This window comes from Lepisma saccharinum, chromosome 22, assembly GCF_977018435.1.
Source record: "Lepisma saccharinum chromosome 22, izLepSacc3.1, whole genome shotgun sequence".
NCBI lineage: Eukaryota > Metazoa > Arthropoda > Insecta > Zygentoma > Lepismatidae > Lepisma > Lepisma saccharinum.
This window is the reverse complement of record NC_139250.1, coordinates 34,342,943-34,487,121: the sequence shown is the minus strand read 5'-3', so window position 1 is coordinate 34,487,121 and position 144,179 is coordinate 34,342,943. Positions and strand designations below refer to the sequence as shown.

General features: G+C 37.7%; 1 protein-coding gene across 3 annotated transcripts; it reads left to right on the top strand.

The window, feature by feature from the left end:
- Nucleotides 1-23,966: 23,966 nt before the first annotated feature.
- Nucleotides 23,967-142,792, top strand: LOC146004966 ((E3-independent) E2 ubiquitin-conjugating enzyme UBE2O). 3 transcript variants are annotated; one of them, XM_083144043.1, is made up of 18 exons: nt 23,967-24,270; nt 45,188-45,361; nt 55,304-55,462; nt 56,500-56,750; nt 59,986-60,179; nt 64,609-64,818; nt 68,740-68,897; nt 75,273-75,481; nt 90,446-90,608; nt 98,054-98,214; nt 100,430-100,594; nt 103,843-104,798; nt 106,648-106,811; nt 110,738-110,999; nt 113,589-113,790; nt 135,967-136,073; nt 137,816-137,848; nt 140,248-142,792. In XM_083144043.1, the coding sequence occupies exons 1-18, from the start codon at nt 24,061-24,063 to the stop codon at nt 140,385-140,387; spliced, it is 3,918 nt and encodes a 1,305-aa protein (XP_083000169.1). In that variant the 5' UTR covers nt 23,967-24,060; the 3' UTR covers nt 140,388-142,792. The 3 variants fall into 3 exon arrangements, with proteins under 3 accessions (XP_083000169.1, XP_083000168.1, XP_083000170.1); XM_083144042.1 differs by having other exon boundaries at nt 23,968-24,270; nt 56,485-56,750; XM_083144044.1 differs by lacking the exon at nt 137,816-137,848 and having other exon boundaries at nt 23,969-24,270; nt 56,485-56,750.
- Nucleotides 142,793-144,179: the final 1,387 nt, after the last annotated feature.

Genomic DNA, 144,179 nt, shown 5'->3' with positions numbered 1-144,179 from the left:
TTTGGAACCCAATCGCCACCACAGGCCTTAAACATACAATTGTGAGGTTCTATCTATACTACCCCTTAAAAATATGATGTTCAGCCCCGCCCCGAAAGGAATTCCTGGATACGTGCCTGTCTCGAGCCTTCTTAAACCCGAAGGTTCATGGCTGCAGCAACACAGGCCTTCCATCTGTCCCTATCCTGAGCAAGATCTATATACTCTTTTCCATCCCTACCGATTTCCTATAGGTCCATCTCAACGTTGTCCCTCCATCTTCGTCTTGGCCTTCCTACAGGTCTCTTACCATCAGGTTTCCCAACAAGAATCCTGTAAACTTTTCTTTCCCCTTCCATTCGTGCTACACGGCCTGCCCATGTAATGCTTCTTCATTTAATTATTCTAATAATATCTGGACATGAATACAAATTATGTACTTCTAAATTATGTAACCTTCCCCACTCACCTGTCTCCTCATCCCTTTTAGCTCCAAATATTTTCCTAAGGATCTTATTTTCAAATACTCTCAATTTATGTTCCTGTTTCAATGTAAGGGACCAAGTTTCACACCCATATAATACTACAGGCAAAATTACTGGTTTGTATAGTTTAACTTTTAGTTTCTAAGATATTAAACAAGAAGACAAAAGTTTATGAAGAGAGAAGTAACATGCATTTCCTGAATTAAGCCTACTTTTTATTTCCTCTTTAATATAATTTTCATTTGTTAATATTACTCCTAAGTATTTGAATTTGGAAACTGGTTCAAACGAGTTGTTATCAATAATTAGATTTTGACTATTACCTAACACTTGGTTTCGGCCTGTAAGCATATATTTAGTTTTCTCTTTGTTAACTTCCAAACCTATCTCTCTAGCAGTTTTGAAAAATATTTTAGCATTATTCTTCATTGTATTCACATCATCCCCCAGTAAGTCTACATCATCTGCATATGCTAACAACTGAGTCACACTATTTCATTTTAGTCCTTCTTTAGTTTCTTTTACCTTCCTAACAGCATATTCTAAGGCAAAATTAAGAGCAATGGAGATAATGTATCTCCTTCTTTTAACCCATCATGAATTGTAAATTTGTCAGACACATTAATACCCACACGAATTTTATTTTCTGTTTCACTTGTGCATACTTTTATCATACTAACAAGCTTCTTAGGTATTCCAAACTCGACTAATATGTTATATAATTTATCTCTTTTGACCGAATCATATGCTTTTTTGAAATCAATGAATAGCTCTCGGACATTTTGATTAGATTCCCCCTTTTTTTCGTGAGTCACTGAGTGATTTCTTTTTTTGGGGGGGGGGGGTACAAAATTGAATTTTGCGGTGGCGGTAGCTTACATGGATTCATATCGAAAGTTCTCAAACGACACTGTAAAGATTCGTGAGAAATCTCCAATACCGCTCTCAAAATCTACCATGCACATGTACAATAATTTACGTCTGGATTGCCTCGCTGTTCTTACCAACAAAATATTTCACAATAGTTAGGCTTATTGTCGTCCGATTTCTAAAATTCAAACGTGCTGTAGTAAACAATGTAACGAGTGCACTCACGGCCCCCAAAATGACGTGTCAATCATACCCCGGCACGGGGCCAAACGTCGTTATGTGTACGGAAGACCGGTCGTGACTCTCGGTCCAGGTATTCAAGTTCGGTACTGAGACGGTCGTTTATTGTCATACTATTGCGAGGCGGAGATTAATACATTGAAAAGTTACACTGTTTTGTTTACCTTTGATATGTAGATTCGAACAATCATAAAACACTAATAGCATAATATCTGGTACCTGAAAAACGTCAAATAACAACACTGACGAACGGTAAAAAGTGAATATATATATTGTAACAACAAAAATATTGCAATCAACAACTGTTTACAAAGCCTCCTCACTCTCACAACATTCACTCTTTCTCTCTTTCACACACATGAGGTATTTTTACATGTGAAGTATGGATACAAATCATGGATCTCGTTAACATATCATTCCTTTTAATTTTAAACCTTTATGTGAATTTAGGGCATTTGTCTGCCAGCTCCTGTGCTCTTTTAAATTAACTTAAGTGCCAGCCCTCGGAAAGCGGTTAACTAAGACAATTGGGTCGGCGTGGTTAAATCTTTCGTTCGAATGTACGTATGCATCCAGTCGTAAGCACGACATTTTACAAGTTTCTCGGACGGGGTTATTACACATAAGCCTCTCTCGTCCAATGAGAACAACTACACAATTACATAGGGATGCAAAAACTTAATTGGCTCCAGCTGCCGGAAATACACAAATCAATCGTCGGCGCGAGCAAAAATTACATCAAAAACCACTATGCAACAAATAATACTATTTCACGCACACGACCTTGCAATAAAAACAACTACGCTTTCCACAATTAAAAAGGACTCATCAGTCAACTATTGCCAAATTAAATGGCGCGACGGGGCGGTCGGTTACACAAGAAATGGAGCACACTTTGACAATTTACACTAAATATTAAAGAAATGAAATGGAGCTTCTAACGCTGAATGCAGACAATTAAATTAGAACATCTGAACATGAAATTACCCTTTTTTATAACAATACCAAAACAATTTTTAGACGCGGAAGTTAGGTTTGGGTTTTCCTGAGTAACTTTGCAAATAAGTGAGACTTCGGCGTTAACTGTACGGTGTTGATACTGGCGACGCACGTTTACATGTACATGAGACCCTCTGAAGTATACTGTACCAGACTCTGCTACATGGCGTGGTCATTCATCTCTCCTGGACGCGGGACTTGCACACGGTTCCTTTGTGGCGAAATTGTCCTCCGAGGTCGATCGCGACGAAGAATAATTGCGACGATATGGTGTACTTGCACCTCCTCAGAACCTCGGGCGTTCCTCTTGTCACTAGCGTCGGGTGTACGTGGTCACGCGCCGGTTCGGAATATCTCTAGTGTCGGGCATCAATTGGACGTCGATCTGCAATCATCTCTCTCTGGTGCCGGGCTTCGTTTGGGCGTCGTTCTGGTATCATCCTTCCCTCTCTTTCTCTGGTAACTAGCTTTGGTTGGGACGTCGATCTGAAAGCGTCCTTCAGGCTTTGGGCAGTGTTTGGTTTTGGCGTCGTCTGACTGGCTTCGGCGTCGTTGCAGGCGTCAGGGAAGCGACGGCCTCCCTTCTCTATCTTCTTTAGCCCTCCATCCTTATGTAGTCCACGCTTGGCAAAAACAAATCACCGCGTAATCTTCACCAAAATAAGGCGCACACTGGTAACTCTCTATCCGCAATTCGCTCACGGTACGTAAGGAAACAAAGTTCACGGACACAAAACAATAATCACGCGAGAGTGTAGCGCGGAGATGCTCTCTCTATGAAATCCGGGTAAAAACTGTGTCTGGAATCATAGTACTGCCTATATATAAGAGATTCGAATTCTTCCGTTGAACAGGACGCTCTAGTGGCTTGGCTTCGCTTTCTCAGGGGATGGAAATGACCTCTGTCCATTGTCTTGAAAGGCGCGGTCGGCGACGCGTCCTGGATCCTTGCAGAGTTATGCTCCAGGTGGTTCTCCTGGTCATCCGTGAACATGGGTTCGAACGCCTGCTGCGACTCGAGCCCGGTAGCGGCGAAAATAATCTTTCCTTATCTCCGCGTTGGTGCAAATATGTCATGTTCTAGGCGGCGGCTGTCACTCAAGAAAAACTCGTCCCCAACTCCCGACGTCTGGCTCGGATACAAGTTTATTCACAAAATAAATCAAACCTCACACTTTCTTGTTTGTGCATAAAATGAATCAATAAACAAAAAATAATTTATATCGAACTGCGTTTAGCATGTCACAAGATACCGTGACATCTCGCCCTCCTTCCGATCGAAAAATTCTGTAGGCGAATAAAATTTTTCACTACTCAGGGGCACGAAATTTTGACTACAAATTTTTTAACACCCTGTACAAGAAAAGTTAACCAGTTCGATAACACAAAACACATGATATAACTGATGCCTTCAATTTACATAATAGATAAACATATTATACACTCTAGGAATTTACACAAAAATAGGATAAATGTACCTCACATCCTGATCAGAATTTAAACCAAGGACTCGCTTGTGCTTTTATATCGCGCTAACCACTCTTGGCGCTTTTCGTCGGAGCAGTTCCACCTTTTGCATTTCTCTGCAAAAATACGGCCCGTCGTACATGTAAAACAGCTCCTTGATCTTTCCCTTCACTTGCATAGAGCGTGGAAAGTGCGTCAGGAAGGCTTCACTAAACGCCGAGTACGAATGAAAGTGTCTTTCATTCCGATCCAGCTTGTTCTGTGTTTGATCTTGCACCCAGCCTTTCAGTACAAGCAATCGCTCTCCATCCGCCAGTCCTAACTCCCGGGCTGTTGCTTCGAATTCCTCGACGAGGGCAGACGGCGATATCCTGACGTCCCCGGAGAACTTCTTGAAGTTTTTCTCATATTCGCGCGGGAACAAAGCTCTCCCCGCGGACGGTGGTTCAGGCCGTATGTCGTCCTGGCTTGAAGTTTGGGCTTCGAACGGTCGCGGCGATGGAAGATGTAGTCCCGATTCCACTTCGCTTCCTCGGCTGACACATTCAGTCTGTCTTACGTCACTCGTGCTCCTTGAAGGCGAAGGAACTTCAGCTGGCTGCGATGACGTTATAGCTGTCGGCTCTCGCGGTGATACCGGAACGTTGGCTACGTTCAATTGTTGCAGTTTTTCCTGGATTCCCTTTATCTTCTCGGAATACCTTTCCGCTGGGTTCGCTGCTCGCCGCACTTGTCGCTCGAGGTCATCGTTGCTCAGATTGCAAAAGAACTCCAGCCGTGCACTTTGCTGGCCGATGTGTTGCAAGGTTCCTTCTTGTCCACGTACGCTCTGCGCCAGTGTTGCCACCTTGGCTCCTTGATCCATGATGCGAACGTCGGTCTCGGCGGTCCTGGGTTTGATTTGAGCCTCGGATTCTTGGATCGTTGGGAGGAGTTGTTGCGTCATTTCTTCTCCGGAGGCGCGAACGGTTCCTTGGAGGCATTCTTCCATTCTTCGTACGTCGGTCTGCATCTCGGCCTGCAGCATCCCCTCGACGATGGTTTGTACTTCTCGAAGCGTCTGGAGGATTAGCTGGAAGTGGTTGGCACCACTGCCACTTCCTACGTCATCTTGTTCCTTGCTGTGGTCGCTGTCCGCACGTGACGATGTACCCCCCTGGGCACTTGGTATCTCCCTTTCCATTCCTGGCGGGCTCTTGCACTGGAGACAAACCGGTCCGGAATCTCCCTCGCTGTCGACTTTGGAGTCAGAAAATTCCTGTCCACAAGCCTCGCAAACCATCATGACGTCACTCTTGTTCAAACAGTCTATATGGCGATTTCTTAATCTCATGAAGGCCTTTCCTTAATTATCTCCTCAATCTTATGTCGCACTTGGAACGGTTAAGCAAACTTACGCGAGCTCACACAAAATGTGAATTACAAATCGATACATAAAAAGAAAAAAGGAGGTCCGTCGGGAATCCCTTATCCCGCAACTCAGCCTGATGCCATAAATTATGCCAACAACCAAAAAAAATACACAAAAAGTACATAAAAAATGCCCTATGCATCTGCCCTTGCTGCTTTCGCCGAAAAAAATATCTGCCCTATTGTTACCAATTACGCCCAATAACGTGTCCTTACACGTGAACCTAAGATAAATACATCAAAATAACCCTCGAAATACAAAACGAAAAACACACAAATAACCAGGAACCTAACACAAGAATTTTATGCGTGGCGTATACAACAATGAAATTTCTACCGCTCTCGTAACCTGGTTTTCTTGGAAAGGAATGACAAAAGTTGCCGTCCCATGTTCGGGGCGCCAAATGTAACGAGTGCACTCACGGCCCCCAAAATGACGTGTCAATCATACCCCGGCACGGGGCCAAACGTCGTTATGTGTACGGAAGACCGGTCGTGACTCTCGGTCCAGGTATTCAAGTTCGGTACTGAGACGGTCGTTTATTGTCATACTATTGCGAGGCGGAGATTAATACATTGAAAAGTTACACTGTTTTGTTTACTTTGATATGTAGATTCGAACAATCATAAAACACTAATAGCATAATATCTGGTACCTGAAAAACGTCAAATAACAACACTGACGAACGGTAAAAAGTGAATATATATATTGTAACAACAAAAATATTGCAATCAACAACTGTTTACAAAGCCTCCTCACTCTCACAACATTCACTCTTTCTCTCTTTCACACACATGAGGTATTTTTACATGTGAAGTATGGATACAAATCATGGATCTCGTTAACATATCATTCCTTTTAATTTTAAACCTTTATGTGAATTTAGGGCATTTGTCTGCCAGCTCCTGTGCTCTTTTAAATTAACTTAAGTGCCAGCCCTCGGAAAGCGGTTAACTAAGACAATTGGGTCGGCGTGGTTAAATCTTTCGTTCGAATGTACGTATGCATCCAGTCGTAAGCACGACATTTTACAAGTTTCTCGGACGGGGTTATTACACATAAGCCTCTCTCGTCCAATGAGAACAACTACACAATTACATAGGGATGCAAAAACTTAATTGGCTCCAGCTGCCGGAAATACACAAATCAATCGTCGGCGCGAGCAAAAATTACATCAAAAACCACTATGCAACAAATAATACTATTTCACGCACACGACCTTGCAATAAAAACAACTACGCTTTCCACAATTAAAAAGGACTCATCAGTCAACTATTGCCAAATTAAATGGCGCGACGGGGCGGTCGGTTACACAAGAAATGGAGCACACTTTGACAATTTACACTAAATATTAAAGAAATGAAATGGAGCTTCTAACGCTGAATGCAGACAATTAAATTAGAACATCTGAACATGAAATTACCCTTTTTTATAACAATACCAAAACAATTTTTAGACGCGGAAGTTAGGTTTGGGTTTTCCTGAGTAACTTTGCAAATAAGTGAGACTTCGGCGTTAACTGTACGGTGTTGATACTGGCGACGCACGTTTACATGTACATGAGACCCTCTGAAGTATACTGTACCAGACTCTGCTACATGGCGTGGTCATTCATCTCTCCTGGACGCGGGACTTGCACACGGTTCCTTTGTGGCGAAATTGTCCTCCGAGGTCGATCGCGACGAAGAATAATTGCGACGATATGGTGTACTTGCACCTCCTCAGAACCTCGGGCGTTCCTCTTGTCACTAGCGTCGGGTGTACGTGGTCACGCGCCGGTTCGGAATATCTCTAGTGTCGGGCATCAATTGGACGTCGATCTGCAATCATCTCTCTCTGGTGCCGGGCTTCGTTTGGGCGTCGTTCTGGTATCATCCTTCCCTCTCTTTCTCTGGTAACTAGCTTTGGTTGGGACGTCGATCTGAAAGCGTCCTTCAGGCTTTGGGCAGTGTTTGGTTTTGGCGTCGTCTGACTGGCTTCGGCGTCGTTGCAGGCGTCAGGGAAGCGACGGCCTCCCTTCTCTATCTTCTTTAGCCCTCCATCCTTATGTAGTCCACGCTTGGCAAAAACAAATCACCGCGTAATCTTCACCAAAATAAGGCGCACACTGGTAACTCTCTATCCGCAATTCGCTCACGGTACGTAAGGAAACAAAGTTCACGGACACAAAACAATAATCACGCGAGAGTGTAGCGCGGAGATGCTCTCTCTATGAAATCCGGGTAAAAACTGTGTCTGGAATCATAGTACTGCCTATATATAAGAGATTCGAATTCTTCCGTTGAACAGGACGCTCTAGTGGCTTGGCTTCGCTTTCTCAGGGGATGGAAATGACCTCTGTCCATTGTCTTGAAAGGCGCGGTCGGCGACGCGTCCTGGATCCTTGCAGAGTTATGCTCCAGGTGGTTCTCCTGGTCATCCGTGAACATGGGTTCGAACGCCTGCTGCGACTCGAGCCCGGTAGCGGCGAAAATAATCTTTCCTTATCTCCGCGTTGGTGCAAATATGTCATGTTCTAGGCGGCGGCTGTCACTCAAGAAAAACTCGTCCCCAACTCCCGACGTCTGGCTCGGATACAAGTTTATTCACAAAATAAATCAAACCTCACACTTTCTTGTTTGTGCATAAAATGAATCAATAAACAAAAAATAATTTATATCGAACTGCGTTTAGCATGTCACAAGATACCGTGACAACAATAGGGTGCCGGACTGGTTATTGCGTATTCTTGTCGGCCTAGCCTTTGTCTTTATTAGCCGATTACAATGGACCAAGAACTTTCTTTACTTTATGCTCATTATTCACAGGAAAGAAATACATGTTCGGTAAACATTGTTGCAGCAGAAGATACAAAACAAACTTTTTTCTCTTTTAATTCATAGTTGCCCTCATATTTTATTTTCAAAAATTCGTGATTACTTTCAAGGCATTCACTCTTAAATATACGGAATGCTGTGCTGTATGGGAATAATAATTCAAATGATTATTATTATTATTGTCGCAGATAATAATAAACTTGCCATTTTTACGACATAATTTTCCATTATCTTTTAAAAACTCAAGAGGGGGTTTAATGTCGGTACCCTCCCCTTGCGTACGCCACTGATGTTAATATTTCTATGCAGGGGTCCCGGGTTCGAATCCTGGCGTGGGCATGGATGTTTGTAAGTGTCCATTCATCAATTTCATCATATCATCACTCATCCTCATCTTCGCAAATTTAGCCAAAAGTGGCACAAGAAGCGAAGTAAAATAAAGCAATTCAATCAATCAATCAATCATTAATATTTCTATGCGCCACAGATCTTGTATCCCCTGTACGTGCTTCCACGTGAACAGTTCACACGATATCACAGGAAGGCAAGTTCTTGGAGCTTCGACGATGACGATGACGAATTTTCAGACCGCGAGGGTTAACAAAAGCCTTAGCGCCTTAGCCTTGCAAAAATGTGCTTTCTCAGGCAGAGAACAGGACGGAACTTGCCTGCGGGGAGAAGGGACGACTTCTTGCGAAGCATAGAGGAACCCCATGGGACCAGTCGTCCTTGAGCGAGGGAAAGTTGGGGGAGAGACGAATCCATTGACCATAGTGATGTCGTGCGTCAACGATTTCTTTAAAAACAACCCCCAAACTCCGTGCTGTCTTTTTCGGCTTGATGTAGGCTTTGTCTTGGTTGGGAGGGACGCATTCAATGGTGTGCCCAGGCAGTGGCGCAGGAACGTTTTTCATTTGGGGGGGGGGGGTACAAAATTCAGCCTCCCATATATATTGTATAAACACACATGCTTCAGCACCTAGAAATACATTTCGGGGGTCCAACCAAGTGTTGCAATAATAACAATAAATAATTATAATTATTATATTTAATTAAATAAAAATATTAATTAAATATGTAAGTTAATTAATATTGTATTGTTGTTATTACATGAATAGGTAAGAGATAGTAAAATAATATAGATATAAAAGCATATATTCATTATCTAAGTTACATGTAGTTAAGATCGCCAAGATTTGTATAAAAAACAACTGCCCTGGCAAGGAATTTAATGTCAAATAGAAAAATAATTGAATATTTATTGAATAACAAACAGGGAGTTAGATCCAATTAACGAAAAGTAAAGTTTCTGATTAATATTTTATGGATATTATCATTAGTTGTGTGCATAAATCTTTTGGAACCCTTCAAAGCCGTATGAGCCAAATTCCTTGCCTTCCCATAAGTTCAGCGGAAATAACCACCGATTATATAACAAATGCTAAACAATTATATTTTGATTATTTACTTTTACTTCTTGGTAAGTCTTTCGGGGGAGTGTCCGGACCCCTCCTAAATATGTCTTTGATACTTAGGTATAATGTGAAGGCATGGGAAATATTCTATTTTAGAACAGCAGACACGAATGTCCTGTTATTTAATGCAAAATTTGCATAACTATTTTTTCTTTGTTTTTCTTAGAATTTTTTTTAAACAGATTTTAAAACCAGATAACAATTCTGAAACATATAAAGCTCTGGACTTCGTTCTGGCCTTATTTGAATTTAACGGAACGGAAAATCAGAAGTTCGAAATGTGAATATTGCGAACAAAGATACATCTATTCATTTTAATGCAGGTTGAGATTAAACGGGGTGAGGAGGATCTTGAGCCACCCCAACCAGGAATAATCAGCTCCCACCCACTGAATATAGAAACCACATTATGAATATATCATACCTATAGAGTTCCACTTGAGTTCAGTCCATTCTAATTTTAAATTCCCATAGCTACGCATAAAAATATCTTTAAAGAATTTATGGCATATGTGTACCACATCCAATGTCTTTTAGAAGCCATGTATTTGGTATTTACTCAGACATCCGTAGGGCGTTGTATTAAAAAAAGAAATAAACTGAGTTGAGATGGTTCCCGACCAACTCGTAAGAAGTCTAACTTTAAAATATTGTGAAACATTTGACAAAGTATTTATTTGTTATATAATTAGCTGTACCTAATGACACTCTTCAAGCACTGAAAGTACTATCATTACATATGCAAAACCGAAATCCTTCAGATGTCAGAGGAAGCAAGGACAATCATACGCTCAAAATGTTTTTTTTTTTTTTTAGTTTAAATCTTTGGTGGACAATATGAAGAACCGCCCAAGGTCTCTTTTCGTATGTAGTGGTATTAAATGCAGATGCGTGTTTTAGGGTGACATGTCAATTTCTCGTTTATGTGAAAAGGTAAACTTTAATGTAAGCAAAAGCATGTGCGCGTCAAAGATTTTCGCATTTACAAGGAAAATCCAAAACATTCCCACCTCTCCAGCCTCCGTGGCGGAGGGGTTGGCATAGCGCGCTTTGACGCCAGAGGTAGGGCATGTGAGTGTTCATCAATTTCATGATATCATCGCCCATCCTCATCTTTGCGATTAGCGAAAAGTGGCAGAAATGCGAAGTAAAATAAACCAAATAAATCAATCAAACATTCTCATCTCACTCAAAGACCTTGCGAATCAAATCCAAAATCTACCAATAGAACCTGCAGTGCGTTTCATTTATCTCGTGCATTCATCTGACTAATGTAATTTTCGTACAGATTGACTTTAGGGTTTAACTTAAAATGGCGTTGTGTTTGTGTGGCATTTGATACCAAAATTAGATTTTAAGCAATTAATGTCCAATTATAAGTATATCTAATACATAGGTAAAAATAATTCCCCCCTCTGATAATATCGCAAATTGCACCTTGTTTGAATGTCTGAGAAAAATTTCATTTTACCTAGGAATGATATCGCGATGAAATGAGTAGAAAATTGTCACAGCCTCATCTCGTCTCCTGTGTGGCGAGGTCCTTCTTGTTCTTGTTTGTGTTAATTTTTGTTTCGGTTTCCACCCGGAAGTCATTAAAACTTATTCTAGATTCACTTCATGCTCAGATAGGCTAATCGGGACTCTATTTTCAAAATCTCTTAATATATAGGTTTAAGTATAGTTTCCGAACACCCTCTTTCAAAGTTATCAAAAATATGGGTGAGTTACAGCAGTACATTGTACCCCCCAAGTTGGTCTGTAGTGTCTCGTCACGTTCGTGTAAGTATTTCGTTTTGGAAAATTCCATTTTAAATATTCAAAAGAAAATGGATCAGTCATATACCCTTCTGATGAAGATTTGTATCTTATCTTCGAAGATTTCTTTAGAAAATGTGCATTCGTCTGCAGCGTGATTTTCTGAGAGCAAATCTGATTCCATCGTTCCATTCACATTTTAAACAATTTTCATCTCCTTAAAGAGGTTCCCAAGAACTTAGGTCAATGAACTAACTAGTAGCAACCACAATGTATAGTGGAACCATAAGCAAAACAACCTGCGCACACCCGCGACTCCTGTACACCGTACTCCTGCGAGGAGGGGCGGGGGAGATGGACCATGCTTACTTATGGCCCGAGCTGAACGGAAGAAGAGAAAGCGGGGACTTTTCGTCCAGGGTTTTTTCCTTGTGATCGCACCATAGTAGAATAAGTTTAGAATGGTTTGAATTTCTGTGTTAAGGAAGATAACGTTTATTTGTTATAAACAATATACACTTTTTTATTGGGCGAACTGAAAATAGGTTCTTTTAACATGGGGGGTACAAGGGGTACAACTCGATTTACGGATTTAGGGGGTACAGTACCCCCCTTCAAAAATTTAGGGGGTACAATGTACCCCTGTACCCCCCCCCCCGTTCCTGCGCCACTGTGCCCAGGGTTTTCGAAAGGTGTTTCATCTTATTTTTTTAGTAGTTCTGCACTATATTTTGACATCCACCAACACCAAGCCCCCTTCCCCATCGAGCATGCGTCTGGAGCTGGACGCATCTCCTTCGGTCGTGGCAGGTGGTCACCCACCCAGAATCGTGAGGAAATTGAACGAACGAGTAGTGTAACCTGGTCATTAAAACCTACGATAATGACTGGGGTTGGTCGTGCTGACCACACGTCACCCCTTCTACGTAGTACACCCAATTGCCAACCTCACTTTCACGTAATATACCCTGGACCGCATTTTGCTGACATACAGCCAGTATAAATCCTGTGTTGCCCTTTTTTGACTCAAGTAAGAATATTTTAGTCCTCTGACATTATAGTACTGTTATGTTAGTTATATTTTATATATGGTAAGGGGCTGGGCTTCGTATAATGTGATAGGTGCAAAATAACCTAAGTGCTGACGCACCCAAAATTACGATTTCAATTTCAATTCACACCTCACCCCGTAACTGGTTGGATGATATCCAACTTCTGGTGGGAGTGAGGCCAGCAGTCGGTTGGTAGGTACGGCACGGGTCAGGCTCGTACCCAAGATTTTTTGGAGGGAGGGGGCAGACCCATAGGTGGAATTTAAAAATTTTCTCTGGAGAAGGACATTATGTTCATTAATGTTGTAAATATATTAATCACTATGTAAGATAAAACGAAATGTATTTTCGGTTACCAAATATTGCAATAAGAATTCCCCCGAGTCCAGGTTTCGAACGCTTATAATAAATTTTCTGTGTTTCCAATGATCATCTCATTCCTAGCCTTGTTTTCCTGTCTTCTCCAGTTATCCAGGATTTTCAGGCCAGTGCGACCCCTGTAAATGAATTTTTCTGGCAGTGTGTGCGTTGGCATAATAACGTTTCATGGTGTATTTTCGCTTTTAGAATCTAATTCTACAGTAAAAATAAATGACAGTGGCAACCAAGAAGCTATTGAATGGGATTGCATGCATGGGGGATACAAAATGCCATTTTCAGAATTGTTTCACCTTCATATCCTCTACACGCTGTGAAAGTTGTCACTGTTGTACGGTCGCACCCCGTGTGTATTTATGATCAAGACAAGTACAAATAGAAATGAAGAAAAGTAGCAGTAAAATATATTCCGATTGACAGAATCTCTTTAATCATATTACACTTAATTTCTTGAGTGTTTTGGTGTGTAAGGGGTGACCTTCCACGTAGTACACCCAAATGTCAACCTCACTTCCACGTTAGTACACCCTGGACTGAAGACTAACGAGGCTCTGGCGACTGACCCCATGGCCAGTATAATGTTGTTTGTGTTGTCCTGTGTTTTGTCCTTATTTGTGCTGAGTGTTCCTTGCAGTCTCGGCTTTTAACGAAAGTCAGAACATTTTAATATTTTATGATTTTAATTAAGCAACGTTAGAGTTGTTATGTGAAACGGTAAGGGGCTGGACCCCGTATAGTGTGACGGGTGCAAAATAGCCTTAGTGCTGACGCACCCAAATTTTAAAATCAAAATAAAAAAAATCTTGATTGTTTTGGACAAATAACACTATCTGTTAAAAGTACTTCAGGCAATATTTTGGCAAAAGACCTAGCAACGATTCTGCTGTGAAGTGGATTCTCCTGTTTACAATTACAGGGTCCGGCAACCACTCGGCCACAGGGTCCGGCACTTGAAACTATGGGGTATAGCCTAAGACATTCATTAAGCCTGAGACATTGACTGGCTGGACCTACATCAGTTGCAGAAAAGCCCGATGTTGGAGAAAGAAATCAAAGTCTTTTTGTCCTTCTGCTCAGTGGTGGCGAAAAGGGACCAGATCTTGCGGTGCGGATGGAACGCTAAATGCCCCCCTTATATGGTTGGTTTCGTATTGCAGTCATTGAGGAATCTTGGTTTCATAATGTAAAGAATAGTGGCGTGCCTAGGATTTACTTAAGGGAGGGGTTACGTCAGGCCCGTATCCAGGATTTTTTAGGAGGTGGGCCAAGCCCGAAACTATGTATATTATAGGTATAGTCATGTAATACATCAATTATTAAATAATTAAATATTTATAAAGAAATTAACTTCGTACATTTATTCATGTAAATAAATAAACTTATTTCTTTAGAAACTGGTTTAAAATGTCAAGAAATCAAACGATAGGTTAAATGTTTTTAATAAGAATTAGATTTTATTTAACTATTGCTTTCTATTAATATATAACAGAAAACAGCGGGGATGGGACTCGATGAGCTGACCACGCATCAGCCAATGAACAGAAGAACGCTCTGGCAGCCATAGCCCAAGCAGGACTGTTGATTGAGTTTGAGTAACTCCACTTTATACACAGGTAGGCTAATCGGGACTGGACCTACAGTTTAAAGATATATCCGAACCACTATGTTACTCCACCGGGTACAGGGCTGTTGCGTCGCGAAGTTTAGTTTACTTTTAAAGTTACGTTTAAGCGACGTATGCAGAATACAACATAACTGAACTCTCTCAACTCGTAGGCAACATCAAGGAGAACAACTTTTCCTGTAATGTTTTCTTTGTGAGTTGTTTTGATACGACAGCGAGGTATTATTTAATAACTGACACTATAATAATCAATGATGAAAATACTTCTTGTCTCGTAATAAATACAGCTATAGCAGGAAACAACTTCATAAAAATGATTACCAATTATTTCACAGTTTTGCCTTTGCAGAAAATGCTCATTCATTTAATTATCACTTCTAGTGTTTTCTATAAGTCAGTGTGTCCATTCATCAATTTCATCATGTCATCACTCATCTCCATCTTCGCAAATTAGCCAAAAGTGGCACAAAAAGCGAAGAAAAATAAAGCAAATCAAAAATGAAATCAATCAGTAGGTAGGGGGTGGGGGAGACTGGGGTGAATTTCCAAATTGTGTCCTTTTCCTACCAGACGAGAATGGGCAACATTGCAGATTTCTGTGAATATGCGTCAAGACACTGGGTAAAAAATTGAGTAGTAATCGTTATTTTTTTTCTTTAGTTTGGAACAGGGTGTGAAATCACTGCAGATTGGTGGGGGGGGGGGGGAAGGAGCAGACAGACAAACAGACACACACACACAATATACTATATAATGTCATTAAATGTGTGTCAATTATTAAGTAATCAAATTATATTATAAAATATACTGTCTTTCATTCAAAATGTAATTGCAAATAGATGAACAATGATGTGCATAAGGGAGGAGGGATAAAAAATAAGATATATTAAGATGATAATAGTTTCATGTATAAAATTCACATATAAATGCTATTACGTGTTTTATTAATATATCTATGTACTTCTTGGTTGCTAACGAAAGACGATGAGAAATGGAGAAGAAGTAACAAGTCGGTCTAATTTCTGTGTTCTGGGGATTGCTGGGTTTAGTGTCCTTAGAGGTGAGGCTCTTTGTTGTCCGTTCTTTTTGTATGTTCTCGATATTATTCCAGTCATGTATATTCGAATCTCAAACTAATTGGGGGAAATTTCAGGACAAGATCGTTGGTGGGGGAAATTCCCCTCCCCCCCGTCCTCCCGGATTTCGAACCCTGGTTTGGAACATTTATGCTGTTCATTAGATCACATTTTTGCAATCTGTAATTTTAAGGCATTTCAAAGGTAAGTTGACAAGTATTGTCAACCGACCCTGAACATATAGTCAACTCACTCCACATACAGGTTGAATTGACAATTGACACTCTTCAAGAAAATAAAATAAATAACATAAAATAAAAAAGCAATAATTTTACACGTTTTTAGGAGTATGGTGAATTAAAAATTTATAGTGGTCGAGGAAACTACAAGTATTGCTCATAGGATTTCATCAATAGTAGGTATATCGTAATTTTTAAAAGCTGCAAAAATTTAAACATAAAAACATGGTCAACTACGTTTTGATGTTGCTCTTAAAGTAGGGTTACCGTAATATTTTGACCCAAGAACGAGACATTCCAAGGCGGTCACTTTACCCCCTCCTGAAAAATTGGTTAGGACTAATTATAAAATTATTGTCATTAATTGTCATTAACGTATCATTATAATTATAATTTATTATAGTAGCCGCGGTAGCTCAGTCGGTATTCGCGGAGTGGTTAGCATAGCACGCACGAAGCCATGGGTCCCAGGTTCGAATCCCGGCTAGGACTTGCATGTTTGAGAGAAACCGAGAATTAAGGGAAAAACTGATATGTATGAATGTTGAGAAAAAGTGTGTGAATGACGAGGGAGACTACCGAATAGGGGTATTCCTTTATTATATACGCGTATAAAAAAGTCCGTATGGCGTCTGACTACCATGCGAGAGGCCCGGGGTCGATCCCCGGTGGGGGATAACCGGGACTTTTTCCACCTGTTCATGAGGCTCCGGCGATCACCCAGCGTTGTATAGAGTGGAAACCTGGAGGAAACTCTGGGGGGTAAAGGCGGCCAGGGGTGTGGTGCTGATCACATCACTCCAAGCTTCGGCCGAGATCAAGAAAGTGTGGGGCCCTAATTCCACACCCCCTATACGCATTCATGGCATGGTGCAAAGCACAGGGGAGCACTTTACCTTTTTTATTATTTATTATAGTATGTATCACATAAATGATACATCATGAACAATCCCTATATGTAAAATATGAGCTCTCGTTGTCTAGAGCTATTAATTTTTATAATCCCGGTTTGACTACATAGTGTTTCTGGACTCTTCTGATCAACCTTTGATGTTAGTCCTACGCTGAAGTAGACGAGTGCCAGAAGTATTTGCAGAACTCCCTGAAAAAGTTGCATCACTTATCAATATCTAACACGAAACGCGGGATTTGTCTTTTGAATTTCTGTCAAGACACAGGAACTTGGTTTTCAAGCTAACTCCTTGACTTTTATAAAACGGGATAAATAGTGTTTTTTTTTTTTTATCGACGGGACAACTGGGACACGCCTATGAAACGGGACTGTCCCGGTCAAAACGAGACGAATGGTCACCCTATCTTAAAGAAATAATTTTATTTCGAGCAAAGTGAGACAAAAATTATGTGAATCACGTTTCATTTTCATTTCTTGTGCGGCGGAGGCGAGTAAAGATTGTTGCAGTCAATAAATGATTGTTCCGCCGGTGAAAGAGTTGGCCGCCACCAGTTTGTACTTCAGTTATGAGTTATCGTCATTTTTTCCTTTTGTTCAGTGCTGCTGAGGGCCTTCATCATTTGGAATTCCAGTGCAAATTACTTGGTTAGGAGAATGAAGTTTCCCGCAGACGGGGAAGGGGCATTTTGCCACATTTTACAACTATGCCAGAGTGCCAACAATTTTCGAGTCATTCTTGTTTGAGACAGTAGTGTGTGCGAATGCGTAGAATCGGAATTATATGAAGAAATTAAATATCTAGGGAACGAAGGACATTTCGTAAATTTGAATCGGGATTCCGAAAGGCTAGAAGAAAAGGAAAAAATATACATGTTTTAAAAAGTCAGAAGGGTGTCTTCAAAAAACTGTTACTACCTTTAATAACGTTTCAGACTTCGCCACGACTGATAAATTAAAATAATGGCGATGCACTTTAAACCATGGTTGATTTGATTCATTTGTTTTGTTTTTTAATTTTACTTCGCGTTTTGTGCCTCTTGGCTAATTTACGAAGATGGGGATGAGGGATAAAATTATGAAATTGATGAATGGACATTTACAAACAACCATGCCCGAGCGGGATTCGGACGCGGGACCCTTGGCGTCGCAGCGCGATGTGCTATTCATTTTCTTTTTTTTTAAAAAAAGGAATGCCCCTAATCGGCAGTATCCCCCGTCATTCACACATTTTTCACAATCTTTTACACATGTCAAGTTTCACTGTATTCACATTGGTTCTCATTATTCGGACAAACACAAACATCCAAACCTGAGCGGGATTCGAACTCGGGACCCCTAGCATTGCAGCGCGATGAGATAACCACTTTTTTTTTTTGAAGGAATATCCCTAAGCGGTAGTTTTCGCTGTTTTTCACTTTTATTCACTGTGTTTCATTTCTCATTTTAGCTCAATTTTCATTTCTTATTATCTGGACGGACACAAATACCCATGCCTTACCCGGGGCTCGAACCCGGAACCCCTGGTGTTGCAGCGCGCTCTGCTAACCACTCGGCCACAGGGTCCGACAACCACTCGGCCACAGGGTCTGGCAACCACTCGGCCACTGGGTCCGGCACTTGAAACCATGGGGTTTAGTGTTAGCGATATGGTCGAAGTCTTACTTTAAATTAATTGATTGATTTGGTGTTTTAAGTCCATTTTATGCACTGTAAGGCTAAGCGGGACAGGACCTACAGTTTAAAGTGGGACCCGAACCACTATGTGCCTCCACCGGGTATCGAACCCCGAACACCTTGATTACAAGGCGACGTTACCACTGCGCCATCGGGGAGGCCTCTTTCAAGTAAATCTGAAGAATTTATTGGTATGGTTGTTATTCTCATTTAATGATACACGATATACAAAAAAACACACACTGTACTCGTTATTTCAACAAGCGAAAATGATATATTTTTTGAGAACTGAATTTGAAAATTCAGGCGCCAGTTGAAAATGTCTACATTTTACATTCCCAATTTCGCCTTCAAATAAACACTCAAAGAATCTGTTAATTGCATAGGAAAGGCAACCTTACTTTCGAGTAAAAGATTCCGAAGAACTTTGCGGTGGCGGAAACGCAGGCATCACCCATCCCATCTCTTCACCCCACCCCTAACAGCGGTGCTTGGAAGGGAACCAGCGAAAAAGCCCTTGCCATTGGTAACAGCCTTGCTGGGATACAAGAGATCTGACCAATAAGGACGTTTGAAACCCACGTGACTGTCACCGAAAGAGCTCTCCCCCCAATTTGTGCTGGAAACAGCAAAAGAAGACGGCCGCGCCATCTACTGGACACCGATGGAAATGCAATTTCAAAGCGCAGCGAGGTTTAAATGTGGGGTAATCCTCTACTCCTTAACTCCTCTATGGTTGTACGTACATAGCAGTTCGTTGATTCGCCGCATCGTAACAATTACATCAAGATTCGACAGTGTTTCAGTTTCCAGTTTGTAACATGGAGCGGCAAGCAACACACAGCGAACGAAGAGAACCAACAATGGAAGGCGGCAAGCACAACGCTGAGAGGCACTTACCTTTCTTCCGTACATTGTTGTGATTGTTTTGATTTTTGCAGCCGGCGGCGACAAATCTTGAATGAAGTATTGTTAACTCAACCGTAGAATTTCGTATATATATTTCGTTGCCTTTTCATTTTAACCATTGGAGTTTTAAGAAGAGCTTGCCTCAGTATTTAAACAGTGTTTTAGCTGTAGAAAGCTGGAATGGCTCCGCCTACCTCCTCGTTATCTAAAAGTTGCGATCTTGGATAGCAGTCGATGATGCATTTACTACGGATGGTAAAGTTATTTTTTGTCGAATGTGCGATAAAAAAGTTGGGTGCACTATGAAGTCTCTATTAGATCACCATGTTCGCACTTCATTCATGCAAAAAAACAAACAACTACGGAGTGAAAAGAAGCAAGTTTTACTAACCCAGATGCAAGAGGATTCTTCATTCAGTGTGTTTTACAAGGAAATGTGCGAAGCAATGATTGCAGCAAACATCCCTTGGTATAAAATTCAAGTACCGAAGTTCCGGGATTTTCTGGAAAAATATTGTGGCCGTAAACTTCCTGACGAGTCAACCCTTCGAAAGCGATATCTTCCACATTCCTACAAAGAAACTTTAGAATCAATTAGGGCAGAAGTAGGCAGTTCCTATGTGTGGATTTCCATCGACGAAACAACTGATGCTTTGGGACTGTATGTAAGTAATTTCATTGTTGGAATGCTAATTGCTGATTCTCCATCTACACCACATCTCATTGCATGCAAAGTTCTAGAGCATACTTATCATTCCACCATAGCACGATTTGTGAATGACAGTCTTAAATTGTTGTATCCGGATGGCGTACAAGAAGAGAGAGTTCTTCTCATGTTCACAGACAGTGCGTCATACATGTTAAAAGCTGCTACGGCACTTAAAGTGTTTTATCCTAACTTGATCCACTTTACTTGCTTGGCACATGCTCTCCAACACATTGCTGAGGTGAGAGGCAATTTCCCGGAAGTCAACCAACTTATTTCTTCCACGAAAAAGGTGTTTCTGAAGGCACCACAACGTGTGCAAGTTTACAAGGAACAATTGCCAGGTGTACCACTTCCTCCGGAACCTATTCTTACTAGATGGGGCACTTGGATCCGGGCAAGTAAGTTTTTCAACGAACATTTTGAAGAAGTGAAATCTGTGCTTGACTCATTTTCGGCGGACTCAGCTGTATCGGTACGCACTGCTCAAAATCTCTTCAAGGACACCAAACTTGCTTGCGATATGGCATACATAAACAGCAATTTTGGTTGGATTGATACAAGCACAAAAAAAAAACTTGAAACTGTTGGGCTTCCTCTCCTGGAAGCCATGGATATATATGAGGATGCAAGAAAGAAGCTGTCTGCTGTTGGAGGAGATGTGGGAGAGAAAGCTCGAAGAAAATTTGATGCAGTGACTGAAAGAAACCCAGGTTACGTCATCTTATTTACAGTGAGCCGCATTCTCAATGGTGAAACAGTTAACCCTCCCAATGATATTTCTCCCGACCACATTCACCTCCTGAAGTATGCTCCGCAAATTACTTCTTGTGACGTGGAGAGAAGTTTCTCTGCGTACAAATACATATTATCTGATCGGCGACAAACATTTACTTCTGAACATTTGGAAATGTACCTGGTAACATATTGTAAGTTAAATAATTAAATACAGTGCCTACCCCAAGATCAAAGGTAACCTGAATTTTTGTAAGTGCTTTTTGAGTGAAAAATTTGGGCAACGAAAATTTACTACTGAACATTTTGAATGGTACCTGGTGACATTGTATATTAAATATTGAATATATTCAAATTGTGGTTAATATTTTTGCTCTATAAGAACATAAAAAATACTTAATGTAAGCATTGTAATATTGTAACTTCAATTTTTGTAAGTCTTTTTGAAATAAACATATCCCTTTGTGAGGAAAAAATGTAACAAAAATAGGAAGTAACGTTTGGAATAAATATTTATAGTACATATTTCATTATGAATTTACATATTTTTTACATATTTCAGACATTTTTATTACATATTTATGTACATATTTTAGGGGTTGATATTACATAAAAATCCGGGCTTTATTAATCAGATACCCAACTGTTGGCTGGACTAGATACTAGATGGATACAGTGGTGTTTGCAGAACATTCACAAAACAAACCTTGGTACTACTAATATAATTTTCCAAGATCAGTTATTACTTTTATAATACGTCTACGTACAGGTCATGTTCGCACTAATGATCATTTATCACGATTACATATTACAACAAAACAAGCCTGCACATGTGGAGAAAATAATCAAGATGCTACACATCTCTTTTTACAATGTCCTAATTTCGACAGAGAACGAGATAAATTATATAGTGGTTTGCGTCGACATAGAATTCCATTCCCTACATCTCTTACTGCCCTGCTCACCAGGGTTGGCAAAATTTATGTTTTTTTTTAAAAAAAAAAAAAAAACTGTTTTTTCTGTTTAAAACGTTTTTTTGTTTTAAACATAGTTTTAAACATGAGTTAAAAAAACATGTTTTAAATATGTTTTAAACAAAAGAAAGTCAACCTTTTACCAGTAAATTATAGTTAAAGTCGTTATAGAAAAAATACTCATTTTTATGAGTACAGTGACGACAAGGACAGTTTATTTACCTTTGGAGATAAGGTTTACCATACTGCAGGGTAGCGGTGTGCGGGACAGAATTTTTTTGTGTCGGAACGGGAAATTCTTTAAATGCCAACATTCGGAACGGGGAAAATTCTCAATTTCCCGAAAATTTTTTCGGGACGGGATATGTTCGAAATTTCCCAAAGCTCTTGAAATCTCGAATTCTACACGTAATTTCCATCTTAAGTGCTTGTTTTTGCACTTCTGGTACACAACTACCAATTTCCGATAAGTTCCAGACATTTGCAATGCAGAAAACGTCGAGAATTGACGACTTTTTAAAATGACCATTCGGTATTTCCCGACTTCTCGGGATCCCGAAAAGTCGGGAAGTCATTTTCCGAAGTCGGGATCGGGACGGGAATCCACCCCACCCTCCGATCCCGGTTCCGACTTTTTGGGATCCCGCACACGACACGCGCGTGTCAGCAGTAAGATTAAGAGTCAAATTTGCTCCTGCCACGTAATCCGTCTGCTAAGAGGATGTTACAAATCTTAAGAATAGATGAAGACGAGAAAAATGCAAGTTTATGACTAGTGGGAATGAATGTACAGGTAATTTAGAACCTTTTTTTTTTTTTAGAAAGCATTTAGCGATATTATTTTAATGCTAACAGAACCTAACCTAACAACAACAGCATTTAGGTTTATTATTAGAAGAATGCTAAGGGACCTAATCTGAAAACATTTTTGTGTAAGTAATCGCTAAAACTTCACAGTATGTGTTACAGACGTAATTACATACATAGCATGATGAAATCACGATAAAACAAAGACCGAGTCTGCTGCCACGCGCATGTCTCTTTTGAATTACAGCAGAAAAAGAACGTGGCAGCAGACACTACCAAATTAAAAAGCTTTCTCCCATGACGTCAGTACATAAGGTTGCTCAAGTGTTGTGCGATAAGTGAGACACGTAAAGCACGAATTAATTTGGTAGTGTCTGCTGCCACGTTCTTTTTCTGCTGGAACCTAAAAAAAAAAATGCGCGTGGCAGCAACTCGGGCTTTGTTTTATCGTGATTTCATCATGCTATATATGCAATTACGTCTGTAACACATACTGTGAAGTTGTAGCAATTACTTTCACATAAATGTTTTAAGATTAAGTCTCTTAGCATTCTTCTAATAATAAACCTAAATGCTCTCGTAATTAGGTTAGGTTCCGTTAGCATTAAAATAATATCGCTAAATGCTTTCTAAAGAAAAAGGTTCTAAATTACCTGTACATTCATTCCCACTAATTATAAACTTGCATTTTTCTCGTCTTCATCTGTTCTTAAGATTTGTAACATCCTTTTAGCAGACGAATTACGTGGCAGGAGCAAATTTGACGCTTATTCTTACTGCTGACACGTGCGTGGCAGCAGACTCGGCCAATTAATTTACACAGATTTAATGAAAAGACAGGGTTGCCAAACAAAAAGAATTATCACAAACTATAAAATATCAAGTACAAAAATGTGTTTTAAACACTTCTAAAAAAAACATGTTTAAAACACATTGTTTTAAACGTTTAAAACATTTGTAAAAAAACAAAGTGTTTTAAACACTTTTGTTTTAAACATTCCAACCCTGCTGCTCACGGATCCCATTCCTCCCACTATATGGCTTCTTTACGGATATGCAAGAAGATGTAATTTGACGATCTAACAAACAGTATAAATAAATATCTATAGATTTTTTTTTCATTCTTGTGAAATGTAAGTGAATAGCGAACTAAATACATATTTAAAAAAAACTCAGAAAGATGACTAAAATCGACTACCAGTTGATAGGGTCAGAAAAAGAAGAAGAATTGACTAGATACAGTTATCGCAATCTCCCTTGCATTTTGCAGTTCATTTGTTTTATTAATACTAAAGCCGAATTTGCGATGCTGTTATTTTTGTTTTAGTAATTAATAATATATGTTTCATCGACAAATTTGAATAAAACGTTTGTATTTTTCTTGGTTTCGAAGGAACGATTTTCTTTTCTGCTATATAATTGATCTTCTAGTATTTGTATTGATTCATTTCCCCCGGTTTGACTGCACTCAACATGGCTGCGGAGTATCAATACTTCTACGAGGATGAGGTCTACCGTTTTAATAAGAAAGGGAATATTGAGTTTGGTATGGTATTAGAAAATGCCGAGTTAGTAAGCAGTGATGAAAATTCCGACGTGGAAGAAGGGGGTCGAATGAAGAAAGGGCACATACGTGTTGCGTGGCATCCAAAAGGAGTCGAAGAAGTAATTGCAGAACGAAAGGTAAGTTACAATATTTTCACAAAATTCTAGCATTGTTCCTGCATTACAGTAAACTAAAGTTACTATTATTATTGTTCATTAATCGTTCGATAAAATTAGTACCAAATAGTGTAAGTATAGTGTTACTTAGCGGATTTTGGCCGTAACATATTTTCGTCTACGTTGTATCAGGTTCGAATCCTGACATTGTGTATTCGTGTGTCGAACTGTTGCATATGATAAAGACTTCGTAAATGTAAACATTGATTGTAATGAGTTTATTCTTTATCTATATTATCGTAGAGTAGTCATGTACACTTTCTATTGTTCCCTAATGTAGCTACTGAAATTAAGTAGGTTAATTCAAACTAAAGAGGTGAATGTCAATCTGGCGAAGGGTTTTGGACGTTGAAAAATGTATCATATGCCACATGCCAGAAATAACGTTGATTCCTCTCAGTATAGAGTAACAAATATATATTTTAGGCAATTTCTACTCAACTATAATTGTGTTCAATTTGTTCACAAATTTTATTTGAAAAGATGCATAGGCCTAGAAGGAATATAGATTATCATGGTTAGCTCGCATATTGCTGATACAAGTAAATGAGAAATTTATTTGTAAGTTTATTACACCAAGACCATTTATTCAGGCATGAAAGGTAGGAGATACCATCTTTTCCTTGCACAGAGGGAGGGGTGAAAGTCTTGGTTGCCAATAGTTGCAAGGAAAAGTCACTGTAGCAATGTGGTTTCTGTCATCAGATCTCTTTCCCTATCACAGTCAGGGCAGCACCCCAAGCACACATATTTCAACTTGTAAGGACAGCATAGCAGTTTTTCAACACTCTGACATACCACCAATGCCTCATTTTAGTCACCGATTATATGCAAAGTAAACAAAACTTCTACAATGATAGAGTGTATTTGCAGAGTATAACTTTATTCATGCTGTAAATTGTGCTTTTTGCGGGGTAGGCAGTGGTGCTTCTATTGATAAGATGTACGTTTCCTTCATTTCAATTCAAAATTCCACTATTCTTTTAGGCTGCAACTATTTTCACCAGCAAAAGTATATCATAACATTGTATTTTATCTTATTTTATTACATGCCAGTGTTGCTGAACTTACTGGTAAGATGTTATTTTAAATTTAAAATGGGCGTTACTACTACTGTCACCAGGTAGTGAGAAGTTCAGAAATTGCATGACCAGGTGTTGGGAAGTATTTACAGAAGTAATTTTCATGCTAATAGCCCTAAGCATGACCTGCCTAACCTAACAATAAAAGCATTTAGGAACATAATACCCCTTCATACTTAGTTCATGTGACATATTAGCAGCACTGGTCCTTATCAGGACACATTGTGGTATTTTTCCAACTCCATAACATGCAGAAAGAAAGTAGTAGTCTCCTGCATGAAAGTAAATGCACACCGATGAAAGCTTCATACACATACACTACAGAATAGTACACACATCTGTGTAGCAGGACAGGGCAGGTTGTAGATCATGCTCTTGCATAGCTTAAAATCTGGTGAAAATAGCTCAAAAAGCTAGCTTCACCACCCGGTGAAGGTAGTCACTCCGTTCTTTTATTTCTACCATAGTGATTATTCATAGTAATAAAAACAGGCTAGTTAAAATCAGTGATAAACAAATGAAAGTAGTTTAAGAATCCTTGTCTAAATGAATAATAATAATAAAAAAACACCTTTGGTTAAATTTTCGTATCCGCAAAACGTACTTTTCAATTTTACAGGAGAAAGTACTTACCGAAATGAGTTTCTGTATACTTTACGAAGGTCTTGGAAGTGTTTTTTCCCCCTCGCTTAATATATTTTGCCGGTAAATCATGTATTTTTCAACATTAATGTGCCTCCGATGCACGAAAGCTGTTGCTTCTATGTCCTTCCACTCCGTGAATCAAATGTTGCATGCGTTTGATGATGTAACCCCTGGTCAGTGTTTTCAACCACATCGTTGTTTTCTAAGAACATGACAATTTTGTAGATTTTAACTCTGTTTGCCTAACCTAACCTTGCCATGCATGGTTCGTGGGGCTATCCGTGAATTTTTCCACCATATTGCATGTAACGCAAGGGAAAATGAACAAACAAGAATTACTCGATATGTCGAAAGTTGAGATTATTTGCATGAAAAAAACGAAATGGCACCTTGAAAAATCCTTAGGAATGCAGAATACGTAAGTACCAATGTGAAAAAATAAAGGAATTTCAGACGTTTGGCGGTTACTGAAATTTTACCACCTTTTTCTTGACTGATTCATGTCAATTTGTACTTTATATCTGAGTGATGATTTTTCACAATGTTCAGTCTAAGGTAATAAAATGTTGAATAATTTGACTCGCCTAGTGTGTACATTTTTTTTTTCAAATGTTTGGAAGTTAGATTTTCTTTGGCATAAGGAACCCATTGTGATCTCATTATGAAAATTGGCACTTAAGTAGTCGGTACTACTTTACTATACCTGAGACACCTGGGAATAATTTCTTTCGCACTTTTTTACATTGCTAACGTACTATTCTGCATTCCGGAACACTTCTTTAGGTGAAATAATTTAATTTGTTAGGAAAGTAATGTATATTTCTTACATTTACGAGTACTTACTGTTCTTGTTTATTTCCACACACAACATGGCGATAGCTTACCGAAAAACCATTGACGTTAGCCCAAAAATTCACGATAGCTCCACAAACCATCACGGGGACGAGGTATGCCTACTAGGTTAGGTTAAGCCTGTTAGGTTTGATTCCATTAGCACTCCTTTCGTTCAATTAAGCATATACGGACAATACGAGAGCGTATTCTGCTCTCATGCAGGAAGCAAATGGCGGCAGCAGCAATAGCGCGTCGGAAATAGATCTTCGTACAAAACCACATGCAATCGCATTAAAATGAATCAAAATTACATTCCCAAACATCAACAACGCTACAGAAAATGATTTGCGTAAGTACTTTCTCCTGTAAATTTGAAGAAATCTGTCTCAGGTATAGTAAAGTGTTACCAAGTAGTCAATTCATGTATTTAAATCATACATTTCTTCAAAGAAAATTGAAAGAGGTGCTTTAAGATTTCAAAAAAGTTTTTGAAAAATTACAAAATTCGGTACTATTATAGTATGGGGGTGACACCTATAAATCATATATTTTGCACTTTTTTACATTGCTAACGTAATATTTTGGAATGCGGAACATTTCCTAAGGTGAAATAATGCATTTCTAACTAAAATAATGGGTAATTATGCGATATAGCCCAAACACCTGTCACTCGTTTATTTCGTTCATTTTAGCATTGATACTTACCTATTCTGCATTGCTGAAGATTCTTTGAGGTGAAGTTATGCCTTTTTCCATAAAATAGTCTCAACTTTTCATATTACGAGTCATTATTTGTCTTCCTTGTTCCGCTTGGGTAACAGACAATATGGTGTGCACTCGTCATGGATCATTGCACGTCGTGCTTGTGTTTTGTCGATTTGGAGTGGGTATGCAGAGTTTCAATCTTCTTAACCAAAAAATATCAATTTCGTGTTCATTATGTCATCACAAACTATTCACGGATAGCCCCCAAAAAACCATTCACGATAGCCCCAAAAACCATTCACGATAGCCCCACAGACCATTTCCGGCAAGGTTAGGTTAGGTAAGTGTAGTTAAAAAAAAAATTCTCACAAAATAAGGCACGTTTGGAAACACTGGCGAGACCGTGTGACTTTGGATGCTCACGCCGTCTGCAGGTACATAATGGGAACAACGGCAAAATGTTGTCGCTTTACAGAAAATGCAAGTTCCTTACATAAAATGTGATTATTTTTTGTTCTGCAGCATTCTATGGTGAAGCTTTCAGTTTCCGCGAAAGAATATACCTCGAAGAACTTCGACAATGCTACAGAAACTGATTTCAGTAAGTATTTTCTCTTGTAAATTTGAAGAAATCTATTCGGGCTATACTATCGCATATTTACCAAATAATGTATATTTCTTACATTTACGAGTACTTACTGTTACTCGTTATTTCAATTCTGTAACACATTATGGCGTGCGATAGCAAACTGATTCAGGGCACGTTGTGAGAGTGTTTTGTCGATTTATGCAGTTTTGCAACCTCGTAGACCGGAAAATACCTACTTTCGTGCCCGGATTTGAAATAGTGCTAATACCTCACACAAACCATTGAGGTTAGCCCCAAAAACCATTTTCCTTAAGGTTAGGTTAAGTTAGGTTAGGCAAGCATAGTTAAAAAAATAAGAAAGAAATAAAAATACTCGACACGTCATGTTCTAGTGAAAACACGCCGAGTTTGAAACACTGACCATGTGGTTACATCATCTAACACATTGAACATTGTGCTCTCGTGCAGAAAGCAAATGGCGGCAGCAGAAACAGCGCATCGGACAGAGATTTTCGCAGAAAACAACGTGTATTCTCATTAAAATGGATCAAAACTACATTCACGAACTTCCACAACGCTACAGAAAATTATTTTCGTAAGTAATTTCTCCTGTAAATTTGAAGAAATCCGTCACCCCTATACTATAATGTTACCCAAAATTCAAATGTTTGTTGAGTTTTTGAAAGTGAATGTCTAAGAAACTAAGAGCCCAAAGAATCTGAAATTTTGTATTTTTGTCGTCTTGATAGGTAGGCTACAATGAATGAACAAGAGGTCTGAATAGTAAAGTTTGTGAATTTTTTTTTTTTATTGGTTGATTTGACATGGGAGTGACCCAGCTTGAACTTTCTCCACAATTACCTTCCTAGGTTCTCTGTGTTTTCTTGCAGCATTTTCTTTCCACTTAATACTTTGGAGGCACCCAGTGGTTCGAATCCCGTTTTAAACTGTAGGCCCAGTCCTGATTGGCCTTGCTGTGCATAAAGTGGACTTAGAACACCAAATCAACCAACCAACAACCAATTATTTAATACTTACTCAATTTGCCCAATTTTGCATATTCCAATCAAAAGTGACAAATCGACCAATTAAAATCCTTGAGGCCAGATCATTTTCATACACATTTTTTCTAGAGAGTAACCCCACTGTGCCACTTGTCTTGGCTGCATATGCTTTGTTACTTCTTCTTCTTCTTCCTCTAGTCCCCTTCTGCCATCATAGTGTAGGGTTGGTTGCCTCGATCCTTCTCATCATTCTCTTCATCATATTTATTGTCTTATTCCTTTCTCTTCCAATCTTTTCCATTCTGTCTTCAAACATTATCCTTGGTCTTCCTTTACCTCTCCTACCTTGCACCTTTACTTCTAGAATTTGCTTTACCTTTTTGTCTTCATTCATTCTGAATACATGTCCCCACCACTTTAGCTGTCTCTTTTCAATTATTTTCTCTAGCGACTCCTGTTCCACTTCTCTTCTTATTCTTTCATTCCTCACTTTATCTCTCCTAGTCTTATTAACAGCTCTTCTCAGGTATTTCATTTCACTAGCCTGAATTTTACTCAGATGTTTATCTTGAAGTGGTAAACTTTCCATTCCATATGTTAATGTAGGGACCAATACTGATTTGTATAGCTGCATTTTTGTCTTTACTGCCACTTCTTTCTTTCCCATTGTTGTTTTACTGAACTGATAATATACTGTATTTGCTTTTCTTTTCCTATTTAGGATTTCTTCATCACACCTACCATCACTTGTTATGATGGTTCCTAAATATTCATATTCATATTCCTCCAAGTTCTCGTTTCTATATCTAATTGCTATTTCATGATCTCTTCCCCTTTTGCTTTGTTACAATGCCATTAATGTAGTGCTCCCAGCAAGAAAATGAAATTTGGAGTCATTTGACTTCAATCGTGTAATAATATTTGTGCGTCAGATCAAATTTTGGATCATCAGAATTCTTGTTTCATAATTATCAAACAAATTTAAATGGATAATGAGCTTTCATTTCATTCCTTTCAGAGCATTTTTTTCCGGAATTTTTTTTCTGTACCCTAAAAGGTAGATAAATATTTATATAGGTGTTTATTTAATTTTTTATCAAAGCTATTCTTATTATTACTATAGGTAATCACATTTCTTTCAAAAAAGTAAAGGAGGTGCTTTTGAGATTTAAAAACGATAGTTTTTGAAAAATTATAAGATTCAAATACCATAGTCATGTTAAATTTCAAATTAAAGCTCATTAAAAACAGAAGGGAATGAATAAAAAATAACACCTTTTTCTTGACTGTTTCATTTCAATTTGTAGTTGAAATTTGATTGACGATTTTTCACAATGTTCACCCTAATGAAATTTTGAGCTGCACGTAACTGTTCTTAACGTTACTTCTAATGCAGAAAAGTAATTCTGTTAGAGTTAGAATTAGTTACTGCCTAAGCCTGACCTCATGGGAGCTCTTCTTGTGAGGGTATGATTGACACCCTGGCACATGAACACTGGCCCTCTCTTCTCATAGATGATTCACCTTCATGGTAGGGGCTATTCACACTTCTGCAAATGAAACTTACAGACTTAAAGTCTGAAACAGAACGGGACCCTGTCATTACAAAGTGACAATGTTGCCACTACACCATCAAGGGGGTCGCTCTGTAAGGTAAGTGGTGTGTTCTGATTGAAAGCATGCGGGATCCCGAAAAGTCAGGACCGGGATCAGAAAAAAAATTCCCATCCCGATCCTGACTTTGGTGAATGACTTTCTGATTTTCAGGATTGGGAAATACCGAATGGTCATTTTAAAAGTTAAATCTCCGACTTTTTCTACATTGTGAGTTTCTGGATATTATCGGAAACCGTTAGTCTTTATTCTATTAATGCAAAAACAATCACTTAAGGTGAAAATGATGTGTAGAATTTGGATTTCCAGAGCTTCGGGAAATTTGGGACATTTCCTGTACCGATAATTTCCCGACTTTGTCAGGAAATTGCCAATTCTTCCCATCCTGAATGTCTGGATTTAAAAAATTTCCCGATCCCATCCCGACCAAAATAATTCTGTCCCGCACACCCCTAGTTCTGATACACAGGATATTGAGATCCCTATTATCCTGAGTTGCACTTCAAAATATTTAAGAATTTTGCTGCGTAATTACATTTTATTAAAAGTGTTAATATCTTGGTGTGTACATTGATGCTCCATGTCTTGAGAGACTGGCTTAAATGAATGTAAACTACATGCTGCTTCCTGGAAAAGAGGAGAATCATGATCTTTCCTTCCTTCACAAAGACACAAGTAGGGAAATATACAGGGCTAGACTAAAAATTTCAGCTTGCCGACTGTGATCTTTTTCTGTAATATTGCAGTTTTTTAAGTTTTAGTGTACAAAACTTTCAAGATTCTAAGTTCAAATTGCAGTACAGCATAAGTTAGCAATTTTTTTTTATCAACGTCGTTATGAACATTCTATAGAATCAGTAATAATTTCTTACTCTTTGTCCCCCCAACCCCCATTTCCTGCTTTCTCACATAATTTAGCGATGCTTTGAATACAGTGATGCTCAATTTATAGACTGACTGATTTGCTTTATTTTACTTCACTTTTAGTGCCACTTTTGGCTAATTTGCAAAGATGGTGATGAATGACGATATGATGAAATTGATGAATGAACACTCATAAACATCCAAGCCCAGTTCGGGATTCGAAACCGGGACCCCTGGCTTCGTAGCGCAATGTACTAACTACACCGCCACAGGGGCTGGCTCAGCTTGTTATAGTATCCACAATTACTAGTAGGTGGTTTCCTGGCGCCTAGCTCTGGAGAAGATTTTTTGAGCACTGGAAATATATTTGAAAGAACAACCTCATCTTTTATAAAAAGAAGCAATATTGAATTGGAAACACTTCAGCATCAATGCAGAAGCTGGTATTCAAGACTCATGAGAAAGCTGCACAGCTTTTAAGGCCATCAGTACCCAAAGGAAAGCAAGTGTTAGACATATGTCTTCGAAGAATTAACATAGGGTTTGGTTCTGTGGCTGTTTGCCATCCGAAAAACTATTCCTTGTCTATTTTGAGTTCTCAAGACAACTGTTTCTGAGCTGGCAATTTGTTAAAAAAAGTATATATTGGCATTATTATGCCTCCATTAACCTTTTGGTGCCCAAGGCCATTTTCACATGTAACCCCCTTGATGCCCAAGCCGATTTTGTGCCAAATGCAGAGTTTCGATTAAGTGAATTAAATTAATTGCCCTAGAGAGATGAGTGATATACCATTGTACGCGGAATGAACCAGAGATTTAGACTATATAAAATTTAAGCAAATTCGGCGTATATGTGGCAGGGGGGAGGGGGCTAACTCTCAAAATTCCAAAATTTCGGAAAAAAAAAATGGTCCCCCCACCCTCCCCTCAGGAAAAAAGTACATGACAGTGTCGACATGCACATGGAAATGATCGCTGACATGTAAGGAAAACAAAAATATTTGCATTATTATCATATGACCAATGTAACTTGAGTTGTACTCTCAAAAGGAATGGTCAGCACGCCACTGATTCCAGCTTCAAAATGCAGCGGTACCTTGAAATGACTTTAACTCAGAGACTATTTGCCTTGGAGATATGAACGATATACTGTTGTACGCAGAATGAATTACAGATTCAGACGATATATAATTTATGCACATTCGGCATATACCGTGCGTCCATTTCGATCTGCAGCCGAGAGATCGGGAGAAACGTGGCGGGCGGCGCTGACGGAGGTGCCGACATTTGCGGCCTGTAATGCCCGCATATTTTTATGGACATATGCAGACATTTATATAAATATTGCAAAACTAGCACTAATCTGTGTTATAAGAGTTGTTCAAAGTGATGTCCACCTACATTCACACATTCCTGGCATCGTTTGATGAAATTTTGATTCACACGCAAAAGTTCTTCCGTAATTCTTCCTAGTTCTGCCTTTATATTGTCTTTTAGTTCGTTAATGCTATGAGGGTTATTTCGGTAGACTCTATTTTTCAAGGTTCCCCACAAATAATAGTCACATACGGTAAGATCTGGCGAACGTGAAGGCCATAAACCTCTTGAAATTATTCTGTCATCAAACACCTCCCTTATAGCGTCCAAAGAATCAGCGGCGGTATGTGCTGTGGCCGAATCTTGTTGAAAATACCCATATTGTTGACACGCCCATCTCCTGTGAAACACGGCGTAGAGGTTTGTTTGGAGAACGTTCTAACGCTGCACCAATTTCATCGAGTTTTGCTTCGGTTAGAATCCGTCGTTTTTGCTTAGGTGTTTTAAAATTTAACGATCCAGTTTCTCGTAATTTAAGGACAAGACGTCTAACCGTATCTCTATGTGGAGGTGAAACGCCTGGGAATTCCTGTACAAATTGCCTACAGACGTCTCGACACGAGTCTGTTTTCACCTAAGTGTCATACATAAAAATTCTTTGTTCTAACGTGAACCTTGCGGCTGGCATTCCAATCGTCTGACTGACACAATACACATACACACTGCAATAACACAAACAAGTAACGGCAAGTAACCAAGAATAACACTCTTACGCACAGTACGAAATTAACACGCTCTTGGTTTACATCTGGCTGCCACTATATTCACAGCTCTGTAGTCGCGAAGGAACAAAAAACTTGAGCTAGGAGATTTCGGATTGCAAGGAAGCTCACGAACACCATTAGCTTTTAACGGTTCGTCTGCAGCGTAATCTTGATCCAGTGTTGCACATTCGAAACCTCCAAACGATCCCCATCGACACAAAACTCTTTCAAGGATATAAACTTAAGCAGGACGTTACTGGTCAAAACTATGATTAAAATGTTTTACAGAGTATTATCTGTGGCTCTTAATATAATTTCTAAAGCGTATTTATTTGTGTATATAAGGGTGGAACTTGGAAGAATAACAGAAGAACTTTTGCGTGTTATAACACAGGTTAGTGCTCGTTTTGCAAGATGTCCACAAAAATAAGCGGGCATTACAGGCCTCAAATGTTGGCATCTCCGTCAGCGCCGCCCGCCACGTTTCTCCCGATCTCTCGGCTGCAGATCGAAATGGACGCACTGTATATAAAGGGGGGGAAATCCCCTGAAAATACTTTTTTTTAAAAAAATGGGGTTTCGCCCCCCCCCCCCGGCCCGCCCAAAAAAAAAGGATATGAAAAGTTCAAAATGCACATAGAAATTATCGCTGGCATGTAAGAAACAGAAAAATATTTGCATCATTGCCGTATGACCAATGTATCGCGAGTTGTACCCCTGAAACGAAAGGCTTGTACGCCACTGTCTCAATCTTCGGAATAGAGTTACATTGAATTGACTACAGCTCAGAAACTAAATGCCCTAGAGGTATGAAAGATATACCATTGTACGTAGAATGAATCACAGAATCAGACGATATATAATTAATGCACATTCGGCGTACATATGGGGGGGGGGGAAATCCCCTCAAAAATACTTTTCTTAAAAAAAATGGTGTTTCCCCCTGGCCCCCCGAAAAAAATATCAGAATACACAAAATGCAAAATGTATACAAATTTGGCGTATATATGGAGGGGGAAGGGAGAAAAACCCCAAAAATTATTTTAAAAAATTGTCACTTCACCCAAAAATTGTCCTCGCACTTGGGCACAAAATGACACCTACGCACAACAGTCATGGACGAAAAGCTAGAACGCTGTGAAAAATGAGCGCCGATTCTTGCAGCTGCTTGAAATTCTATTTTTAGACAATGCAGGGTAACCCCTGTTGCAACTTGTGGACACTTGTGCTAAAAACAAAGGTTTCCTTCAGCGTGCTTCGAAATTCCATATTCACAACGCAGATTCAACAACCAGTCTTCCCCCCCCCCCCTTCCCTCCCTGCTTGCACCCTCACGGAAAACTTTCATTTTGACATCCGATACTGATAAACAAGATTCCTTCGAATGCAGTTAACAGGAGGGAGTGAAAAGCATTGCTTTAGAACAACAAAGCCAGTCTTACGTTGTCGGCAAAAATTTGACCTTGAAGAGAGACACAAAAAAGAAGTCCCTTTTCCCCTCCATTTTCATGAAGACAAAAAAAATGCAAAATAACATTTCTGTTAAATACATGTGTTAGGAACAATATATATAAAAAAAATCGAAATTCTAGCCAAAAATAGAAAAGTTATAACGTAAAAACTACGACCTTGACACAGCATCTCGATCGAGACGCTTGGTACCGGGAGGGTTACATTTTGGTATCTCGATCGAGACGCTTGGGTCCCAAAAGGTTAATGCTTATTGGTTGTTCATTTCTTCTTCTTTTTTTTTTTTTTTGTTATTGTGGTTATGATTACCTCGAAAAGAAATATAAAAAAGGAAACGAACAGATGGAACAAACACAAAAGACATGTATGCCTTAGACAACTACATTCAACCACAAAGATTATTGTGTCAACTGTAATTACCGTGTTTTATAATTATTGTATTTTATATGCACCCACATGAATTTTTCCTATAAACTACCCACAATGTCGGACAAGACTTTGAACACAAATCTTGCAGGAGACAAGTTCACATGCATAGCCTACACCACAGGCTGGGTGCCTCAGAGTACTGATAGCCTTGTCTGCAATGACCAGTGACCTTCATTCCCTGCACTCTGTTTTCAATACTGGAATAATTAAGTGTTTCCAACTCCATTTTGTAAGAGTAGGGGCCGTTCCTTTGTTATTGTGTGTACCTTAATTCTCTTTTGGTGCATTGTGAACAGTCAGCCTTATGGGAAGCTACTGACCTAGAAGATTATTAGGGCTTTAGTGTGTGACCTGAGAATCAAGATGGAAATAAACTTAAAAATCAGGAATATTGGAAAGTGTTAATCCAGGAAGATAAAATCTGGGTTCTACTTATATGCTTAGTTAGCAAGTCAATATATCAATATTTTGTATTTATATTGACTGGCTGAATAAATTAAAACTGACTAGGTACATTAAGAACTGATTGTATAAAGCAGTTTATCCTTGATTAGCCAGTAAAATTGATCTGCAGTCACGCTGAACTCTGATTTTATGTTGTGTAAAAGTTGAACCGAGATTAAGTCCCGGCGATCTGAGGTCAAAGTTAACCCATGAATTTTCCCCGATCAGCAGAGTTTGACTGTAGTTCAGCTGTTGTACCGTGGTTGTACTAACAAATATTTGCTTTAATAATGTGTTGGAAGTAAACGTGTGTGGCAAGATTCAAAGACTGGAGAATCAATTCATAAATTCTGTTTCCATATTAATAATAATAGAGCAGCACCAAGCATGCACAATGAGGTGAACAATGATAAATATTGCTTCCATTTTTCTTTCTTTCCATATATTGTGTGTCATTGTTATTTTCTGTTTGAAATATTGTGTATTTTTTCTTGAAATTTACCTTAAATGACTGCAAGACCATGTTTAATTTAACAATCAGTGAGAGATGAATTCAGAGCAATCAAGTGTAGATACAAACAGAAAATATTAACCTACCTGCTTAAGTTTTCTTTTGTTGATGATATTGTGAAACCTGCATCAGGTGAATAGGGAGTATAAAAATATTACCATTTCAATTTACTGCATCCAGCCTAGTGTCATTGCAAATCAGTTTTGTCCGCATAATGGAATAGAGCATATAACTTGGGATGTAGTGTATATATCTACTGCTTTATGAACTGAGCACGTTGCATTTTAGTTGGTAAAGCTTCCTCTCCTCCTGATATATAAACTACTCTAGTTTACGTCCTTTTCCTAAGGAATACGTGTCATATATCGTTGGAAAGCTTATTTTATAAGGAATTCAACAAAGTAAATCCCAAGGCGAGGAAAAATTTCCTGAAGGAGAAAATCGAGAAAAACCGATGTTGTCCGGATATGGGAGATTGAACGTACTGAGGACATTTTTTGATCAAGAAGCACATATTTAGGGGTGAAATGAGTGCTAATGGAACCTAACGTAACAGACCTAACCTAACCTCGTAGGCATACCTCGTTCCCGTGAATGGTTAGTGGGGCTATCGTGAACAGAAAGTGTAAAAAGAAAAACTTACTTACCGTTAGAGATGCCCGAATGCCGGCTGTGTGCTAGCACGGTTTTGAACAATGCACTGAATTATCACTTTGGATAAACGTATTTTACACCATCTAGAAGTTTTTGGAACCTGTTCTTCTTTGCCAAATTGGCACTCCTTTTCCATTGAAATTCCACTAAATGGTCTGCAAAAGACTCCAAAGGTATTTTTTTTTTTGGAAGAAAACTTTAACCACTCGCCAAATGGATTCAATCCGTTGTGTATGTGTTGAGTCTGGTGCAACAAAACGGTTGTCCGGATCGCTATGATTTACTGTCTTGTTAATATATCCCAGGGAAGACAATCCAAGTTGGGCCTTCCACATGTCTGTGTGTATTTCTGTACCAGGTGCCACATGATGTTGAATTAAATTCAAAAGTATGCCCGCACTGCGTACATTTTCGGAACACACCTCAAGTCGTAAGTCAGTAGAATCATTCTCTAACATTCCAATTACACAGTGTCCTTCAATATGCCGCCCTCGGTAATATTTTCTTTTTCTAAATTTTGATTCATCAATCTGTACAATTTTACCGGGCCCTCCTATCTGTCCTCTTGTCTTCTCATGTTCCACGTAATGAATTACTATTGTTTCCCTACAAAATGAAAACCAGTCACATATTGTTTGTATTGCCGGTCCGCAACCATTGAAATCGGAAGCTTCCCTAGCTGCATTGTCGTATGTTTCATCATATGCCAAGCTGTACATTAAACTGATAGTTGGCAAATCCAAATGAGTCTTTTCAAACCAAGTTCCATCACTTCTTTACTCAACATATCCCGTACCATGGCCCCTTTTTTGACATCGAAACCTTCCCACAACTCCATAATTTACTTCCAGAATCATTTGGCACCTATGTATCCTACAAATCTTTTCCTTCTTCAACAATCCGTTTTCCTCGCACCATGTCAAACACTTGTCTCTAGTCCCAAGCGCTTCCTGTTCCAGAAACCATCCAAGCAGACGTATGCCATTGTGATCTGTGATCATACAGATGTACCATACACAAGCACCATGAACGTGCACCACACGCACCACACCGCGAACGCAAAGAAGCAATCACCATGCAGAACGCATGAACATGCATTCACAATGCAGCCACAAATACGAGCATGCAGTGTTGTTAACTCCCATTGGTTACCACCAAAAGGCAAGAAGGATGTAAACTAGAGTCTAGCCCACACATCTTTTATTTCAAATAATTATTTGTTTTATGATGATGACAAAACATTTTAGGCCTAATTGACATCTGAGAGGACAAACACCATTGTTGTTTCAATATTTTATTCCATTCTGGAAACTGTAGACACATTTTACTTTTGAAAACTTAAATTATTCAATGAAGTGCAAGGAAAATTTCGTATGTTACAGGAATGAATGATCCACCTGTTACTCGTTATTGTATAATTACAAAATAAATGCAACAAACATCTCCTCACATGCACAATAGCATGCAAGGAAAATTTCGTAAGTTACAGGAATGAATGATCCACCTGTTACTCGTTATTGTATAATTACAAAATAAATGCAACAAATATCTCCTCACATGCACAATAGCTCCGAATCCGAGCATAAGGATGTTGTTATATATCTTTTTAGCATAAAAAAGAAATGCAGTTTTTATAAATCTATTTCTAGCATGTTTTCTTCCCTTTGGAACAGATAGTTGCTTTCTTCATTAATGACAAATCATTCACGTGTAACTCAAAGCAGCTATAAATGGCCATATAGTATCTTATTTACGTGATTTTACTAAATTTGTAGTATGTACGAATATTTACTATGTATAGCACCTCACATTTATTCTTTATTCAAATATTAAATACATGTATTTTCCGAAAACAACTTTAAAACATTTGCTGTTCTCCGTTGTATAATTTGTAACATCGCAAGCATAGTAGCGCTATCAGTGTTTTGCCACGTTGCCAAACCTACATTTTTGACCTAAGATCAGAATTTGATGTAAGATCGACAAATTGACAGTTAGCTTTCTGCAACATGATAGACGCTTGAACTTGGTTCATTCCTGGATTGTAGGTCAAATCCGATCTCCAGTTTATACAACCAGCCCTAAATTCACTAATACTTACAAAAAAGCTAACCTAAATAGTGACATCACTTTTTATGCCTCTCCTTCCAAGATAGGCCAGTAGGTAGATACTCACCATTTTCCCATTACCTGTTGTGGCGATTTCATAAGCATGAAAAAATCTGCAGATCATGTGTTTTTCCACTTGCCGTACCCCCTCATCCGGTAAATGGGCAACATTCAGAATAGTTGCAGAAACAATGGAAAGCTCCTCCTATCTAACATCTTGGCTTCTGCATGGTGATGGAAATCCAAGGTCGTGGCATAGACAACCTTGTGTACGACAGAGACAAAATATGGTTGTTGCGTTCTCTTCTTTTGACTGTCAAAGTCACACTGTGCGGGAATAAAAAAAACATTTAGACGACGTAGCACTATGTATCTTGGACATCATGCGTTTCGGGCAAAGAACAAAAAATGTAATTACGACATCCTTCTTTTTACTCTTGCTGGGAGTGGAAGCAGTATCAAGTTTGGTCTCGAACCAGCGAGACACACACTGGCGAACACTCCTTGCCTTCATTCTCTCCTACACCACAAGTTGAAACATACTGTGAATGTGTGTAACTTCCTGTTTTGCACACGATGCGCGGAGGTAGCTAGTGCTGCCACCTAGTGTTGCTTAGCCCAAGCATTTCCACAAACAATAGAAAGAGTATGCCACAACTGATACAGTGGCGGAAAGTGCTGAATTGTGACGATTTATTGACACAACAAAATTATATACTTTGCAGCAATAAAATCGCCACACTGTTTAGCCCCATTTGAAATATATTTCCTGGAAACAGTTTCCGGTGTATATTCAGTAGTTATGCACTGCTCAAAAGTTAGTTACAACACATTTCCCTACTACTAATCCATATTCTGACAGCTTTCTGGCTTTATTTAGCACCTGAGCAGTACTGTGAGTTCACAGCAAGAATGCTATGTTTTTAGGTAAGCTGCTCTGGTTCTTTAATCTCTCATTGGCTACTCACTCTGTGGAAGAAACAGCCTCCTCTATGGAATACCTACCAAGAAAGCAGAAATTACTTTCTGATGAAGAGAAATAATTTATTGTGTGAATTTGTGAAATAAATTTATAGTAATAACTATATTGGGGAACAAAATCTTGCATATTTACAATTATAGTTATTAGCGTATAATTTTTTTTAATTTATTTATTTAGCAAAGATCCTTAACAGAACATATTGTTCCAATTATAAAGAATCATATGAAAATCATTTATAATAACAAATAAATATACATTTTAAAAATTACAGAATTACACAAAGAAAAAGGTACAGAAAATAGAAATGACTGTAGGTATGTTATACAAAGTAACAGAACAAAATACAAACACAGTATAGTACAATCACAACAGAGTATCGCTAAATAATTTCAGATACAAACATATTATACATCGCACAATAGTCGATGAATATGAAGATTAATTACACAATTTGTACAAATATCAAATCCATATGAGAGTAAATAAGTCATGACTTTAAATACATAGTATTGATAAAAATAATATAATACAAACACAGCTTCAATCAAATTTAGTGTGAATTTAAATGTTAGGCAATGACAATATATTTCCTTTTATTATTGAACTATATGTTATAAAAGGAAGCGCGAAGTCTACTTTATAGTGTTGATTATTAGAATGTTTTTTTTTTCATTTTATCACCATTCAACCTTATCTTCACAATTAACCAGAAGTGGCAGAAAAGCAAAGTAAAATAAGTTAATCAACTGTAGCATGGATTAATTCAATTATTGTCCTTAACAATAACTTGGGTAGCTACAATACATGAGGTCAAAAATTGCCAAAATGTATTTTCCACACTTTTGATTGGAGTTATCTTAAAATGTTAATTTTTATGTTTTAAAAAAATTGAAATTTTAAATTTTCGGTAGACCTCCCTTCCATATACTCTATAAAAAGGTCTTGACGTGCAGATTTCGAATCTCCAATCACTTTCACTGTAGCTCAATTAGGGGCAGAGCGTCCCTTTGATTTTTCTTTTTTCCTCCCAAAAATTTAAAATCATATCTGTGTTCCTAATTAAGTTAGGAGGAAGGTTGATAGCTTGTTGGACTCGGAATGAAGTCCTCTTTCCGATTCTACAATACAAAATGGGGGTTTACATTTAAAATTTCACAGTTGCCCCCACCCCACCCCCAGGGAGCGGGGTGGGGAATCAAGTGTGATATCATTGAATAGCTTTGTTTCACTTATTAAACACGTATTTTTTTGTTTTCCGATTCAATGTGTCTTTCTCACGATATGTGACCGTTCCGGGACTTTTGGACCACCCGGTATATAGGGCGGTGCTCGGGAAATAGTACAAAATATGATATTCACAACTGACACATAGCTATACAAAATGTATTCATGTCTGGTCACTTTACACAAATTATGATTAATGTGACGATATGCATTCCTCTCTGTAGGGTTGCTAGTTGTTGTTATATTATTTCCCAGGGATCACCCTGTATTGGAGTAGCACTTAATTTCAAATTTCGTACCAAAAAGAACCTCATAGAGTGTGCCATTTTTTTGCTACCTGTTGTTGACTGTTGGAGCATGACAGTAAACCATTTCAATCAAAGCAGTTAGTTGTGGAACTGTAGGCGAGAATGATTCTTCTATATTTAGGCAGTTTGCATTGCACCATGAATAAGAATCAGCTTTTTTAATGATTCACTGGTTCATGCTCTTGTAATTTCATTGTCATGTTAGTTTAAAGACAGCCGAAGTGTTACTGCCACATGCTGCAGGTTTCCTAAGTGGAAGTTCACCTTAACACACTTTTTTTTATATCAGATTTTGCCTACTCAGAACCTTCTGGAGCCCTTTTGACTTGCAATATAGGTTACGGAAACTATGAGACTACAGGGATGCGAATGCTGATGAAAGAAAAAATAGTTCAAATTTTCAGCACCAGGTGGAAATGTGGTGCTGAAATCTGGTGCACAATGAACAACATCCTGGGAAATGCTTTGTATGACCATTCATCATGCTGTTTTATTCTTCCAAAGGGTCATTTACATTCACAGCATGCATATCAACACTACTGTACTGATATAAAATACTTCATAAATAATAATTGTGTTCAAAGAGTTGCAACACAGAAGGATCTGGGAGTCATATTTGATGAGAAACTTTCCTTTTCTGAACATATATCCGCAGTCACTAAGGGTTCCATGCATATGTTGGGTGTACTCTATCGTTTTACTGAAATAAACAACCTGTCTGCTCTAGCACTTTTCCAAATTGAATAATGTTCTCCCTTCAAACTTGATAGACTAAATTGTGTTCTAAATTTCTTCCTGGTCATTGTTCGTTACTGAATTTCATCCACTAAACACTTACAAAAGCCCATTCTTCTTAAAATTTTTAAATATCCAACTGCCTCATGAGAGACATAAACTGGCAGACCATGTATTCCTGCATAAAATAGTTGATGGTTCTTCTGTGATCGCCTTATTCAGGAAATTCCATTTCAAGTGCCATCTCGCACAACAAGAAGCACTCAGCTTTTTGCTTCTCTGAAGCCAAGTTTATCCCTCATACATTATGTTGTTCTTTTTCTACTGTTATACATTCCAATTTAAAATGGCTAACGCTGTATTTGAAATTCTTCGTTAAATAAAGTTTTACACGTCCGACTTCTGGTTGTTATTTCAGCACCACATTTCCACTTGATGGTGAAAATTTGAATAGTACCCTTGACTCTCTGTACCCCCTAGAGAGAGTGAAATATCTTGCATTGTTTATGAAGATTTTGTTGTTTATGAACGTTTTCAGTTGATTTTAGCTCTTGGAAATGTGTTATTGTGTAAAGTACGTTAGCATGTTACTTTACTGTGAAGCAATACAGCCCGAAGGCTTTGCGCAAGTGAACATAGCACCCAAAATGACTTTTACACAACAGCAGCTATAATTTTACGTAGTTAGGTTAGGATTGCTAGGTCTGGTACTGATAGTTATTTTTGGCATGTTATTTTGCCATTTTAGTTTTTACTAACAAAAAGTGGCGAAGGTACTCCAAAATTGCAGGTTTTAACTTACGTGGGCCATTCTTTGGGATCAAAGATCTTCATTATTTGTGCTTTCGTAATGCTGGAACCACTTTTACATTACGTAAAACATTGAAATCTGTCGATGAAAAAAAGTTGATGTAATTCTCGAGTGGGTACAGTGGGTAAACGGCCCCATTTGAACTATTTGTTTCATCAACGTTCACTTCTCCATGGTCTCCATAACTTCTTTTGCATCTTGTTATTTCACTTGGTGGTGAATATTTTCACTGCAATTCCATGGTTCAAACAGGCTCCAGAGTGCTCTTGAGTAGGGGTTCTTTCATTATGACCACCTGATATAAGTTGTAATATTAACTTTTTACATGTACCTTGTTGTTATTCTGAAATCCTTACTATATCATGTGACTTCATTATGAGGTTGAACAAGATTTTTTTAAACTAATATTACTGCTAGCTTGTAACAAGTTGCCAGTTATACATGAATTTGGACAACATGTCTTTTTTTTCACCTTTTATACAGGGTGTACACAATGAACCTCCGGTCTTTTGAAGTGATGGGAAATTAAAACGAACACACCTGCACATTTTTTGGTAATTTTCTTGCAAAGAGCAACTCAGAAAGTTTCTTACAAAAAATAACCACACTTCTATGTGAGCATCTTTAGTGACACGAAGAATGTCCAGTCAGTATTCCACTTCGTGCTGCAGCACGTTGTTAGGGATGGTATCAATGGCAGCAACAATTTGGTCATACAAAGCATTCACGTTTGGCATCTTTGTTGAGTAAACTGCATCCTTAACATACCGCCAGAGGAAGAAGTCCAAAGAATAACCACGAACTTGCTCAACTGTCTCGTTGGCTTCTCAACACACTCCCCGTTTCCAGAAAACTTCTGTACCTTGCCCTAATGCTCTTGTCTGTTGGCGGTGTTTTGTTAAAGACACGCCGAAACTTACGCTGCACCGTAACAATTGATTCTGACTCCGCAAACCATACCACAGTGTGTGCTTTCTCTTGAGAAGATGCTATTTTCACAAAAGCGATGACATCGCTGCCAAGCATGACGTGCATGAACTAAAATCAAAACACACAAACTTGAGCGTGTGTGGCACTAAATACAAAGACTGGATTGTCGTAATGTTATTTTCTGATTTTTAACATTGCGTTGAAACCCCGGAGGTTCATCATTGTATATGTTTAAACCAGATCTTATCTCTCAATATTTTATATATTTTAATAACATTTTCCAACCTTAGGTAGTTACATGTTATAAGAGCTATTTATATGCTGAAGTTACTAATTTTGTTCTAATTCTGGCTGGTGATGCAAAGTATGCATTTTCATTTTGTTTCTGCACTTTTCAGTTGAACGACTACATACAAAAGGCTTCCCCAATGGCATAGTGGTAATGTCGTCTTGTAATTCAAGGGTTCCCGGTATTGATACCCAGTGAAAGTACATAGTGGTTCAGATCCTACTGAACTGTAGGAAGGAAAGAAGGAAGAAAGCTTTCTCTGTCTCTATCCCCTTCCATTCCTTCTTTCTTTAGTTCTTTTCTCCTTCTATCTCTTGTCAGATAAGAGAGGAAGAAGGAAAGAGAAGAATGACTAGAGGGAGAGGGAGGGAGTCCCTTCTCTCTTTCATTCCTTTCTTCTTTCCCAATTATGCATAGAGTGTCAAATAATGACATACTTTCTTTGAACTTTAAATAATAAAATAGCTCTTTGTACTTTTCATAAATTTTTGTTTGTTTTGACAGTCAAGAGGAAATAGAGTACTTGCAATAGTTACATGTTCCTTTTCTCCTCATATTGTAGGTGGGGCTAGCAGATAGATCCCTGATGCCAGGTGATGTTGTTCGACGAATGATCAAAGGAAAAGATACTCAGCGTGGATACTGTCGTAATATCAATGTGGTGTCTGGCGTTCAAGTTGTGGGTACAAAACAAGTAATTCCAGTAGTCAGTAGCAATGACCTCATACCTCTGGAGGTAAGTGAATGTTTCTGATTTGTTCCTAAGTATGTTAAGCTTATTTGTTTTGGGGATGTCGGGTTTCTTGCCTGACTGAATATTGCAATTATACAGGGTGGTGCAAAAAGAATGCATGTTTTTGGAATAAGTGTAGCGTCGTTGATTTTCAAGATACAAACGTTTTATTTACACAAAAACCTTTGTTACGCAATGCAGTTTGGATTGGTATACACTGATGATTTAAGTATGGAAAAATGATGTCATTGTTGCTGCACACATACAGAGCCTCTCAAAGTTCCGCATTGCTCTTGCCAACATTTCATCTGGCACAGCTGTAATTCCTTCATGAATGGCAACTTTCAACTCATCAACTGAAAGAGGTTTTCGACTTGAGGTAACCCCACAGAAAGAAGTTGCGGACAGACAAATCTGGGGCCAAGAGACATCATCTTCCATACTTAAATCATCACTGTATACCTATCCAAACTGTATTTCTTACTGATGGTTTTGGTGCTATTGAAACGTTTGTTTCTTGAAAATCAACGACTCTACACTTATTCCAAAAACATACATTCTTATTGTGCCACCCTGTACCTGGATCTCATACAAACACCCATACGATTGTCACTCAAATGAAGAATACACAGTGTGTCTGCCAGTCTGGAAAACCTAGAAATCATGGAAACGTGAGGGAAATTTACTATGTTTCTGGAGAAATCAAGATTTTTATACTGGTACACTAAAAGTCAGTTTTTAAACAGAGAAAGGAAGAAAAGCAAGAACTTTCAATTTATTTGTGGGCAAACTATACTTCAGTTTGATATTCTGAGTATTGGCAGTAGTTATAGTAGAAATTGTATGTTAAATACTCTTATTAAAAGGGGTCATGTTTTGAACTATTTTCAAATAGAAATATCTACTACAGTAAATGGCTATTGTCATTACCATTTTTTATTCTTTTTTTTTTGGTTTTATGTGGTTAATATTATGATTGACACATATGTTACTAAATTTTATTATATTTGTGTAATATTTATGCAATAATTGCTATGATTTTTTATATAAAAAACAATTCTTTGTTTACCATTATTCAAAATGTGTCAAGTAATATGTAATAGCTCATCCCTATCCAACACAGGATGGTTACTCACCGGGAATTCTGCATGAATTCTGCTGGAATTTTTCTTCGTAGATGTGAAAAATTACAACTTTTATTAATCCAAATCCCATCGAATTTATACATATTTGTAAATGACCTGAGGCGAGTTTTTCACAGTTTAGATTTCAGTTTTATCGAGGAAGGAAGATAATGCTGTGTGTAAAATCGTATAAAGTCCCGATCGTTTAAATTAAGGGATCGTAGATAGGCTTTGTGAAGCCTGATATTCGAAGTTATTTGGCTGCGAGAGGTGTATCGTAAGAGGGGGTATAGCTCTGAAGAGCTACGTCTACACTTAACCAAGCAAGGGGGCTAGCCCGTGAAATAAGAACTACACTCACGATTAACTTTAAACACTACAATTGACTGGTCTGGCAGGGGTGTGCGAGAAAGAAAGACAAGGATAGAGGAATGTTCGTTACCTGTAGATCTCGAAGTGACGATCGACTCGCTGGTTCGTTGATGAAACTCTGATGAACTCTCCTGAAATAAAACTCCTTTCCGATATTGTACTACTCCTCGCTGTAACTCCTTTTGTAACGTTCGGTAACAACTATTCACGCCATAACTTTCTTAGTTCAACAACTTGTATAATTCCGAGGCACTAACTGTGCACGCGATAGATTTCAGATACCGACTGGGGCTGAGAAATATTCTCCCGAGCTATTTAAACGAAATTCGAACTTTGTCCGTTGAGAGACCGCGTCTCTCAATAACGGTGCTTTCAGCGTAAAGCTGTGTTTGCAGTATCTTTCCTGCGATTCCGGAAGAATTCATATCAGCGGTTTTTTACATCCGCTGAAGATCGCAGGTGGCATTTGCATTTGCATTTGCATACTCGGGCCCTTTTTATGAAATAATTAGACTATCGGACTATGGCGCCCGGGGTCCCGGATTCGAGTCATGCCTTCGGCATGATACGAAATAAAACTTAATTTTCTCAATCTTTTTACATTGTTTTTGTCCGTTGTAGAGCAATCTACCTGACAGATGGAAGATTATTGCAAGATAAGAGGGTGTACCCAAAAGAAACTGGATTTTTTTTAAAGAAGCAATGTATTTTTTCTTCTTCTTCTTTTTTTTTTTTTTTTTACAAAACAACCTTATCATCTTCAAAGTACTCTCCATGACACTTAATACATTTGTCCAATCTGTGATTGCATTCTTGGAAACATTTTTTAAACTCATCTGTTGTGATGGCTGACAGCTCCTTCCTCGTTTTTTTCTTCACCTCTTCTACGTTGTCAAATCGCTGTCCCTTATGTCCCTCTTCATTCGGGGAAACTAAAAAAAGTCACACGGAGCGAGGGCAAGTGAGTAAGGGGCGTGGGGCAAAAGAGTCATGCTGTTTTTTGCCAAAAACTTGCGCTTGGAGCTCTTCTTTCAAAGCACGGCATGTTACCACTCGACACTCATTTTGCTGGTCACTCAGATTCCGAGGTACAAATTTCGCACCGACCCTTCTCATTCCCAAATCTTCCGTTAAAATTCGTTGAACTGAGCTCTAAGATTGTCCAGATAACTTCCCCAGCTCGTCGTCGGTCTTTGAGCACAAGTTCACGAATTTTATCGACATTTTTGTTCATTCTGGAAGTTGACGGAACGTCCAGAATGGGCTTTGTCATCAATCGACATGTCACCTTTCTTGAAGTGAGAAAACCACTCGTACACTTGAGTTTTCCCCATAGCGCTGTCCTTGTAAGCTGTGTTCAACATCACAACCGTTTCTGCGGCATTTTTCCTGAGCGGGAAAAAAATTTCACAGCCGCACGCTGTTCTCTTAATCGGCCATCACAAAAAACGAGGTACGAGCGAAACTGCATTTATGAAAAAGATCACCATGACCAGAGACAACCTTACCCGGCGAAGCCACTGGGTGCACTGAACTCACAACAAGTTGCTCGATGCTTGCCTGGCGGGAAAAATTCGTACTAGGAAGCTCCGCCCAGCACAGCGTTATTCCATTTTTTTTGGGTACCCCCTCGTATATGTACATTTGAGTTTGAAATTCTTACACAATTAACAATTTTTCGCAGGTTACAATATATACCGTAACATTTGTGACTTGTGCTTGTACATGTATTTCGAGTCTGACAAGGGAGGTTATCTAAGTGTCCCCCTCCGATTTCCATGAAACTTGGCAGGTGTATAGAGGGGCCCAAAGGAAGAAATACATGTTTTTTTGTTTTGGCTAAAAAACCGTTTTAGGGGCAACCCCCCCCCCCAAATGTTAAGATGAGGAGAAATTGAAGTGGGGATCTGACCCCTGTGTCCCCTCCGATTTCCATGAAACTTGGCAGGTGTATGGAGGTGCCCAAAGGAAGAAATATATGTTTTTTGTGTTTCAGGTAACGGAGCGTCAAAGGAGTCGCACATGGGAATCATAACCCTATCAAGCATGACCTTGATATCATATAGGTGATATCCATAGCCAAGGACACAAGAGGATAGTTCCATAGATGAATACACAGCATGTATAAAACATTTATTACCTCCAGAAAGTAACATGAAACAACGTTATGGTAACCGATCTGCCAACACAAAGTAAAGACAAGCACCCATGCATCACATTTCAAACCGTCCCCATTGTTGCTTCCACGGTGTCAATGTTCATACTCATGTACATACTCGTCACAGTAATGGTACTCCTCAAAAAAATGATGTAAACATAATGTTCAGTTACACCATGCACATCTGATTACTGCCACTGCACCACAAACATCACATTTCACATTACTGTCACCACCAAAACAGAATGCCACCGGATTCTCAAATGGAGGTGGCCTTTCAGGAAGATCCCCACTTCAATGTCTCCTCATCTTGACATTTGAGGGGGGTTTTGCCCCCTAAAACAGTTTTTTAGCTGAAACAAAAAACACATATTTCTTCCTTTGGGCCCCTCTATACACCTGCCAACTTTCATGGAAATTGGAAGGTTACAATTAGATAACCTTCCTTGTGAGTATGTGAAATGGCAAATGTAAACTACAGACCTCAAATTAAATATTTTAAATATACCATTTAATTAAATTGCAGTAGAATTTTTGAATACATTGGAATCACACAGACTATTTATATTGTTACTGTATTTGCAAGGTTGAAATAGAGAAAACATCTACTTGTACACTCTTTGAATTTTTGGAAAATTCTCCTTGAAAACCGGGAATTATACTTGAATTTCTTCATGGTCCTAGAGTAACAGTCAATTTCTGTTCAGTTTCTCTTGTTATAACTTTTAACGTGTGCAGTGAATATTCTAAAAACTTGCTTATGTGGGATTCGAAGTGTGTTGTCTAGCTAAAATGTAGTGATCTTCTTAAACACATGTTTAAATAGATGAATTGTCATTATGACTTGGTGTGGAAAATTCTGTTTCTTGGTCAGGAAAATCTGGAAAATTCAGGAAATTTTGTTTTTACTTAATTGTAGACACCCTGAATATAAAATAAATATAAAACGTAAGCAAGTTACTAAAGATATATCCGCAAAATGTTCTATTAATTTCTGTGGCTTCTGCCACCATTCACTTGGGAACTCGATGCTTTACTGTTAGATTGACTTCCGGTTCCTGTTGTTGTTTCCTCGACTACCGCTAGAGGTGCTGGTGTAGCCATTTCGTCTGCTGCACGTGATGGGTTTGAGCTGTTGTAATAACGGGAGCCAAACATGATGAGCCTGATCGCTGTTCATATTCAGCTCGTGCGGAAAGTGCATAATGGCATGCGTCTCTTTGATTTTGGTGTCGAGTAGGGTGTGTAATGTATGCCTAACTGAAACTTTTTGGATCCAGTGTTTATTGAACTTTAGGTGCCTTGATAGTCTAGTAGTGGGTTGGGATTTTTTTGCTTCCGCTAAGTGCTGTTGTATACGCTCGTTGACAGATCTGATGGATCTGCCAATGTAATGTGAGTTGCACTCACACTGGGCATCATATACACCTGGGTTGTCTAGTGGGGAAAGGAATTATCTCTTGTGTTTGCTTAGGGCACTGGCTATTTTGTTCTTTGTTTTGCGTGCGAGTTTTATGTCATATTGTTTCAAGGTCTTGGCTAGGCGGTTGGATGTAGTCTGGTGGTAAGGGAAGGCAATCCATTTAGCTTTATCACTGCTGGCTGGGTGGAGTAGGTTAGGTTGGCGTACTTGAATTTCTGCACCATGTAAAAAGTTGATGTACACAATAAACACAGGATCCAAAAAAGTCTCAGTTAGGCACACATCACACACCCTAATCGACATCAAAATCACAAACACATGCAATTATGCACTTTCTGTACGGGCTGAATATCGACAGGGGTCAGGCTCATAATGCACAGTAGACGATATAGCTACACTAGCACCTCTAGCGGTAGTCGAGGAAACAACAACAGGAACCAGAAGTCAACCTAACAGTAAAGCATCGAGTTCCCAAGTGGATGGTGGCAGAGGCCACCAAAATTAATAGAACATTTACAAGTAAGTTTCACGGATATATCTTTAGTAACTCGCTTACGTCTTATATTATCAAAAACTCAATATGCTGACCAAGGCCGAAATTTATTTTATTATAAAACATAAACTAAACGTAACGTTTCAACCTTCTAGCAAGGTCTTCTTCAGACTCTGTACCAAGTACAAATGTGGTACAGAGTCTGAAGAAGACCTTGCTAGAAGGTTGAAACGTTACGTTTAGTTTATGTTTTATAATAAAATAAATTTCGGCCTTCGTCAGCATATTGAGTTTTTCATATGGAAACAAGGCTTAATGGTGTTATTATATTATTAACCACGTTGTTTATTCCCCTCAACATGAATAAAATAAATGTCATGTCAAGGGGTAGGTATACAGCAATGGTACATACTAACTCACATAATTTTGTAATTCGTTGTTTCTTTTGAATGCTGAAAGTCCAGCAAATTTGATAAGGAACTATGTATTTATTAATATAAATTATGTACATTATTATGTGATGCTGGGGAGATCTATTCATTACCAAGTGTCAATGTCATGGCTGGAGGTCATTTTAGTATGAGCCACCTAACCCTACATATAGAGAGAATTCCAGGTGACTGGGTATGGTGTTCCTCCCTTCCTTCTTTGGCTCATTATCTTTACATATACTAACTAACTAACTCTCTAGCCTACTTAAACCCGAAGGTTCATGGCTGCAGCAACACAGGCCTTCCATCTGTCCCTATCTTGAGCATTGTATATACTCTTTTCCATCCCTACCGATTTCCTTTAGGTCCATCTCAACGTTGTCCCTCCATCTTCGTCTTGGCCTTCCTACAGGTCTCTTACCATCTGGTTTCCCAACAAGAATCCTGTAAACTCCTCTTTCCTCTCCCATTCGTGCCACATGGCCTGCCCACCTAAGTCTTCTTGATTTAATTATTCTAATAATATCTGGACATGAGTACAAATTATGTAGTTCTAAATTATGTAACCTTCTCCACTCACCTGTCTCCTCATCCCTTTTAGGTCCAAAGATTTTCCTAAGGATCTTATTTTCAAATACTCTCAATTTATGTTCCTCTTTCAATGTAAGGGACCAAGTTTCACACCCCTATAATACTACAGGCAAAATTACCGTTTTGTATATTTTAACTTTTAGTTTCTTAGATATTAAACGAGAAGACAAAAGTTTATGAAGAGAGAAGTAACATGCATTTCCTGAATTAAGCCTACTTTTTATTTCCTCTTTAATATAATTTTCATTTGTTAATATTACTCCTAAGTATTTGAATTTGGAAACTGGTTCAAACGAGTTGTTATCAATAATTAGATTTTGATTATTACCTAACACTTGGTTTCGGCCTGTAAGCATATATTTAGTTTTCTCTTTGTTAACTTCCAAACCTATCTCTTTAGCAGTTTTGAAAAATATTTTAGCATTATTCTTAATTGTATTCACATCATCCCCCAGTAAGTCTACATCATCTGCATATGCTAACAACTGAGTCACACCATTTAATTTTAGTCCTTCCTTAGTTCCTTTTACGTTCCTTACAGCATATTCTAAGGCAAAATTAAAGAGCAATGGAGATAATGCATCTCCTTGTTTTAACCCATCATGAATTATAAATTTGTCAGACATATTATTACCCACACGAATTTTACTTTCTGTTTCAATGGTACATATTTTTATCATACTAACAAGCTTCTTAGGTATTCCAAACTCTACTAATATATTATATAATTTATCTCTTTTGACCGAATCATATGCTTTTTTGAAATCAATGAATAGCTGATGGACATTTTGATTATATTTCCACTTTTTTTCAAGTGTCTGTCTGATGTGAAAAATTTGATCTGTAGTTGATCTGTTACGTTTAAATCCACATTGATAATCACCTATAATTTCATTAGCATATGGGGTTAGTCTTGTTAAAAGAATGTTAGACAATATTTTATATGTTGTTGAGAGTAGAGAATTTCCACGGTAATTATTGCAGTTCATTTTATCACCTTTTTTAAACACAGGAACAATTATGGATTCTTTCCACTGTTGAGGGATTTCTTCTTTATTCCATATTAAACAAATTAATTTATATGAATTTGACATATTAATGAATTTCCACCATATTTAATTAACTCAGCTGGTATTAAATCAATGCCAGGTTCTTTGTTATTCTTTAGCCTTTTAATAGCATCTTTAACTTCAGTCAAGTTAGGTTCTGGAACTAAAGGTTCTGCTGTGTGGACTTCATTTAGTTCTGATTTATCTCCTACATGGACATTTAAAAGGTCATTAAAGTAGTTCTTCCATCTATTTAGAATATCGCTTGGGTCAGCTAGAAAATCACCATCTTTATCTTTTATCAAGTTTACTTTAGGTTGCCACCTCTTTCTAAATTCATTTACACCTTTATATAAATCCCTGATATTTTTATTTTTGCTGTTTGTTTCAATTTTGTTAATTTTGCTTTTCAAGTAATCTCTTTTTTTACTTCTAAATGTGCGGTTAACTTCTCGCTTTATTCTATTATAATTGCTTAGATTTGTATCATTCGAGTTATTTAACCACCTAAGTCTAGCCTGATTCTTATTTCTATTAGATTATGACATTCATTATCAAACCATGGCTTACTTTTTCTTGGTTTATGGTATCCTATACTTTCTTTAGCTGCTGATTCTATTGCATTACGTATGTGCTCCCAATTCTTATTTACGTCTGTTTCATTTATATTTTCATCATCATTTAAATCCTGCAAAACCTCAAATCTATTTGACAGTTTAATTTGGTAATCTTTCTTAATTCTTTCATCAGCAAACTTTCCTGTATCAAATTTTATAACTTTTAGATTTTGTTGCTTATGATTTATCACTGCGAGTCTTTCTCTTAATTTAGCAATTACTAAATAATGGTCATTGGCACAGTCAGCACCTCTATGTGTACGAACGTCAATTATACTAGTATGCCTTCTCTTATCAATGAGAATATGATCTATCTGATTATGAGTTTCACCATCTGGAGAAGACCAGGTATATTTCTGGATATCTTTATGTTTAAAGGTGGTACTTTTCACAATTAAATTCTTTGAGGTTGCAAAACTAATCAATCTTATACCATTATCATTACTTAATTCATGAAGACTTTCTTTACCAATCGTGGGTTTAAATGTCTCTTATTATCTTTACATTTGCTTATTTTTATTATCACTGCTGGTGTCTTATCCTCATGACTAGCTATTGTCTTCATGAAGGACTCAACAATGCTTGGTCTTGTCACAAATGGACATTTATTATGGTATCACTATCAGATTGAGCAGTGAATTCACTGTTTAACATTTTCTTGAATATTTGTAAAACCACTGTTCCACAATAGTAAAAGCAAAGGAAATGAGTTGCCAGCCAGAGTTGGAGTTTGAAGTAGTGGCAGGGCACTGCACTATCTTTTACCTTTTATCGTATTTTTATCATTTTAACATACCTTCCCATGTCTTAAATCTTTACTATACTTGTCCTGTCTCCTGAGGAAGCCACATAATGTGGTGAAAGCTACAGAACAAAGTAAGTACATGCCAAAACTGGTCTTTGTTACTTAGTGAAATGATGGCATGTGGTGTAAGTTATGCCTTACCCAAAAATGTACTTACTAGGGCTCTTGTTCTGAAATAGTACAACAGGATGTCTACCAGTTATGCAAGTCAATGAAAAGTAAATAAATCAATATACAGGTTCAAGAAGTCAATGAAATGTAAAGAAATTATACTTGTGGTCAATATTTTTTTCTATCACAATGACTGATCGATTAATTTAGTTTATTTTACTTCATTTTTCTGCCTCTTTGGCTAATTGCGAAGATGAGGATGAATGGTTAAAAAGGTAAGATGGATGAAGGGGGACATGGGGATGACAACATGTGCCCCGTATAAGGTTATACTGGCTGAGAGTCCGGATGCCAGACCCTTGCTAGTGTGCCAAAAGCAGCTTTAGTTTTAATATTAACTGGCCTGTGGGTAGAGGTTTTTCATTGAATAAATATTTATTTTTTAATTGTTAATCTCCAACTTTGCACAAGTAGGGGTTGAATAAATAATGGTTACGAAAGAGTAAAAAAGTCAAGAATTTTTCTAGACACACTGTACAATTCCACCCGTTCCCAGACTTTCCTTAGGAAATGGGTTAAAAGTTAAAATGTTTTAAAAAGGTTGAATTAGGATGTTTGTAATCTAGGCACAGACTGAGAAAGACCGTAGACATGGGGCTTGTAATTACATTTTTTGTCATTTTCTGAATTAATTAATGTGGGTTGTTTCTACAGTATTATAATTTTCTAAGAATTAAACAAGAAAGAAAATTAATATGTTTGTGTTTTCAGGAGTTTTCAGCAGATATTGCCGTTTGCCTTGACTCGTGGGTTGGTGGGATAAAATCTGTTCACTCAAAGGTCCACCTGCAGTGCTCCGACGGATCCCGGTGCATCCTCAATGATCTGGACGCGTGCGCTCTGGAAGATGCTGATGACAAGAAGGACAAGGTAATTACTTTAACTACACATGTAATCAAACGTGTAATATGCTCACTTCTAATTTTCTTGTATTAAAACTACAGATTTCTACCTTTTTTGGGTGGTTTGGATGGTGAAAATTTAAGTGCACTTTGGATTTTATGGTTTCTTGGATCTCACTATTTATGTATGAATATACCAAGGTATTAGTGTAATATAGAATGGAGTATTTGTCAAAATCAGTAATCACTCCCCCCCGCGTGCCCGATGGTTTCCTGAAATACTGGTGTTGATAAAAATCACCCATAATTAAATTTCCTTGATGGTAGTATTGTTATCAGTAAATGTAATAATAATTTAACAAAAACATAAATGTAATACTACATGAAATTATTCTAATAAAGTACTGGTATGTACATTTGGGCATCTTAAATTTATTTTTTCTCAAAAGCTACACTCGATGCCATCTTGCACTTGAAGAAATAGGGTATTTGAAATCTAATAGAATTAATTTAACTTTGCCAACTTCATATTAGAGCAGAGGTCACCAAACTTTTTTAAACATATATTTACTTCCCATATTTGGAAATACATGACAAGATATCCAAGGTTGATTTATTTTTTTATCATTATTTCTTAGGTCATAAAAACTTTTAATATGTGATGAAATTTTTCTTTTTTGATAGACAAATGGATGGAGAAAAAAAAAGAAATGTTACATTGAACATACATTTGCAAGATCTTTAAGTTGAGAAAATTACTTAGACAATGTGTATGAAAAGTCACAGGAAATGCCAGGGATCCTGGGTTTGAATCCCTGGTTTCTTTGTGACTACGCAAAAGTGGCAGAAAAGCGAAGAAAATAAACCAAATCAATCAATCAATCTAGAAAAGTATGAGCCAATACATAAATTTCAACAAATACATTCCGATACTGGCTTGGCCCTAGTTTAACCTCTATTAAATGCATTATATTTTCTATTTATTTATTTATTACACCATGACAAGCTCCATAGGCAATCTGCAAAGCTTTGATGCATTTTCTTTTATAGGATTCTGAATTTCAGCACAGCGACTTCTACCCAGGGCAGACGCTGTGGGGTCCGGTCCACTGCTTGGAGGATGCCGAATGGCTTCACTGCACCAAGGACATGAAGCAGATCCGCCAGAAACCAAACAAGAATGTCCGAGTGGTGGTGGATGACGTGAAGGTGGATTCTGTGGGTGTACACTGGCAGTGCCGGGCTTACTCCAAAGATGGGGCAGGCTCAGAAAAGGAACAGCCCAAGTTTGTAGTACAGGGGGAAGATTTGAAGCGGTAAGTTCACGTTTCTTTGAATTTTCACGTACAATTTTCAGATGTGTGATTTTTTGCATTATAATTTCAAGGATTTCAGTGCCAACAAGAAAAAAGAGTTCAGTGATATGTTTTTAACAATCTGAAGAATGTTTAACTTGTTCGGAAGAATGCTGCTCTTTGAGTTCAAGATTTGTTTGAAGATAACATGTGCCACCTGTTCCAGGCAGCTTTTCTTATCAGCTGTAGCCATGCGACCAGACTGTGGACTTAGAATTCTCTTTTTGTTGCATCAGAGGGCAGGAGGGAAGGGACAATGTACCCTTTGCATTGCGTTGGGCAACTCGTTTCTGGGTGAAGCAGATTGGAAACAGTTATCTTTCAAGCTGTCTGGCACCACATCTCCCAGTCCGTTGTAGACAATACAAGGCAGAAGGCTCTGTAGATTCCTATACTCTGGAGCAAGCGAACGAAAACAAGTCTGCACAAGTAGTGCCGCGAGATGGCTCCACCAATGAACACGTGAGAGGGAATGGGATTTACCAGCCCTCGCAGCAGCTTGTACTGTTTCCTATTGCCCCTTGACCCCCCTCCATCTATGCCACTTTGCGCCCCCTTGCTTCAGAGATAAATGGGGCAGCGTATACCTAGTGGGTTATGTAAGAAGTGCCTTGTTTCCTTCCTGTCCATCAGGGGTGTGTGAAGAACACAAATTGTGCCCTTCCCCCTTAAGCATGACACTGCTGCAAAAGCAAGAAAGAAAGTTGTGATGAGCAGATGATTGCTATGAAGAACAGATGCTAGCGATTCCTGCTTACTGCATATATTACCAACAGGTATAAATACAAATTACGTCCACAATATATGCATTTCAATGTACATCATAAACACCTTGATTAAAAATTGCTTCCACGAAGTAAAACATTTACTGTCAGGTGTTTCTACCTTCTTTTTTATTCTTTTACATGTATATTAGGTTAGGCAGCCAGGTTGGATTCTTTAGCATTACTAATTAAAAATAAACTAACACATATAAAAGTGAAATTACTGCTTCTCATGATGCTTCACCTTCTATCGGAGCATTTTGCCTGTCGAGCAAACTGGCGGCAGTGGTCAATTGCATATAGGAGCCATATCATCAGCATTTGTCCTGCCAGAAATAATGGAAAATAACTTTCAAAGCCAGTTTGGAAGGCTTGACATAGAGAAAAGAAATTGCTAGAATTGGTGAATCATATACAGGGGATGATATTCCATCTTGGTCTCTATTGTAACAGCTGACTCATTGCATTGGCATGCATTTGTGTGTGTGTGTGTGTATGAATTTCAGGTTAAATGTTTTCAGATGATCACTACAGTACATACAGGGTGTTTCCTAATGTTCTTCGGGTTTACAATAATTTATTACAAGAAGGGTATTGCACTTACTGCAACAAATCCAGCACCAGTTGAAAGGAGCTCAGGTAGTTTTTTCTCTGTTTTTGTACAGTTTGCGGACTTCATTGCATGGAATTCCAATGTGCAAAATGATTTCTCGAGAAGTGTAACAGCAAATTTTCACGAATGTACTAAAATAGCTAAGCATAGCCGTGGACTGTAAACTGTGACATGACGGGATAAACGGAAAAAGTTAGAGTTCCTGTTTTGACTGTTGTTGGTTTGTTGTGGTATGTGCAATACTCTTCTTGTAATAATTTATTCTAACCCCGAAGAACATTATGAAGTGCCTTGTAATATGGTATTTGTGCATTTATCTACTTTACATTCAGTTGACAGGCTCATCTCAAGCCCAACATCTATGTTGGTAAAATTAAGGCACTGCAGCATACTAAACTGTCTCGAAAACCATTGTCATTCTTGCTATCAATTTATCATGATCATGAACTTAACAATTTAACTACTTCAAAATAACTTCCTAAAATAAAAATATTAAGAGATTAATTGAGCAGAATTACTTTTTTACTGCAATAAACCTGAAAGCTTGCATAGAAGTTAAGAAAATCACTATAAGAAAAATAATTTATTATACTTACATATGTTTTACATATTTCAGTACTTTTTTCTCATATTTAAGTAACTTTTTGCATTTCATAGTTGTGTGCTGTAAACACAGCTTTAATATTGCACAAGTAATGTTTTGTGTTACCCATTCTAAATTATATAGTTTTTCAGATTAATTTTGAAGGACTATTGCCTTCATTAACAGAGGTTACGGCATCTTTGACGGAGATAGTAGTGCATCACTGCTTAGTTTTTACCCAGGTGGCGGTAGTTCCATTTTCTCCCATCTGCCAGCACTAGTGTTAAGAAACAAAAAAGTAGTGATGCACTACCATTTCTGTCCCAGATGCCATAACCTCTGTTAATGAAGGCAGTGGTTCAAGGAAATTAATAGGAAAATCTATTCAATTTACAATGCAGAAACACAAAACATTACTTGTGCAATATTTTGCATGTTTTGACTACTTGAAAAAGGAGTCTGACTAATGATTTGGCTGATTCTTCAAAAGTACCGTTTTTCACCTCGTGATCATTGCTACCTCATAATCGTACATCCTGTTTTTTGCAGTCCAAGAAATGTTTTTTAACCTTTCATAGCATCAGATAATGAAACCATTGATAGTGGTGCAGAATCTTCGGACACGGAAGATTAAATTTCATAAGTCCGTACTTTGCAACACAAGAAAATTTTCTCAAGTGTAATGCTTCGACTATAATGCACAGATCAATAACAACTAATAATAACTTCTTTTTTTCCCACTGAGAAAATGTCTCAAAGAAATGATGTGTACCAATTTGGACAGTTCAATTTTAATGTATATTCACGAGTATTCAGGGTACCCTAATCTTGCACCAAAGACAGTTTACGTAGTAATAAATTATTTTTAAAATAAATGATTTTTAAATACCGAGCAATTTTTTTTAAAAGGAAAAAAAAGCTTCACATGATGGCCACATCCCACTTTTTTGCAAAAAAAAAAAAAAAATGGCATAAGATCTACGATGATTATGCGTTGAAATACAGTATTTTATACATTAGAAATATACAGTTGAACACTGATTTTATATTCTCAATTTTTTGTATTTTCCTACATCAGACATTGACCTTCATGCTCCCAGCAAAGCAAGTATAAAATGTTTCCTCATGTTTTTTCCACCATGGACCCTCTGAAAAATATAAAATCAAAGTTACATTGTGCATATCCATTGAAGTAACAAAATAATAGATAATATGTACACTGTTTATATTTTGCAGAATGAAATTACTAAATGTGTTTGAGCCATGCACTCTGCAGGTTGGTGATCGAAATTTCTACACATTTAAAGATGGTGATACTTTAATGTTGAAGGAGCAATGGAGAAAAACCAAGCGAGATGAGATTGCCTCAGCCAGCATAGAAAACGGTCCTCTTCGCCCAAAGCCTAGCCCAAAGAGAGTGAACGATAAAGGTAGGCACAGTGCACTAATTACTAACATAAATAATTCTGGCACCAAGTCATTAATTTCTCCGAATTGCAACTCAGGACTGAAACATTGTAGTATGCTATGCAAACTAATACGTTTGTTAAGAAACACACAAGAGACAAACAGCATGATAAGATACACTTTAAAAATTTCTCTGAGCTTTCAACTCCATCTCGGAGTCTTCGTTAGGGCTGGTCGAGAGACTGCGAAGAGACAGCAAGTAGCATCATCAGAACCTTGACTGCGTCTTGTTTGCTGTCTCTTGAACAGCCCTGATAATGTCTCAGAGATGTCTTGTCTGTTATGTGTGTAGTGTGTTTTTTAACAAGAATGTTGCCAGCATGTGATGTAAGAAGTTTTTCTTTTAACTAAGACAAGGTAGGGTGGCCAATAAGTATGGAGACACCTGTCTAAAACATTTACGAACAGGAAACAGGAATAAAACAAATCCAAACATGATACATGGAAAGGGGGACACCAGATAAGGTTTGTGGGAGGGAACTTTGAATGCAGAAGGTTACCTCCAATTGTTAGATGAACGTTGTCTGAAGATGGAACATTTCTCCAGCTTGATGGTGCTCTGCTCTGCCCCATTATGCCAACATTGTCAGGGATTACCTGCATATGCAGTTTTCTCAGAGGTTGATTGGTTGTAGGGGACCTGTGGAATGGCCACAATGATCCCCCGACTTCACGACTGTAGATTTTTATTTGTGGGGACATTTAAAGGCAATTGCCTCTATCATTAGATACAGGATCTTCACCATCTGAAACAGCGCATTGTGAATGCTTGTGCAAGCATTCAGCCTGACATGTTGATCTAGGTTCAGCAGGAGTGGGGGTACTGCTTGGATCTAACACTTAGAGATGGTGTATGGACCACCCTGTACATTTGGTTTGATTTGTAGCAAGGAATACCCGTGTCTTAGGTTCATATCCTAGTGTGTGCCAAGTATGTTCAAGTAAAGAGGAGTCATAGGAAACAGGGCCATTTATATTGCAAGAAAGACATTCTGCATTCTCCATGTACTTGGTGCAGAGTCTGAAGAAGACCTTGCTAGAAGGTTGAAACGTTACCTTTAGTTTATGTTTTATAATAAAATAAATTTCTGCCTTGGTCAGCATAGTTTTTCTGCATACCTGCATATAGGATGTCATCGTATATTCTGTTTGTAGAAATATAATATAGCTTTCCATGTAATGATTGATATATACATATACTGGGTGGGAGACCTAAAAATACCACTGGAAATATTTCGTGAACAACAATAAATATTGAAAAACTGCTTTCGCAGATATAAAGGTATGAGAGGGACTCATGAAATTAGTAGACACAATACGTTCAACTATGTAAGGAAGTAAGATTTTCAACACAAACTTGGTTTTTTAAAAATGGATACCCCATTTTATTTTAAGCTCATTTGAATTTACGGAAAAATTAATTAAGAATGGCGTTTGTTACATTGTAATACATCAAGTAGTTCTCAAGTAATTTGTAACGTGAAGTTGAGCGTTAAGGTGCATGGCCACTATGCCTGTCGGCGGAGCTGAGCGCAAATGCCGTCGTGCATACAGCCTGCACGCTTGTGCTGCATTTTTCGTACACTCGCCATAGATAAGTATCATCCCGGCCTTTTCAGAGTTTGAAAATACTATTTTCTCAGCAACAGTTCTGACATACGTACACTATCACAAACGTATGGTTAATCCGTGTACTTTTTTACACCCTTGCTTCATTTGATAAAATTTATAAATGAATTAGAAAGAAAGAAAGAAAAATGTATAAGGTGCAAAGTTTAATAGTTGAAAACTTAAAAATTTGTGATGACCAAACGAGAAGAGTTGATTGTTCCAGTGTACTAAAAATCAACACGTAAATGAATGGATGCCAATTGAATATTAGAAAGATATCAATGTACTAATCTTTATGTATGTAACTGATGGTGGAATGTTTAAAATGTATACTTTTTAATGTACAAATATTTGTTAACTCTGAAAGATGTATCAAAATCTTTTAGATAATTTGTCAAAGCTTATGTATGTACAAACTACAGATTTTATTGTAACCTGCAGTTGTTGGAACTTTCCTAAGCACAACACATAATATGCAGAAGAATAACATATTTGTTGTAATACACGAATGGCGTCAAAAGGGGGATATACATGTTACGACACACAAATGAACTTGTAAAAATGTTTGTTTTGAAGCGTCAACTTCACGTTACAATTACTTGAGAACTATTTGATGTATTACAATGTAACGAACGCCATTCTTAATGAATTTTTCCGTACTTTCAAGTGAGCTAAAAATAAAATAGTGTTTCCATTTAAAAAACTAAGTTTGTATTGAAAATCGTACTTTCTTACGTAGTTAAACGTATTATGTCCACTAATTTCATGGGCCCTCTCATACCTTTATATCTGCAAAAGCAGTTTTTCAATATTTATTTATTGTTGTTCACGAAATATTTCCAGTGGTACTTTTAGGTGCCCCACCCGGTATATGGCAGAATTGAAGAAAAAAGTTCTTGCAATTTTTCACTAATTTTTCAAACAATTTTTATTTGACAAATTAGTGCTTATGTCTTATGATTTGCATCTTAACTTTCAAATTCAGTGGTTTGTGTTGTTGTTGTTACCTAAGGCTTGGTTCATATGGGTCATGCATTGCCATTATTAATAATAATAACCACTGCGCGACAGCCCTATGAGAGCCTTGGCTTACCTACCGACTGCTGGTCTCCCTCCCACACTGTTCCTCCGTCACCTGTTATAGCGTGGAGATCTTAGACCAGTATTGGGGTGACGGGTGGTCAGCCCGACGAACCCCCAGCCTTTGTAGGTCTTCTCGACCGGGTTACCGCTCACTCATTCGGAGCTCCCCAATTTCCTCACGATGGTGGGCTGCCACCGGCCCTATACGTAGGCCGAATAAATTCCGACCAGAGCCGGATTCGAACCTACGCCGTCCCGCAGCGAACGATCTTAAGACGAGTGAACGCCTTAACCCGCTCGGCTACGGAGAAGGACGCATTGCCATTATTATTATTATTATTATTATTATTTTTTTATTTACACAAGGTAAAGTTTCTCAGGCTCATTGCACAGTGGCGTAATATCACATAGAACAATATAGAGGTATGGAGGTAAAGCTGCACATATTCTCTTGTTCTGGAAATTTTTCTTGATGTGATGTGATTTATTCCACGCTCTGCTCCCTTTTCATCCCAGGATTGTCCCCAGATGCCCATATTATTAGTGGTTGGAAACTCTTTATGCGAGGGTGGAAAAAAGCTGACAAATCACCCAAGTCTGCTCGGTGTCAGTCAGATGCCCCACTAAATGGGTCACTGTTGATAATCCTGTATGTTTGTCCCAAATAAAAGTTAATAATAATAATAAAATCTCAGTGACTTTATAATTGTATTGAGTCCAGCTTGTTAATGTTCAAAATTATTGTGGTTTCTCTTCTTAATCACTTCGTGTTAATACTTGTAGTATGCTATTCAGCATAGCAATGATGAGGATATATAAAGCTTTATTGCTATGAGTATAGTGTTTATATTATAGTTCTAGAAACTATCCAGTGCGAATCCAATTGTGGATAGTAATGTATGCTCTGTATTATGACTTTCTTGTATGTATAGACGAGCCATGGTGGTCTAGTTAGGACGGTGTCTGCTATGCCGGAGATGAAATGTGATTCCCAGGGTTGGTGATTGAAGGTCGGAAATTTTCTGATCTTTTCTCCTTATAAAGTACCGCTGGTGTTCACCCATTCTCAAATAAATGGGAACCTGGGAAGGTAAATGTTTCTATAGCATGTTGCTGATCACATCATCTCTGCAAATGGCTGCGATCGAGAATGTGTGGAGCCCTACCTCCAACTATTCTCATGGTAATGTGCACAGGGAACCTGTGCATGTATAAAGTTAATGATTGAGAACTATTTGGACTGACTGATATAATTTTTTGCTGATTCTGATAAACGTATTCAAAATGTACCGAATAGATCCAATATAGAAATGTTCCATATAGAACCTGAGTGACTGACCTCAGTGCTTGAATTGTTGTTGTTTTAAGTCCACTTTATGCCCAGAAAGGCTAATCTGGACTGGACCTACAGTTTTAAGTGGGAACCAAACAACTGTGCAATTTGCCTCCACTAGGAATTGAACCCGGGACCCCTTGATTGCATAACACTATGGCATTGGTGATGCATATAACCAGGTGATTGTAGTAAGTTTTGCAATAGGAAAAGTGCATATTGACATTTACATTATAAGTCAAAGTTATGGGAATTTTATATTTATATTCATACAAAAAAAAAAAAAAATGGTAGAATTTGATATTGGTATGTAAAATTGTCAATCACTTTACTGTTACCTGCATAATGCTTCATGAACATTTCAGTGCCTGCAGTAGTGGAGAATTCGAATCAAGTTTCCCTACAGCCTCAGCTGCATAACCAGAACGCACAGTCCCCTTCCTCACTGACAGAAGTTTCTGCAGTCGATCACGAGAACAACAACAGTGACCAGTACGAGGACATGGACACCGATGATACCGGCAGCCAATCCGACACTGCTTCCATAAGTAGCAGCTGCAGCACTGGCTCTCTTGGTGAATCTTTTTTTATTTTTTTATTTCTTACATTGGATTTGGTGACTAGGAATAATTAGCACATGGAAATTGTGTATAAATGCCCTCCATGAATATGAAATCTGTTGCGAATAAAAGGGCCAAACCCTAGCACTTCCCACCTATGCTCCAAGGGAGCTTTTAAACGGAAGTGATAGGTGACGCACACACGATAGTCTTTTACTGTTATGTTAATTCAGGGTGTCTACTCAACGGGAATTCCTTGCATTCCAGGAGTTATACTTGAATTATTGGCTCCAGAAATTCTGCATGAATTTTTCTCTAGATGTGAAAAGCTGCGACTTTTATTAATCCAAATCCCATTGAATTTATACCTAATATAAATGCCTTGGGGAAATTTTTTCGCAGTTTATCTTTTATTTTTATTGAGGAAGGAAAATAAAGTTGCGTGGAAAATAATACAGAATTCTCTCAATCCGTTTACTTTGTGCAGAACAATCTATCTGACAGACAGAAGATTATTCCAAGATGAAATATGTTGAAGTTGATTAATTAAATTTGAGTTTGTAATTCTTATGCAGTCAACAATGTCTTGTAGGTACGTGGGTCATTCAATATATAAGTTTCTGTATGCTGTAATTTTTTTTATTTTTAAGATACATTAGAAAACTATACAGACATGTGTAGGAGGATCCTTCCTTACTTCTCCACATAATCCCCATAGAGATTCAGGCATTTGTCTCACCGTTGCACCAATTTGTCCATACCCTTTGCAAGAAAATCAGGGCTCTGGCTATTGAGCACGATTCTCACATTACGCTTCGCTTCTTCATCTGTTCCGAAACGGTAACCTTGCAATTCAGACTTTAACCCCGGAAAAAGATGGAAATCACTCGGTGCTAAATTGGGGCTGTATGGAGGTCGGGGCAGCCATTCCCACCCCAATTCTTCTATTTTGTGTTGTGTTTGCACTGCTGAGTGGGGGTGAGCATTATCGTCAAGAAGAATGACACCAGTTGACAGGAGACCTGGTTGCTTATGTCGAATTGCATTTTTCAGTTTATCCAATGTTTGACAATAACTGGCAGCATTAATTGTTCTTCCTCGCTCCAAAAAGTCCATCAGCAGAATGCCCTTAGCATCCATGCTTCTGAACTCCTTATGACGTGAGCCCACGTTTTCCGAACAAGCATTTACTTTTCGCCCTTGAGCGCATGCGCCTTCACGTCTGATAACAAATCGATTGTTGTTCCTGGTAGACGAAGGATGGCGCTTGTCAACCATGTTCTTCTTTTTAATGGCATTGCTTTATACAATATTTTATAGCACAGGGAAACTTATATATTGAATGTCCCTAGTAGTATATTCCGTAACAATTGTGACTTGTGTTTGTAGATGTGTATTTCGAATCTGAGTATGTGTAACAACAAATGCAAATTCAGCATCTTAAATATTTTACATTATATGTTTAAATATTTAAATTTTTTATACTTTTTAATTTGAATTGAATTAGGATTTTTGAATACATTGGAATCACAGAGACCCTTTATATTGCTAATATATTTGTGTGTGTATGTGTGTGGCTGGTGAGAGGTGGTAATACCTACGGTTGAAGTAGAACTGCTTGCACCCTTGAATTTTTGGAAAGTTCACCTTGAAAACCGTGAAATATACGTGAATTTTATCACAGTCCTAGTGTGACCACCCTGTAATTGTTAGTTTTTGACATCTTGGGGTGAGGGGGATCTATAATTATTTTTTTTATAATGATTATTATAATTCACCTTGAAAACCTGCAGTTATATCTGAGAATTTTTTTCTAGGTCATAGAGTAGCCATGTTGTAATTGTACAAATAGAATTAAGATTTTCATTCAGCAATTACATTGATCTGTAATTGATCTGAAGTCACAGTCAAGTTTTAGGTCCATTTTATCCACAAATGGGATATTTGGAACTGGATGCAAAGTTTTAAGTGTGATCAAAACCACTATGTGCTTCCACCAGGGCCGAACCTTTGTCCCCTTGATTAAAAGGCAAGGGTGTTGATCTGAAGTGATGATATAATTGAGAACTGAGCTTGAAGACTGCATTTTACAAGCATTCAACAATATTTCTACATCTCTTGAGAGGGATGTATGTGAAGTGAGCCATAACATGAGGGATTAATGAAACTTTGTCAGTGCAAGTCATTTAATGTGATATTATTATTAGTTCTAAACTCAGTCTTAATTTGCATCATGTGTAATCAAGGAGTCCAGGGTTTGATACCTAGTAGGGATACATGCATTTGAAACTGACATGTCAGAGCACTCAATGCTCGTATTCTAAACTGAGGCGTAATTAGCGACATCATACGGATATAAACAAAACTACAAGTTCAATATGTAACCATATGAAATTTTGGCCGATATCGATAAAGTACCGATATAAAATTTACCGATACCGATAACCGAAATTCTACCAATCGATTATATAATTAGAAATGGTCCTTGAAGAACCTGAAATGATCATTGATCTCCTTAACTCTTTCGCTGCGGAATTCTCTGGCACACAATATCCCTTGGCTGCGTAATTAAATTTGAAAAAATATTTTTTTATAAACAAATAATTTTCACAATTACATTGCGTTATATATGAGAGAGAACTTACAAAATTCATTCCTTGCACTGGAAAACCATTCTGTAGTCCCTGGTGGTATGATATTTTGAAAAATTTTGAAATTTTGAAAAAAAAAATTTAGAAATAATAATTTAAAAAAATTACATTGCAAAATATGTTATAGAGAAATTACAAAAGTCATTCCTTGCACTGGCAAACCATTCTGTAGTCCCTGATGGTATGGTATTTCTCAAAACACGGGATGACTCAGAGTGGTGGAGCGGCGTGGAAATTTGTAAGTAGTATCAAGATACTGGGTGGCGAAAACTTCAGTTTGTTCTGCTGTGTGTTCAAATACTGAGCGGGGGAAATATTTGATAAAACAAGAAAATGGTGTGCTAAATACTGTACTGTCACCAAGTAACTTAGCACTTGCTGTGTCGAACTTCCCGCACCTAGATCAATGCTGCTTTGCACTCTGCTCCATGATGTTACGGACGGCGGTACAAATTCTTCATCAGACACTACACAATCACTGTCACCACTTGAAGTCTCATAAAACTGTCGCTATTATTGTCACAACTTAATTCACCTTCTGATTCAAGAGTTGAGTAACATCATTATCAGAAAAATGTTGTCGACTTGACGAAGCCATGTTGTTTACATTCGAACATGCATTTGAAACTGACATGTCAGAGCACTCAACGCTCGTATTCTAAACGGAGGTGTAATTAGCGACATCATACGGATATAAAAAAAACTACAAGTTCAAATAGTCCCAAATAGTATCAACAGATGTCTGAAGGCTACTAAAAGCGACGTACTGCGGAAATGCAACACCCGCAGCGAGTGGAAGTATGAACTCGCAATAATGCGACTTCCGCAGAGCAAGGCACCTGGCGTGCTGTGCATAAATGCGACGAGCGCAGCGAAAGAGTTAATAAATGTGTGTGTTAAGGTGACTGCAGTGCAAAAGAAGTTGAATATTTAGACATTTACTTTTTTACAAAGAAGGGCATGGAGATTATCCATAAAAATTAAAACAAAATTGACAGAATTTTGCACTAAAATACTAGATATTTATCGATATATCGGATTGGTAAAATAATCGGTAATTTTACCGATACACTGATATGCCTATATCGGCCGATACCGATAGAGTACCGATTAATCGGTCCCATCCCTAAAACCTAGTCAAGGCACATATGGTTCGGCACCCATTTTAAACTGTAGGTTCAACCCTGATTGACCTATCTCTGCGTAAAACGGGCTTAAAACAAATTTCAAACAATCATTGTATGAGATATATTATAATCTATATTTTGTTTCTACCTGAAAATAGGAAAGAAAAAGAAGGGGCCAGCTCTGATGACAAGAGTTTTGAAGAAGAAGAAGTTGCGAAGAGCGAAGAAACAGCTTCCAATGATGGTGGTGAAGCCAGGCTCTAAAATAGTGGTGGAGACGCTCTGTACCTCATCTAAAGCTGATGTTGTGTGGCAGGTAATGGCATTTTTTTATACTGAAAGTATTGAAAACAAGTAAGTGTTTACCTAAACTAGACTTCAGCTACTTTGTGATACAAATCTGTTCCTAAATTGTACATTTGTAGAAAATATTACGTAAACCCAACTCACAAGCAGGAACATTCTTGGTAATACAGGATTTGTCCAATAAGTATTGGGATTGACTTTGTCCGGGCTATGGGAATGGGTGGAGGGCGGTCTCTGTGGGTGGGATGTGTGTTGCAGGATGTCACGTAAGCTTGGAGACCCAGCTCCATTGCCTCCGAGCCTTTGGAGTGTGTAGGTCACACCTGATGTGAAAGTGTGTGTAGTGCTCGCGTCGAGAGTCAAGATGCAGTGAACCATCGAACAGTGTTGTGCCATCAAATTTTGCGTTAAACTGAAGAAATCTGCTACGGAGGCAAGGACGAAGCCATGTCCAGAACGCGTGTTTTTGAGTGGCGTAAAAAATTCAAAGATGGCTGGGAAGATGTCGAAGACGAACAACGTGCTGGACGTCCGACATCGATCCAAATGCTCAAAATGTGGCCAAAGTGCGAGAACTTCTGAACAGTGATCACCGGTTAAGTGTTTGTTTGATAGCACAGGAGTTAAATTTACTGAAATCCACTGTGCATTCAATTGTGATTTGCATCCGAAGGGAGATTGCCGATTCCTGGCTCCTGCATCAAGACAATGCACCCAGTCACACGTCACTAATTGTTAGGGAGTCACTGGCCAAACACAATGTGACAATGCTGCCGCAAGCACCCTACAGTCCAGATATGGCTCGCCCCGTCATCTTTTGTTCCCTCGTATCAAAAGGAGCCTCAAAGGACATCGTTTCAGGACGATTGAGGCAGTCGAAGCTGCTACAACGGGCTGCCTGAACAGCCTTGAGGTTGCCGACTTCCAGGGGGCATATGAAGAGTGGAAAAAGTGCTGGCAGCAGTGTATTGATGCAGGAGGGTCATATTTTGAAGAATCTTAACACACTGTACATATATCTTCAATAAATTTCTTTTTATGACTTCAGTCCCGATACTTATTGGACAAACCCTGTATTCTGAAGAAGGCAAAATTACCAGGTGTCCTAACACACCCAAAAATAGTAATTAATTCATTCCATTTTTAGTTCCTATCCTCCCTTGTAAAAGCTTTCCTCGTTCTAATGATCTGTAAACATGATAGCAACACATCCTTCTTCAAGAGTCAATTTTTCGATTTAACCTCCTTACCCCGTAGCAGTATGCTTTCATGCATACATGTTCAGTCTAAAGAAAGCCTCAGTTACTCTGAAGATAGGAAATTGTGGGAGACCTAGAAAGTAGGTACAATTTGAACTTTGCATTAGAAAATTCATCATTGATCAATATGGTGGGAACATGTGATTTGCAATATGCCTTTATCAGCTGATAAAATATCAACGGTCCACTATTAGCATGGGTGCCCAATCCCATACGTTTCACAAAATCCCCATCTCACACCACTGAAATTTCCTAAGTTCAATACCTTTTCAAACTACAAACGATTTTCGTTGAACTGCCGTACAATGATGCAGGTAGCAACATTTGGAGCTTCACAGTCTTTTTTCTTTTTCGTGTGCAAAATTAAAATAAATCTCCTTAAACTTTTACTTGTAGAAAGAAAGAAATTATTCCAACTTAATTTATTCAAGAACTTTGTAGTCACCCTGTACCAAAGAATTTTACAAGGCAATCATTAAATGTTCCCTAATATCCCTCTAAATTTCTCCCGAGAATAACTTGAACCAGGAATGAAATTAAAATACCACGAAGTTTTCACCCCCTTTTTTTCTTCATATGTTAAACAAGACAAGCCATAAAGGTTTACACTCTGTAAATTATCAATAGGTAAATTTAAATTCACGACTTGAAGTTTGCAATTTGTGCAAATTTATTACGTTCTATTATATATTGCAATTATTTCCCACTGTAATAAGCATTTAGAGATTCCCCCTCCTGTAAGAGAATTTCATGATTAGTACTAAGTAAAAATGGCAGACTGAACACAATGATTGTTTACTTTGGTGAAATGTTACACGCTCGAACACTGAAACTATTATTCTAATCTGAAATTCGATCAAACTTTACATCAAACTCTGTGTACATTCCTAAAAGGTAATTTTCTCATAAAGATTTTACAACTCAAACTCGTGAACCTTTGTGTTACGTAAAGTAATTTTTACCACAAGTGTACATACTACCGATATACTAATACATTATAATACCCAGTGGTAATTCAAACTTTATGAACCATAGTGAAAGATTTGAATTAGTGTCAGATCAAACTAACTAACTAACTCCCTAGCCTTCTTAAACCCGAAGGGACATGGTTGCAGCAACACAGGCCTTCCATCTTTCCCTATCTTGAGCAAGTTCTATATACTCTTTTCCATCCCTACCGATTTCCCTTACGTCCATCACAACGTTGTCCCTCCATCTTCGTCTTGACCTTCCTACAGGTCTCTTACCATCAGGTTTCCTAACAAGGATCCTGTAAACTCCTCTTTCCTCTCCCATTCGTGCCACATGGCCTGCCCACTTAAGTCTTCTTGATTTAATTATTCTAATAATATCTGGACATGAATACAAATTATGTAGTCCTAAATTATGTAACCTTCTCCACTCACCTGTCTCCTCATCCCTTTTAGGCCCAAAGATTTTCCTAAGGATCTTATTTTCAAATACTCTCAATTTATGTTCCTCTTTCAATGTAAGGGACCAAGTTTCACATCCATATAATACTACAGGCCAAATTACTGTTTTGCATATTTTAACTTTTAGTTTCTTAGATATTAAACGAGAAGACAAAAGTTTATGAAGAGAGAAGTAACATGCATTTCCTGAATTAAGCCTACTTTTTATTTCCTCTTTAATAATATAATTTTCATTTGTTAATATTACTCCTAAGTATTTGAATTTGGAAACTGGTTCAAACGAGTTGTTATCAATAATTAGATTTTGATTATTACCTAACACTTGGTTTCGGCCTGTAAGCATATATTTAGTTTTCTAATTAAAGAGCAAAATTAAAGAGCAATGGAGATAATGCATCTCCTTGTTTTAACCCATTATGAATTGTAAATTTGTCAGACATATTAACTCTTTCGCTGCGGAATTCTCTGGCACACAATTTCCCTTGGCTGCGTAATTAAATTTGAAAAAAAAAAAAAAAAAAATTGTAAAATAATTTTCACAATTACATTGCGTTCGTGATATATGAGAGAGAACTTACAAAATTCATTCCTTGCACTGGAAAATAATTCTGTAGTCCCTGGTGGTATGATATTTTGAAAAAAAAAAATGATATTTTGAAAAATTTTGAAATTTTAAAAAAATTTGAAATTTTGAAAAAAAAAAATTAGAAAGAATAATTTAAAAAAATTACATTGCAAAATATGTTATAGAGAAATTACAAAAGTCATTCCTTGCACTGGCAAACCATTCTGTAGTCCCTGATGGTATGGTATTTCTCAAAACACGGAATGACGCAGAGTGGTGGAGCGGCGTGGAAATTTGTAAGTAGTATCAAGATACTGGGTGGCGAAAACTTCAGTTTGTTCTGCTGTGTGTTCAAATACTGAGCGGGGGAAATATTTGATAAAACAAGAAAATGGTGAGCTAAATACTGTACTGTCACCAAGTAACTTAGCACTTGCTGTGTCGAACTTCCCGCACCTAGATCAATGCTGCTTTGCACTCTGCTCCATGATGTTACGGACGGCGGTACAAATTCTTCATCAGACACTACACAATCACTGTCACCACTTGAAGTCTCATAAAACTGTCGCTATTATTGTCACAACTTAATTCACCTTCTGATTCAAGAGTTGAGTAACATCATTATCAGACAAGTGTTGACGACTTGACGAAGCCATGTTGTTTACATTCGAACATGCATTAGAAACTGACATGTCAGAGCACTCAACGCTCGTATTCTAAACGGAGGTGTAATTAGCGACATCATACGGATATAAAAAAAACTACAAGTTAAAATAGTTCCAAATAGTATCAACAGATGTCTGAAGGCTACTAAAAGCGACATACTGCGGAAATGCAACACCCGCAGCGAGTGGAAGTATGAACTCGCAATAATGCGACTTCCGCAGAGCAAGGCACCTGGCGTGCTGTGCATAGATGCGACGAGCGCAGCGAAAGAGTTAATACTCACACGAATTTTACTTTCTGTTTCACTGGTGCATATTTTTATCATACTAACAAGCTTCTTAGGTATTCCAAACTCTACTAATATATTATATAATTTATCCCTTTTGACCGAATCATATGCGTTTTTGAAATCAATGAATAGCTGATGGACATTTTGATTATATTCCCACTTTTTTCCAAGTGTCTGTCTGATGTGAAAAATTTGATCTGTAGTTTATCTGTTACGTTTAAATCCACATTGATAATCACCTATAATTTCATTAGCATATGGGGTTAGTCTTGTTAAAAGAATGTTAGATAATATTTTATATGTTGTTGAGAGTAGAGAAATTCCATGGTAATTATTGCAGTTCATTTTATCACCTTTTTTAAACACAGGAACAATTATGGATTCTTTCCACTGTTGAGGGATTTCTTCTTTATTCCATATTAAACAAATTAATTTATATGAATTTACATATTAATGAATTTCCACCATATTTAATTAACTCAGCTGGTATTAAATCAATGCCAGGTGCTTTGTTATTCTTTAGCCTTTTAATAGCATCCTTAACTTCAGTCAAGTTAGGTTCTGGAACTAAAGGTTCTGCTGTGTGTACTTCATTTAGTTCTGATTTATCTCCTACATGGACATTTAAAAGGTCATTAAAGTAGTTCTTCCATCTATTTAGAATATCGCTTGGGTCAGCTAGAAAATCGCCGTCTTTATCTTTTATCAAGTTTACTTTAGGTTGCCACTCCTTTCTAAACTCATTTACACCTTTATATAAATCTCTGATATTTTTATTTTTGCTGTTTGTTTCAATTTCGTTAATTTTGCTTTTCAAGTAATCTCTTTTTTTACTTCTAAACGTGTGGTTAACTTCTCGCTTTATTCTATTATAATTGTTTAGATTTGTATCATCAGAGTTATTTAACCACGTAAGTCTAGCCTGATTTCTTATTTCTATTAGATTATGACATTCATTATCAAACCATGGCTTACTTTTTCTCGGTTTATGGTATCCTATACTTTCTTTAGCTGCTGATTCTATTGCATTACGTATGTGCTCCCAATTCTTATTTACGTCTGTTTCATTTATATTTTCATCATCATTTAAATCCTGCAAAACATCAAATCTATTTGACAGTTTAATTTGGTAATCTTTCTTAATTCTTTCATCATTAAACTTTCCTGTATCAAATTTTATAACTTTTAGATTTTGTTGCTTATGATTTATCACTGAGAGTCTTTCTCTTAATTTAGCAATTACTAAATAATGGTCACTGGCACAGTCAGCACCTCTATGTGTACGAACGTCCACAAAATTACCCCTTGCTGGATTTGAACGTCAAAGGTGTTCAATAGGTATTAACTTTCACCATGATTTCTTGTCCAAAAACATGCAAACAAACTCAAAAACCTTTTTGCTTCGATTTTGATCAACATCCACCTCTTCCCTCCATTTTTCAGCTACGCGGATGTCCTTGGTCTGTGCCGTCCTCTCACGATCGAACTTCCGCCAGGACCAACACACGTAACCGAAGTTAATACCAAACTGTTAACAAATTGTTACAGGTGTGTGTGTTAAGAAGTGATTATCTACGCTTTATACACAACCTTTATTACATTCTAGTTAAATAAATCCAATAGAAGCATAGATTATCGGATGCTTTTTCCTTTATCTACTCTGCACATGGATTTTTGAATACATCCGTTCTCTTGGAATCCATTAAAATGTCCCTCATTATGTGTTAATTAGAACAAGATTATTTGTACAGTTTCCAAAATAAAAGTTTTATTACTTTCAAGTCCTCTATGAAGAACTGTGAATTTTATAATAAATTTAATGATTTCAATAATTAAAATAATAAAGATTTCCTTCTTTCTTTATGTTCATTTAAACAGTGAGTAAATATGGAATCATACCTTTAGGATCACGTTGTGCCTGTTAGCTATGGTCCCCGTGTGTGAATTCTCTGAACTGCGCGTACATTCACACAGTGGACTAGCAACCCCAAATCACTAAATCAGTTTGCCAACAGTTACAAATTAATTTGACTACTTAATACTTGAACATGAAAAGAATTTCTCCTCTCGGGAGTAATTATGACCCCAATTAATATGTCCCACCTGTAGTGTTTATATATGTGGAACTGCTGAAGTAGGTTCAGTTACAATGTCCCAATTTTTCATATTTCAGGATGGATCTGTAGAACAGGGCATTCCATCTACAGCTCTTTATCCTATCCATCATCTGGATGACCAGGAATTCTTTCCAGGGGACTTTGTGATTGAGAATAAAGATGATTCATCAATGAGGGTGTATGGAGTGGTGCAAAGTGTAGACCACGCAGGAAGAACGGCAAGAGTCAAATGGTTTCGTACCTATACGTCGAGCGATGAGCCAAGGTAAATACTGCTGCATGAAGTGGTACATATCATAACAATCTGTAGAATCTTTGAAATGAAACGTACAACGAACTCTAAAATCCCAGACATTTAGCCACCACCTTTCTAGACAGGAAATTGCTAGAACCATCTAAGGAATGTCTTGTCAGACATTGCCGGGCTTCCTTGATCGTCATCGTTGCAAACAGGTGTAAACATCGCAATCAAGGGAGAGATTACAGGTCAGACTGCATTTGTTTAGTAAAATCAATCTGAATAAATATCTTGGGAAAGAGAGAGATCAGTTCTAAGTCAGTCATTCAGAGGGTGCAGAAGTATGAGCTAAAAGTCTAGGAGAAAGGGCTTCCAGACTTGCACTACAAACGGACACCGCGTTCCAACCAGTCCGTGGTTTGACACCTTGAGGGAGCACTTCCACGCAGTGAATGACAGGTAATTCCATTCACCATGCTGATCCAGTCTGTAGGGGGTCTAAACTCAAGTGTGTGTTTTACCATAGTGTGTAGACGTTGCCTCTCGCAACTTACCATCAAGCTCACCATAACTAGCGAGTTGCTCAAGAATCAAGGATGAATGATCAGTGAGCTATATCACCCAGTTTGATCCCACATACTTAGGGTAAGTTACGATATACCTCAAGAGTTGGTACTGTACAAATGATAGGAGCTTAAAATTATCTGCATAAGTATTGCACTGGTATGTTATGGTATCACTGTACTACAGTCCCGCAGAATTAACTTGAGAGAAATTACCGCTCTGTGAGTGATGCAACTGTGCTCAAATTGGCTAGAGCGGGACTTCCCGCTGTAAGGGGCCAATGGAAACTCTAATGTTCGGGCACGCTGAGACGAACTAACTGTGGAGGGTTTATCCAATACTCTACAACGCGATAAGGAACCCCTACCTGTTTCCCCAAACTTGCCCCTTAACTTCCAACTAAATACCGAACCGACAAACCCGTCCCTATTCGCCTCGCCAGTAGCATAGGTAGCTATGACAAGTGAGCCACCGCTGAATATTTTCCAAAATTTAAAGTATTAATTGCGAAATTTACACAACCTGCCAATCCAACCGAACCTTAACTTTAATCTATCAATACTATCTGGGACACCCTATATATATATCTCGCACGTGTGCAATTCCTTAATTATTCTTTAATTAACTTGTCAATACCAACGATTTTTTGCAAATCACTCTAAAATTGATAGTCTATGAAGATTTCTGTATATTTCTAAAGAGGATAATTAATTATGATCAGTGTGAACCTGAATTCCCCCCCTCCTGGAAGAGAAGACAGTTATTAGCACACAAATTATTATATCTCTTTACACTGATAAATTATTTAGGTGAATGTGTAACACCACGGTTTCGAAATGCATATTTATTAACATAGCAAGTAATAAAAATAATGATCACTTTCAGATATGATTTCCTTTGCAATATGAAAATTAAACAAAATAAAAAAAAAATGGATAGATTTCAAGTTTAACTAATTTATGAAAACATGTCTTCAAACAGCTTGTTTAACACATAAAAGCTGATAACAGTGGTGGTAGATTCCACACTTCAACTATAGGTTACTCATGTTTTAGAAAAGGTCACATGACCTGGAGTGACAATCATAACAATTTACTTTTACAATTAACAAATATGAAATGTTAATTTTATTCTCATTATAGGTCCATATTCATATCCCTTGCAAATATTATCGTTCAGCAAATTCCCGTAATCAAATTGTTTTCAATATGACGAAGCCACATCCTTTGTTATTTTCCTAGGTTCGTGACTCAAGAAGTTCACATATAATGGCCATAACACAATGCATGCATGCTTCAATCACTGAAACGTTATGTTTCAAAGCTTCTTCAACAACCATCCAGTTGTCACTTAACAGACAACAAAAGAAAGAAACAAACTTTCGGTATCAAGCCACTTATTCGAAAACAACCATGCCGGTTCAGTACACATAGCATCAGCCGACTATAAGACTGGCAATTATTTAGCAAATGGCGTCGTTAGCCATAATCCTAAAACCATGAGGTCTCGTGCACATGCATAACGACAATAGCTTTCATCACGGAGTACAAAATGCTAGCATTTGAAGTACGTGTCACTACGGTAGATCTACCTTATACGCACTTAGATACAAGCTCAGATACCGGTATACGAAAAGTCACTTTAAATAATGTCGTTCTACTTACGAGCTCCTGAAGCGAGGAAGGAAAGACATGCTGTCGTTCCGTTCATTTTTCAAGCATATCATTATTACCTGACGTTGAGTTCCCGGTAATTTTACCAACAACTGCTCTTCGATGTCTTGTGATCCTTTATAGCATAGTACGGAAGCGTACATCTGTGCTAATTGCAAAGATTCTTCATTTTATTCCTCACGATAACATCGTTCGTGCACAATCCTTATGCATTTTTTCTCGAGTTCCATCATCCCACACATTCCTCCATCTCGATTGTTTCCCTTCCGGTCCTGCTCCCCTGTTCCTTTGTCCAACCATTCGGCACTTCCGCCGAATTGTCCACTCGCAAACACACAATAAGAAAAACTGAAACCTTTAACAATGAATGGTGTGTTAAGGAACTACTACTATGTATACTTCTCTTTTTCTTGCTTTGAACTGATGCCAAGCAACAATTAATAAATGAAACGTAAATAACCCACTGACGTCTTACCAGATTAAACGAATGTGTTTTATGAACACGTCCATGACCGAGATTTAGGCAGAAATATCCCAACTGCAAATACGTACTAACAAATTTGGATATTGTCGCTGTTCACTAATTACCATATGTAACAACTATTGTTTCGCAACGACAATGCTAAAAACAGATAACAATGTTTCTTTTCTGTTAAAAAGGTAAGTTTTACTACCAATACGGCTTTTCTAAATAAATGAGGTTCTTTGCTCACAAGATCATGTGAAGGACATCTCGTGAGAAATTGTCGAACTCGATAATGAATTACTAGCTACGTTCGTGAAATCTCTTCAATTCGAAATATTTTCCTTGCTGGACGAGATAAAAGTTAACTCAATTTAATATTCATGCAATACGTAAACTATTCACATCGAGTCATATGAAAATTACCTACACTTTTGACATGAATTTTTAAAATAATAAATACAGTCTGCATTTTAAATAGTGTTTATAACCATATTCGTTATAAATGGCGCCCAACAAGGGCAGAACCCATACAAAACACCTCACACAATATAAATGAACAGAGCACTCTAATATAGAACAACGGCATATACAAAACATAATGATTAAGTTACCTTATTTACACCAACATTACTCATTCTGCACAGTCTATTCATTTGAGATCTTCTCAGAGAGTGGGAATTCTCAGTTCACACTGGTCATTTCATCCATGCATACTCTGTGCATACTGACTCAGGAGTAGGACATCCATTTACAAGCTAGCCCGCTGTAAGGTTGCACCCACTTGACAAAAGTGCCCGCCGCTGGTTTACCTATACTTGGCCCAAGTAACGGATATAAGTTCCTTTACTCCTAACCCTTACAACTGAACTACATCTTTATTAGAATGATCAGTTTTGCACAAGTCTAAAAGATTAGGCTTAATATCTGTAATAATATCCAATCCCATAGCCATAACCTTCTGCAACCAATATTTTAATTTCTCCTGAGTGCAACTCCACACTTTACAATTTTCAATGGAATGATTTTCCAATATATCTCCAGTTATGCAATCTACCAAATTCAATGTTGAATCATTGGTATTTTTTATACATAAGTACGGTCCTAAGTAAAGTTCACAATACTTTTTTATAACCTTGTCACTCAAGTTGCCAAGTTGATGGTTTTTAACAAAGACTAAATTCCCCATTATAATAGCTGGTCTGTTGAATCTTCTCTTATTGAGTTGATTCAGCTTATTTCGTCTTTTAGAAGAACTCGACCAACTTGCCATCAGCAATTTTGAATCCCAAGTGCCATTCCCAACATCGTTAAGTATAGAATGAAAGTCTACAAGTTTTCTACTCACATTCAGTCTCAGTTCAGCAGGAGTGAAACCTGTTTGCGACGATACTGAATTATTCAAAAGGAAGAGAGCTTGCTCAATTCTCTCAGGCCATTTCGCATGATTATCGAAACATAAGACCCTCATAAGCCTATTTAGTTCACTATGGTAACGTTCCACCATATTTGAGGAAGGATGATATGTTGGAGTATATGCAACCTTTACTCCCCGCTTCTCCATCGCCTCCTGAAACAACTTTGACCTAAATTGTGGTCCGTTATCTGTAAACACCTGCATAGGTATGCTAAGATGAACAAAATAAATTTTTATCAATTTCGCGAGGACAGTTTGAGCATTACTATTTACAACTGGATAAGCAACTAAGTATCTGGATGCGGCATCCAAAACCGTGAACAAGAATCTTTCCTTTTTAGGCCCCGACGCGAACGGTCCTTGTAAGTCCAAAAACAAAGTTCCACCTGGTCTATCAATTATATGAGACCTTGAAACAAATTTTGACGGATGCTTATTGGGTTTTGTTCTTTCGCAAACATCACAGTCCCTGACAAAATCTTTGATGTCATTCTTCATGTTCTTCCAATGAAAACTTTTGAAAATCAGAGCGAGAGTTTTAGCTACGCCGAAATGTCCCGAGTTATCATGACAATGTATTAAGATCCTACCGATCAAATTTATTGGTACACAAATCCTCAATTTACTCGGATCATGAAAATCCTTGATATATAAAATTTCGTCCTCTACAACATAAGTTTGGCCCCCAAGACCTTGAGCGAGACACACTGGACTGTACCTCTCCCAATACGTGACAGATAATTTCTTTCAGGTAGGGATCTTCCCTTTGCGCCGAAACCAATTCCTCCTTGGTTAAGTTTAAGCTACCTAAGGACTGAGCACCTGAACAATTAACGTTAAACTCTGAGAGGGTCACACCAGGAAAACTACGACTAAGAGTATCAGCCACAACGTTTTCTGATCCCTTACAGTACTGCACCACAAAAGAATATTCTTGTATCTGTATAAACCATCGGGTGAGTCTGGCGTTCCAGGTATGAGCGGTCTCGAGCCAGGTAAGTGCCTTGTGGTCAGTGATTACTATAAACTGCCTTCCTTTGAGAAAGGAGGAGAATTTTGATATCGTAAAGAGTATGGCCAAAACTTCTATCTCAGTCGAAGTATAAGATTTTTCGTACGATTTCAACAACCTGCTTACAAACCCCAGGGGTCTGATATGTTCATCTACCATCTGATAGCAGAAACCGCCTATGCCCACCAAAGACGCATCGGTCTGAATGTAAAACTTTTTCTCAAAGTCCGGATAAAACAAAGTAACCTCCCTTTTGACTACCTCTTTTAAGTCTTTAAAAGCAACATCTGCTTCAACACTCCATTTCCACTTACTTTTCTGTTTGAGAAGTTCATAAAGGGGGTGTGCCAACATTGAATAGTTACGAATATACTTGCTCAACCAATTGAAGCAACCCAGAACCCTCTGTAATTGTTTTAGGTTCTCCGGCTTTGGTAATTGTTCTATGCTTACAACATAGGCTGGATCTTTATGATAGCCTTGAGTGGATATGACATGGCCAAGAAACTTTAACTCTTGTACCACAAATTTGCACTTTTCCACTTTCAATGTAAATCCTGCACGTTTCAATCTGGACAGCACTAACCTTACATGTTCAAGATGGGACTCGAAATCTTGGGATTTAATGATTATGTCATCGACATATACAACAGTGAAGTCGCTAAAGGATCCAAGAACACGGTTCATCACATCGACAAACACTGAAGTACCATTAACTGACCCAAATACCACTCTCTTGAACTGGTATAATATCCCATCAAACGAAAAGGCCGTAAATTTTCTACTGTCTGGATCGAGAGGAACTTGCCAATAGGCATTCCCCAAATCAAGGGATGTGAAGTATTTGCACCCCTGGAATGATGTAAGTAACTCATTAATCTTCAGCGGTGCAAGTTGTTTGAGTTTGACATGCTGATTGATCTTTTTTAGATCAACACATAACCTGATAGCACCATCGGGTTTTGGAACAACCAGCAAAGGTGAATGGTATTCTGAATCAGAAAGTTCTATTACGTTCCATTCAAGCATCTGATTCAGTTGTTCCTTTACCTTTGCACGATACGCATATGGAATGGGATAGTTTTTTCGTACAATGGGTTCGTTCGTGTCCAGCTCCATCCTATGCACATATTCCTTGCATAAACCCGGTACTTCGGTAAACATGTCTTGATACTCTTGTAACATTGCTATTAATTGCGAAGAATGAGATTCGTCTATAACTAAGGATCGTTTAATTTGGTCGCCGAATTCAGAAAAACATTTGCTCGAGGAGTCTTGTGAACAACAAACTTCTCTTATACTTAAATCTTGAGGACTTGGATCGACCTGTTCTAGTGGAGTAAACCTCAGGAAAACCTTACCATTGGGTGTATTATAAAAAAATGCATTTAAATCAAAATTTAGCTCACCGTGAATTTTGTAGATAACATCTAAACCCAACAACAAAGGTACACTTAAACTCCTTACCACCACTAATTGAACAAATACGTCATGCCCACCTAAACTAATCATTAACTTAGTGATTCCATCTACTGCTTTTGATTTAGTTCCAGTATAATCAAACAGCCTGATGTGTGAAGCAGGCTCCAATCTTGGCCTAGAAATAATGGAAGACAATTCTTTCCACGCATCATAGGACAGCAAGCTCAGTTCAGCCCCACTATCACAGAGCGCGTTAAATTCCCTATCAAGAATTTTTACTTTTATCAGGGCAGAACCTTTATTATGAAAATCTACATTAATCGGTATTTTAGAACTAATTTGATCACAAAAATCTGAATCAGAATCACTATTGTACATATTTACAAATCGAATGGCAGGAATGGTTACTGTACTCCCGCCCCCTGCGCATGGACGAAAGTTCCCCTGATGTTTTCCGAACCTCTACTAACAACTGACTCCCGGGATTGCACACCCTCATGCTGGACCCCTGACTCCACTACGCGTTGATCTTCACGATTAGGTTGACTCCTACCTAAATTCTGTAAGACCCCTACTTGTCTCAAATACTCCAGCGCTTGTAACATGCCATATCGGTTCCAGTGCACTTTATCTATTCTCCTATGAGAAGGATTACCTAAGAAACTTTCAAACAGCTCCTCACGAATATTAGCATTATCTATCAGAAACAACGGACTCAGGTCATGTACCTTGACAACATCACCCTCCTTAAGAGAGCGAATGAACTCGTTAATTTCGTGCCATTTCCGCCAGACAATACTATCTTTGGATTTCATAACTTTCGGAATGGGTGGAAGACAAAGAAGTGTAATATCCTTAACTCTTTCCTTTAAAAGATCAACAATCTCCTTTAAATTTCTTTTAATTTCATCACCAGGCCTAAATTTTAAAATATCATTTGTGCCTACCATGACCACAACAGAATCAGCCAATCTAGGAGCGGACCTTATACGTGCTTTTAATTGTTCGGAAGTTTGACCACTCACTGACAAACCGATTCGACGGTTACCGTCCTCATCAATACTGACTTGATGGTCACCAAACTTTTGTGCTAATCTGACAAACATGCTGTCACCAATGAACTGTTTGTCTTCCAACATGGGTCCAGACAAGTCAATCCCAGAACCCCTCGCACCCCTATTTACGGACGAGCTGGTATTTACAGGAGGATTACTTTTATGATCACCCACATCACCCCCTACGATGTGAGATCTGCTTCGTTTCCCTGCCACGAGTTCTCAGGAATGAAGGTAGTACTAGATCGAAACATTTTTGACTTTGGACTAGTCCGCCCATCTTTCCTGACCGCCAACGGTGACCTTTTCTGAATTTGAGATTCACACTTAAGAGAAGCATCAGCATCCTGAGAATTTATAGACACCTTATTTACCCCTACCTTGTTGCTCTTTGGCTTGGAGAAAGGATTCGGCTCCCTTTTCAAAATTACCTCTTTTAAGGATTCGAAATTCTCGATTGCATGGATCGCATCAGAGAATGAAGAAAGTTCAGCCATTACAAAGTGTTCTCTCAATTTGTACGGTAATAACGTACTGAGCTGAGCAATGATTTGTGTCTCTTCTGCATTAGGTTGAATTGATCTAAGTAATTTATAGTTCTTAGAGAAGAATTGCAAGACACTCTCCTCTGAAGAACGAACATAAGGGGAATTCAAGATCTTAGCTAGGCAAGAGCTACGCCATCTCGAACTTTCATAATGGCCAATAAACTCCTCCTTAAAGTGCTTGTATGAAAGAAGGTCAGCCTTTCTTCGATTGTACCATACTTTAGCACTATCTAGCAATAATTTTGGGACATAATTAAGATACTCATTTTCGTCTAAATTGTACAAACTCAAAAGTTCCTCGACCTTTTCTAAGAACTCGGTTGGAGTGACATCTGTGATAATACCATTGAATTTAGGAAACTTCAGTAAGTCCTGCGGTTTAACCTGAACTACATTCCTGGGTGACGAACGACGAACCTCTCGAACACCTGAATTATCCTGATCACCACCCTCTCCTAGGTCTACCTTATCCTTATGCTTCAAAGATTTTCTGTAGCGGGATTTCATGGATCTCCTTTTACTACTAGAAGAAGCCCCTTCCCCTATTTCCACGTTACTACTCGAAGAATCTCTACTTGTTGCCCCCCTCGCTTGGTGAGAGCCAAGTTTGAACATAACATGGTTAACCTCAGCATCCGAATCCTCCGTCGAAGTTGCCTTATCAACCCCACGTTTCCGGGAGATCAAACCCCCTTTCAAAAGATACTTTTCATTTACCACTGTATCATGATTCGTCCCCAAAGAACGTCTATCTTCTAAACAAGTGATCATGTGATTGAATTTTCCCATCGACATATCTAATGATTTGAGGGTAGAAAGTATTTCTGTTGACACCATGTCACTACCCAGATTACTTTTCACCCCACACTGGGTTGCAGCTTCCTGAACAAGCAATTGAGATGAAGAAGATTCAACCTTCTCAGACTTCACGCGATCTACTAGCCTTTCAACCTCTTCCCGCGTTCGCAGTGCCACCTGTACCATTTCCCCTTTACTATCCTGTACTCTATCTCTGATCTTCTCATCTATCTGACCCTTCAAGACCTCAAACTGTTCCATCTGCCCTACTTTCATTCGATCCAAAACTTCATGAACACCCTGTACCTCATCATCTAGTCTGCTAGATAATGCATCATATTTTTTCTCTACCGCCTCTGCCCTGGTCATACACTCCACACGATACTGGGATACGCAACGCCGAAGTTCTTCAGTTACAGATTTCAGCTTTGAAATATGATCCGCGGTATCTCTTTGCATTTGAGCCAGGTCAGATCTGAGTAGCTCTGTAGTCTTTTCATGACTCGCTTGTAACTCAGACCTGAGCGATTCGTTTGATTTTTCAAAGTTCTCTTGAGTCTCTTTCTTGCTCTGCATAACTAGAGCAAAGAGGGCTTCAAGAGTTACTGGTTCCTTCTCAGTACCCATTTTACTAGTCAAAGAAAATTATATATAAAAAAATCAAAATTCAATTTTTTTTTTTTTTTTTTTTTTTGTAAAGTTACAACTGTAGCCACTCAGCCACTGAGTCTCATAATCTTATTGAGACGAACTAACTGTGGAGGGTTTATCCAATACTCTACAACGCGATAAGGAACCCCTACCTGTTTCCCCAAACTTGCCCCTTAACTTCCAACTAAATACCGAACCGACAAACCCGTCCCTATTCGCCTCGCCAGTAGCATAGGTAGCTATGACAAGTGAGCCACCGCTGAATATTTTCCAAAATTTAAAGTATTAATTGCGAAATTTACACAACCTGCCAATCCAACCGAACCTTAACTTTAATCTATCAATACTATCTGGGACACCCTATATATATATCTCGCACGTGTGCAATTCCTTAATTATTCTTTAATTAACTTGTCAATACCAACGATTTTTTGCAAATCACTCTAAAATTGATAGTCTATGAAGATTTCTGTATATTTCTAAAGAGGATAATTAATTATGATCAGTGTGAACCTGAATTCCCCCCCTCCTGGAAGAGAAGACAGTTATTAGCACACAAATTATTATATCTCTTTACACTGATAAATTATTTAGGTGAATGTGTAACACCACGGTTTCGAAATGCATATTTATTAACATAGCAAGTAATAAAAATAATGATCACTTTCAGATATGATTTCCTTTGCAATATGAAAATTAAACAAAATAAAAAAAAAATGGATAGATTTCAAGTTTAACTAATTTATGAAAACATGTCTTCAAACAGCTTGTTTAACACATAAAAGCTGATAACAGTGGTGGTAGATTCCACACTTCAACTATAGGTTACTCATGTTTTAGAAAAGGTCACATGACCTGGAGTGACAATCATAACAATTTACTTTTACAATTAACAAATATGAAATGTTAATTTTATTCTCATTATAGGTCCATATTCATATCCCTTGCAAATATTATCGTTCAGCAAATTCCCGTAATCAAATTGTTTTCAATATGACGAAGCCACATCCTTTGTTATTTTCCTAGGTTCGTGACTCAAGAAGTTCACATATAATGGCCATAACACAATGCATGCATGCTTCAATCACTGAAACGTTATGTTTCAAAGCTTCTTCAACAACCATCCAGTTGTCACTTAACAGACAACAAAAGAAAGAAACAAACTTTCGGTATCAAGCCACTTATTCGAAAACAACCATGCCGGTTCAGTACACATAGCATCAGCCGACTATAAGACTGGCAATTATTTAGCAAATGGCGTCGTTAGCCATAATCCTAAAACCATGAGGTCTCGTGCACATGCATAACGACAATAGCTTTCATCACGGAGTACAAAATGCTAGCATTTGAAGTACGTGTCACTACGGTAGATCTACCTTATACGCACTTAGATACAAGCTCAGATACCGGTATACGAAAAGTCACTTTAAATAATGTCGTTCTACTTACGAGCTCCTGAAGCGAGGAAGGAAAGACATGCTGTCGTTCCGTTCATTTTTCAAGCATATCATTATTACCTGACGTTGAGTTCCCGGTAATTTTACCAACAACTGCTCTTCGATGTCTTGTGATCCTTTATAGCATAGTACGGAAGCGTACATCTGTGCTAATTGCAAAGATTCTTCATTTTATTCCTCACGATAACATCGTTCGTGCACAATCCTTATGCATTTTTTCTCGAGTTCCATCATCCCACACATTCCTCCATCTCGATTGTTTCCCTTCCGGTCCTGCTCCCCTGTTCCTTTGTCCAACCATTCGGCACTTCCGCCGAATTGTCCACTCGCAAACACACAATAAGAAAAACTGAAACCTTTAACAATGAATGGTGTGTTAAGGAACTACTACTATGTATACTTCTCTTTTTCTTGCTTTGAACTGATGCCAAGCAACAATTAATAAATGAAACGTAAATAACCCACTGACGTCTTACCAGATTAAACGAATGTGTTTTATGAACACGTCCATGACCGAGATTTAGGCAGAAATATCCCAACTGCAAATACGTACTAACAAATTTGGATATTGTCGCTGTTCACTAATTACCATATGTAACAACTATTGTTTCGCAACGACAATGCTAAAAACAGATAACAATGTTTCTTTTCTGTTAAAAAGGTAAGTTTTACTACCAATACGGCTTTTCTAAATAAATGAGGTTCTTTGCTCACAAGATCATGTGAAGGACATCTCGTGAGAAATTGTCGAACTCGATAATGAATTACTAGCTACGTTCGTGAAATCTCTTCAATTCGAAATATTTTCCTTGCTGGACGAGATAAAAGTTAACTCAATTTAATATTCATGCAATACGTAAACTATTCACATCGAGTCATATGAAAATTACCTACACTTTTGACATGAATTTTTAAAATAATAAATACAGTCTGCATTTTAAATAGTGTTTATAACCATATTCGTTATAACGCGAAATGTTACCAACTGTTGAAAGGTCACACGTGCAGTGACTGGTGAAGCAAGTGAAGCGGCAGTGCATAGAGCCTCGGTGTTTTCAAATTATGGATTAAAGGTAAAGAATAAACTGTTCATCCATTTATTGTGTAATACTTATAATTTTCTTAGCATGTCCTCTTAATACAGTGATATTTCCGTTACACAATGTAATTATTTTTCAAATCTCCCATCTCCCGTTGTCAGCTGATTGCCCGTGATTTGCATGAGAGTCAAGTGTTCGCTGTAGTTTGGTACTCTCTGCAGCAGCGCCGGCAGCCATTTGTCTCAAGTTAATTTTGCCAGATTGTTGTCATAGGTTCTTTATACATGATCATAGAAATATAAAAATAAGTATCAGATGTATTGAAGATAAGTCCCTGCACTGTGGTCCTGCGGTCTAAGGTGTTAGACTTTAGGCTAGGGGTACGGGATGCATGCAGTTTGGAGTCTCCTGGGGGAAGTTTAAGAACTTTCCTCCTGAGAATTTGACCTGTGTATGGGACCGGTAGCCACCCACCATTATGAGGAAATTGGGAAGCTACTAATGAGTAGCGTAACCCAATCATGGAAACCTTCAATAATGACTGGAGGTTCGTTGTGTTCACTATACATCACCCCGTAACTGTTTGGATGATCTGCCACCTCAATAGGTGGGAGTGAGGCCGGCAGTCGGTAAGTAGGCCCTGGCTCTCACGGGCTGTTGCACCATGGGTTATTATTGCTATTATACCATGTTTTGTGTATAAATAATAAGGGTGTGCGGGACAGAATTTTTTGGGTCGGTACGGGAAACTTTTTAAATCCAGACATTCGGGATGGGAAATGTTCAAAATTTCCCGAAGCTCTGGAAATCTCGAATTCTACACTTCATTTTCACTTTAAGTGATTGTTTTCATATTTCTGGTTCGAAAACTAACAATTTTCAATAAGTTTCAGACATTTACTATGCAGAAAACGTGGAGAATTAACATCTTTTAAAAATGACCATTCGATACTTCCAGACTGCTCGGGATCCCGAAAGTTGGGAATTCATTTCCTGAAGTCGGGATCAGGATGGGAAGTTTCTTTCCCGATCTGACTTTTCAAGATCCCACACACCCCTTATAAATAATAAAGCAAATCGGTAAAAAAAAAATAAGTAATCAAGAGTTGTAGCAATATGCATGTTTGCAGTATCAGTGTGTCAAGAAAATAAAAAAAATTCTACTACAGGTAAGCTATCTTCTGTGCATGCACCATGCCATTAACAAGCATAGGGGTTGTAGAAGTAAGGCTTCCATAATTTCTTGCAACCATGATATGAGCATTGAGGGTTGTTCCCAAGTACCCATCCGTCAGATGATGGGTGAGCCCATGACACTTTATGCAAAGACATTGTCAGAGAAATTTCCACCTGAAATAATCTGACCAATTTCATTAAACAGTTTTCAAATTTGATAGTCAGGTGATTTAGTGACAGAACACTAGCTTTTTTTAACTGTACAACAGAATGAACATTATGTTTATATAAATCCAATAATAAAAAAGTCACTATTTGAGCTAATGACACGTTGACCGATATTCATGAATTCCGTCAGGATATTATCATAAACTTCGTTTTACGTAATCACAGAATACAGTTGTTCCACACAATTTTGGTGCAAAATTAATGAAAACTTGTAATTTTACACCTTTGCCAGGATAATGAGACTCCACAAAAGTGCCATGTGGCATTTTTGCTAATCCCATAAAAGTGCAATATCAGCCAGTTTAATTAAATACCGTATTTACACGTGTATAATGCGCACCCTGATTTTTGATGGGTAAAAGTTACAAAAATTATATCTCATATATAATGCACAGTACAATCCGGTTTCAAGAAATGGCTTTGGTAGTTGTAGGTCGTAAAGCTGTTGCCATACCAATCAAGAGCTAGTGACATCATACTTATTCAATGAGTGACCTGTTGCTATGTGGACCCAGAGGACAATATCCTCTTACGTAAACAATAAGTCTCCAATCCGTGCCACCTCCCCCTTCTCCCTCCACTGTGTTTACCATCCCAATGCTTTTACTCTTAACCACCTTATTTATTCTGTAATAGTAGAAAGCGAGATGAAAATTTCATTATGGATTTTCAGTGCTGAGGAAGTTATTTTTGCATGCTCGAATTCTGCGAGTTGCACTGCTTTTCTTGGTGTCTCTGAACACTACATTACATTACAAAGTGAAGAATCGTGTGAAATGGCCTTCAAACTTTTATATGTGGTTTTGCTCATTCCTTCTTTACTTTTTCTAAAATAACTTCAAAATATATACTTTTTCCATGACTAATGTAACATTTATAAGAGGCACATTTAGAACCTTCAAACTAGCAGTTAGCAGCACAAGATTTCTTCCATTAAGGAATTTAAACACTCCATATATATATATTATTATTTGGCCAGTAATATATTTTAATTATTGTTTTCTTTTTCCTTATGTTTTCTTTCATCCAAAGCACCACAGAAATCAGAACGTTCCTTCATTTTGTGATGAACTTATTTCAACCGCATTTCACATTAGTGTTGTTATCTTGACTGGAATACTGTTACCATATTCAGAAACTGCAGGATTTAAGCTTTACAATGATATATAACATGATAGGGTTCCGTAAACATGAAAAATCAATGCAAGTGTCCCAAAATCATGGAATGACCCTGTATGGTTTCATATTGGCTGGCTGAATTATTCTGTGCATAATACACACCACAGTTTTTGGGAGCAAAAATTTTGGAAAAAAGTGCGCATTCATGAGTAAATACAGTATAATCTCAAACCTTTTGATATCAATACCAATATATCAGCATTAGCTCAGCCCTAGTTGCTATACATTATTATAGGTTACTGTTGTGTAAATTTTGTGAGAAAATTGTTAAGATATTTTTGTTACTATTGTTGATGTGTTTCCGACAGGCCAACGTTGCTGGAGCAGAATGAAGTGAGTGTGTACGACTTGAAGGATCATCCTGACTTCCAGTACAGGCCAGGAACTGTTGTAATAAGGGTTGCCAACTTTGAGGGAGAAGATGCCCACTGCACTGCTGGTCAGGTGTTGGACAACTATCCTGAAGGACGAGTAAGTTTAGTTAAACTCGCAGCCAATGAAAACCAATTTATGTACTAAGCAGCTCTGTTAATACAGTGACTATTCACAATTTCCACAACTTTGATCTAAGTGTAATGAACTTCTCGTTGCTATTGTACAGTCTTGGACATGTGAAGACTTATTGAGTGAATTGTATGGAGATCTAAATTGTGGAAACTGTAGGAAGCCAGAGGCTGGCATGGTAGCTGGATTATTGAGCATTGATAAAGAATATCAAAGATCGAGATTTGATTCCTAGTCGAGCCCACAATTTCCATATTACTTTTAAATGAGTTGTCCCCTCTTTGAGCCATAAGCCATTATATATAGCTAGTGTATTTCAATATGTATTATTTTTTGTTTTCGTCAAGCAATATGCAGCAGTGGAAAACACTATAAACATTAACATTTATTGAACATTTCTTTGATTATTTTTAATATATCTGAAATATATATATATTAGGGATGGACCAATATGAAATTTTGGCCAATACCGATAAAGTAACTATATAAAATGTACGGATAGCCATAACCGATCCGATATAAAATTAGAAATTGTCCTTGAAGAACCTGAAAGGTTCATTGACTTCCTTAATAAATGTGCAACTGCAGTCAAAAAGACATTGCATATTTAGACATTTACTTTTTTAGAAAGTAGGGCATGGAGATTATCCATAAAAATTAGAACAAAATGGCAGAATTTTGCACTAAATTATCAGATATTTATCGATATATCAGATCGGTAATTTTACCGATAAACCGATACACCGATAGGTCTATATCGGCCGATACCGATGAGTACCGATTAATCGGTCCAATTTCTGATATATATAGACCCAGAGGTAAAAAAAAATAGAAGTAATTCAGATGCCAGTCCCATTTTTTCTGGAGCCAGCTTTTTTATCTTTTTTTTCCTTTGGGCAAATAATGTGTAAGAAAGCCATGAATCCAACTAAAATGAAGCTACACATTTTGAAATATGATTTTAAAATATTTAATTTCTAAATTATCACAAGATTGGATTAACTGTTTCGCCAGAGTGACCTTCTTAAGGAAGGCTCAACTCGTAACAGCATGAATAATTATGCAATATATTCAACTATATTGCTGATTCTTCTATATCACTGCAAGTTTTAAAATTCGGCCAGCAGCAGTGAAAATATTTATAATGGTATTTTTATTATTCTGATTTAATGATCCACAAAACACACAAATAAGAAAATAAAACACATACTGTAATAGTTATTTTAAAGAAAGGTAATGAAAAGTTCCGTAAGCGAACTCAAAATATTTAAAATATATACTTTTTTAGCTCTGAATTTCAAAATTCAGGCATCGGGTGAAAATTTCCATGCCCAATGGTGTTAAATTGATCGATTGAGTTGGTGTTTTTAAGTCCACTTTATGCACAGTAAGGCTAATTGGGACTGGACCTACAGTTTAAAGTGGGATCCGAACCACTATATGCCTCCACCGGGTATCGAACATGGGACCCCTTGAGTACAAGGCGGCGACACTACCACTGCGCCATCGGGGAGACCCTGATGGTGTTAAAGGTGACCCTTCATAGACCTGTCTTTTATGAAGCATTTTGAAAACCACAGGCAAGATTTTTATGTTTTTATAGTGTATTTAAGTACTGCATACAGAGAAAAGAAGCATAGTTCCTTGTTTTGAAAGTGTTCTAACTAAATATATTTGACGATTGTAATAACTTCTTTATGGGATTAAACTGTTTGTCTGCTTCGATGTAATCTTGTTTCCCACAATTCTTTCTGTTACTGTGTCCCAAGAATAAATGGCAGCACCATTCTTTGCATATTTGCAGAAATACCTGGAACAATACATACATTGTTTAGTCTTATTTATGCTATGTTTTGGTTATAACAAGGGAAATAATATTAATTCTGGTTGTTGTAAGGTTGTTCTTTATTTGTATCTTTGGAGCAACAGGTATTTCATTAACCACGTTGTTTGAAGTTTAGGAAAAAGAGTAAAAAGGAATTGTACACAAACGGTGATTAAAATGTGCTCAAAAAGAGCCAAAGGTGGTCATATGAAGTACTGACAGTACTTGCAGTGTGTATAACAATGCAATATCAGGGTGGCGACAGACCTGGAAAACCTGGAAAACCGGGAAAAGTCAGGGAATTTGAAGTGTCAAAGAAAGTCAGGGAAATGTCAGGGAATTTCCTCTTCATTGACTTTTTTATTTTTATTTATTTTGACACCTCAAATTCGAACACTCTTTGGAGGAAAATTGTTATAACTCTGGTACTATGTGAGCAATCTACTTCGGATAAATTTTGTTTTGCAGCTAAACCATCAGCGCATGCAACCATGTACAATTCAGAACGCCGAACCTAGGAAAGGGGGTTTGGGGGCGCGACCCCCGAATTTCAATGGGAAAAAACAAAACTCTGGAGTTTGCCCCTTCTTCTCCCACTATTTTGGGGAGAAGCCGCGAACTTTAGTATTCTTTTCAAAGAATGGATATTTCTGAAGAGAATGAAACATGTTTCATGTTCTTGGGTGCCATACAAGTTGAATAATTAACCAAAATGTGATTTTTTTTAACGAGAAATAGGTAATTTGCATTTTTGGAGGAAAATTGTTATAACTCGGGCACTATAGGAGCAATCTATTTCTGATAAGTTTTGTTTTTCAGCTAGAACATCAAAGCATGCAACCGTGTATAATTCAGAACGCCGAACCGAGGAAGGGGGGTTTGGGGGGCGCGACCCCCGAATTTCAATGGGAAAAAACATGAACATCTGTAGTTTGCTCCCTCTTCTCCCACTATTTTGGTGAGAGGGCGCGAATTTTAGTATTATTTTCAAAGAATGGACATTTATCAAGAGAACGTAACATGTTTCATGTTCTTGGGTGCCATACAAGTTGAATAATAAGCCAGAATGTGATTTTTGTTTTTACGAAAAGTAGGTAATTTGCATTTTTAGAGGAAAATTGTTATAACTCGGGTACTATGGGAGCACTCTACTTCGGATAAGTTATCTTTTGCAGCTAAAACATCATAGCATGCAACCGTGTACAATTCAGAATGCCGAACCGAGGAAGGGGGGGGGGGGGGTTGGGGGCACGACCACCGAATTTCAATGAAAAAACAACAACAAAAATCTGTAGTTTGCCCCCTCTTATCCCACTATTTTGGGGAGAAAGCGCAATTCTTAGTATTCTCTTCAAAGAATGGACGTTTCAAAAGAGATCGAAACATGTTTCATATTCCTGGGTGCCATACAAGTTGAAAAATGCGCCAAAATGTGAAACTCTGTTCGGAAATGTGGCATGGATATGTTGCAGAGAGGGGGGGAGGGGGGGATGTTAGTCATCAATATGAATTTCCCAGGTTTGCTCCAGACATGTGTCAGAGTTTCCACCCAAACATAAAAGTATGAAGGTCCAAAAAGCACATTCATTTCGTAATCAGCACCATGATACCATATGGTATCATCGGGGAGTAAAGGTAAAGCCTCTAAATATTACGTGGAAAATGCACTGAGTTATCATTTTTTCTTGTCCGTATGGGAGTAGTAAGGGGACTTGTCAACAGATGGAGGGGATAAGAGCGGGTGGCGACGTCCGATAGTTGTCTGACGTCGTAGTAAGGCATATTGTTGGGCAAACTGAAGGAACATGGAGACAAATAAGTTCCATTGACACATACGATTTTTTTTGTCGAATATCGTTATCCGACAAAGTATCTCACTACAACATGGGACAGAAATTGCATGGACTGCAACATCCAACAAAAATCACATGCATAAACAAGAAGAGCTTTATACTGCAAATATGCTGCTGGAATTTCATTACTCTTCTGGCTCACTTCACCTTATTTAATGTAGCAGTGCTTACGAAGGTTTTGTTTCATCATTCTGACGCATTACTGGTTTCGCACAAGTTAACATACCTTTACAATGACATTGCACTATTCTTAGATATCAAGAAGAATCCAACCAAATGGGATATACAGTATATTGAATACTATCACGAAAAAGTGAAACATAAACTGCATTGGTGAACGTTATAAAAATTGGCAAGTGCATGCTCCCAATCTCAAATTTACTGCAACACTAGTATTGCAATGAAATTAACGCCACTCTCTGTCCTGTCTGTTTAATCTCGTGAGAGATGGTCTTAAATCTCTCACTGAGTGAAGTTAATGTCCAATATTATGAAATAAAATACTAATAATAAATACGTCAATATTTTAATATCATATGTACTCGAATCATTCAATCATAAAAGCAAATCGCTTTCTCAAGAATTGACTTTTCTCTGCCAGCTCTACTAAATTTTCACTTCCCATCTACTGATTTATACGAGGGGTGGCCAGAAAGTAATTTCAATTAGTAGGGACATTGATTTTTCGCAATCGCGAAAACCGTGAAAATTGCTAATTGCTGCGAAGTTATGTTTAGGAATATGCAGTGATGTCTGGGCACATTTTTCGCCCATTTTAAATATCGAAATAATGCGAATTGTTGGTGTTTCTAGCGATTTTTTTAAAAAAATGTCCTAAAACAACGAAATATTCCATGAAATCCAACATCTTGACTTTTCTAGGCCATGTTTGTGTACATAGAACATGCAAGTCTTCCAACATTTTACTCAAGAGTAAACTATAGAGTTATACGTACATCGTACATGATATAATTCCGACAGCCACATTAAATCATGTATTTCCCACGATTTTTTCAACTTCTATCAAAACCATTTGCATCACACAGCAAAGTGGCAGGGTTCTAACAGGAGATCGAGTGGCTATCTACCGTCACACGGGAGCCGCACCTTCGTATTTGTCGCACGAGATATGTTTTGAATTACCAAGCTAAGTGCGCACATTCGACATTTGTCAAGCGAGTAATAATGGAGCTCAGTCGTTAGGGCGTCTGACTACTATGCGAGAGACCCAGTGTCGATCCCCTGTGGGGAGAACCGGGATATTTTTCACCTACTCAAACTGATCCGGCGTCCACCCAGCATCATATGAACCTGGTACCTTGAGGAAACTTTGAGGTATAAAGGAGCCAGAAGCGTGGTGCTGATCACATCACCCCCTACCTTTAGCCGTGATCAAGAAACTGTGGGGTCCTAACTCCACACCCCTACTATAAACCTTCATGGAAAAGTGCAGGGGAACACTTTACTTCCTCAAAAATCTGTTCCAACATATCAAACTGTCACGAAAATACGTAGACCATGTGACCTACAATTTAAAATAATAGTTTAAAAGCAGAATGGAGTATTACGTTTTGGTATATTTGGCAGATAAATTTTCTAAAACAAAATCGCGAATTTTGGGAAACGTAACACTAACCAGTCAAAAAAGATAATGCCAATTTTTGGTTCCATAATATATAGGTATCTGTCACGTGAGATTGATTGACTTACATTTTTTGGGTGCGTCGCCACTTATGGTCATTATGCACCCTTCAGTATATACGGAGAAAATTCCATTATCTAAAATCCTTACCTTAAAATTAAAAAAGGGGTATGGAAAATAACTTTCCCAAAATTACCTTCAATATATCAAACTCTCACGAAGAGGCGTAAGCCATGTGACTTACAATTTGAAACAGTAGTTTGAAAACACCATGAAGGTATAATTGCAGATATTTGCCAGTAAATGCACTAAAATGAAAATGTGAATTCTGGGAAAAATAACACCGTATAGTAAAAAATAAAAAATAAGAAAATACACCAATTTAAAAAAAAATAACAAAATATCAAGGTCCCTACCGATTAGGCATAAATAAAACAAGAATAGCCAGTTGTTATTTATTGCATTAGTAACAGTGAGTCCTATCCTAATTTTCGGCATAATCACCACCGTTGTTCTGGCATTTGTCATAGCATGGCACTAAATTTTGTATGCCCATGGTATATGTGTCTGACAGCAAAGACTGGAACTATCTCTACCGCAGTGTAGCTGTCAAATCCTTGCCCTGCCAGAAACCTCTTCAGTTAAACAAAGAGATGAAAGTCTGTAGGCCTTCTTTCAAGGCCAGGGCTAACAGGGATTGGTCCAAGATCTCTCAGCTGAAGTGATGCAAAGGACCCGTGTGTACTCAGCTGTATGGGGTTGTGCACATTCGACTACCAGTCACTTCCGTGAATTGTCTGCACCATCGTCTGACCATACTATCACTCACGATGTCTGGTCTGCACACCTCACACGATTGCTGGTGGCTCTGTGCCAAATTCTGAGCGTGTAATGTAGGCTACATCACAGTCGGTGGGAGACTGTATGAGAGCTGCAATCTTTAACCTAGAACTGTCCTAAAACGGCTGCATTGCAACTGTACCAGATTACAGCTACATGCCACTTCTTCCTGCCTGCATGTGTGTGTGTCGCTCTTCGACCACTAGTGCTGCGCATAGGCGCCATTGGAGCTTTTTTCAGGATGCCCCTCGTATATGAACTTTCAGAAGCTGTTATTAACAATGTGTTCCTGTTTTAATGTGTGGTTAGCTAAATCAGGTACATATACAATGCAATTCTATAAATTCCTTGCGTTAAATTTCTAATACCTACATACCCTTTTCGTCAGCAATAATGGTATAACTGCATGTTGTCAGTTTCACAGTACTTCACTTGGATATACTGTACTGAAGCAGAAATCCCATTGATAATGTAAGGAAATATGACACTTTCTTTTTTACAATTCAATTGTTTCAGTTATATGCAAGAGTTAAGTTGTTTGCTTTACAGAGAAGCTTTATGCATTGAAAAATGAGTCCGCACTCATGGTTCTTGCAAGCAGAGGGTTCCAAACCTCAGTGGAAATATCAACATATAATACCGAGAATGTATAAGGAGACTGATAAATTACAAATTGTATTTCTTAATCAATCACTCTTCACCCTTATCTCATTTAGTCGTAACTTTAAAAATAATCAAGTATTTCATTTTAAACTTACTGCGTATGACAAAATTCCATAATCCTTCTTTAGCTTGTGAATTGTAATAATTTTCCAAATTCACTATTTTGCAGTTTGAATTCAAATCATAGAGAATAGAGAAATGAAGTCAATTTCATAGAAGATAATATTGGTACTTAGCAAAACCATACGTGGATCTGTATGAGTTTATTATTTCCATTTGCAAAAACATCGATTTAGTTTAGTTTGTAATTGTCAGGGAAAAATGTAAATTTTGTCCTGGAAAACCTGGAAGAGTCAGGGAATTTCATTTCTGCTTGTTTGTAGCCACCCTGAATATGTATCACAAAACATTAAATCTGTCAAATTTCTCTACATAAACTGAGTTAATCTGAGTTTTATTTTTTCAACTAATGAGTCCAATAATATGGCCAATACTGTATCACTTTAAGAGAAAACTAGAAATACTAGTATCTGCTCGGTCATTTACACTTTGTTTTCTTTCCTTCATAAAATGTCATTGTTTCTTCTAGGTGGAAGTATGGTGGGTGGATGGCCATGTTTCTATGTGCTGGCCCCAGGATCTGTACAAAGTGGGTGAATACGACAGCGACGAAGGAGAACTCTGGGATGATGGTAGCAGCGATGCATCGTGGGAAACTGAATCTGAAGATTGCTTTGTTGCAGATGTGAGGTAAAGAAGCACTTGTTTCTTGAATAACCATATCCTTATTTATAAAGGTCGTATTAAAATGGGCTTTTGCTAATGCTATAAAATTATTTTCTAAGGAACAGACACTTCCTATGCTAAGTACCATAACTTTTACTAGGGATTGGACAGATTGATCCGTACTCTCATCGGCTGATGTAGTCATATCCGTGTATCGGTAAAATTATCAGTAATTTTACCGATCTGATATATTTATAAATATCTTACAATTTTGTACAATATTGTGCCATTATGTTATTATTTTTATGGATAGGTAAGGTAAAGTTCCCCGTGCATACAGCACCGTGCCATGAAGGTATATTTAGGGAATGTGGTGCTAGGACCACACATTCTCCATCTCTGCCATTTTGGTGGTTTGTGATCAGCACATACATTGGAACTTTGATTTTAAGTTTTTTGGGGGACCAAGCTGGAAAATAGGTTCCGCTGTACACTGCGACTGCCTTTACCCCCCAGAGTTGCCATAACGTAACAATTGATTTGAGGCTGGGTGCACCCCTGAGCCTCTGTATGTGGGGACAAGGCTGCAAAAATTTCAGACCTTAGATCTCCCACCCCGGGAATCGAACCTGGGTCTCCTGCATGGTAGTCAGATGCCCTACTGACTAGAGCACTGCAATTTATGGATATAAACATGTAATCTCCATTGTGTACTTTTTTTTTTAAAAGTAAATGTCTCCTATATCAGCTTCTTGTCCATTGAAAAAGTTTGGTTCAATTGGTAGGATACATTTATTAAGGAAGTCAATGAACCAATTTGAATTTTTTATTGGATCAGTAAAATATTGGTTTTCAGAATCTGTAAATTTTATATCGGCATTTCATTAGTATCGGCCAAAATTTCGTATTTGTCCATCCCTAATCCTTACTATTTATATCCAATTTTAGATTATTTTTATTAGTTTGAGTGTTTTTGAGTATTGTGTGTGATGCACGTTTATCTGCAGTGTATTATAATTTCAAACAGTTTGTTCATTAAGAAACAGTTCTCGAATAAGTGAGTACTTCATTCTAGTGTATTAATAAAACTGTTGTTCCATTATAATTATGTTATATTAAGTTTGCAGTCAGTACTGAATTGATATTGTCCAATATAAGTGTAACGGTGATTTGGCAAACGTAAGATAGGTTCCTTTGCACATTGCACCATGCCATGATGGCATGTAAGGAGATGCAGGTAGGGCTCTACACATTCTTGATAAGCATTATTATGATCTAGCTGCCTTTATCCCCCAGGGTTCCTCCCAGGTACCCAATCAATAGAGGCTGGGTGAACCTCAGGGTTCCAGTTTATGCAGGGAAGAGGCTGGAAAATTTTTCCACCTTAGATCACCCATCCTGGGAATCGGACCTGGGTCTCCCACGTGGCAGTCACATCTACCAAATAGATTAATGTGGCTTCCGAATTGGTGAAAGTGTAGATAATTTTAACAGTTCAATGTTTCTATGTATAACCTGCAATAGTGGAAAAGACTGTCATTTCATTATATTTTTATCCCCTTCTTTTTGAAGTATACATCTTGGGACATATTATCTTCTAAAAAAAAATCATCTTTGTAGCCCCTGGTTACATGCATTAATTAAGAAGGTGAATGAACGTTCTCCATGGAACATTTGTCATTTTATTTTAGGGATGGAAGATTAATCAGTACTCTATCGGTATTGGCCAATTTAGTCATATTGGTTTATCTTTAAAATTACCAACTATTTTACTGATCAATCTGTAAATATTTTATAATTTAGTGCAAAATTTTTTATGGATAATCTCCATGCCCTACTTTTTAAAAAAAACATCTAAATGTGAAACTTCTTTTTCATTGTTTTCACCTGGAAACACATGTATTAAGGATGTAACCCTTCAGGTTCTCAAAAATCATTTAGAATTTTATATCGGTATCAGTGTTGGTAAATTTTATATGAGTACTTTATCGCTATCAGTCAAAAGTTCATATCGGTTCATCCCTATTTTATATGATATCTTTAGATCATGATTTATCAATATCTTCACTTTATTAACATTAGCAGAAAATTTCATACCGGTCTATTCCTATTAAAAAATATTGTTATCTTCGTGATATTTAGACACACTAAACATAGGCCTTTTAAATAAAAGCAAAAACTTATTTTCTTGAAACAGATTTAGATTCTCTTCTAAACTATGTGCTTGTTCCTTTCCCAGTTGTCCAGAGGAGGGGATGGAGGACATGCTGAAACCAAAGCTAGCAGCTAACATCGAGAAGGCAAGGATTGCTATGTCTAGGCTGGAAGAAATATTTACCCAGAATCCATCACTTCAGACAACCAGCGTCATGAGGCAGCTTTTGGAAGTGTACAAGGACTGCAGGTCAGTGGGAGTAAAATGTGTTGGTGGCAATTTGCAGGTCCTATCCAGAACGGAGTTGCAGGAGTTGTTCGTACTGGATATGAAAATTTCAGGTGGAAACTTTTTTTTTTTTTTTTTTTCAGTTGCTGTTCCTTAAAACTGTGCCCCCACAGACACACAGAGAGAGTTGTGTGTGCTTTTTTTCTTTATCCTTTCTCAATATATAACGGCAATTCATATTTGGGAAATGGGGAGACATGGAAGTAAATAAATATTGAGTACTCACTTTTTCCGCGACACTGTTTTTTCTTTGATCACTGAAATTAATAGACCTAACAAAAAGCAGTTTTGCGGAAAAAGTGAGTATTAGTTTCTCTGTATTTAGCAATTATTTTTCAACTTGTACCTGCAGTTTTTTGAAAGAAAATACAGAAAAAACTCATTAATTTTATATCATATAATATTTAATATGAAGTTACAGTAGAACTTGATGTTAGGTTTTTCGACGAAAAAAAAATTTAGAGATGAAAAAAACTTAAAATGTGTGAAATTGTAAAATTGTGGAAATTTGACATCATTGTGCTCTATAGAACATGTGAAGATTGAAGGTAAATATAAAATTGGGAAATGTAAAATCAGGGTTCCACCGTAATTAATTTCTCCAGTCAATTTTTAGTCTTTTTCAGTATCAGTGAAACATGTGAGAAACAAAACCTTACCTAAATATCTTCCTTTAAGAACACCTGGGTGCTATTGGCAGGCAGGAAAATGCAAGAAGTAATGTGGAATTCTGTTGCCTCGCAACTGTTGTTTGTCACTGATGCAAGCATAATTTGCAGTTCTGTTTTTCTTATTTGACATCACTTATTAGGCAAATCTGACGATAAGCTTTATGTTGACTAGATGAAACAAAGGATCAATGGATTACCTAGCCAGGGCTCAAATGAACCTTTGGTGGTTTGATCATTCAGTACACTCTGCTATCAAAGCTGTGATGCAAGCATAAGAAGAAAATTATAATTGTGTGTTTCACCCATACAAAATAGCCTGAATGTTTAAGTTAAAGAAGGAAGTCCTGGCTGAGTTGCATTTTAGTGCAACAAGTTTTCAGGGCATCAATTCGAAAAAAACTTAAAATGTGGAAAAATATAAAATTGAGGAAATTTTTTCAATATTTTTCCTATTTTGAGACCATCAAGATTGAATGTATAATGCGGGAAAATATAAAATCTTGGAATGTAAAATTGGAGTTCCACTGTATTGACAGGTAATAATGAAGAATATTATTATTACACATATTTTACACATCATGCACTTCTTTTTTAATGCATAAATTCCCTGCCCTGTGATAAATTAAGAAATAATATTTTTGTATTAAAGTTTTAATATCGCAGGTAGATTTTCCCTGTTTAACTGAAAGAAATGGTCTTAATACCATATAGTGTCTGACTGTTTTCCCACCAAAGTTATTGATGTAATCCCATTAGATCACCATATTTACCTAGTCTGGCCATAAATACTGTTACAAACTTTCGGCTTGGACTGTACATCGGGTAGTCAGACTCATGAACCATGCTTGTGCTGAAGTTCACCCCTGACCGTTGTGTGCTCAGCTGTGAAAGAGCAAGCGTGTATGTTCTTGTGCTTAGCATGGAGCAGCGTGAATATAAAAACAAAGTAGCCATAATTGCTCTGCATATGGTTGGGAAGTAACCACAGATTTTCCATGCTCTAAAAGACCCTGAAAATCAGCAAAAGGTTTGTGTATCAAACAATTCAGAGAATCACTGATACTGGTAGCATGAAAGATCACCCAAGAGTTGGTCGACTTCACACCGTATGAACAGCTGAGGCTGTTAAAGCAGTGATGGCTCGCATCCGCTGAAATCCCATCCGGAAGCAAGTGATAATGGCACAGGAGCTGAACATTTCACAACAATCAATGTTCAGGGTACTTAATGAAGTACTGGAAATTTCCTGATGCCACAAGTGAAGAAGCAGAGGGAACTGAAATCTAGATTGCTCCTGCAGCGGTACGTTGCCAATGGACATTGCAGGATTCTCTTCACTGATAGGAAATTGTTCACCACTGAATAAAGTTTTAACTGCCAAAATGAAAGGGTGTATGCTTCAAACTCTCGAGAAGTTTGCGACAGAGTTACCAAAAATCAGAGATGCCACCAGCCCTCCTCGGTCATGGTTTGGTGGGGTGACAGGCCTCATTTTTGAGTAAAGGGCTTTAAATGCCATGCGAAAGTGTATGTGGAAAGTGTCCTGGACCCTCTCGTGACACTGTTGAACCAAACAATGTTTCGCAATGAATCCTGGATGTTCAAGATATATTCTGCCCCATCTCATAAGGCAAGGATGACGCCACGGTGACGAGACCAGTGTACTCAATTTCATCTCCACTTTTGATTGGCCATCTGATAGCCATGATCTCAGTACCTTGGACTACAAACTGTGCCCAGAGCTAGACGGGACTGTCTGCAAGAAGAGGCACCCTCTAATAGAAAGTTAAAAGCGCTCCTTGATAGCAGCAGGGGCAGACTTTCCCATCAAGACCATTCGTGCTGCAATAGATGCCTGGCCAGGGAGACTTCGAGCCTGTGTGAGGGCAAAAAGTGGACATTTTGAAAAGTGATTGGTGCTATTTGTGTGTAATATACGTAAATGCAACATACTAAAAGAACACTTAAAAATCTGAAACCATATTAAATTTATTCACAAAATAGTGTGTAACAGTATTTATGGCCAGACTAGGTAGTGAATAAAAGATCAAGATTTTCAAGAAGTGGAAATATTTTTTAATCTCAAAAGCAGTTTATAAAATAGTATTTTAGTGTCAAAATGGCGAATAAAATCCCAAATTTAATTGAAAATTATACTTATAATGCAAAATAAACATTCCTTTCTAATAGCACCTGTATGTAGTTACAGTGCTAAGTTTATGTCTGAGTAAAGGACTTTCAGTTTCCCTTCTCAATTTTTACAGCAGAAATAATCAATTTTCCATGATTTTGCATAACTCAGGATAATTCAGACATTGGAAACTGTTGTGTAGGTAAATAAATTCTAAATTTCATGTTTTGCATTTTAGAGTTGATTTTCCATCATTCCATGACAAAATATGGTAGGAAAATGTACCTCGTAACTTTCAAAACCATGAACACATGGTGTTTTATTTCACATTTCATGTTTCCGTTAAAAATTAAATACGCATGTCTCTAGCTATGTAATTTGTTAATTTCACTTTTACATAATTCTAGGTACTTGGACAAACTGATGGGCACTTCATTTTTCCATGAAAGTCACTTCCAAGGTCTCTTAGAACGTGTACGCGAGCGAGGCAGGGCAAACGCTGCTCAGCGTGTTGCAGACCAAGTGAGCAGGTTGTTCCAGTCTGGCCGCCAGGAGCCTGTTCCCGAGGACAAGACTCCGACGTCAACTTCCATGCTGACACCTGCCTCCTCGTCAGATGCCAGCGAGAACGCGAGCAGCGGCGGTGTGGTAGACGACTCTGGCGTTTACTCCAACAAGGACAGCAGCAGCAGTGCGAGTGAGTCGTTTGCATCGGGGGAGTTTCTACTGAGTGAAAACCTAGTAAATTTAGAGAAGAGAATATCCGCTGCAAATTCAACGAAAATCCACGGTTCTGCTGAAATTGACACTAGCTTACAGGAAATTACGCTTTCATCAAACAATAACGTGTGTACGGGTACAAGTGAATCGAAAAGTGAAAATGTGTCTCGAAAATCAGAAACAAAAAATCGCGACGAAGTGAAATCTCGTGAATATCGACCAGTCGAAGAGGTGAAATCTTCTCATGTGTGCGTGAAACTGTGTTCCTTAATAAAAGCGCAACTGGTGAAGGCCCACGGAGAAGTGACGAAGAGGTTTGGTGGACAGGTGACTCTAAGTGATACGAATCTAGGAGACTCGCCAGATAACGAAGTGGAAGGCGAAGAGGTGCTAGAAAAGCAAAAAGAGGAAGTGCCTTGTGTTTTAGATAGTGTGAGCTCAAAAGAGGAAGAAAAGGAACCAGAGAGTAAAGAAGATGAAAATGTGAATAGAACTAGTGAACCGGAAACCACTTCCAAGCTTGAGAGTGCAACGGAAAGTGTATGTAGTTCTAGTGTTGAAAAGAAGGAAGAAGAGGAGACGGAAGCTGTTCCTGTTGTGGCTGAGGTAGAACCAGTCGCAAATGGTGAAATTTTAGGCGAAGGTAAAATATTAATTTATTTAAAGTGTAGGAGAAAAGTTTTAGATTATTTAGTTAATCACTGTTTTTATTACAGTTCATGGTCAATGACTGCCCTTAGAATATTTTATTTCATCACATAATCATCGCACCATGTTTTTTCAGTTCAAAAATTGTTTTTTATCCTTTCGTCGCATTGGCACATCACATAAAGAAACCAATGATAGTGGTGCAGAATCTTCAGACAAGGAACATTAAACTTTTTAAGTCTGTATTGTACTATACAGCAATTTACTAAATTTTCTCAAGTGTAATATTTGAACTATAATGCACAAATCAATAAAATGTATTAATTTTTTTTGAACCGTAAGAATGTTTGCTGTCACAGAAAAATTGTGTGCATTGATTTGAACCATATTAAATTTTAACATATATTCACGAGGATTCCATGCACCCTAATGGTTCACCAAAGACAGTTTAATAATAATTTATTTTTAAGTACCGGTTATACTTGCACATTTTTTTTCTTTTAAATAAAAGAAGCTTCACATAATGATTGCACCACACTTTTTTTGATAAGAAATTTGGCATAAAATCTACGATGATTATGAGTACAGTACTTTTCCATATTTTTTGCAAACAATTTTCCTCCCAAGTGAGACAGAAAAACACTACCTTTTTACCTGATAAGAGCTTTATTTAAATTTCAAATAAAATGCAATGAAATAGACCTTTCTCATTGTGTGTGTCATGGGTAGAATGCAGTACAACAGGTGTTCTCAAACTTTTTTCTCATTGTACCCTTTAGCGTCTAATGTACCGCCACCATAGGTTTTTTCCGAATAGTGGGTTCTGGGGACTGTTTTTGCCTGTCTGATTGGTGGGGCATTTTTGATATGTTGGAGGCGTGTATCTGCAATAGAGGAAAATGGCTTTCGCGCTGTGTGTGGAAAGATTGTAAACAAATAAACATTAGAATCCTATGTTTATTATTTTATTGGGTGTTCCTACGTTTACAATCTTTATGATTAGTTACCAAAATAAAAATGTGAAACCCATATGCTAAGAAGTACATGTAAAAAACTTTAATTTTCATAAATTTTTACAGAGTTATTGAAAAATTAAAGAAGTTTTTAAACAAACTGTGAAACACAATTTTCAAGTTTTTATTGTAAATCCTCAGAATTTCTAGTGCACAAACTTTCAAGTGGAAATTCAGCTCCAAATGTAGTCTATTATGGATTTTTAACGAGTATTTTACTTCAAAATATATGAAACAAAGATGAGAGTGTCACTGACAAAATCAGCATTATTTTCCTGTTGAGTGTTAAAAGCTATGATTTTGCCGGTATTCATACATCTGTAATCGGCTTCGCCACATCCCTAGGGTAATTACATGGTTTCATTTTAGGATAAATCAAATTAATACTTTTTTATTAAATTGTGGAAAACTGGATTACTAATCTTGGGGTTTAGTTAGAGATTTTGTGTCTGTAATGCAAATTTCAACCAATCAGGAATTGAGTCAAGGTGCGAGAATATTTTGAACACAGCACAATGCCTCTAGCGGAGCTTTAGTTATCATCATGTTAAAAATTGCATCTTTAAAGTGGGGCAAATGAGAGAGCTTTAAGGTAACCTTTAATTTTTATTGGCCTCTTAACTGGCCTGCTGTTAAGTATGTTTTTATCAGTTAGACAAACAAGTCATCAATTTATTAACAGTTGAATTTGTCTTCATGAAAAAGTCAATCGTACAGTTAGTTTTCCTGAAAATAAAAGTAGGAAACATTCAAGTTTTACTTCCCTGCGTATTTGTTCTCATTATTGTGTGATCATTGTTGAGATATTTCTTTCATTTCATTGTTTTACAGGGTTTTCCATTCTTGAGACTGCACCAAACAGCCATAAATTCAAGTTGACCATGTTCCAACCCACCGACCCAAAGCAGTTCTGTAAAACAGTGAGGAAAGAATTGAAACTGCTGAGGACATCTCTTCCAATGGGGATCTGGGTGAAAGGATTCGAGGATCGAATGGTGAGTTTTACTGCTGAGCCGATACCACCTTGACCAATACCCATACTATACTGATTTTGGGCCGAACTGGTGGCTGACTACTTTTTGCTACACAGCTCTATCTGTCCCCAATCATTTTTGGGCGTGTGTGCCTGAGTGTCAGCAACCTCAGTTATGAAGTAAAAGCTGTAGGGTTAACATCACTCCTGCGACAATGTTGCCAGGCAGTGTATGGATGTTTTGTGTACTAATTGTCCGTGCTTTGTGTACCATTGTACAAGCTTTTATCCAGTAACAGCTCTGATCAACTTTCTCCCCGCCTCCCTGATGGCACAGTGGTAGCATCTTCACCTTGTTCCCGGGTTCGATACCCGGTGGAGGCACATAGTGGTTTGGATCCCACTTTAAACTAAAGGTTCAGTCCTGATTAGCATTACTGTGAATAAAGCAGACTTAAAACAGCAAATCAATCAAACAACTCTTTCTCCCCAGTTTTACAGTATGTGTGGCAACATGCTTTGTATCTGATGCTCATTTGTTTCATCCAGTCAGGAACTTTTGGTGCCTTGTGGCTCAAAAATGCCCGATGTCAGTTGAAGAGAATTCAACTGATCGCTGATTCGTTGTTTCCCAGCCACCAGCTGGTAATGTGAGCAGTATAATTCCCAACAATACCAATGCTTGAAAATTGCAACAATTAAAAGTTTTTCAAAATATTTGTTAATACTGTATTAGTGGGTAAGTATTACATTCCAATTGTAAGCATCAATTTAAGAGACTTTTCAAAATATTGAAGCATTACAACAGAATATTGAAATACCTGTTACACAATCACAAAAATACAGTTTTTCACACAGTATTGGTGCAAAATAAATGGAGGATAATTTGACTTCATAGAAATGTTGCTTGGCATCCAAAATGCCAGAAAAGGATCATACGGTATCAGGAAATAAAACCCACCCAATACTTTCTGATACCTATAACAATACCTTGTTATTGGTATCAGTTCTGGCCTAGTGAGTTTTGTTCATTGCTTTAGGAGTTGTTGTAGAATCTTTGTCAAAGCTTATTAGTATTACAAATCCTGGATGGACAGACTTTAACTGATGCCAATAATGATACAAAAAATTTCCATACTGATAAATGAAAGGCAAAAATACTTTTTTTAAATTTGAAAATCAGGTTCCAACATATAATAAATACCTGTATGATCCCTTGCATTTTGCTCATAAATTATAATAATTGGTAATATTATTTTAATAAGGGATGGCGAAATCTGGATACAATTTTATCCGGATATCGGATAATTTTCTATCCAGATATCCTAATTATGTATATACAGGAAAACCTCGTTAATACGAAGTTCAAGGGACCAAAAAATGTCAACTTTGTATTAAACGACTTCGAGTTATCCAAACTTTTCAAGATGGCGCCTGTTTTCAGGTGTAAATAAAGTAGAGTATAAATTACCCCCACAAAGGATGTTTTATACTTGGTGGTAGCTCAGAAAATAAGCTTTATATGTACTTTATAATAATATTGTACGTTTTAAAGGAAGTGTAAAAAATGTTACACAAAATGAGAACACTGAGCTTAACACGGACACAAAGATTCCAAAGAGTCGGTTAACACCATTTATCCTGCCTAGTTATACAACCGGTTATGCACGGGATGCATGTTGTGTCAAAAAGTCTTATAAAAAACTGTATTTTCTTTTAATTGTGCAAAGTTGTTGCTCTTCCACGAAATTCTTACAATTTTAGTTCATAAGAAACCCGTTTGCACGGAGACCTACGGAAAAGAAAACAATCTCGTTTATTGCAAGAAGTGAATCTTGACAGTAGTCACACTGGCGCGAGCAAGAGACGGGAGATAATCGGACAGAATGAATATTGGATTTTATGTACTAGAACATTGTCCGTTACAGGATTAACTGGTAAGAGAAGATTCTCTTGGGAGAGAACACAACCCTTCCCTGGCACAAAACAAAACAAAAAAATCGGCCTGTCAATTTCATTTTGGTTCGGCTGTCTAAAAAAAGTCACGTATTCTTTGCTTCAGTTAACTTCATATTCGCCCCCCTCCCCTTTTTCAGGGAGCAGTCCAAACTCTTCCTCAATTTGCATTGTAATCAACTCTGAAAAAGTAAACACACAACTTGCGATGTTTGCACCCAATGTGTATCCTAGGACACATTAAACAGTGCCGCACTCAATAATCACTCTGGTTTGGATCCCACTTTAAACTGTATATTTAGTCCCGCTTAGTTCAGCAGTATAAAATGAACTAAAAACAAGTTTTACGAAAATTGCATATTTTCAGATTAATCGACAATTTATTGTAGGTTTCAGGAGTATTCTGGAGGTCAAACACTCGCTCCTCCAAAACTTTTCCTCTCGTATTCCTACATTGAGCATTGCATTTTTTTTTGTTTTTTTTTAAGCAGCATGCTAATGGTTCTGAAGAAAAGTGGGGATTATATGGCTTTGCGAGATTCAAAGCAATGAAGCTTATTCCTTCCCACTGGATGAGTGATTGCAGTTATCAGCAAGCCAGAGGTTTCCAGACGCTAGACTAAACACTGGAGCCAGCTGCAGCATAAACACAATGAGACCGGCTGGAAGTTAGAGCAGCAGGTGGCAGAAGGGAAATCATCGGCATTTTAAAGATAAGGCAGTTGTAGAAGACCGAACTTTTATCAGCAGTGTGAAAAATCACATTACCATGCACACCAGTGGCGGATAATGAGCTGTTGTAGGAGAAGGAAGGAGTCACTTTTCTTTTACTTGTCATGCGGTTTTTGTTCGTTTTGGAAATCCCCCCCCCCCCTAAGCGGGTTGACGATCTTTAGTTGGCCTATGTGGCTTTGATTATCTGTAACAGTTTCCCTTTTTTTATGAAGTTCTACAGGGCACAAAGAACATGCTTTTAATGAAAGTGGTTACCAGAAGTTGTCTGCTAGCAGGCCAAAAGTTGCTCGCTCACGGGAAATTGCTGTATCTCGAGCTCAGAGCTAGACAGATTGGTGAGACTTCCAGGCGCCATGCGTCTTGTATTTTGGAACATTCGTGCGATCTTATCTCACATTTCTCATCTGGCACTGGTGTATATTTCCAAGGTGGCGCATTCAGCGGGGAAAGACCTTGACCTCCCATGCACATTGACAAAGAATGGCAATGTCCAGCGGGCATTTCGGGCTACTTCCCTCGAGTTGTCAGCAGCTCTTAGGACAAGGAAACATGTCAAGGGCAAGTTTAAATAACGTCCAAGCTCTTTCCACATTCGATCTTCTCTTGTCAACTTACGCAGGTGTCTACTTCGAATTAAGCGAAACCAGTTTTGCGGAAGGGTCTTGTAAACAACTTCGTATTAAAAATTATCCGTATTTCGATTTATCCGTACTGAAATACATTATAAATCCTATCTTATCGGCTGGGGAATGGGAAGAACTTCGGATTAAAGGGTACTTCGTATTAACCAATATCGTATTAACGAGGTTTTCCTGTATATGGATTATCCAAAATGTCCAATATCAGAATGTGTTGCTTATCCAGACAATTATATCATATATCCATTTTACGGGCCATCCACATATTCTTTTATTAGTCATGTACAGGATTTTCTACAAACCCTTCTTCAAATCTGTACTATCCTGATATCTGAATTATCCACATACCTGTACTGTCTGGGTATTTGGATATCCAGATTGTCCGTTGCATCCAAAATGTACATCGGATAATTTGAAATTCGGATTTTGTGACCATCCCTAGTTGTAATTACCCGAAGGAAAACTTGATGTACAGGATATGTAGAAAAAAAATATTTTTCACCAAGTCAGAATGTAGTTGTAAAACTGTTTTATACAAAAAAAAATATACCGTGTTCTAACTATCGAGCATTTCAGAGAATTAGTTTAAGCAGATAAAGTCTCCCATGATTTCTTTCAGGATTTGTATTCGGTGATGATAAAAGGTCCTGAGAAAACTCCGTACGAGGATGGGCTGTTCTTTTTTGACTTCCAACTGTCGGCAGACTACCCAAAGGCTCCCCCCGTATGCCATTACATCAGCTACTGCACCGACCGCCTCAACCCCAACCTCTATGAAGATGGCAAAGTGTGCGTGTCTCTCCTGGGCACTTGGAGTGGCAAGGGAACGGAGGTCTGGACTTTGAACTCGAATCTCCTCCAGGTTATTATATCTCTCCAAGGTTAGTATCTGCTGCTCGGAATACAACCTTAGTTGTCTTTACTAACCCCTTTTTGTACACTAATTTCCACTTTGTGTGCAATCTCTTGAATAGTGCACGTGCATTACTTTATAATCATAGTCAGGGAACGGAGCTATATGTAAATACATATTCATGTATGAAGCTGAAATCGGTTATATTTAATATTATCTTTCCACATCATGGCATGTAAACTTGAAAAGTTAACTTTTTATTTTCCATATTTGCACATATATTACATTTTGGCTCACATTTCACATATTTTAGTTATTTTTACATATTATTTCCATATTTCGGAACATTTCTCAACATATATTCCATATCCACGCAATAATTACATGTCACCATGTGACCGAAAGAGATGGGTTAAATTACACCTCTCAACTGGTTGCCTTTGCTATTGTAAAACACTTAAAATTGCTGTTTATTACAATTGTTGTCAACAATGGAAAATGAGGACTCTAGCATCGGCTCCACACTTAAAACAAAATTTTGTTATTCTTTGTTTTGGAAACAAAAATAGATAATACATTTTGTGTTGTTTTACAATTTATGTCAATGTAAGGGTACTTTATTTTATGTAGCTGGAGTAGTGTCTATATTATTAAAAAGTTAATTTTTTACAATTTTAAGTCCATATTTAACTCCATATCTTGCTGAAAATAACTAAATATGTATTTACATATTTAGCACATTTTTGCTCCATGTAAATCCATTCTCTATCATCATCAACATACAACAAGAAATATCTGGAATATTTGTTTTAGATGCCAGTTGCTACAAGGGTCTTTCCATAGGTTGTCTTTTTTCTCACCAAACTTTGGCAACATAGAAAATCTCCAGTATGTGCGTTTGAAAGCCCTTGTTGTGTAATTCTGTACATAAGGCTGCCAGCAGAAACAACAACAATAATAATAATAATAATAATAGCCCATAGTGCAACAGCCTTAGAGGGCCTATATACCGACTGCTGGCCTCACTCCCACATGCCTCAGCAGAGGTGGGTGACCATCCAACTAGTTACAAGGTGACGTGGAGTCATAATGACAAACCCCCAGTTGTTATTGTAGGTTTCACGACCGGGTTACACTACTCATTCATAGCTCCCCAATTTCCTCAATGGTGGGTGGCCAGCCACCTGTCCCATACACTGGCTCACTGCCTGATATCTCAGGAAAAGTTGTTATGCTTCAGCCCAGGAGACTCGAACCTGCATGCATCCTGTGGCTCGAGCTCAAAGCCTAATGTCCTAGACCTCACGGTGTGGGATGAAGCCAAAACAAAAGCATTAAAATAATTGTTTAATTATGATGTAATGTACAAAGTGTACTGAGCATGGGACACCAAATTTTTATGCATTGCACTTGCTGACCACTTCTTGTCTCATTGTCAACGTTGGTATGCCCATTTCTGAACATGTGGTACACTACCCTGATTCATTATGTTCTCCTAAATGCTGGTGGCTTTCAATTCGTTCATGGTTTTTAGTTAAGAAAAGTTGCTGAGTGTATCTCAAGAGTTGACCGAATACTCGGCTGCAGCACATATTTTCCATGATGGCTATTGTGCAAGTAACACCAACATGAACCTCTGGATTTGTACTCATTCATGCTACAGGGCTGTTACCCCACTACCTCATTTGGCAGAGATTGTTAGAAGTTACTTTCTAGATAGCTCCCACATATTGGTATGAAGTCAGCATACCATTAGCATAGTATAATAAATACGGAGAAATTAGTACTCAACCATATCCGCGAAACTGTTTTTTCTTCATTGTTCTATTAATTTCAGTGGCCACTGCCACCATCCTCGTTGGAACTTGCTGTACTGTTGCTTGGTGCGAGTCTTTTGTTTGTATTTCAACGGCTGCCGCTAGGTGTGCTCTTGTTAACTGTATGTCTGCATCCGTGTCGTCTGCTAATTCCCTACAATAACTGTTGTAGTAGGGGAATCCAAGTGTGGTGCGCCTATCTGCTGTCGATGTTCAGATCGTGCGTGAAGTGCATTATGCCATGCATTTCCTTGATTTTGGTATCTACGAGTGTGTGGGCAGCGTGTTTGACTTGTGGCAGTGGCCACTGAAATTAAGAAAAAACAGTTTCGTGGATAAAGTGAGTACTAATTTCTCCGTATTTAAGAATATTTTTATACTAAGGAAAAAAAATCACTCTACTTCACAAGATACAGTTCGACAATATGTTCATGCAAAAAAAGAATCCTACAAGTCAAGCTCATCCGTAGACTTTTCATTGCACCATTGTATGGTGTCACTCTCTCAAAAAGAGTAGTTGTAGATTGTTCTTGTGAGGATGACAAATAATTCCTTATCCCTTTGTTTTGTAAAATGAAGTGGAGAATCAACAGTAGTGATGGAAGGAAATTCAAAGTTCTTTTATTACAATATTTCCAACACACAAGACGTAAAATGCAGTGGCTCTAAAATACACATGAAGTTTATACATATGATTCACATATGCATTTATCAAAAAAACATGTAAAAATATGCATTTCCGTATGCAATATGCAAAAGTATCTTGGCCCTACTTATCAGTGTTTTCTTGTCTCCATCAGGCCTGATTCTAGTCAGTGAGCCCTACTTCAATGAGGCTGGCTACGAGAAGCAGAAAGGGACACAACAGGGAAGGGAGAACTCCCGAATGTACAATGAAATGGTTGTGCTGAAGTTGGTGCAGTCTCTGAGCAAGCTCATCCTACAACCACCAGAGATATTTAAAACTGAGATCTTTGAGCATTTTCAGGAGCATGCATATAAGTAAGTGCCATTCATTTATTTTGATATCTAGAAGCTCTTGCCTTTTGTTTTAAATATATCAATTATTGTGTGAACTAATTTACAGTTGGTTGCAAAAACACTTTCAAACCCTTCTGATCAGGGTTGGCATGTTTAAAACATGGTTGGCATGTTTAAAACAAAAGTTTTAAACAACTTGTTTTAAACGTTTAAAAGACATGGCTTTGTTTTTTTTTCCACAAATGTTTAAAACATTTAAATCAAAGTGTTTTAAACATTTTTTTCAGACTTGTTTAAAACACATTTTGATACTTGATGTTTGATAGTTTATGGTTTTTTGCATGCCATTCTGTTTTAATGTGCATAGAAATCTGTTCAGTTGCTGAAATTAACAAAGAAACATATTGTGATGAATATTCGTGGGTCACGTTTAAAACACCTGGCTGTTTTTTACAGGTGTTTAAAATATTTTTAAAATTAAATACTACATGGATGAAATCGTTTTGTTCCTCGCTCACTGCAAAATGTACACATTGTTGTTAATGTCAATATTTAGTTACATTCACTACAAAATGTTGTATTAAAAAAAGGCCGACAGAGTGGCTACCACGTTGACTGAGTGCGACCTGGCAACTGTGGGTTAGTTGAAGCTTCTTGAACAGCCTACATGTGAGATTTTAGACTAACATAAATGGTATTGTAAGAAGTTAATCAAGTGTTTCCTTTGTAATAGTAACACAGTCCATCCTTGGATGATTGACAGATTCCTTATTAATCATTATTCTTAGAAAATAAGTTTTCTTGGCATTATGTTTTAAACGTTTTATTTGTTTAAAACATGTTTAAAACAAATAAAACTGTTTGTTTTGTTTCTTTTGAAAAAATCACTGAGAACACAGCTACCATCTTACTGGAGCTCTGTTTTCACTGATTACCCTTCTTGAGAAGATCAGTATTTTTTTTTTTAATGCTGAACTGATACCACTTGAAAGTGATTTCTGATTCTACGAGGGGTTATCAAAAAGTTTTGTCTGTTGAGGTATAATTTGTTTAATAATGCAAAGATTGAAACAGTGAACATACATATAGTTTGCCTGCAGTGTCTCTACCCAGAGTTACCCTTCCACACAGTTGCCATCACGTTCGATGCATTTGTGCCAGTGTTTTATCCAGCCCTCAAAACCAGTTGGGAAAAATTCCACAGAACACTCCCTACCCCACTGTTCAGAGCTGTTTTAACCTCCTGTAGGTCATCCAATCTCATGCCACGAAGCACAGACTTAGCTCAGACTTAAGTAGTTGAGTTCAAAGTGGGAGAAATCGAAAGTGTGGACATGACAAGGAGTGGCAGGCCATCAACGTCGTTGACCGACGATACCCGCCACAGGGATGATGAGCTCATTTGAGAAGATAGATGCATCACCATCCAGGAAATTTCTGATGCAGTGCACATGTCCTCAGGGTCAGTACATGCAATGATTGAGAGTTTGGGATACCATAAAGTCTGAGCTTAGTCTGTGCTTCGTGGCATGAGATTCGATGACCTACAGGAGTTTAAAACAGCTCTGAACAGTGGGGCATGTTCTGTGGAATTTTTCCAAACTGGTTTTGAGGGCTGGATAAAACGCTGGCACAAATGCATCGAACGTGATGCAACTGTGTGGAAGGGTAACTCTGAGTAGAGGACACTACAGGCAAACTATATGTATGTTCATTGTTTCAATCTTTCCATTATTAAACAAATTATACCTCAACAGGCAAAACTTTTTGATACCTCCTCGTATCAATAACATTGTAACAATTAAAAGTTATTGAGTTTTTATGAATATTATAGGGTTGGGTCGATATTACATTTTGACCAGTACTAATAACCGATATTCTACCAATCTGATAAAAAAATCCAAATGTTCCGTGAATAATCAAAATGGTTCATTCACCCCCTTAATAAATGTGTGTTACCAGATGACTCCAATGCAAGAGAAACTGCATATTTAGAGATTTAGTTTTAAGAAAAGTAGGACATGGGATGTTATGTGTAAAAATTATAACAAAATGGCAGAATATTGCACTAAATTATAAGATATTTATAGACATATCTGATCTGTAAAATTATCTGAAATTGTATAGATAAACCAATACACCAATTTACCTATATTGACCGATCCTGATAGACTACCGATGAATCGGTCCCATCTCTAAAATATTAAAATATAAGTATTCCATTCTAAATACAGTGTGTCGTTTCACCGAGTTTTCCTTTAAAATGTTAATGATGTAACCCTGATTTTACATTCCCGGATTTTACACTTTCCTACATTACACTGGGAGGGCACAAGGTCCTTTAATTCTCCGCATAAACTGTGAAGGAATTATTCTGAGTGTAATTGTTCATGATGGAAAGAGGTTATGCCAAAGGGAAACCATATTTGTGTGTGTCAAGCAGATGTCTTGCCATAATGAATTCAACTCAATAATTTTTAATGGAAAGGGGGTGATGTGACGTATCAGATCAGGCTAGAATTTTGTGAGAATGCAGTGAAGGTGTTTAACAACATTTCTTTAACCAGTAACAGTTTATTAGCATAACTTATAAAATGTTGTCCATCTTCCTGTATGCACACTTCTAGCCACCTCTGCCAAGTAGCAAATGTTCTCTCAGATGGTCAATATCACAGAATTTTTGCTTCATGTGAAATTGCCTTAACATGTCCCCAAAGGTATTAGATTGAAGGAACAAAAAGGCCATGCAACAGGTCCCCCATCTATCATTTAACCAGGGAATTGAACATGAAGAAATGTCTCTCAAAGTTTGCATATCTGATGGCGCTCCGTCCTGTCAAAAAAAAAAAAAAAAACCCTCTTTAACACTACATTCTTATGTGTTATGGTTTGGGGACTTTTCAAATGAAGCAAGTACTGCTTTTTTATAACACCATTAAGCCTTGTTTCCGTGATATGAAAAACTGAATATGCTGACCAAGGCAGTAATTTATTTTATTATAAAACATAAACTAAACGTAACGTTTCAACCTTCTAGCAAGGTCTTCTTCAGACTCCACACCAAGTATAGGGTTTTCCAATAAGGGCGGGTCGATGTTGAAATGGAATAAAACAAGCTGTGTGTGAGGTATGAACTAAATTCTTTTTTTATTTGAAAGGCCCATGTATGCCATTATGTATGGAATATAACATCGTTCAAATGTCCGCCGTGGCTTCTCACGGTGGCACTTATCCGAGTGGTCCAATTTTCAATGACACTGCCGCATAGATCCGGCTGAATTTGAGCGATGGCCTGGGTGATGTTGACTTTAAGGGCATCGGTCGATTGCGGCTTATTGGCATAGACCTGCGACTTCAGGAAACCCCACAAGAAAAAGTCTAGCGGGGTCAAATCGCACGATCTTGGTGGCCAATTCACGTCACCTCTGCGAGAGATAACCATACCTTCAAATCGTTCATGCAGAATGTCCATTGTGGCGTCCGCTGTGTGGCACGTAGCGCCGTCCTGCTGGAACCACATGTCGTCTATGTCTATATCGTTCAATTTGGGCCAAAAGAAATCGGTTATCATCGTTCTGTAGCGCTCGCCGTTGACGGTGATGGCCTCACCAACGTCGTTTTCAAAAAAGTACGGACCAATGATGCCGCCGGCCCAAAATCCGCACCAAACAGTAACTTTTTGTGGATGCAATACCACCTGGTGAACCTCGTGTGGGTTGGAGTCGTCCCATATACGGCAATTTTGCTTATTAACACAGCCAATCATCCAAAAATGCGCCTCGTCGCTAAATATGATTTTTCGGCCAAAATTGGGGTCCTCTTCCAAACGCTCCGAAGCCCAGTCAGCGAACAAACGGCGTTGTCTATGGTCATTAACTTTGAGCTCCTGGGTCAGTTGGATCTTGTACGGGTGTAGGCCCAAGTCCCGATGCAAAATTCGCCAAGTTGAAGTCTGCGAAAGGCCGAGTTCTTGTGCACGGCGAGGAATTGACTGCCTCGGGTTCTCCTGCACACTTGCACAGACCGCGGCGATGTTCTCAGCCGATCTGGCGTTCCTTTGACGTACGGGTGTTGGCTGATTGTTTACCGAACCGGTCGTCTCGAATTTGGCCACCAAACGTTGGAGAGTCGAGTTTGAAGGGCTACCGCGTCTGCCGTAAAATGGGCGCAACACGCGCAACGTTTGCACTAACGAACACTCATTTTGATAATAAAGTTTTATCATTTGGACGCGCTGCTCAATCGTGTAACTTGCCATGGTGATTTGGCATCAGTGCCTGAAAAAGAAACAACAGATTAGACAGACGCCACCAAAACAACATGGCTGCCACAGGCTGCCAACATCGACCCGCCCTTATTGGAAAACCCTATAGAAATTTAACAAGGTACAAAACAGGATGATATATACACACACAGCAAAAAAAATCCCCTCCAGACTATTAGAAAGTTGTTTTCCTGGAACATTCTAGCAGTGAGTGAGAAAATGGAAGGAGGCCAAGGAAATAGAGAAGAAAGGTGAAGAAGACACAATGAACTGAAATGGGGGACTGAAGATAAACAAAGAATGGAAGAAGGTGTTAGAAAGAGTGGAAAGGACAAGAGAGAAAAAGATGTTAAAAGAGTGGAAAAGACAAGAGAGAAAGAGGAGAGAAGAAGGAAGAAGAATTAAGAAAGAAAGAAAAAAGGAAAAAGAGCGTGAGATAAAGAGTCCAACCACATTCCAGATGAAAGAAAATGTTTATGTTTGCCTGTCAGTGAAACTACAGTTGACAAGGGAAGGCCACCTGCTAGAATGTTCTAGGAAAACAACTTTCTAATAGTCTGGAGGGGAGTTTTTTTGTGTATATATATATCGTCCTGTTTTGTACCTTGTTACGTTTGTACTAGGTGCAGAGTCTGAAGAAGACCTTGCTAGAAGGTTGAAACGTTATGTTAAATTTATGTTTTATAATAAAATAAAATTCTGCCTTGGTCAGCATATTGTGTTTTTCAAGTACTGCTGTGGCTGTTTCTCATCAGTGGCAATTCAGGGATGTCCTGACCACCACATGTTGCCAACCGATCCAATCTCTTGGAACATTTAAGATATATTTATTTTCCTCTAGTTTACGGTTATTACAAGCATAAGAAAACAGTTTTTCTTTGTGACGTTTCAGGAGAACACACGCTCCTTTCATCAGACATTTATTTTCATTTTGACTAAAGATACAGTTATAACTAGGGCTCGGATTTTTAGGTGCTAAAAATCAGAAAAATATTAATTTTTTATGTGCTCAAAATATGGAAAATATTTACACTTTATGTACTTAAACATGGAAAATATGCATTTTATGTGCTAAAAATGTTGAAAATTTCTGCTTAAAACAGCTCTACTCACCAGATGAAATTAGCATGTTTTGCTGAAAAATGGTGAATTACAATACACCACAACTGTCATCTTCAAATTGCCCATTACAAAGGACTGACGATTGTCTCGAAACAGTGCCTTATACTGCGAAAATGTTCGTTCTACATCACATGAAGTCAACCTTGCATACTTAGGCATGATATTTCACTCACACTTAAATATCCAATATTGTCTTCCTGTTCACCGTCCAATACATTCGAAATGTGTTACACATCATTTTAAAGCCGGAATTTTTTGCCATGACATCTTGGAGTTTTCTGCGAAGCAATTGTGCCTTTGGTCCATTAAGTTTGTTGAGCTTGCTCTCCACTTCACGAACTTCTTTAACTGCTTCTGACAAGGAATGTCCGTTGCTTCTAGTTTCTTGATCGTATTACATAGGAAACTCAAATTTGCAGAAATATAAACCAGGTCATTTCTTAATGTAGAGTCACTCAACGTTACCTTGAAGAATTTCAATTGAAGAAGCATCATCTTTATTCAGTCCATTAACAACAGATGAAAATTCTTCAAAATTTTCTGCATAGTATGCAACAGCATTAAGCCATGTTCCCCACCGCGTAACTACAGGTGTGGGTGGCAACGGTGTTTGGGGATTTTCCTTTTTGAAGATTTCAATTCTTGTTGGCGATTTCACAAACACCTTTTTTCCATTCGAAACCAATTTATCTACATTAGGATATACATTTCTGATTTCTTCACATACCCTATGCAATCCATGAACAATGCACGTAACATGAGTCATTTTAGGATAACTGACTGCAAGACCTTCTGCTGCTTTCTTCATATATGCTGCACCATCTGTGAGCAAAAATAAAACATTGTCGAACTTCACCCCACTTGGCCACAATATTTGCATGGCTTCATTGAACAATCTAGCAATTGTAACATGATTTGTGGCACACAGTTCTTGGCACGTTAAAAGAAAAGATTTACTTGAAATTGTTTCATCATTTTTCAATAACCCAACAACTACATTTCCCACTTTCCTACCACTTGAGTCCGTACTTTCATCTATGCTGACCCAGATTTTTTCATTCTCACAGATATCACGAATTTTCTGCATCGTTTCTTCGTAACACTTTGGGAGGTAACATTTCCTTAAAGTAGACTCATCTGGGGTGTCGATGTTTGTGTATTTGCCTAAAAAATTTCGCAGCTGAGGATGATTCACCTTATAAAGCGGTATGTCAGCAGAAACAAAAGCCATACACAAATCCGCACAATAACGAGAAAACTTGGATGGTTTTTGGGACGAACTTGGGATGGGGTCACCAATAAGGGATTGTTTGCTTTTCACACGCACAGCTGCAGCAATATGTTTCCTGCCATTCGCATGTTGGGTTACCTGAGATCGCTGTTCTGCTGTTATGGCTTTTCCACAGGGCTGACAAAAGAGTAGCTTTCCATCAGTAGTGGTATTTACGGTAGGGACAGGACCGGAAAGGAAGAGCTCTCATCAAGCAGATTTGCTACACTTAAAACAAGCTCAACATGAGCATATGAGCTTTTTGCTCTAGTGTGGCACCCCGTCTAATCCAAGATTTTTGTAAAAATGCCCTCGGGAATTTTTCGGAAAAGAAGAGCTCCCTCAGATTGATTTGTGCATACTTACAAAAATTGCATCAGCTAGATTTTTGTCCATAAATTTGTCAAAAATTGATATTTTTTTGGCCACACCAGAAATTAAGCAAAAACCCATACATACACACACATATTCACTTCTGGTTTAAGTTTAATTGATAAACAAGGGGTTCTGGGTTCGAGTCCTGATAGATTGAAATATGTGTGGCACTCCATACGTGAGATTTTGAGAATAATTACTGCTAATTGATAGCTCCCAGATCTGAAACCCCCCTCCCTCCTCAGCTCAGACAGATTCGGCCATGTATGTAAAAGCTATATCTGTGTGATTGTTGTTTATAAATTTGCCAAAAATATGGCTTTTTTGCCAATATTTCTATGCTCTATAACTTACAGATCTAATTTAATATACAAATTTGAGCTGTTGCCTGCTTTTTTCCAATCTCTGATCAATTCCATTGCTTGGGGTAAGCAATTATAGCTCGGAAATGCATGAATCTATCAAAAGACTAATGTTTTGCCTCCATGCCTTGCCGGCACGCAAGAGATAAAATCTACACGCTAGAAGGGGGCATTAATGATTTTTCTGTACGATTCACTGAAGGGGGCATTAATCTTTCTGTGCGACAGGGGAAAAAGTGTAACATGTCTGCAACATGTAAAAGTGTAACAAAGATTATTGAGATAAAAATACATATTTTCACACAGTGGCAATGAACTGCCCCTCTTCATGTTGAAAGCAATTCTATTCTGATAATATGAGCCTAGGCAAAGACTTAGAAAATATTATGGCAGTTCAAAATCCAATTTTGTCTGTATTAAGGTCTCAGAACCCAGTAAAATGTGGGCATATTCCATATTGAGAAGTGTTAATATTGCTGCATTGTAATCAGGGGCTTTGGGTTCGAGTCCTGATATAAGATTGAAATATATACAACTGCCCACACATAAGATATTTACTGCCAGCTGATAATACAGTTGAGGTTTCAAAGCTGGTAGAGTGTCTGGGGCCTCTCTGACAGCAAAGTGTTGGTATTATTGCTTTGTAATCAAGGGGCTTCTGTGTTTGAGTCGGACCTCTAGAATTGCTCTGTGACCCTCTCATTTCTTACATCATAAACATATGATTTTTCACCTATGAGAATAACACTACAAATGGTGTCATCAGGTAATGCCTCATGGAATTCACAGATAATTTTAATGTTTGTCCTGTCATTCACCACAACTTGTTTTCTTTTTGAAGTGTTGATTACAAACATGGGTCTCTGTGCTTTGAATTCATCTGGTGTGTAATACATGTCAGTATTGCCTGTAGTGACACGTTTGAAAGCCGAAAAAGCCTCATATAATTTGAGGAAATCATCCTTGGAAATGTCTAAATTGTAATTTTCTCTAGGGAACACCTCATTTCTGCCATTTTTAAGATATATGTTCTTGATGTTGCAGTTATCAAATTTACTTGATTTTTTTTCCTGATTGTTGTGTCTTCCAGTCTGAAACAGTACCACCACAAAATCAGGCATGTCGTATTGAATACTGGAGAATGAATTTGTAGCATCAAACTCATAATAGGTACCAGTTGCAGGCTTCTGTACAGATTGATATGTATAAAATTGCAGAGGAATGTGTGGATTTTTTAGGATATCAGCTTTGTATTTAAGAGCATAGCTGGCTTCATATTCAACAACCGGGATTCTTAGCTCCATAGTCTGAATAATGCATTTGCCTGCATCAGGTAGGGTATTGGGCAGAGCTTCTCCTGTAGGGTTTATTGCACTGTACCTCATCAAAGCATTATTATCATTGGCAGCTCTTCTAAATGTAATTCTTAAACCACCCTTCCACATAATGTCTTTGTAATCTGAGAAGAATCCTGGCAACAGGCGCATCGGAAACAGCACAGTGTGGTTTTTAGATAATATTTTCTCACCAGCTTCAAATCCACCGATTCTGTAGTAAGAAGCCTCGGTTTTGGATAATTTTAATGTGGCCAAAGCTGTGGAGGTAATGCCGGGATAATCTATTCTGTTTATAACAACGCCATGCTTTCTGATCTCAATTTCAGAGAACAGATGCGGCACGAAATTATCTACCAATCTTATATTCGAATTTGCCGGATAATCTGTTCCATCGAGCTTTACAACATCAAATTTGATGTATAGATCTGCTCTGTGAGGGTGTATAAATCCATCCCCAACATCAAGATCAACCTCAATTTCTGTGTTGGGTTGATTTAAATTTGCAAATGTCCTCCTGTTTGGGGGGAATGATTGTAGCTCATAACTCTCAATATTTTCCATTGTATGTATTTTTATTTAAATGTTAATCTCTATGATTGCAGTTGTTGTGGCTCCAGCAAAATCAACTAATTCTTCTTTTTCATTAGTGACCATCAATTCAATGTAATCTATTCTATTATGGCACACAGGAAAATATAATGTTGGGGATGGATTGTAGATGATGGGCTCCATGAATTCTGAATTAGGTTTGAATGTTGCAATGATGCCTGTTTGTTTGTGAGTGCCTATGCCATTTGATTTGGTGATCATACCCTCGGCCACATTACAGTGAATATTCAGAGTCTCTATGGCTAAGAATTTAGGTATATTCATAGCAGTGTGTTTGATGGCCGCTTCAAGTTTTGTGTTGTTCTCAAAGCCTAACAGCTCTCCTATAGTACCCAGATTCACTGTCTCTGTAGCAGATACAATCTCTACTCTGTGAGTGACAGAATTTTGACTTAACACTACACCTCTGGGTAATTGTGCATTTAGAGTGGACAGATTATACTGCCCTGGAGTAATAACAATTTTTTGATCCCCTACTGCAATTGTATTGTTGTGGTGAGTAATATTAGGTATCAAGTACATGCCGTAAAATGCTCTGAGAGCTATTGTTTTGGGATATACTATGTCATCATGCAATTTGAGTTTCAATATTGAATTTTGGCTGGTGAGATGGAATACCCCCATGATGTTTCAGATACCACAAGGCCTTTTGAAAATTTTCAATTGATGGTTTATTTATTTGAGACATATATCTGAGAACAGATAAGCATAAATGTCCGCAATTAACATCTTTGAAGTTTTGAACACGGGCATTATTGTAATAAAGATTAGGTGATTTTAGATATTTTATTAAATTTTCAGGTGGAACACCTCCAAATGAATCAAACACAAATGCCTCATCTTTTAAATATTTAAGATAACAGATCCAGTGAGTGCCCTGATTTTTGTACTTATCCAAATTAACAATGCCACACTCTTTGTTGAGTGGTTGCTCTGGTAAAGAATCAGACATGTACACACCTCTAAAATTTTTGATGGCCAGTGGCTTGATTAAAGCTTCAATATCTTGGTTTGTAAGCAGCTCTTGTTTTTTTTAAACTTATTCATGGCTCTCTTAACACCTTTGCCTTGTTTCTCCATGGCCAGGTTATGGCGCCTCTGCTCATCTAATTCTGCCCTATTTTTCTTGGCATCTATTACTGTTTTTGCTATGGCAGCTGATCCCCCAGCCAAGCTCCCTACAGCCCCGAGAGCAGCTAAGATGGCAGGGATGGTAAATATAAATCCCCCCACATGTGATTTTTTTCTTGATTGCTGTAATTTTTTTAATTGGGTGGTACTAAGCAATAATTTCATACCATGGCCCTTTGCAAGACAAGAATTTTTTTTCTTGCGCTGCTTTTTGGTTAAAAGACTATCAATAGTTTTAAGAGATTTGAGACCTGCATAAGGTATTTGATACATAACACCCTTGGCCTTCATTGTAGGTTTATTATATACATATTCACAGCCCCCACCCCAGTTTTTGTTTGGTGCTCATAGCTATGGTGGTTCCCAATGCTGCTATTCTCTCACTCAAAGAAGCATCTTTGCTTACAAATCTACCAAATGCAGCCTCTTCTAATTTCTTGTCTGCAACATGTCTCTTGTCAAGATCAGAATCTGTGTTGTATGCTATGTCATGGTCTCTGCAAGCAGCATCTAGGGGATTAACACCAGGATCACCTCTGTTTAATCTATGATCCAGTTTTGTGCCTGGACCGCAATACTGATAGCCTGGAATATGTAGTTCAAATGGCAGCTTGTTTATAATGTCATTAACCAGTCCCCGGCCCTCAGAAATATTCCAAAATTTAGGTGGTAGAGTATTAATAATTTTTATGAGATATCCAATCCCCTTAGTGTCATTCACTATAAAATTAGACAATTTTGTGCTTATCATGTCCATAATTCCAACCTTTTCATTGTAAAAATTGTGGTTCCCAGCATTTTCCTCCCCAGCTATCACCAATAACCTATCTACAAGTTTCCTGACATCATCAACCCACACAAATTCTTTAGGCAGGGTGTTGTATTGTTTGATTCCACTGCCAGTCTTGATCTGTGACCATATGGGCTTGATTAAATTGTTGTATTTTGCCCCACTGCTAGACTTGACTCTTTTTTGTGTGGGATCATTGTTCTGGTATAGAGCATCTGATTTTATTAATATTTCTTTGTAATGTTCATAATCTTGATCTGTATAGCTGCCAGGCCTTTTCCTAGTCATCAGTTCCCACAACCCAGGTGTGCCGGGGTACTTAACAAAAGCACCTTTTTCTCCGAGACGAGATTCTGAATAAACAATCAGATCATCCCCCATAAAAGTTACTCTGAAATTGCCAATTCTATGTATGATGCTGCCATCAAGCTCTGTGTCAGCATATAAGCCAAACACCTCATCTTTGTTGTCTTTAGGTGTGGTTAAATATTTTTGAGCAAGAAGACCCAATTCAATAGGATCCTGACTAGCCTCAATTCTTCTAGGAGCAATAGGACTAGGTGTATGAATACTGGAAAGTGGGGTGAATGGATAATCTAATATGTTTCTTGCAGCTACAGGTACAAGCTCTGTGATCAAATTTTGATTTTGCTCTGTAACAGTTTTGATATTCTTACCTAAATTATTAATAGCATCAATTACAGGCTGTTCTGTTTGTTTGTGTTTTTCATAAATTCCACGGTTCTCTGATTTCCATCCCTTAAATCTTTTTACAAGATAATCTCTTAACTTAAGATCATCAATGATTGGCCTTTTCATGGTTATTTATTTATGTCTCAACGTCTAGAAAATCGTTGATTTTATTTCTGTATTTGCCACTATTGGGTGTTCTTGTCATATCAATTGTGACAAACCCATAACTGTCCTGGCTCCAGCACCTGCTGCAAAACTTGGAAAAATCATTGTAGCTCAAGTCCCCACCTACATATTCATCATGTATGTGTTTGAGGTTGGTATGGTCTTGATGAAACACACATATAAAATTGCTGTTGTCTCGGATCAGTTGCTTCGGTATTTTTGAAAAAGTCTGTGCCAGGTAGAAGCAATCAATGTTTTTGTGCCGGCCCTGTGTAAAGAAATTTCTAACCTTGTTTTGATTATCCAGTATAATGTCATCAAACACAACAACAGAATTATCGAGACATTCATGAAGTGGCTTAACATCTGGTTCAAAAGTGGCTATATCCAATCCATCATATAGCTTCATCAACTGCTGATATTTTAATTGTTCCAAGCTCTTAGAGAAGACATACAAGTGCCTGTTTTTCCAGTCTAACCAGTTGGGTGCCAATAAAAAATTATCAACCATTAGTGTAGTTTTACCACAAGCCGATGGCCCAACAATAAGACATCTAATATTATCAGGCAGCAAGTTGCCATTTCTCTTATTCTGTTGTTCAGGTTCTGGCAGCCTTTTTATAACATCCCAGGTGCTTATATTATCACTTTGTCTGCATCGATCCAGCTGTGTTCCGGAAGTCCTAGCCATTTGACAAATAACTTGTTGCCTTTTCTGCGGATGATTTTTTCTATGAGATATGTGTCAGGCTGTTTAGTTTTGCTGAGCTCTTGTTCATAGAACCTGCCTTTGAGAATTTCTCCTCGGTGATCTTTTATTATATGTGTTAAGGGTCCCGGGTTTAACTTGAACCACTGTAAATAATTCAGTGCTCCAGTTTCTTGTAAAGCCTCTCTTGAATAAGTACTTATATTTGCTGATTCTTACTTGATCCCCCACCCTGTATTTGGCCCTTCTTGTTGTTGGCTGGTATTTAGGATAATAAACAGTGCTGATCAATTTTTGCTCATCAGATGAAGTTACTTCAGAGGGTTTCATGTTGATTGTGGAATGGACCGAGTTGTTATATTTATGTAGAAGTTCTGGAAGAATATTAATCCATTTATAATTACCTTGGAGGGTAAATTGTTTATACATAAGATTTTTTAGGGTTCTGTTGAATCTCTCTACAATTGAGGCCTTGAGATCACTGTAACTCGAATAATGTTTTATTGCCTGACTTTTAATAAATTGTTGGAACACTGAATTATAAAATTCTTTGCCATTATCTGTTTGCAAATAGCGCGGTGATCTTCCACTCTGATTGATGATTGTCCTGAGGGCTTCTGTAACACATTTTCCAGTCTTAGATTTGAGTGGCTCAGCCCAGGCAAATTTTGAAAATGTGTCTATGACAGTGAGTAGATACTTGTAGCCCTTGTTGATTTTGTCTAAGTTTTTCAACTGTCCACTTGACAACTCAATCAAGTCGCTCTGCCATAAATCATCTATGCCCTTTGTGACTACTGGGAGTCTCTTAAAATTATGTCTGGCTTGTCTGTGTAATTCATCAACAATAATTTGTCTAGACATAATATGTAAACAAGAATATTGCAACTATGGGGTGTTCAGCAGCTGAGACTGCAGGATTTTCTAAATATAATTTGTCCCCTATTTGTATTTTAAATTCCAAAGAGCCATCATCTTCAACATAAGCTGTTTCTAATGTATCGGGGTCTGTAAAATCCTCTAACTCTACACTGGTGATTTTTGCTTTGTTCTCAGCATTTGTTATTGATAATGTGGGGTAGTGGTGTGCCTGTGGTTGAAGCCAATATTTGATCTTGATTGGTCTCAATGTGCCCCCAACAAAAAATTGGTAATAAAATTGTGCAGGGGACAGCATATATATTTTGCCACCTGGTGTAAATGGAGAATCATATTCTTTGTTGGGGATGCTGTACAATTCAAGAATTACTGTATGTTTTGGATTCTCGATTATGCCTGTTATTTCTTTTTCTGCTGTAAGCAATCTGCTTGTTACAGATTCAAGGTGCTCATTGATGGTCCTAACAACATCATCATGGCCTGGCTTGATTTTTATGTCCACAACAAGTTTCTTGTATTGTTGCACAATCTCTTGAAGCTGGGTGGCAAAAACAGACAGAGCATTTGCTTGATTGGATTCCATGGTTCCTAGCTGTTGCTTGATATTAGCTACAATTTGCTGTAAATTTTCAATAACTGCCAATTTTGAATTTTGAGCAGTAAGATCATGGACCTGTCTTCTGATATCCTCAAACAGGGCATGCAGTTCATTAATATGTTGATTAGTTGGTAGAGTGGCAACTGTCTGAGTAAGTTGTTTGATCTCTGTCTGGATATTCTTGATATCTTCTGATTTCAATATCCTATTCACTGCTCTCTTAATATTTTTAAGTTCCTGTGATGTGGGAAGATTTGAAACAGTATTCTGCAAAGATTCAAGTGCCAATTTCACATTATTTAATTCAGTAGCATCAGCCACATTTTGCATAGCATTTTGGAGCAGGGCTATATCTGCCTGAGTGGGTGTTGATTGTTGTAAAATTTCAAGTTTTGTTTGGATATCATCGATCAAGTGATGAAAATGAGATAGTTCAGATTCAGTGTTGAGGTTTTCAAGCTTTGTGATTTGTTGCTGGACACTGACAAGTGTATCTACAATCCCAGGCAATCTGGATTCTAGTACATTTGCCAAATCACTTTGCACTGCTGCTATTGTACCTTCAAGATGGGTTATGGTACTTTGAATTTTTCCAAAATCTTCATATGTTTCAAGTTGCAGCTTGATGTTTGCAACACTCCGAGTTATTGCACTCAAAGCATCAGAAGATGGCAAATTGTTCATAAAATTTTCAAGTGTCTCAATTTTTTCTTTAACCTTGGCTATGGCATTGTTCAGGGGGTCCAGATTAGGTATCTGGAGTGACTGAATCTGTTCTTTTAGAGTGGAAATTACTAGATCAAAATCTTCTTGTGATTTTATGCTTTTGACAATTGTTTGGAGCTGTGTCTGGACATTATTTATCTGCTCTTCCAATTGCTGCTTTAATTGCTCGGAGTTGGTGGCCTGGGTCTTAAATTTGGCTTGAAGAGCTGCTACAGCTTCTTCTAAACTTTGAAAATTATCCAATGTTGCCAGATCAGTATATTTCTGAAGCAATAATTTGAGTTCTGAGTCAATTTTAAGAAGAGGGTCCATGCATTGTGATTGTAAATTTGTAATTTCTAATTGAAGACTGGCATTGAGTGTGGTCTGTAAAGCTTGTAAATCACTTCTTAATTTCTTGACTCTGACATCAAGCATCAGAATCTCATCTCTGTGATCTTCATGCCTTGTATGGCCAAATATATCATTAGGCATTTTTGTTTTAGTGGTTATTTATTATAGAGTATCTGATTCTTAATTCTATAAAAAAAGGTATAAGCTTGTCATATGATCCCGGGACTTCAATATATAAGCAGTCACCAGCAGAAACAGTATATACAGTGCCAGAAATCATGTTTGAGTGCTTTAATTCTATAAATATTTCTCCCTACTGAAATTTTAACATCACCCTCGGGGGTTGTAATAAATTGCAATTGACCACCTACAGGTAATTGGTAATGATTTAAATTATTGTTAAATATGTACAATATTTTGCCTGTTTCATCATCAACATCTGTAAGTATGCTGTTCAGATGAATAATTAACAAGCCACTCAGTTTAGATATCATATCAGGAGAGGCTTGGGGTATTGGCAGATCCATAATAGCCTGTTTTTTGAACCCAAATAAGTTCATAGGCATCTTTATTTATTTCAAATCATGCTCTGTAATTGGGCATTGATTTCCATTTTTCAAATCACAATGCCCCCAAGGTAAAGTATGTATGCCACATGATAAAATGCATCTCTTATCATCATGTGGGTCCAGGGCCACTTTTCTTACAATATTTGAAGTCAATAAGTGATCCACACTCTGAATTCTATTTTCTGATGTTTTGATTGTGCCACATGATTTGATGCAATTTTTATAATCTTCAAATTGGAGGTCTTTTTCAACAGTTGCTTTGCCAATACCCTTGGCCTTTTTGGCAGCAACACCACTACATGTTTTAAAACTATACACCTTGGCACTTAACCCAGCAAATTTCACAATAACATCACCAAGTGTCTCATCTTTTAACTTGCCAGGCACCTTTTTGTTGTGGTGTTTAATTATTGTATGTTCACTGGTATCAAAGTATTGAAACAATTCAGGCTGTGCAATATCTTGATAAACATCTTCTGTTTTAATATCAAGAATAAAACTATCCGTGTCCATGTACATCAGTTTTACACGATCACCATAAAAAGGTTTCAAGACATCATAATACAATGTTAACATATGTAATTTGGCCAATTCCAATATCGCAGCCCCTACATAAATAGGTTTATCAAATTTGATCTTTGTTTTCTTCATGTTGAAAAGTGCCATGTGCTCATCATAAATTCTTCTGTAATTGAAATTAGGCTTTGCAACCAATTTTTTGCTCAGGCTGGGGTCAGTAATTATTTTAACATCGGTATGTTTTCTGACATTTTCAATAGTTTTGCCATACACAGAATTAACCATCAATTTAAACAAGCCCTTATCAAATTGGCTCTTTGCAGATGTTCGAAGCTCTGTGTTTGTATCAATGTATGGTTTCAACCATTTTGAGTGCCTGAACCTTAAGACTTTTCCAATTTTGGTCACTTGAACACCATGTTTCATCAGGAACTGGAGGTTTTTGTAATATATGACATAACCCTGTTTCGGCTCCAGAGTCATCATGAGCTTCTTCTGTTTAGAGCCAGGTGAGCACTGAACCTCGGGAATTGGGGGCAGATCAGAAAATGTGTTGTGCAAATGATCAGGAATTGTCAGATCAACCTCTAAGAAGAGGCCATATTCACTGTCATCAAAGTCCTGAAGATCCTCAATATTAAAATCTTCCACCCATTCAAGCCCTGCATATGGCAGTTTATCCATCATGGCATAACCATAGAGGCTGTTTGCATCTACATACAATATATAATTTGATGGCCGTGCTGGATCATAATCAGGCATATATTTGTTATTTGCTCTGGCATATCTCTGAGAACATTGCACCATCCCCCCTCTTATACATTCCTCCATAAACAGATACTTATCTTGATCGTGGATCAGATCCAAATGCATGTTAGTATTCAAAAACGTTGCAGACCATGCTAGGCCCGGGGCACTGTAAAAATATAATGGATCCAGTTTATAATTTTGCATGGAAGATTTTCTGAATGCCTGCATTATATCAGCTGAGAGGGTCACATCAAGTTTTAAATAAGCCATGTGATAATCACCAAATGTCTTGCATTTTAAATTGTTCCACATCAACTGGGCATGGTGATAATCTTCATCAGTGATTCCAGATCCTCTGATTTTGCTGTAAAACTCTTCTTGTGGTGGCAGGGAACACTCATCAAATTTAGAAAAATCTGTAACATAGTCATATGGATATACACCCTTCCGCCTAATTAATTTCAGGTCCAGATTTGGAAACGAGGCACTTGTGATTTTGAATTTATCATCAGATAATTGATTTGCCAGTGTAGGCAGGCTAGCCGACAGAAATCTGTAGGAATCAAGAAATCTTATGTGAATAGGAACACCATCAACTTTAATTATCTTGCTAATAGATATATATTTCTCATCATTTTCAGCTAAAATATTTAAATTCTCCTTGTCAAACCCCTCGTACCTGATCAGATGATGAAAATCATAATTGGATGCTCCATGGCAAAATATGGGGATAAATCTTGGTCTCTTGATCTTAATATTGCAGCTTTTACACAGGGCCTGTTTATATCGACCATCTGTATGAGAATGGTGTTTCACCTTGATATTTGTATCTGAAAATTCACAATCACATACCGGGCATTTTTCTGCATTGTTGAAATCTTCAATCTGATCCTCTGTTAAAGGCAACATAGGCTTTGATTTTAATAAGAAATTAGATGCTATGTCACGGCACTCATTTTTTATTCTATGTGCAAATATTTTGATGGCATCTTCTCCCACGTATGAATATTCTTTAATAACAACACCATCCCGTATAACCATATAACAAAAGCTGGAAGGTTCATGTTGCTGGTATGGTGTAATTGCAGATTCTTCAGGATCTGGGCTACAGAATGCAAGAGGTTTGAGGTTCGATTCAAAATCACAGGCAATATATGCTGGGTGTTCCAACAAGGCTTCAAACTTTTTGAATTTGCAATTTTCACTTGGATTGGGCATCACCATATGAACAGGTTTATGATTCCCACAGTATTTCAGATGCTCAAATAACTTGTTTTTTGCAATTTCTGCACTCTCTTCCCGAACCCCATTTATTATTTTTTGACCATCAAATACACTTAAACATCTTCTACACAACTTGAATATTGTATTGGATTTGTCTAATTGTGTTCTCACTAAAGCTTCAAGATTATGTATCAGAGTATAATGGTGTGTATCATCCCCTTCAATTAAGAGCAAATCAATTGGAATAGCAGATTCATCATCAAGTATACTGATTCTGAGAGGTGCTATCAGGCAATTGCCAGTGGAACAAATAAATACATTAATAGATAATTGTTTGCCATTGATGTGCCTGGCCCTTTTTTCAAATTTATCAATATTCTGAACAGACATTGGATATTCTAAACCCTCCATTGCATCGTCAAAATCATGTTCATGTTGTTTGTAATAAGTTATTCTCTCTGGATGCCTTGAAACTGGATACAAAGCAGCTAATATACACCACAAAAAGCATTTCGCGTCATTATTTTTTATATTAACCACGGCTCTTTTGTTTTTGATATTGGCAGGTAATGGCACATAAGTAGAACCTTTTAATGGGCTGAATTCAGAAATATTAACATATAACTTGTGCGGAGAGCCACATAGGCTCCATCCTGACTCTTTTGCTGCAAATTCAGAGTGTTTAATGTTCAGTTGATCCATCAACCTGCTTATTATTTTGTCTGCATTTGAATATACCGGTACAGTTTCTGTTATGTGGGGCTGTGTAAATTTTGTGCCATTTGGTTTCTTATATTGTGCAAACAATTTGAGGGACAGCTTATAAGAGCCATTTTGTGCATTTAGAATTGCCTGCACATTAGAATTTACACTCTTCAAAAAATTCTCAATTCCACATCTTGGCTCTGATTCAAACCGGTGATCCCTTAATTGGCCGTTAAAACTGCTACGGATGGGTGGTGTATAGCGTGGCTGCTTTGCTGCTCTGGCATTAAGAGGTGCTTCGTGTCTTCTTTTCAGACCAGATGTGGATGGTTGTGTTGATGATTGTGCAGAGCAAGTATCTTTATGTGTATATGTGAAGTATTGCATGCTGTATTTTCTATTGCATTTGGGGCAAATTTTTGTGGGAGTTCTGTATTTGTCCGGGTTACAAATTTTTTGGTGTCTGGCCCAATTAGAGCTAAATATATTCTTATTGCATTGATTACAATATTTTTGATTCGGCATTTTTGTTGTTGTTTATTATATACAATTTCCTGGGTTTCAATTCAAAACTTTATATTGAATAAAAAATATCAGTTGGGTTCAGCACTGTGCTTTGTGTGTGTGTGTATGTGTGTAGGTGTGTATACACTTAATATTTTTGGCTTTGGTATTTATATAAAATTTCCTGGGTTTTAAATCTAATCTCTATGGATTAATATTAATAATATTAATCTTATGACAGGTTGTAAAGCCAATAGCCCACAAGTGGAAAAAGAGAATAAATATTCATTCACACCGACCCAGCGCAAATACCTGCACGAACATGCAGGACATGGGACAAATATAAGCTTAACTCTAAATGTGAGTGGATTACAACAAATATCAGATTTTATATTGTTCAATTAAACCAAACAGGCCTGTAAGTATGAGAAGCACTGTAAAAACACATCTGCTCTCCTCAGCCACGCTCACAATACTGGCTGATGCAATACTCGGGAATTTCTGTAAGTACTGGCGCTGAGGAGAAACATGCAAAACAAAAATCAATACTACCGTCTCGGGAATTGTACACACTGACACAGAGAGGGAAACATGCAAACACGGAGCAATTCTAGAGGGGCTCTGCATATTGCATTGTTTTAATATTGGATATTCACAAGTTGAACCTGGTATCCAATTAAACTTAAACCAGAAGTAAATATGTGTGTGTATGTATGGGTTTTTGCTTAATTTCTGGTGTGGTCAAAAATTGATATATTTTTGACAAATTTATGGACAAAAATCTGGCTGATGCAATTTTTGTAAGTATGCACAAATCTGCTTGAGGGGGGTTGATACTTTCCGAAGAGCATTTTTACAAAACCCTTGGGTTAGGCGGGGTGCTACACTTGAACAAAAAACTCATATGGACATGTTGAGCAAGTTTTAAGTATAGTCAAATCTGCTTGAGAAGAGCTTTCTTTTCCGAAAAATTCCCGAGGGCATTTTTACAAAAATCTTGGATTAGACGGGGTGCCACACTAGAGCAAAAAGCTCATATGCTCATGTTGAGCTTGTTTTAAGTGTAGCAAATCTGCTTGATGAGAGCTCTTCCTTTCCGGTCCTGTCCCTACCGTAAATACCACTACTTCCATCAGTGGTAAATGTGTTCTTGAATTCTGCAACATATTGCTGCAAACGATAGCTTGGTGCAGATTTAACTTGCGGCATTTTCAAACACGCACACACTTACAGAAAACTCGCACCTTTCGAACGAAACACACTAGTACTTCTCCCACGCAATACCACGCCAAGCAAATACTGTGGAACAATCTGTCCACTACTGAACGTTGAGCTTACGTTTTACCTCTCAGTATGGACAATTCGTTACATCCAGACTGGATACTGTTGCCAGGTCTTGCAGGAATTTTTCCCTAAGATGAGAAAATAAATACAGCGACTATAAAAAAAAAACCTTTTGATTTTTTCTGGGAAATCTTAAAAAGATAAGAAAATTTAAGTAGATATGAAATTTTATGTGAAATTTTTGGGACAAAACATTCATTTTATGCATTTATGAGTGAATATTAAGAAATATGTATTTACATAAAAAAAATGGGAAAATATGTTTTTTTATGTGAAATAAAATTTGATATATAGGCTCCAGTTACTATGATCGGAATTTGTAACTCACTTACGAGGTCATATCTACTCGCAGAAAAAATATTTATTTACCTAAAAATCCGAGCCCTAGTTATAACAATGGTTAGTAATTTTTTTAACAAAAAGAATGTGTTATATAATGGATGTTGTCAATCTTACATTGTTGTAATATAGCAACTTATCTGTGAAAAAAGCAGTGTTTTATTTTTATTTCAGATTTTTTTTTTTAATTATTAATCCCAAATATCATCAGGTAATTCAAATTCATCATTGTTTTCACAAAGTCTCTTGATGTTTTCTGTTACATTAAATTTTAAAGATGGTGGCTTACTCCATTTGTGAAAAAGAAAACTCCATACTGGATCTATGTTACCATTTTCATTATTTAATTTATTCCAGTGTTCTGCAATGAACAAAGCTTCCCAGACATTCAACTCTGTGTTTCTCGTTAAACTTTTTAAAACCCTTCTCTTTTTAATCAAATGCTTCTCTTCGATGATATGAGTTGTAATAACCGTAAACTACAGGAAAATAATTCTATAATGCAAGCAATACGTACATACAAGAAAAACTATAACATTTAAGATAACTGTCACATGTGACATAGGTTATCTTTGCGGATGCCATGTATTAAAATCGGTGCATTTGCATGTTAACCTCTTTCCTCGAACATAAGTATGATTCCATTGCGTTCCTCATGTGTTAGAGGCATTCAGTTCTTCTGTCTCAGATCTGGACAAAAAGAAATTGGTTACAAACTCTTTACTTTTGCCACACAATATTGGTGTGAAATTTCTTAAAATTTTGAATTATGCACAACGTCCAGGATATTGATATTCTGCAAAAGTTATTCCTATGCTATGCTATGTAAGGTATAATCTCTTTGGTATTGTTACTAATGAACATGCAATATTTGTTTCAGACTTATTTCTCGACTAGAAACATGGTTGGAAATCTCCGAGAGATACAATAATTCACATCCAATGTCACCTACAACGCCAACAACATTTCGTGAACTACATGGCGATGGTAAGTTGTGTAACAACAATTTTATTCTTTTGTTAAATTGAAATTTGTACTTTACTATTTTGACCATCACCATGTAGAAACTAGTATATAGCTCAGGGCATTTTTTAAAATATATAAATAGATAGATACACAGAAATAGATTGAGGAAAAGAGCCAGAAGGCTAGATAAACAAAACTGTAAAGTAGGAGACAGTAAACACTTAACCTCAAAGATTAGTTCTGTCTGTTTGTGGTAAGTGTTTATTGACACCTATCTTACGTATGCTTGTAAATACACTCATGTCCATAAGTTAAGGGATTTGCTAAATCCACTAGAAAGCATTGAGTCACTGCAATAATCGATGCAATAAAATATGCCCTGGCAATACTGAAACATGTGACACAGTAATACTGATCCAAGGTGTATATAGGAAAAGTGGAAAATGACAGTGGGCAGCACCGACATGGTGTGGTCTCTGTCCACCGGTAGCATACATTTTGTGGTGGACAGTACCAGAACTATTCAATACAGGGTGTGGTGATGCCGAACGACAATACAGGTTGCACAACGGCTCCCCATACTGTGAATCAGGCCATCCAGCATGCTCTGCAGTAACGCATTCCATTGCTGGACAAGTGCTATTTGGAGGTGTACAAAGGTCCGTGGTGGCAGAGTTAGGGCTGCAGCCTAGAGCATCCCATGCATGTTCAATCAGATACTCCAGACGCATGATTTCGTCATGCTGCAGATATTCCTCCACCAGGCACGCTCTGTGTAGTCTGGCATTATCATCCATCAGACAGATTCCAGGTCCATATGCACCACACAAAAGTCTCGCATACTTTTGCAGGATGTCATCCCTATAGATCACAGCCGTCACAGTATTCCATGGAAACACATGCAGCAGAGTATGCCCCCCCCCCTCCCCGGCGAGAACACTGGCACCACCACCCTTTCCACAATATTGGCATGGTTGTAACATGTCGCAAGGGTGCTTCAGATGAACAGGCACCATGAATCACACTCCAGGCTAAACAGAGACAACACAACACACCACCGCACTTCATGGCTTCAATCACAGTGGGCAATACACCATCTTCGACGAGCCATGTAGTGTCTTTGTGTGAGTGAAATGCATCTGGTTGGAGATGTGTGTCCCAGAGGCTGCTATGAAGTCTCTAGCCAGTCCAGGTGCTGTGCTGGTTGGGCATCTTCAGGCATTTAAAGCAAGATAACAATCCTGGCACGTGGTCGACCTTGCCCATACTGCCGTTCAATGTCTCCATCCACCTGAAATCATCTCTCACAGACGAGAAATGATGCTACTGGAAACATTCAACTACTGACCCACCTCTCGTTGACTTTGGCCAGCCTCTAATCTGCCGATGATCCGGCCACGCATAATGTGATCCAAATGTGTTCGCTCTGCCATCCTCCTTCTGTACGACTCGATTACTGCGAGTCAAATGCACACGACATGCAGTCACACTAATTGGTCTCGTACAGAGCGGGCGTGGTGCCATCCTGTCTGTCACATGTTTCAGTGTTGCCATGGCATGTTTTATTGCACCAATTATCGCCATGGCCCAATGTTTTCTAGTGGATCTCGCAAATCCCTTAACTTATGGACATGAGTATAGATAAAATATAAAGATAAAAACACACGCATACACAGAGATAGATAGATGGTGGTGAGGGGGGGCACATAGAAAGTGTCCAAAATGGCTGATTTTATCGCTCTTTGAACACCTCTTCTTTGCAGCCATTTTTGATCCTGTGGACCGAATGTCAGCTGGTGAGTTAATTCATAACTAATTGTGTAGATGGTAGTTGAACATTTTCTTTCCTCCATATCGCCCAAAATTCCTACCACTCTTGCCTTTGATACCAAAAGTCCTGGCTTTGATCCCCAATGTGAACAAAATTTTAGCGTTGTTCCAGCACCGCAAGGACAATTGAGGAGCTACTTCAGAGCATTAGTTGTACACTGGTCTCAAAATCCAAAGAAAACGGTAATAATAAGACTTCACGTGCTGGCCATGCATCACCCAGTGAAAATCTGCTTGGCCTTTCTTGGCCCTCAAAATGTTGTTGCACTAGGACTACCGGTGATTTTAATCAAACGTAACCGTCAGCATATGGCTGGGACACATGTCTTCCCATCACCACGTGGCAGCAATTAACATGCCATTCCTTGAAAACTACATGTGATACTTCAGTCCTGTCTTTTTTGTTCATTTGTATACAATAAAGGTATGGCATACTCAAATTACAAACCATTATATCCGTTGTTACTATTATAAAAAACGGAGTTTGAAAAATGTCTTTATTTTCCCTCACAATACTTTGGGACAGAGCTTAGGAAAAGAGGTATAACTCTTCAACTGCCACTTTTTGCTTACTTTTACATGTAATAATAACAAAAGAACACGATCACACTGTGTGACAGTTAAGGGTCTAGCAGGAAATATCCAATTTTCAAAATTTCCCAAAAATTACAACTTTCGAAAATGTTACATTTTTTAATTTATTTATTTATGGGAATTACATGTCCTCAAAGAGTGGTCTCATGTCATGCTTCCCTCCAATTTTTTTCTATCCAGCATCCATAGGGCTGACGTTAGAAGTGATTTTCTGGAAATATTTTTTGTAAGCTGTCAACACTGCCACTTTTGTACATTTTTTTTCCATGAGAAAGTATCAGCCTATTTTCAGTGAAACTTTGCATGGTTGTAGGAAAGTACCACTGCTACATACTACATTTTTTTTACACTCACTTTGGTCTATTGTGGTGGGTACAGGAGCATGCCAAGTACTTTTTTTTAAAATTGTGATTTTCTTGTTCCATTAACTTTCATTATTGGGAGGTGCAGTGTATACATTTCACCTCTGGTAAAAGCCCTGTCATTCTAGCTGTGGGGGGAATGATTTCATGTCTAGTTCTTGAGCTACAGTCTGCTAAAGGTTATACTTGTCTGTTATCAAGAGTTTGCAATCAGTATTTCTTCTCATCCCAGTTATGCAGTGTGATTCAAAAAGATGGACTAAATTTCGAATGGCTATATTTACTGAATGAATGTTAATGATCTACATAACATTTGAAAGAGGAGGACATAAAGTTTCAAATTACATGCGATTATGCTCACAATAAAGTTGATAAATGTTCAATGTGATCGCCTCGACCACATGGGTAACATCTAGACTGTAGCTGAATTCGTTCCACATCTGAAGAAGAATGTCTTACGTCACTGATTTCACTGCAGTTGTGATATTGTGTTTTTGGTCATCCAAAGTTGTTGGTAGGGGTTCAGTGCTTAAACGAAGAGGAAATACACCACAGTCGTAGGCTCAGTTTTAATTAACTCACGATCGCAAAAAAAATTTTGTGCTGCGTAGTAGCCATTCTGCTCTCAACCCTGCTGCATGGCTGTGCTAGACGAGCACTCTGGCAGTGGTATTTGAAACTTTCAAAGACCTCCCCTTTCAAATGTTATGTAGATCGTTCACATTCATCCGGGAAATACAGGGTGTCTCATAAGGAATATAGCCCATTCTGACACAGGTAAAAGTACATGATAATAGAAGCAAAAAAGTCTCAGTAAACATGGGTCTACAAACGAGCAGTTTTTGAGATAATCGCGAACGTGTGATTACAAGCTGCCACTGACTTCATTGTTTGTAAACGTCGTCCTAGTTGGTAAAATGCTAATAAAACAGTAAGAAAAGTCATTGGAGATCTCATTGCTTTTATTGAACATTCTACTTACTGATTGTATCCATCCTGTTTGATTACAACGCCACCTCTCGGAAATGTTCTCTTTTGTAAACAATGAGCAAACCTCGGAACACACAAGGAGTAAAGCTCCCGGTGTTTACAAAATGCAGTCAGTGATGGCTTCTAACCGCACATTATTAGCATTTTACCAACTAGGATGACGTTTACAAACAATAAAGTTAGTGGCGGCTTGTAATGACACATTTGTGATTATGTCGAAAACGGCTTATTTGCAGACCCATGTTTACTGAGACTTTTTTGTTTCTATTATCGTGTACTTTCACCTGTGTCAGTTTGCGCTGTTATTTTTGAGACACTCTGTATAGCCATATGAAATTGAGGCAATCTTTTTGAATCATGCTGTATTATGATTTCTTCCATCAGTTTCAAATTACATGCCTTGATATTTTGTCTTGCAGCTATCACAACTGCTGTAAACATTCTGCTGCCAGAATTCCCCCTGATCCCAGCTTCCAAGGGCTTCTGCTTAACTCTCAGGAAGACCTTGGTGACGTTCAGGGATGTTCTCGCATCCGTGGGAATCAAGGAGAACAGTTAGTAATAGCTTTTCATCTAGGAGAGTGTTAATTAATATACATCTAAATGGGTCTGTGCAGATAAGCATGATTTTTTAGTTTGCTTGAGCTTGCCCAGCTAAATCTTTTAAAAAGTGATGCAAAAGTGAAACTTGTTAAGAGTGTGTATGAAATTTTTTTTTTCTACATGAAAATTTTGGATGGCTTCTTGTCAGTTTGCAGCGTGGAATGAAGTATTTTTGCTACTCAGCCATATCTGAATGCAGTGGACAATTTAACCCCACAATATATACACTCACATATATATATATAATTCCTCCGGATGCATATTGCTTGTAAAATACAAGCTCTTTGTTTGTAGATCTTTTTTTCTAATTATTATTATTATTTATCACTCAGAAGAAAGCTTTCAGATCTAGTATTCCATCCAGAGAACAGTGTAATCTAGTCTGTTTTCGTAAAAATCTATTGTATAGGAAATGTTAGACCACTTATCTGTTGCTCACTCAAGTAAGATAAAGCAGGGGTGATTGGATTTTTGTGAAATCAGATAGTTAAAACCCGTAAAGCATTAACTATTTATTGTCATATGGACTTTATGCAATTTCAAAGCAACAGATGCTATGAATACTATATAGTGTCATGTTGTGTGATCCTAACTGAAGAGACGAGTGTGCCCATTGTGATCGTTCAGGAACGACCGTAAGAATTTGTTTTACGAAACAATACTTAATGTCATGGAAATCTGGAGGTAATCATTTTTTAGCTCATATTTATTTTTAAGATGTAGAAAATATGTAAAAAAAAAATACCTTAACTATTGTACCATAGCAATCATTTATACTATGTGGGTAAATTTGCTTTGAGTGTTATCACGATTTATTTTTTATGTAAGTAGAAAAAAAATTTTGAGAATTTTTCTGTTTAACTTTCGTTGAAGAAAGAAGGATTTTCTTTCCATTGTATGTAGTGTAGAAGTTATATATTTAATATGTTATTTATAAAATGCCTTTGTTATTACTGTTGTTATTTTGTGAAGACTGTATCTGAGCAGTATCTTTGAACACTTGTAAAAAATAAATGATCCGAAATGTACTTTGAAGATAGAATACAGTTGTATTTTATAAACTTGGAGAGACAGGCACACCAAAGCATGTATGCATATGGGTGAGACAAGAAGAGTCTTCTCGTTGCTCTTACATCTAACACATTTGTTATACTCAGGAGAATATACTGGTGTGAGTTCAAGACTACAGTGTGAGAACAAATATAATTCTTCAACAAAAGCATTCTTCAGCTCTAATATGTTTGGTTTATAATGAAATATCTTGTTTATCTGTACGTGGAGATTTGTTTTTTGAAATGCAATAATGTGACCACCATAGAAAGGGTTGGCTGGGCACTTTACATCGAACAGAAAGGCTTCAGGAGCTTCATCTGTCAGTAATACAAACATGCATAATTTCTTGTATGAATGCTTAGCGTTAGAATCCATGGAAAATAAATCATTTCGCAGTTCCTGCTACAATTGTTTCTCATGTAAATTATTGTCTTTGGATGCATTTTGATCATTTTACAAGTTAAAGCATAATAAACTGTAAAGTTGACTTTTTTCTATATCTTTCATTTAAAAATTAAACTCATGAAGCATTTTTTGTATATGAGTGTACTTTGCAAAGCATAATAAGTTAAAGTTAAATTCTCTGGTGACTAACGTATGACTTCGACACTTTGTATTTGGAACAAGAACGAAAATCTTTAATTTTCTTCGTGGAATTGGAAAAAAAAAATGTATAAATACAGAACTAAGAAAATCGTATTTCACTGTTTTTATATTTCAGATTGTTTTATTGTCAGTTACAGGCATATACGTATGGGTGATCATAATTTGTTATACCTCATAAAATTCCACAGATCCGTTTGTCTATAGCATCTTTAATATGTTAGAAATTACTTGAAAATAACTTATTCAAATCTGAAAACCTTTCCAGTATCTTAGCCATACTTTGTACTCGTTTAGAAGCTGCAGTTCATTGTAGCTCCCTGAATTTGCAATTAGATAAGTTTTAAATAGTAGAGAGAAAAAAAATTTGCATGATTCCAATTTTTGTTCTTGGGTGTAAAGGATTGAAAAGTACTTGAGTAACACCTGTAAATTTGCCTCAACTGCATATGTTGAAATAATTGCAATAAAAGTTAACCCTAAACAGCAATGTGTGTTGTGTCAAATGAATGTTTCTTTTTTTTTTTCTTGTACCCTATCTTCATGGTTGACTTGCATTATTATTATTATCATCATTATGTTTGTGTAAACATTGTGATCTGTACAATTTGCTCAATTCAAATATATATTTTTTTATGTAATTTGCCCCTACTACGTTGTATCCTATTATGTAATATGCGAGCACAATAAAGTTTCGTTAGTTGAGCCTCCGTGCATTACAAAAATACTTTACATTAGAATAAATACAAAATAATGAAGGGATTGTTTAAATATACCTATTATATTTAGTAGGGATGGGACAGATTAATCGGTACTCGTTCGGTATCTGCCAATGAACTATATATAACTGGAACGCTCGTTGCAATGCTGATCGGCCAGGTAAAGTGAAGATGCTTTTGCGAATAGTTCCTCCAGGGAACATGGGAAGAACATGTGGTGATCCCATAAGCTAACGTGTATTTACTCGCCTTTTTGCTTTGGTATTGGACAAAAAGAAACTTAATTTAACCATATTTATGCATTCAGTGAAATAAATGAGTGTCCACTATTCATGCATAAAGTAATTGTTTAACCAATAAAGATGTGCACATGGGTAAAAACACGTGGTGATTGAGTGTCAACATGGGGGGTGGGGTCTGGGTAAAAAATAATTCAGGCGATTTTGAAGTAATGAAACAATTTTAATTTGAACTTAAGAAGTAATTTTGCCTCTCGGTAGAATTTACCCTGCACGCATCTTGGTGGAGAGCACTCATGTTAACGTCTCTTTTTTCCTCATCTTTATCAATTGCGTAATACAATAAAAATGTTAAAACCTAATACCATTACTTTAATGAATGATGGTATAATTATTGCATGCCATAAAAAATATATAATTCAGATTTACGATGCAATTTTACTTGTGGGTAAGATTTAACCAGCGTGCATCCTTACGTCTTAGCAGATGAATGTGCATCCTGTCGGGTTAATGTCTATAGATTTCGTTTTATGTTTTGTTAGATGTAGCTTCCTTGAATGAACTTGCCGTATCCTTCACCTTTTCTCATTTTATGCAAGATATTATGTCTATCGCGGTTGAACAGTAAAATAGAGAATTAATGTGTCCAAAATATATATACATAGTCTCACTCAATACAGAGTACAATCAAAGTTTCTCTTTCATATATGTGTACTTCAATCTATTCCGTACCTTTTAATTATTATTTTTTTTTCATGCATTTGCACAGTACTAGTTAGTTTTAGACTGTCAGCTGGAAGACATGATGAGTGGACATTTGCATGTAGTGTCGCATTTATAAATAAATAAATATCAATCCGTGCATTAAAACTACATTTATTTTCTTCCCAATTTTTATTCGATGGTTTGAACCGAATTGTGCTGAGTGTCGCTCTGATATCAACAGTAATATTGTGGGAAGTTATAACAAGATGCGGACAGCAGTTGCTTAATTCTCAATATTAATCAACTTTTACCAATAAGTTCTTAAAAGTGCATAACTAACTCACTCTTCTTGAACCCAAAAGTTCATGGCTGCAACAACACAGGCCTTCCATCTGTCCCTATCCTGAACAAGATCTGTATACTCTTTTC

Bases quoted from the DNA above. Each gene is read 5' to 3' on its own strand.
- LOC146004966 (XM_083144042.1), top strand. From the start codon at position 24,061: ATGGCTGCGGAGTATCAATACTTCTACGAGGATGAGGTCTACCGTTTT. The intron at 64,819-68,739 runs GTGAATCTTTTT...ACCTGAAAATAG, and splicing joins CTGCAGCACTGGCTCTCTTG to GAAAGAAAAAGAAGGGGCCA. The intron at 75,482-90,445 runs GTAAATACTGCT...TGTTTCCGACAG, and splicing joins ACGTCGAGCGATGAGCCAAG to GCCAACGTTGCTGGAGCAGA.